General features: G+C 47.9%; 2 protein-coding genes across 2 annotated transcripts; both read right to left on the bottom strand.

Moving 5' to 3' along the window:
- Nucleotides 1-33,145: 33,145 nt before the first annotated feature.
- On the bottom strand, nucleotides 33,146-106,131 carry FGF18 (fibroblast growth factor 18). Its single transcript, XM_068417248.1, has 5 exons — nucleotides 105,896-106,131; nucleotides 105,568-105,604; nucleotides 77,432-77,612; nucleotides 51,959-52,065; nucleotides 33,146-34,141 (listed from the first exon to the last, which is right to left on the bottom strand). The coding sequence occupies exons 1-5, from the start codon at nucleotides 105,925-105,927 to the stop codon at nucleotides 33,875-33,877; spliced, it is 624 nt and encodes a 207-aa protein (XP_068273349.1). The 5' UTR covers nucleotides 105,928-106,131; the 3' UTR covers nucleotides 33,146-33,874.
- A 13,400-nt stretch (nucleotides 106,132-119,531) lies between these two features.
- Nucleotides 119,532-133,050, bottom strand: NPM1 (nucleophosmin 1). The gene is made up of 11 exons (XM_068417273.1): nucleotides 132,916-133,050; nucleotides 132,106-132,185; nucleotides 129,010-129,129; nucleotides 128,107-128,200; nucleotides 127,237-127,340; nucleotides 126,641-126,705; nucleotides 126,087-126,141; nucleotides 124,387-124,476; nucleotides 123,510-123,611; nucleotides 120,860-120,934; nucleotides 119,532-119,884 (listed from the first exon to the last, which is right to left on the bottom strand). The coding sequence occupies exons 1-11, from the start codon at nucleotides 132,977-132,979 to the stop codon at nucleotides 119,846-119,848; spliced, it is 888 nt and encodes a 295-aa protein (XP_068273374.1). The 5' UTR covers nucleotides 132,980-133,050; the 3' UTR covers nucleotides 119,532-119,845.
- Between the last annotated feature and the right edge of the window lie 11,129 nt (nucleotides 133,051-144,179).

Below are 144,179 nucleotides of genomic sequence, written 5' to 3'. Positions count from 1 at the left end.
CATCGAGAAAAGACATATAATACCATTGAGGATCTGGGCCTTATGTGGTCTGGAAAATCCCATTAGATACCATTCCTCATCTTTAGGTGACTAAATACTTCTGAAATCCCATCTCAAATACCCTCAGAGACTCTGGACGGTCTGCACATGAGTCTTTCCTGGGCTGCCCAGTTGAAAATCACTATTACGATGCCAGAAAAACTTTCCAGGTTAGGTCTGACCTTGAAAAAGCCATCAAACTCATGAGCTGAGAATGAGGCAGTGGCAATTAGCACATCTTCTCTGCTGTGGACAGTACACTGTGAGTCCAGGACAGATCTAAAAGCCTGAGAGGCAGACATACAAGAGTGTTATGTCCTCTGTCTGAGAGCTGAATCCCAGAGAGGGTGGAAATAACAATGTAGGACAGCTGTGAGTATGCTTAGTATTAATATCAAATATAATGGTAATTCAAAACGGAGTCTTTTGGTACAGATCTGAACTGCTCAAGCCAAGTTATGAAATGATATTAGCATCTGGATCTGAGAAGCAGCTTAGACTAAGCTGGCCAGCATTTGCCATATGTCTCATCTGCAGAGAATATTTAAATAAGTAAACACAATGAGTTAATAAATACATGAAATAACTTTGCAAGATAAGCACCTCTGTGGGCTAGTGGCGTGGCAGATTGTCAGAACAATCACATCCAGTGGAAAGTCTGAAAGGGGAAAATTCAGATGGCACAATACTGGGGTGGGTTTTTTTGAGTATTCAATTGACTGAATAGCATAGCCCAGAATAGTGAACATTTACGATGATCCTTATCTGCTGGCAGGTGAGAGAATCCTGTTGCCTTTGCCAAAGCCTTAACTCATCAGCAAATCAGTGGTTCTTCTTGGAAACATAACCTGAAACCCTTCAAAGACCTTCTAGCAACATCCCTGTGTAGGCAAAAGGGACTATCATTTTAACAGCATCAAAGGCATAGAAAGTCATGCTGCTTTCCAGTAATTCCCTGCTAAGACCTAGAGGGTGAAACAAACCTGCTGGTGGTCTAATCTGAACAGGAGGGAAAAAAAATGCTAAATGCTGATTCTGGGAAAGAAATTGTTCCTTAAAAACAAGCCAGACAGATCCAGTGTCCTCATTTAATTTTTATTTGTGCATGTATCTAAACGTCTCCAGCGAGGACTTAACCTAGAGAGGATTTCGGGATTTGGCCCAAGAGAAACTCTTGAGGGACCACCAGAGTTCAGGCTTTTTATTAAGAAATCTCTCCCCTTTGAACAGCGGGTCGAGGGCTTGAGCACAAGGTCAATGGCATCCAGTTGCTTGGCCATATCTACAGGCTTCTAAACTCATCCAGCCCCCTGAGCAGTTCGCTCTGACTCTAAATCACATTCCTTTACTGATGGACAAGGGAGAAAACTATTAATTGCATACCAAGGACATTTTCATCCAGAAATTTTTTGTAAGCTCAGCATCTCCCTAGAAGATGTCAACAATTTGATTCTAATAGGCTCTGGCAATGCATCGTACTATCAGTTTATCAACCTCAGCTTTTTTGCTTTGGGTGATACAAAATGTCCCTGAAAATTGACACTGCTATTAACAATAGGTGCTCAAAGTGATGACTTGCAGTAATTTTTAGAGAAGCTCAAAGACTGAGTTTATTTTGGCTGTCCAAACTAGAACACATAACATTATTTTAATTTAGAACAGGACCTTGCTTCAGTTCTTCCATGGATTGATACAAACAGGACTGAACATCTTAAAGATGCACAAGCTGAGTCCTCCTGACTTCATTCTTGTTCGCTCCCCTTTTATGGAGGATGTGATAAATTGGGTCATTCAGTAGAATCAAACCTCATACATTCAGGTTTCGTGGGGTTTATTTCAAACAGGTATAAAATCCCTGTTTTACACATAAAGCAGTAGTGCAGCTCTCCATCAAGTCTTCCACCACTGAGAAATGTTTACCCTGTGACAAACAAGGCAGGAAGGCAAACAGATGCGTAAAGATTTGATACACAAAAGTAGGTCATATCTGCACAAACTATCAATATAACTTTTTCCTTGCCTCTTGCATGTAATTTGTGAACAAAGTTAAATTTTTTACAGGCTGGTTGTGATGCTTAGTGGATTAAATGGTTATGATGCTTTAGGATTCGGTCTGAGGGGTAGAAGCTGCACAAATAATTCAGTTGCTGTTCCAGCCTTCTTTCTCCATTTTGCTCCCTCACAGGCAGCTGCACATCTGCCAGACAGGTAAGGCCGAAGAGCTCTGCACTACAGGATTGTACTTCGGTTCACTACACCTTCCCACTTCTCCTAGGTTTTAGGCATTAACATGAAGGCCCCAAACCCACAACTGACCTCGCAGGTAGTTTGCACTTCCACCACCTGATTTAAAGACACAAAGCCATTGTTAGTGATACAGAGCGGTATAAAATATATTCTAGTGCATGAAACAGAAGGGTGAAACGGCTTGAACCAACTAGACGGAGCAATCAGCCCAAGAGCACAAACACACAGAAATATGATGGGTATGAAATCATTCGGAGCCAATCAGTAAGCTCCCAACTTCTAAAGCAATTTCATAATTGAGTAATGGGACACAGCAGGGTCTGAACTATTGTGTATTATAATCTGAATGGAATGCTGTGAGAAGGCTGGAGCAATCTGATCGCACCGAGCCCTCGCTCACCAGAAATGCCTTTGACATATTTCCTTAAAGCGCAGCAACGAGAGCAGAGTAACTGCTTGTTAATGACACCCTGATGGGTTGTCTGCAGCACTGAAACTGAGATAGCATAGATTGGAAAGCATGTGCCTCTCCTTGGCTGGAGTTAACACACCAGCCCCCACAGACTGCCCACCCACTTCAACCTTAATCGCCGGCGTGCCTGTACAATCACCAGTTTCACTTCACTACATATTTCCTCCCCCAGAACTTAGCTTATAAAACAAGAGGCACTAATAATCCAAGATGATACTACGCCAGCCTCCTGTCATGGCTTAGTGCTCTTGCTCCGTGCTGGCTAACCCATGGCTATCTGCACAGCTATGTTGGCTGGGCTCTTTCCCTTTCCTATTTTTCAGTCCCTCCTTGGATACGCATGCACTAACTCCACCAAAAAAATACCACCTCATTCTGTTTTTAAAGACATCACCCATTCTGCTTCCTCTTCACCCCTTTTCTTTCCTCTACTTGCAGACAAGCCTGGAAGGAAACAAAGCTGGACTCTGGAGGTGTTTGACAGTGATACAGCATGGATGGTTTTGGGTCTGGACTCCAAGCTGTGCCGTGGGAGTGGGGCAAACCCTCAGTCTGCTCTGAGGCGAAAGCTGGAACATGTCATTCATGTTCAGATCTGTTTTATATCTGTGGCCTGCTATGGAAAAGGCTATTACTGGGCAGACCTTGTCCTGGCTTCTGTGCTCCAGGCCAGCTGGAACCACTCTGGGGAGAGGGAGAGGGTGCAGCTTTCTGGAGAGCAAGGGACAGGCTCTGCTAGAGAAGGCTGTGGTGACAAGGGTGGGTGCAGCAGCTATGGCAGAGTTTGCATCATGAGAGCAAACCAGGAGACTCCTGCAAGAAGCAGGAAGCCTGCTTGTGGTGGGGACCAGACTCACAACCAAGCCTCAGAAGTGATGGAAAGATCGTGAACCAGAAGGGACTTGTGCAACCCACTGAACAAGCCATTGAACCTTCTTGGGTTACAAGAGCTCCCCTTTCCTCCCTCAGAGATCGGTCGCTTTTTCAGTGCTTACAGTGTTTCAAGAAGCAACTTCGAGCACTCGTGCTCTCGTTCAGCATTTCTGTTCTCTAAGATGACATCAGCATGGAAATCGGGAATCTCCCGGTGTCCTCGCCGTAACAAGGTCCTGGCCAACTCACGCTGGATGCGATCAGTCTCAAGGCTGGCTCTCAGCAACCCCATGCTCTCAGAAATGGATACACTTGTTTGTCAGAATGTGATCTATTGTTGGAAGGGGAATGATGCTGTGCTGCCCGTGAACTCATGGGGACCATCCCTGCTCTGCGACACACCGCGCACATGAGCGTATGGTGCATTGACCTCCAAGTAACCTTGGCCAGGCTAGCTGAGGCCAGCTGTACCCCATGTGTAGTTACAGCTCCTCTCAGGACCTGCTATAAAATGTTACCACAGTTGAGTTGTGGGCTGCAAGGAGTCTGACATGCTCCATCAGCCAAAGCCCCATCAGACAAAGCACTAGAATTGGGAATGAGGGAGATTTTTAAAAATGCCTACGTACTCCTGGGGACGGTTGAAGGGAGCAGAACCAGACTTTCAAAGGTCCCTAAAGGTACAAGAAAGCTCCAACCGGGAGTTCATAAATGGGTTTCTAGCCCTAGAAACTAGAGTTAGCCCACACTGGACTGGATGTCCCAGGAGCTCCACTCCCAGCAAGTCTCAGGACCTCACTGTAACGGGTGGGCCCTGTGGCCCAGACGTATGGATGCCCACTTGCTTCTGATTGCTCCAGGAGAGAGATGGGCAGCATGGTACTTCCAAGGGTTATGAGCCAAGAAAAAAGCCAATGATAAGAGCTGGAATGGGCAAAACTGACGTAAGAGAATGGAAAGAAAGTGGGAATTGTGCTTTGAAACTGAAAAGCACTTTCAAAAAATTTATCCTACATAATGTTAGTCCTCTAAATACCAGGCTGTCTTCTCTCCTCTGCCCAAGAAGTTGTTTTCACAAAACCTGTTAAAAATTCTCTTGTTAAAGTCTGAGCTTACAAGGATGCTACCCAAAGCTCACTTGTGCTTATTGCCAGAGGAGTTACTGAATAGATTTTTTTTTCCCTGAACCGAGAGATTTTAAGCCATTATTGAAGAGTCTCAACAAGCACAATGGATACCTACAGCCAGGTGCAAGCATGGGAGAAACCTGTTTCTGAGTACTGCCTGCACCCTTCAGATCAGGAGGGCCACTGCATGGGCCACCCCAGGGCCCGGCAATGCCAGCGCAAAGGCTCCCTCCAACTTCAGACGGACTTTAATCAGGCCCATGTGAGCTTTGTGAATGCATGCAAGACAGTCTGGATTTGGACTATCAAACACTCACAACAAACAACTCACTAATAAGCTGCAGATCAAGGTTTTCTTTTTTTTCAGAGATTATTAGAAAAAAACATTTCCAAATAACAAGTTTCTCTGGAAAAAGCCCAGCCTTTTCATACAGACAACTCACATACCGGAAAAAAAGGCAGCATTACTCACATAAATTATTCATTACAAATTACTCACCCAGTCCTTGTAGCCAGTGGTGCTTTTCCTGTACCTGGAGCTGTGGAAAAGCCAAGTTAGCGTCACTTCAGCTAGAGGGGAAGGGTCGTTATAACCAGCCGTGTGACATCCAGCCAGACTGAGTTGCTTGTGGGACCTCCTGACACAGCGTGTGTCACTGGGACCCAGTTTGCCATCAGGATGGGAGGATGTCCCCCCGCTTTCCCCTCACCCACTCAAGCACACCTGGGCCAGCCCAGCTGACTAAGGTAGAGGGGCAGCTCGCGTGCTCAGCTAAGCCAAGCTGGACAGCCTGTTGGAGATCATGGGGCAGAGCGAGAGCATTGGCAGGAGAAGGCACAGCTCTCATGTTTGCACTGTGCTACCAAGTGAGAGGAGGGTTTGACACGAGAGAGAACCTGTCGCTGGGAAAGGGATAGCTCCACTCTGCTGCTTCGCAAAGCTAGCTAAAACCAGTAAGTCCATCTTTTGCAATGTATGTTCTAATTTCTCTAGCAAACTCAGCAGCAGATGTTCACTCTGAGACTGGGGCATCTGCTGCCTTGGGAGAACCTTATGGGCAAGGCACAGAGTGCTACTGAAGCCACAGCAGAAACTGGAAGATAGCCCGTGTGTGTCTGTGTGCATGTTTGTACATAGATGCCTTCTTTTGTAGGTCTACAACCCATTGCTGTGCACCAAAACTCTCCTTTTTTGCCCAGCAGTGGTTTGCGTGCCCACCTCTAACCTTCAATCCACGTCAAGAGGCAACCAGAAGAAGCCACCCAACATGTTCCCAGCACATCGAAGTAAAAAGAAAAAAAAAAAAAGAAAGACCAGGTAATATCAAGCTGGGTGATAAATGACCTGTTTATTGAGAGCTTCCCAAAGGTCAGTGGAAGCAAAGCAATAGGACTTCATTGCAAAACAGAGCAAAGCTTTGTAGGTTTCCCCCTTGAAACGCAGGTTATCTGCAAGCAGTATTGTTCATGTTTGCTGTAATACCGTTGTTCACTGCAATGCCAAAGTCATAACAGAAAAAAAACACAGCCCACAGAGGGATCACTATGAGGGCTTCCTCATCTCAGCGCCATGAAGGCAGCAGCCAGGCTGCTCACTGGCATGTAGCAACTTCCATCTCCTGGTCCTGATTTGCCGAGCTCCTGTGCACCATCAATGGCACGAGGCATGCCAAAGCTTCAGCACAAACACACACGTTCCTTGGGGTCACAGCATTACAGAGCATGAGGATTTTACAAAACAACAAGACTTGTGTAATTTCAGAGTTGTATTCTTCCTTCTTCATGCACCCAAAAAAGGTCTTATCTCTTCTGCCATAAATCTATCATGCACATCTTCCAACTGTGAAACTCCTAAGACAAATCCTCCTGTCATGTAATAGTCCAAAGGATGACAGTTGAGGAAACCATAGGGTCAGGCGTTATCCTGCATCTGTTGTCTTCCTACATTTTTCCAGTGCAGCCATGATCAGAGAGTACAGTGTGGGGGGGTGTATGTGGCAGCTGCAGCTCCTCAGGCTGAGTTGAGCCTGGGCTGAGTTTTGCACATAAGACAAAGCAGCATATCATTATGTACCCAAAAACAGGGCACACATTTTAAGAAGAGCACACAGCTGCTCTTAAGCGTTAAATTATTATTATTTTTTAGAACTTCAAGTATTTTTTAGTTTAAAAGGAATTACTGGAAGTGAGGCAATTTTGGACTTCAGCGTTTTTGTTTCATCTTGCTCTGAAGTTGACAACAGAACGATGTGGGCTTTTGGACTTACCAGGCAGTTAAGAGCCCTGTGCCACGGGTGTACATGAAATCCTCTTTGAGGAGATTAAATGTCAGTTTGAACTGTTCCTCAGAACTGATGTTCCCCTTTGGCAGACACCCCTCCAGCAGAAGACACGAGTGCACGTTCCAGTACATCTGTTGTTCCAGCAAACAACTCTTCCTGCCATCTTCCTCCTACTTTCGCATCTCGCATCTGCTTGAAATTTAGAGGCTGAGTTAGCAGACCTGCCTTTGGCTCCTAACAAAAGAGTTCTGACTTGTCAATCTCTGCAATGGCTGCTGCTGAGAAGCCTTGATAACAGCTTGGGTCGTATCCACTCTTAGAAGCCAGCGCCTAATGCTAGGCCATCTGGACACCCCCAAAGTGCCAAACACTGTCGTTCTTATTTAGTCCAGCTTCCTGCTCAAATCAAATGGTATTTTGATAAGTGACTGCTAAAATGCTCAGGGTTTGACCCTCGCATGTTTGCCTCGACGTCTCCAGGCCCTCTCCAGCAGTGACGATGGTCTGCTCATCAGCTGTTGACTCAGTCTGCAATAGAGCCAGCTGAAAATTTTTCAACAGAGCAATTTCTCATCCAGTAAAGTCTATTCAAAAATCAAAATATTTCTCGGCAGTTTGTCAATTTCAATGAAATTTTACAACAGGAGAATGTCAAAACATGGTATTTCATCACTGCCGCAGTGGTTCTTTTCAATGCCATTGACGTGCTTCATTTCATTTTGGTCTTTTTGCTTCCACTGCTGCACATAGTTGAATATTGACTCAAATCTTATACAGATTTTATATTTTGCACGGCCTAATGTCTTAGTTTTTCCATTTTTGTATAATAGGAAAGTAAAAACAAAACCAACATCATTTAAATTAGGCTTTCTTTTCTGAATAGCTTCTAAATTCATTTTTCATGGGAAACTTCCAAATTTCACCTTTTCATCTCAATTCGTAACAAAAAGAATTGGGGAGTGTCAGAGCTTCTCCTGGAGCAGAAATTCCTTTTTCTGACCAGCTCTCATTATCACTCAGCCCTCACCCAGCTGAAAACCTTGGCTCTGTGGGAAGGTCCAAGGTAGATTTTATTCATAAGCCTAGCAACAACCAGAGAACACAACTGGCAAACCAGCCCTTTGCGAAACTCAGTGAATCATCATGGCTTTGATGCAGCTTGCCCTCCTTGCAAGAAAAATGTACCTCAGCAACAGAAATCAGATGCAGCTTGAAATATTTATCTACTGTTCTTCTGGGAAGAGGAATTGTAGTGGAATAAATCCTCAGAGTTATTTTACTCCTAAGATGGGAGAAAAAAAATTCTGAATGTAGTTTGACCAAAAATGAGGGAAGCACGGGAATGTGAAGAAATTCAGGCCACTGGAGTAATAATACCATGTGACATTGGACAGGCAGCCCACCACAAGCAGAGGAAATAATTCCTAGAGTGAGTCAAGTCACAAGCGCTTGTGAAACACGAGACCACTCAGTGCAGAGTGATGTATCAGGGTAAGGTTCAGCCAGTCTCTCCTCTTTCAAAGGAGCACTCCTTTAGACGGAGATGCTCCTTTCTTTCTGAAGATACCTTCTTGACTGCTGGAACTCATCTGCCATTAGCTCAAGTTTACTGGTTTCAGATGATGTAGCTCCTTCCTGTGCATTTGGTGATCACCTGACAGTGCAGTGAAGGAGAGGGTGGCCATATAGGCTGGTGCAACACAGAGTGAAAGTCATCTGCAGAAAGACAGATGAAGCATGAGTTGGCAAGGTGAGATCTGATCCAAAATTATGTTGGCAAATCAACCACCATTTTCCCCTTTGCTGTCCTTTGTTGTCCTTGCAGGTTCCACACTTCTCTGAAGGAGCCATCCCAGAAATCCAGTAGTACTCAGGGGAGTGTTTGCTTTAGAAAAAAACTCTGGACCTGTCCTAAGGGTTAGGGCTGTTTCTAAGATCACCTGTAAATGACTTCACCTCTACAAGGCAAGCCAAGGTGGTGTTATAGTCCTAGGAGCTGAAGAACCTTGCCCACTGTTGGTAAGAGAATTTAGAAGATCAGGTAATTCCGGGTTGATCTTGACCAAATTGTTCCAATTCCCTCAGCCTTTGCTCCTGTACCAACCAATATTCGGTTGTACCTAAGCTACAGCCTTTGGATCACGCTCAAGAAGAATGTGTCCAGTCTACGAACTGCTCTTCTGTCCGCTTTCCTGAGGGCCGTACAGCCTTTTCCACTTGTCATCCAACTGGAGATGAGTCCGGCTGCAAAATGACCACACTCCCATCACAAGAGCAGGGTCGCTGAGTTTTTCAGCCCACAGATGCCCACCCCCAGCCAAAGGGTTACAAACCACAAGGTTAGATCATAAGTAAAACAGGGTGGGAACTTCCTAGCAGAGCTAGGAAGCCTCTTAGGGCAATTTCAGTGCAATAAACAAATAATAGAATATTTCAAATGTGACTGATGTGGAGCCCCGCATATTTGCGGCTGGCTACCCTCAAGCAGAGCCCTGAGGACCAGAGGTCCCCCCTGAAGCGCTGTGATTGGAGTGCACTGACCATGTACAACCAGGGAGCAGAGAGATGGAGCCAGGCTGCGGTTTCGCAGCTGCACGGCACTGGCCTGGGCGATGAAATAAGGCCCAGACAGGAAGCAGTTTTCCTCAACAGTAAGCTGCTATTTTTACCCATCTCGCTTCTCTAACCAAAGAGACGCTTGAAGTCAGTGGACTCTGCTCTGCTGCAAGTCATACCACCACCAGCCTCCGGAGGTGTCCCCTTGCCTGCTGTGGGGCTGGGCAAGGAGCACTCCTGGCTCCCCACTCTATCAACACCCCTCTGATCATCAGCGTTGCCTCCACAGGTCAGACCACCTGGGTCAAAAATCTCAGTGGACATATATCTGCCCTATGTAAGAGGAGCAAGACAGGTTGTGAATGATCTCCCATGGGTCGAGTAGCCCATGGTGAGCCCAAAGCCTGCAACAGGGCAGCTGGAGGTGTGATGGAGCCTGCCCCATCGCCTCACCAGCCGCTGACCTGCTGCTGCACCACCCAACACACAGCATTAGCCTCAAGGAATTACAGAGGAGCTGCAGGGCATGGATGCATCCAGTGCTTTACTATCGCAGCTGCTATGTGAATATCTCATGTTGCTATTTACACACGGAGGAGAGAGTTTCCTATGGCTTTCCGCACGCCCCTGCCCCTCGGTCACAGCCCTCAGTCCCCACCCCGGGGGCTGCAGCTGGGTCGGGCAGTGGAGGCAGGCTCCATCTCCCGCTTCGTGCAAGGTGACAGCCCTGTTTACTCCCCATTTCTCCTTCTCCCCACCCCCCAGCAGCGATGTGGGCTGAGGGAGTGGCAGCACTTCCCAAATCCCAGAGCAATAGATCTGGAGTGAAGTCACGAATAACTGCAGCTTCACGGGAACGAGCTGGAAAAAAGAGCTACGAAGGGGGAACATGCTGTTTATGCCAGAACCGCTTGACATCTAGTAACACCGAAAAGCAAGAGGCGGGAATATTATCGTCCCTTTGTCAAAGGGTTTATTTTCCCCCTATTTCAGTGCCCGGGTGTGGGAAATCTGAGCTCAGCTGGAATAAGATGGAGCGAGATGGGCAGGGGTTTGCAGCTCTGGCAAAAATGAGCCCCTGGCCCAGAGTCCTGCAGAGGGAAGGTCGGCGGAGGCTCCCGCGCAGAGCTGAGGAGCTGTGCCATCCTCCTCCCTGCTGTCCGACATGACGTGCGGTATTTCAGCTCTTTGCAGCCTCGCTTGCTCTATCTGCACACGCAGATCAGAATGTCTCGTCACATCGCCATGACACAGTCACTGTCCTTTTTCAGCAGGAGATGTTTAATACGAGAAAATGCTCTGATCTCAAACGCTCTCGCCAAAGCTGCAGTCCCACTGTTGTCTCCCCTGCTCACCCAGGACCCTGCAATGCTGCACACTGCACAGACAAATCAAGAGGCTGAAGACTAGACTTAATGAAAACATATAAATTAACATATGCCTCCTAGGGGGGTTGTTAGGCTTAGCTCATTAGTGGTTTAAAGCATATCCAATGCTCTAAGTTATTTGTTTGTTTGTATTTTTGCAGCTGTCCTTAGTTCTCTTAGGTCAAGTAGAGGTGTGAGGTCCAAAATAGCATCGGGATGGCTGAGCTTATGTTTCCAGCCCTGAAAAAACAATGAAGTGCTAATAAAAAAAAAAAAAAAAACAGCGCCTTGTGAGAAAGATTTCACTCCAAAGCCCTTCACAAACACACACACAACAGCATGGAAATGCGGGAGCCGTCGCTCCCCGGGGAGGGGAGCTGCTGCCAGCTACTTTGGGAGGAGAAGTGGAATCTCGGTGGCCTGGGGAGGAAATTTTGGACACGGATACCAGAGTAAGAGAAGTCACTGGATCTTTGCTCCTTATCTGCAGCATTGCAGCTCAGCTGAGCAGCCCACATGGGGTCAGAGGAAGCCGTCCATCTGATCTGGCTGGTCATTACCACTGAGAACCAGTTCTGCCTGTGCTGGTTCCCCACAGCTCCACGGGAGCACGACCAGGTCTGGCAGTGTGCGTGCCTGTCTCGAGCGGAGGCACTTCAGCCCAAGCTCATTCTCGGCACATAACCCAGTGAGGGGGTGCATGCTCTCAAAATACGGGGACCATGCTCAGGCTACGGGGAGTGGCTCTTCCCCCAGAGAGCTGCTTTTCCTCCATCACCCTGTCCTTAAAAGCAAAGAAGTTCTCGAAGCAGACCCAATCCTGTTTTAAAGTGTCACTCCTTTTTCCAGCTGAGCACAGCAGTACAGGTCTGGAAGTGCATGTAAAGGCATAAGTAAGGATTAGAAGCCTCAAAAAAACGACGTAGAAGTGCCATCACCCCTCTCTGGAGTGCATTGAGTGCTCAAAGCAACTCCTGTGCATCCTTGTGCAGTCTCTGAAAGTGAAAAGCTCTGATTTCTTCTCAGCTGGCGATGCTGGAGTGGACCTGCATGTCTCTGCATCCTGACATGAACAAACATCCAATTGGAGGAGAAGATCCACATTTCTGGAGAGAGCAGGGCCAGTTGTCCAAGGGGCTTGGTCTTGTTTGGATGGGTGACTGCATGTCACTGGTTTGAGATCTGCTGGAGGAGAAGCAGCGCTGTAGGGAAGCAATGACTCAGAGCTGGCCAGGGGAACATCGAAATGGTGTGCTAATGGCAGGGCAGCACATGGCTCTGGGTGGCACATTCACCATCAGACGACACAAACTCACATTGAGTGTTAAGGCAAATCCTGCAAACCAACGGAAAGGTTACGCGAGGACCTCTCCACTTGTTAACTCCATCAGGGATGTGCCATCATTTTTTAGCAAAGAAGCTCCACTAAAAGTACATGATCCCTCAGCTCGTGATGGACTCTCCGTTCCTGGATATAAACATTGCTGGGAGGTGATGGAAGAACAAACCGTCAAGCAACACTCCGATGGAAACTTTATCCCTCAAAATTACCCTGAGCACAGCAGGAGTACTGCTCAGTATCCTGCCTTTGAGAAGAAGTCAGGGAGGTTCTTCCCACAAGATCCTGCTCTTCCTATATCAGTCATTAAATGCAACCATCTTTGCCATGAAGAGAAAAACTGCACCTCAGAGTTAAAAGCCAGCCTTTCCAGAGAGGGTTTATCACAGTATCTAGTGATGGGGTGACTTTTTGAGAGGCACTTGGACTGTCCTTTCAATTTAAGACAACCTCCTAATAAGCAACCCCCTCCCCTCCTCAGGCATTCCTGTCCCTAACGGGTTTAATCTTAAAATTCCACCTAACAGGTTTAATCTTAAAAGTCACTACTGGTGGACTCAGCCCAGGCAAAGCCACCAGGACTGTCATTTTATTTGGTGGAGCCAGAACCCCACCAGACAGATTTAGGATGGGGCAAGAAGAGGCTCACTTCCAAGCACAAGAGATGGCGGGTGGTTGCATGAGGAGGTAAATGAAACCTCAGCCAAGGTGCGTTCGCAGGCTGGTATCCCCCCAGCGAAGGGGCTCTGTCGCTGCATCTGGTTGCCGGGTCCTGTTCCAGCATGCAGGACAGAAGTTGGAGGCAGGCTTATCTCACGCTGGTCAAACTCAAGCCATTCCAGGAGAGTTTTGTTGTTTTGTTCCTTCTTCGAGGGAATGAGCTCAGATGAAACCAAAGCAGGTGCTAATTAAAACCAGGACTATTCTTCAAACTGGGCTTTTAATTACTGTAAAAATATGTCAAGGAAAGTTGCAAAGGGGAAGAAAAATAGTAATTTCTTGTGCTACCTGCCATTTTCACTTGATTACCATCACACTTTTCTGTACAGCAAAAACATCAGTCCTTCATAACAAACTCCTCTCTTGGGGGCTAGTGTGAATTGAGAGCTGTGAGGCCCTGCCATGGGTTCCAAAACTAGCAGCATAATGTCTGTAACAGACATGCTACCTAATTAAATTGTTAGGGAACAGGCTTTTATATCTTTAACACCTAATTTACTATTGTTTCTTTGAAAGTGTTTGGCTTCCCTGTGGTTTTTTGGGCCTCCCTTCTCAGTTTTACGACGGCTTTTAAGTTTTTCGTGTGTGTTTCAACTAAATAACCATTTTGGAGGTTTTGTTAGGGTCCCGGCTCGAGTCGGACCAAGGGAAACAGAGGCCTGTTTTACTGTTGTTCATGCTGGGTGAGTTACCACTACCATGCTAATTATGTAATTACCCCATTTTAATAGCTATTGTATACTGCTTTATTGCTAACAAATCTTATTTCCTCTTTCTTTGCTCACTGATCAAACAGTAAAAGTATAAGGACACACACAAACATTATACTGCACCATAAACTGCAATACAAGCCTTGCAAGAGTCAGCAGGGCTCTGACCGTAAACAAGCATCTTCGAGGCAGCAGCAGGTTTATCCAAATCTACATGACAGTAATGATGATAAAATTTTTGCTTACTGGGAAGACATAAAATTGGATTCATTTCTCAAATACCAAGTGCTATGCTGCAATGGCCGTTGGTCTCTTAATGTGAGTTTATATGGCACTCACCACAAAAAGCATGGATTATACCTAAGATGTTTAGGCTAAGCTGTACCAGAAATGAGTAATGAACACATTAATCGATTACTTCCTCCCTGATATTTGAAGCAAAATGAAATATTTTGCCCTGGAGAGTTGGGGGAACATATGTTCCAAAATATTCCTGAATTCTGCAGAGTCATTTGGGGTCCGTGGCTGACAGGACACGGTAGGATACTGTCCAACACACTGACGATATCAAAATGCAGTGGGGCAGGATGAAATGGGGAAACATTGACAAATTCCTAGGAGTCATCTGAGCGCCTCTGAAATCAGAAGATGTGAAGAATTATGCTTGAGGTAGAAAAAGATGAAAAAACACTAACCAAGGGCATGGAGACAAGAGGAGAACAGAATCTAGCATTTGTTGTCCATAACAGCATCTGTTCTTAGCAGGTCAAACCAAACCAGCTTGCAGGCTGGGACAGCTAGGACAAGAGCTGGAAATAGCTGCTGAAATTATACCAGAGGCCAGCACAGCCCTGGGAAGAGTTAAATATCCTCAAACAGGTTGCAGGTATTTAAGGGAATGAGCAGCAGGGTGGTGGGAGGGTACATGGAGAGCTCCCAGGGGCTTTCCCTCGAGGAGAGGAGGCTTTCATGGCAGAATCCAGCCCAGGCAGCAATCCCACATCCTGAGCCCATTTTCTGGGGTGAGAGCAGTGAACACATCTGGGGAGAGCTAAAACATCCAGAGGGCTGAAATCTCAGATGAAGGATGCTGCTGTGTCCCTGAGATGGTACCAAGATGAAATAAAAAGCATGAGGCACCTGGCACGCACAGCGATGAGAGAGAACCTCTCCGGGATGCAGCACCCAGGACTAGAAGAGGGCAAGTGACTGGCAGGGATGAGGGGGTTTCATTGTGCATCGGAGACCCCAGCACATAGGGCTGAGGAGTGGAACCAAGAGAAGGACATTGTCCTGGGAGGAAATTCACTCATATCTTGATTTCTGAATGCTAAGCTGTGTCATTATATTCTGTATTTATAAATACATGTATGTACTGATACGATGATCTCTTAAGATCATAGTCTATAGTAAGACTGGTATAGTAAGTCTATACCATATGAAATTCCACCATTATAGCAAAACCTATTTTTCGCTCTCCTTGTTTCTCCTTGTTTCGCTCTCCTTGTTCTCCTTGTTTTTCCCCACAGTTAGCGCCAGATCTCATCCCCCAGTTTATCTGAAGGGGATCCAGTCTCCAGGCAGGTAAAACACACACTGAATTCAGCTGGACTTTCACCCACATGATGCTGGTGTCAGGCACTGTAAACCATCACACCTGCCCATTTCCACTGAGCGTGACGGGCCCCAGTGCCCTCCTCCAGCCCACTCTCCACACCAGAGGGATCTCTGCAAACAGCAGCAAGCTCTGCCGCTTCACATTCCTCCTTAAATCCGTCCTTTGCCAGCATATCTACCGAAAAACTGACAGCAAAAAAAAAAACCTGAATTAGGCTGCTGGTGTGCTAAGACCACTGTCTATCATACTGAGCAATATTGGCTCATCGTCTCCCCGCGCTCGCTCTCTGTCTGCACCCATCTGCTGCCTTTCCTCTCCTGCTCGGGTTCGGAGCGCTGGTACTGCATGTCGCCTAGGTCAAGGACAAAAGCTTTGGGATGCCGTGGTGGTAACAATAAAGGCAGAGGCACAAACAGACATGTATATGTGTGTATGTATATGTGTGTGTGTGCATGTATATGTATGCATATGCATGTGTATGTATATATTTCTATTTCTATTTCTATTTCTATTTCTATTTCTATTTCTATTTCTATTTCTATTTCTATTTCTATTTCTATTTCTATTTCTAATGTATTCAGTGGGGTCCAGCCTTCGGCAGTCAGTGTCTTGTTTCTCCTGGCTAGGTGAGGGAAAAAAGAAAAAAATCCTGTCAGAAAACAGGACTTCACTGAAATCGCAACGTCTGCAGAGCGAGCTCTGTTTGAGCAGCTTCTTCTAGCAGGAAAATCGAAGTGTTTCCTTTCATGCTGGACCAAGAGACACTCCCAACCCTCACAGTGGCTCTGGAGACACACTGAGTAATGTCAGCGTGCCCTGACATAGCACGAGATAATGGAACTCGTCTTAGCTCTTTGAGTGGTCAGAAATTTCAATGTTCTGAATTTTCACTGTCCGTACCTACCGGCATCTCTTTCGGCATGGAGACTGCGGCCGTCGCTCCTCAGGCTACAGACAGGCTGGGCTGGAGAGCAGGGGCATGAGCTCGCTGCCGTACAACTCCTGCACCTCCTGCCATCACGAGGCGGAGACACCGGTGTGGGCTTTGCACCCCAGAGTGGCTTTTTAGTCACTTGATAACTGTGCGTGTTAAGGACTGTCCTGGCTTGTCCCTCTGACCAGCACCGGAGCACATCAGGAACAGTCCACTATCATTTAATGGTTGTATGAGCCAAAAAACACAGTGACAGCCTATTATGTGCTTGTTAACGATCAGATCTCATTCATGCTGGTATAAATTCAGGACTACATTAATTTTTAAAAAGTGCTAGGCTAGCAGAGCAGAAAGCAGAAGCTGATGCCCTCCATCTCCATTTCTGATACCCAGCTCGTGTCTCAGCCACTGTCACTGCTTCTAGGACACACTGGTGAGTTTTCAGGAGAAGGCCTGGAGTCTTTTACTCATGGTCTGCCTCTTTGGACCAGCCCAAACCAGGTCAGGAATTACTGGAAGCCGCCTTTGGAAGACCCAAAAAGCAAGAGCTGGTGCGTAGAGCACAAGAACACAATATTTTGAGCCTTTGGCCAGAAGCATCACCTCTCTCTGCTCAGAGTGCTTCTCTGCTTAGTGCTTTGCTGCTCAGGAATCTCATACAACAGCCTCATCATCCCGTCTTGGTCTGCAGGGCATCGCTGGCATCACCACACTGACAGCCATGCCATGAAGGGGCAAAGCCCCAGCCAACATCGCACAACCCACGTCACAATTATTTATCCACAAGCATCTATTCTGAACTGATGACCACATATTCATAGTTTACTGCTATTTTGCGGCTGCTGGTCCATACCTTGGGTGCTCCATCCAGGCATGGCTTTGTGGACTAGTCCAGAAAAGCTACTGCTGTGATGACATCGACTGAGATCTGCCTGTGACCTCTGCATTTCAGACCTCTCTTTCATTTCCCAGAGAGGCTTTTAGGATGCCCATCAGAAGGGTCAAAACCTGATCAGTTTGACACAACCTGTATTCCAAAGAGCTGTATGGATGTTCAGTCTCTGAGTTGAGATGCCACCTGCAAAGCATCATTCTTTGATGCACGGGTCTGATGAGGCGCAGCTGAGGGACCTGGGGGTGTTTAGTCTGGAGAAAAGGAGGCTGAGGGGAGACCTTCTCGCTCTCTACAACTGCCTGAAAGGAGGGTGTAGCGAGGAGGGTGTTGGCCCCTTCTCCCAAGTAACAAGGGACAGGACGAGAGGAAACAACCTCAGGTTGTGCCAGGGGAGGTTCAGATTGGAGATCAGGGAAAATGTCTTCACCGAAAGGGTTGTCAAGCACTGGAACAGGCTGCCCAGGGAAGTGGTGGAGTCCCCATCCCTGGAGGGATTTAAAAGCTGTGTAGATGTGGTGCTGAGGGACATGGTTTAGTGGTGGGCTTGGCAGTGCTGGGTTAACGGTTGGACTTGATGATATTGAAGGTCCTTTCCAACCAAAACAACTCTTTGATTCCATGATTCCCCTTCCCCCATTTCACAATTGATTTCCACTGGCTTCTGCCTTCCACCCACACATGCTGCCCTGAAAGAGTTAAGAAAAATTTACAATATTTTTAACTTATATTACTCACTTGTATTGAATTATTCTTGGATCAGATATTAAATGGAGGTTTTCCATATAATATCTGTCACAGATGGAAAAAAAAACATCATCTATGGATGAGTGTAATCCATTCATTGGTTTACGGATACAGCCCTCTCCAGGGATTGTCAGAAATAAACACGATGTCCCTGTTTGCCGGATTTTTGCATTTGGATTGCTGAGCTAGCTGAAAAAAATGTGTGAAATCGCATGTAAGCCGACAGCTCCCTATTGACTCGGCATACGAACAAGCTCCCATGTGTTATTTATTCCAGCAAGCCCACGGACTGTGCCACGCACATGAAATGCTAGCCCGCTCTGAAATTCGAGGGGATAATAATCAATAACGCTTCGTTCATAACGCAGCTTTCATCTGCAAAGCCTGGAGCGGTGTCGAGGGGCTTGTATGGGAGGGAGCTGGTTGCACAGACCCTCACTCAAAAGGCAGAGCTGGAACCAGTCCTCCCAGCCCAGCAAACACCAGGGACAAGCTGCCTGCTGACAAGGCACCTTCAGCATCTCTCAGACATGCTAAATACATGGATTTTTTGTTTGTTTGTTTGTTTTTTAAGGAAACAGTCTCTGCCAGAGCAGCTTTCTAGTTACCTGCTATGCCGTACTGCAGCGGTTCCTGGGAATTCCCAGGAGGAATTACGGGTATCAGCATGCCCAAAGCAAGGGTACGGCGAGACGGGAAAAGCCAAGCCTATTTCCACCCCAGCCCTGCTAGCACCTCGCCTCTATTCCTGAACGCAGGCTTCACAGCAGCATCCTCTTCCCAGGCGGCTCACACCGTGTCCCCGCGGGTCACCCCGACACGGCTCACCCCGCTCTCCCCGCAGCGCTGCCTCCTCGCTGCTGCGCTGCGTGGCACGGCTCCAGGACAGCATCACCCTCACTGCACAGCTACCGGCTTGGGGGATAATTAGTATCTCCCCCATCTGCTAGATTAGCTTGGGGAGGGGAGGCAGGGGAGTGCTGCCAGGGTGCGCTTAACTCTTCCCTCCTCAGGCACTTCTCTGCTGCTCGCCTCTCGTGACAGACCCAGCTGGACCTGGCGAATGCCACACCGAGGAGGTCTGGGGAAGGTGGCCAAATCCTGCCTTGGGAGGGAGCTGCTCCTGCCTGCGCCGCTGAAGGGGTGTGGGAATGGGGAGGATCTGTCCTGTTCCCATGGGGAGGTCACCACCAAATCCCTGCGAGATCCTGTCTGTGGCAAAGTACCCACTGGTGTGCCCACCACCAGCAGCCCCTGGATGAGCAGATTTGGGTTCCTCAGCTGGAAACCCCTCCCCACCTGAGCCCCTCCAGCCAGCCCCAGCCAGGGTGGGGGCCGCCGTGCCCAGGGCAGCATCCTCCGGGCACCCCTTTAAACGGGGCGCTTAAGTTTAGGAGACAAGGAAGGATGCTCACGACTGCAGCCGAAATGCAGACGTGGGATTAATGCTGCTCTCGGCAGCAGACTCCTTTCCTGCATTAAAGTCAACACATCACCCAACACTTACTTCACACCCTCCCTGGGGTGGCCGGAGAGTTCCCTTTATAAGGTTAATACCTTCTCCTCTCCCAACCCCCCTAAAGAAACAGGATATTTCCTAGCTAATTTGTATGTGTCTCATTTTCATATCAACAAAACCAAAGTCATGATTCGGGGCTTTTTTGGGTTTGCTTCATTTCTCGTCGCATTCCCACTCTCGCTGACTCCCTTTCCATTCCTCCGCTCCTTTCCCAGATTCCAGCATCCACAGGTTTCTGGGTTAACAACAAAATAACACAGGCTGGAACCTGTTCAGATGATTTTTTTTTTTTTAATTATTTTTATTTTCTTGCTTGGAAAACCTTTTCCCCTCTCTTTCACCCTCCCCGCCGGGGAGTTCAAAGGGACATGTTCGCAAACACGGGCAGCGCTCCCCACACCCACACTTGCCACCTTGAGGGAGGGAGCGGCACGAAAACTCGCTGGTGAACATTTGTGCAAATATTCGTTTGGCATCTGCTAATGTCAAGTCTGGCTGGATTGAGGCTCGGAGCTGTAGCAAAGCAGAAACGAGTCGGGAAGACAGAAAAAGCTGAGCTAGTTGGTTATGCAAACAAGAGCCTCTCGCTGCAGAGAGAAGGGGCTCGCACTCTGCGCTGTTTCTTCCTTGCTTTGTCCTACCTTTTAGTTATGATGACTTTTCTCATGCCAAGACCCTGGTGTGCTAAATGCTGTACTAACCTCCAGCCCAAAAAAAGCTGAGCCTCAATAAACCACAGCCCAAAGCGGAGAGCTTTGCACCCGCACACAAGCAGCAATGGCACCTGAACAGGGGCTGCCCTCGCCCCTGGCCTCGTGCCTGTCTGTTTTATTGCTGTTATTGCCACATAAAGCGTTGCAGACTGACTATGAAACACACCGTGCTACATGAGCCACCGGCCCTGCCAGCTCCCCGGCTATCGCAGACGATGCCCGCGGCCGCTCTCCTTTGCCTGCAGAGCGGGTAGCAATGGAGGGCTTGCTGCCAGCATGAGCACAACATCCAAACAACTGCAAATAACCCTACCACCTCAACCCTGGCATGAATGGGGCAGCCACAGCTGGGCTGCAAGTCTTGTTAATAAAATATCCTCAAGTGAAAACGGACCCAGGCCTGGCTACAGGGTGCAACCTGAAAGGCTGGAGCCAGTTCCCCCTCACTTGTCCCATGGCAAACCCTGGGCATCAGTGGGACCTCCCATGACACGACCTCCCTACGGCCACAGGAGGGTTTTCACAGCAGAAACTTTACCCCTTTCACATAAATTCAACAGCACAAGCGCAGCGGCTAATGGACCGCACAATCTATAATTTACTAGTAAATTAAATACGACCAGTATTGCTGTCTGGAAGCGATGCCTGCAGCGCCGAGGGCATGGGTGTGGAAGGTCCTGGGAAGGGGGTCACAGCACACCCTGCTCTGGGGCTTCAGATGAGGGGGTCGGAAACAGCTGGATGGCAGCAGCTGGATTGGCCACGTCAGCACAGTTCTGATGCATCCAAAGCTGACCTCCTCACTTGTGCCCCACTCCAGATGCGTGCCGCCCTGCCACGGGTGAGGCAATGCTGGGGACAGGAGGAGAGGTCCTGGCACTGCACTTCAAACCATGGGAACATACAGTATTTCTATTTCAAAATTTACAAACTGAACAATCTGTGTTAGAGCTGGCTGGAAATTTCCACACATTTACAGATAAGCAAAAACTTTGCATTAAAGGAAACAGTTATTCTTATCAAAAGTAGAAAAACTGGGACCTGTGATGCACTCTTTTCACATTTCAATATTTCTAGACCTTCTTTCTAGGCTGGAAAAATGCAAAGAACTTTCCCAGAAAAAAAAAATCTGGGTAAAAAAAATAAAACCACAACCTTAGTCCTTTAGCTGTACTTTTCAAGGCAAAAAGATAAATATATCCAGTCACATTTCACCAACCCCCTAGCTACTTCCTCATTTAATGCTAAATCCTTGTTTAACCACCCAAGTCCAGTCCCAGACTCAGCTCTGGCCTTGGTGAAGGTGTCTCCTGCGGTGGGTGCCAGCACGAGGCACCAAGCGAGGATGTCCCTACGCACCGTGGGCTGGCAGCCGCTGGGTGCATGGCAGGGGGGGAGGCTGCCACGGGGCACAGGCTGCCATCTCCTAGTCCTGGGTCACACCATGAGACTCCAGCAGAAAGGGATGCAGACGGCAGCGACTCTTCCAGCAACCCCCAGTAGCTCTGTCTCCCTCCCCATTCCTGGGGAGGACCGTGGCAGGGCTCGGAGGCAGCACAGGCTTGCTGCAGGGTGATAAAGAGTTAATACAGAGAAACCACCGCTCCTTCTCCAGCTTTGCAAAGGGGGGATGCTGAGGAGTTGATGCCACTAATAATATTCCAATTTCGGGGTTGGAAAAGCCCAACAGGTCCCCTGTTCTCATCACGGCGCTGCGGGAGAGAGCCCGAGCCAGCTCCTGCACCACATTTCTGATCCCAGTCACATCCTCAGCGCAAGGGTCTGAAGCATCAGATGTGTGTCAGGAGGCACCTGCCCCACAGCAGCAGGACACAGCCCAGGCAGAGAAGCCCTGGTAGAAAACCCAAGCTCCTCCAGGCAGCACGGTGTAGGTGCCAAGCTGAGAACAGAGGCTGGTTGCTTAATGATGCAAACCGCTAACGAGCCTATGGAGCAGGACAGGCGGGTGAGCTGAGTCTCCCGCTCTCGTCTGCCTGAGCATCGATCCCCAGGCTCCCCACCAGCATCCCTCCCCAACCCGAGAGCGTCCACCCAAAGCAGCAGGGGCTTGGATTCCTGATTCTGACTGGAAACATCAGGGAGATGAATCTGAATTCCTTCTCATCAGCCTAAAGACTTCTTTATTATTTATGACTGGGAACGATTCCCACCAGAAACGTGTAGCTGGTTGTAATTTAAATGTTTCTTCTAACTCGGGAAATTTCCAGGAAGGTCTAATAGTAAACACGATAATGTGCCCACAAGTTACAAATCAGCGGTCCTGTTTGTTTAATTCATTTGCCCAGAAAAATAATTAATGCAAAACTGATGGTGGTTTTTGTTTGTTCCCTAAAACAATGTTATCAGTACATGCCCTCAGTGCATTTTTACTGCAATTATAAAGGTTTTTCCAGCTGGAAAGTGAGTCAGCTTAACTTCTTTCTTTTAAACTAATGACCATTTAATGTCAGATAAAAGGTTTAGAGGAAAGGATTAAGTACCACTTTCAACAGAGATGGTGGGAGATAATTGACTCAATTTACCCCTCACATCGGTGCAGGGCACCGCACGTGTGTGTTGAGATACTGCAGAGCGAGGGACCCCGCCGGAGACCCAGCGCTCTCCCCATGCCATGGGTGCTCACATTTTCCTCTCCATCATTCGAGCACATCCGACCTGACATCTCTAGCAGGTGTCCCTGTGCCCTCTGGGAAGATGCAGCTATTCCTGGTCTGGAACTAGCAACACCCTTCAAAGAGTAGAGGAGAAGTTGCAAGACAGATGCAAAGCTGATAATAAAACCTGAAAAAGCAGATAACGAAACAAAATGCTCCAGTTTGGATGTTTGCCAGCAGATGCAAGCGCAGCCCTCCCATACTTCTCCAGCCTCTCTCCACAGCTGCGTTTTCACTCATACCCACCACTTCTCTGGAAAATTACTGACCAAATAAATGTTGTTAATCTTTCATCTCTGCATGCTCCTTTGAGCCATTTTTCTTTCCCCCATTGCTGCCATTTTCAAGGACTTGGGGTAATTTCTCCTGGAACAATGTTTTTTGCCACCCCTTTGTGCAGATGGGCTCCTGCAGTGGGGCTGCTCCAGGTGCTGATGCTCCCATCCACTTGCTGCCAAACCTTCCCTGGGGTTTTTCCCCATGTCCCAGGGACCAGTGTGGTCCTTTTTTCTCTGTCTGTGAAGCTGCCAGAAAAGGCTTTGATTGCTGTTCGGGTGTACCAACCACTTGGCTTGGGTGGAAAGGTGTTTAACGAAGCACATACCGTAAAGGTATGCACCCCATCACAAAGTCCTGCTCCCAGTCCCCTTGCAAGGCAGCACTACACGGAAGCCACCTATAAATTTAAATGTCATGAATTCCACCTAAGGGCAGGGTTTTGGTTTATTCCCCAAGTCAGTCACTTTTTGAAGGAGATCCTTGCCTCCTCGTGTGGCCATGAGCTGGTGTCTGGCTTGTCCCATGCGTTTAGAGACTGATGCCCTGGGGAGGGAGAAGGGCTTCTCCAGGGCTTGTGGCTGAGCTGGCAGCAGTCAGTCCCACCACCAGAGCAGAGCTACTGTCTGCTTGGAGAAGCCAGCTGGGAAGGGTGAGGGTCTGTTTTCATTGCCTTCTTTCAAGAACATGACGTGATCTCAGATCACACCTTGAAGAGGTACGAAGCAAACATCCAGCCCTGAATCACTTGGCTGCTACAGCAGATCGTAGATTAGAGCACCTTGGGCCGGGTTCAGACCACCTACAGCGACGTCTGACAGAAGAACCCCACAGCTGGGCCGGCCAGGCCAAACCCGCTCCCCGTGCAGGCGATGGAGAGGACACCCAGTCACTCTGCAGTGCCCTGGAGCCTTCAGAGCCAGACTCGCCTCCCACCAGACAGCTATTTTTGATGCTTCCCAGCAAATGGCACTGTGCAGCCATTCAAGTTCCCGTAGCAAAGGGCCCACTGCGTGCACGGATCTCCTCCTGAAATCACGGGAGGAATCTGGCTGCAACATGCCAAATGGATGGGACGTGAACACCCAGATCCTCCGGGCGAGGAAAGATCTCAGCGTGAATGCACGCAAGGAGCTTGTACAATCAGGCTCCGAAACACTGAGCTCAAAACTTGCCATGTTCAAGATCAAACGAGTAATCTCAACTTCTCCACCCCCGGAATGGGACCACTTGCACTTAGTTGCCTGGCATGGCTGGTGTGAAAGGCAGCGAGCGTTGGAGAAGACCTGGGTGACCCTGTGAAGGCAGGGGCTGGTAGTTCTCTCCAACTCCAACCAGCTGGTGAGGGTGGCCATACAACACTGCCACGTGCCAGCGCTGGTGCAATGGTGAGCAAACGGGATGGTGCCTGTGCGACGTGGAAAGGACTTTGGGATCCAAAAAGCACCAAGAGAAAAATGCAAGCTAGGGTTTGCGTGCAGGGTGGCTGCACCTGGGCAAAAATCTCCTTGGGGAGAGGTGTCTGTGGAGCTTCTTGGGGGCGGTTAGAAAGGCAACAAGGAGAGGACAGACCCCACGAGGGTCTTATAAGGCCATCACAGAGCCATTTGCTGCCCCTTCAGCCAGCACAGGAGTGTGAGAAATGACAGGCCTATGTGATAGCACTAGGAAAGGACTCAAAGCACACCTGGAGGTATCTTGTGCTTTCTTCAGAGCTGTTTAACATGGATAAAAAAAGAACAAACCACCATGGCTTTCACTGGGTGGGATGGGAGAAGCACCCACCTGTAGGGGGGTACGCTGCCCAATGCCCTTCCCTTCCGAGGCCGGTCTCCAGGGTCTCATAGTCTGAACCCAAAGGTTAATCACCATGCCATACGTTAATTTTCCCAAGTCAAGAACCGCTGTCTTTCACCAGTTTTGAAGTTTGCTGCCTTTCATTGAATTTCCCCGCCTGTGTTAGGAGAGCAGGTGAGCGGGAGAACCCAATTTACTTTCTCTGCAGTCTAGACTATTCATTACTTTCCTGCCTCTAAATGAAGCAGGCTCAGTCCTTTCAATACCCCCATAAAGCCTTCCCTCACCAGGCCTCTAATCATTTTCATTGTCAGCCTCTGAACACTTATTAATTCCACTAGATCCCCTTTTGAGATCAGATATCCAGAGAGGAGCCCGGATTGTTAGCAAGGCTCTCCTCCGGATCGCTGCTGTGAGCACGCAGGCTTTCAGGAATATTTTACATCCCTCTCTTTAACCATCCTAATATTTTGTTTTACTTTCCCAACAGCAAAAAGGAAAAAAGACCCCGGAGTCATTGCAGATAGCTCAATAAAAGCGTAAACGATTACAATTAATTTGGAGCCCGCTGACGTGCATGCATAGCTCGAATTATTCCTTGCCGTGCCTTGCCTTGCAGTCGTCAGGGGTGAATTTTATCTGCCATTGTGCTGCCCATTCACCTAGCTTTGTGTGGTCTGACAATATCTCAACCCAAGGTGGTATATGGTTGCAGGCACTGCCGCTCTCGTTATTTACAATGGCTAATTAAGATCCTGCTACAACCTTCATCCCACCCTTAATTCTTATGAAGCAGCCAACAAAAGGTTTTGATTTCCTTTTTGGCTGGAAGACCTTTTGGCTTCTGCAAAAAGGGGATTAAGAATGAAAGCACATAAAGGTATGTGCACAATCACAAAGTCATAACAGCTCTCCAAGTGCAGTCTCCCAGGAATGAAACGCAGCATTAGCAAGAAGGGCTAATTGGGACCAGTTTAAAGAGTGCACATTGTGTAGCCGAGTCCGGTAACACTTTTGATCAGGCAGACAACACAGCCACAAATTGCTTTCTTCCCCCTCCAAAATATCTGACCCTGCAGGAAACAGCGTTTTACCTTTTCCCAACCACCCAGACAGACAGACAGGGGACAGACAGTGCACAGGAGCTGGGCGAGTGCTGCGGGTCGCACCAGCTGCTCTTCAGGGCACAGCCTGGACAAGCCCAGCTCTCTGCAGGCTCTGGGTCCCTGTCCCCCACGCTCAGCCTCGGGGTCCCCGGGGACTGGTGCTGGCTCTGATGGCGATCGCCAATGTCACCATCATTGCGACTTTGGGATCAGGTGAAGCCGTACACATGCAACTCATGCAGACTTTCTCTCCAGGGAGTGTTTCGGGTGATGCCATCAGCTGCAGGTTTCAGAGCAATTGCTCTCCATCACCTCTTTGCCTTCAGGCAGAGGTGGGTGCAGGTCCCTGGTCCCATGTTGCCCTCAGAGAGCCTCCCCATCGCAAACCTTGCTCCGGAGGAAGCAGCCCTCCCCACTGCCTGGTCCTCCTACGGGAAGGCACCCCTCGAAGGCTCTGCCCAGAGTGCTCCAGTCCCCAGAGCCCGTCCCCAGCCCAAAGGCCTCCCCTCTTAGTCCCTGCATCACTGAGCCAGCTCTGCGAGCCAAGCCTGGGAATCTGGTTCATTAGCTCTTGGCAATGCCACCCCCCAAAATGTCATGGCATGCAGAAATCTATGAAAACCAGAGACCCGAGACATGTGTTTTTGTTTGTTTGCATGTGCCAACATTTCCAATGGCTCAGAAATGTGTGCCTGTGAAGGCTGCATGTGTGTTATTCATTTAGGATCATTTTCAGCCCTTATAATAGGAGGCTCATTTTATCCTTTTGAAAGCTCTCGAGCAGAGATGATCACAGCCCTAAAGCCTGCCATGGCTGTAAACAACATTTAAGCTCCACATAGCTGTTTCTCCTTGGAAAATAGTCCCACGAAGGAGTGGAAGGGTTTTCACTCTGTGCTCGTGTCAGATACATAGATAGATAGGCAGCTCATTCCTCTAGGCTCCTTTGTAAACCCCAGCCAGGATTTTTACATTCTGATTCATGCAAATACGATCATATGATCAAAGTAACATGTGCTACCTCCCAGGAACTAATGCACTAAACGTTGGTGTGCCGCAGGCCATGGCCTATCTCACACCATCGCTTTCCCTCCTTGTTCCTGACGTTGCTTCCTCCTGTCCTTGCACACAACATCCCTCAAGCAGACAGCTGGCTCTGAACCAGCCGGGACGGGGTCTGCTTCAAGCTGGCTCTCACAAAACACTTGGAGAGCCGTCCCTTGTGTCCTTTCTGCTCCACCCATGGCAAAGTTTCTGATGGGACATCTCTCCCGGGTACTGATGGAGAGGTGGTGTACCCCAAAATGGGTGTGTGTCTCCAGATCCCCTACCTGGGAAGTTTTGGGGTGAAATCTCCCAATTACAAATTTCTCCCAAGATTCCCATAGCTCCTTTCATTTACTCAGGGTGGAAGCAGGTTCAGAACTGCCTCTTTTGGGAAAAAAAAAAAAAAAAAAGGCCCTTCCAAGCCTGGGACTGCACAAGCTGGTGAAAACACAACCTGGGGAGGAGTGGGTCCTCGGCACCCATCTGGGAAGGGGGAACTGCAGCATCACCTGCAGTGCTTTACCCGGCCAGGCCATGCTGTCCTTCATCCAGGACATCCCTCAAAACACACCGGGAATCTCATGACACTTGCACTGCTTAACCGAGGAAGAAACTCCCATTAGAGGCTTCGATGCGGTTACATCTTCTGTTATTCCTGGCCGCCACGGTTGTTGTTTTCAAAACAAAGGCAGTGTTTTCTATCCTTTAGGCCCAAGCAGACCAATTCATCTCTCTTCAGATTGGTTTGATGTGGCTTGGGAAACTCAACCGGTCGTTTCCCAAGCCCGGTGTAACTCGGTTATGCTTCCTGTGGCTCAGCCACGGGTCCACCAGCCTGGCAGGCACCGGGGATGTGCAGACAGTTACCCTTTTGTCTGGTCTGAAACTGGAAATCAGCTCTTGCCCGGGGAGGTGTCGGCCACCTTCGGGCTGCCCTGGTTGGACTACAACTTTCCATAACTTTCTGAGTAGAAACGAGTCCCACCCAAAACAAACATGGCCAGGTACTGCAGCAGTCACCACCAGCCCGGAGCTCATGGCTTGGCTTTTCTCTGTGGGTAACCACTGAATCCATGGGTCTTGACTGACAGGGAGACCCCGGTATGTGCCAGACCTTGCTGTGGGACAGGGATGCTGCAGGTGATGCACCAAAGGGGATGCTCGCAGTCTATGTCTCCTTGGATTGGCACCTTAATGCAGACATTGCAAGCTTAAAATGCCATGAGAGAAAGGAAATTATGTTATGAGCTTTTCCCTCCATGAGCCAGGATTCAGGCTCTGGAGAAAAGGGGCTGGCAGAACGGGGGCAGCAGAAATGGGTAAGACGTGGCCAGCCCAGCGAAGGTTTGGGCTCTGGACCCCTCAGCAAGCTCCAGAGAAAGGCAGTGGGAGTCATCATCCAGGGCCTCGGCCAGCAGAGCAAGGTGGCATTTGCTAAAGAAACAGTGAACTGCCACGGAGGTGGAGTTTTACAGGGGGGCTCAAATCTATTCAGGGACTTTGAAAACAGTGTCAGCTGAGAAATAGGCAGGTGAGATCTTTGTACACATCAAATATTGCTTTTTGCTTTCAAAGTGAAGCTTCTGATTTCACTTTTTTCCCTTTTAAAATTACCTATATTTAAAGAGATGAAGTAAATCGTTAAATAGGGTGAATTAAATGCTTTCGGTAAACCCAAATCTCTCCACCCAGTACTTTGTCTCACTTAAAAAAAGAAAAGTTTCAGTTTGACCTGATTTTTCCTCCCTAATTTTTCAGCTCACACCGTTGGAAATAACAGAGTCTACGTAGGTTACATCATGCTTGAGGAATCTCCTCTCATCCATCTCCAAACGAATAACAACAAACATTCAAAAAATAATTGAAGTTTTATATATATCCCTTGGCCATTCAGGTGGTATGGCTGGCACGAGACATAGGCACTTTAAACAGCTGTTGTGGATCTTAAGTATAAACTTCCACCCTTTGGCACTGCACCAGGAAATTATGCATAGGAATATACCTGCTTTCCCTTGCCGCAGGCAAAGATCACCATGGTTAATACCTTGAGAGTGGACCAGAGAGAAAAGCTTTTTTCCTGGGCGACACACACGCTTTGTCTGGCCCTTTCTGCTACGTGGGACGAGCGGGACCAAGCAGGGCTCTGGGCTGTGCCAAGACAGGCAAAGGGCTTTGCAGGGGGTATTTACAGCTACGCCAACACACGCACGCCTCCTCCTCCTCCATCAGGAGATACCTGCATTGTAGAGTAATTCAGTACCCTAGAAAAGAACCACCACCACTCCACACACACACTTTTTCACATATTGCAGCCTTTTTTTTCCAAAGGCAGGCACGGTAACATAGCGTGCTCTTAGAGCCAAATTAACGTATGTTTTCTGTTACCCAACCTATCCCACCTAGAGCCGACTCCGTTTGCTCAGAGTCAGATCTTCCTTGGTGGACAAACTCTCCTAGACAAGACAATCCGCTAGACCATCTTCTCCAGCTGGAGGATGAGGTCCTGGCTGAAATCTCATTCCACTGCTTTTGTGAAAGTACGGAGACACCAAACTGCTCAGTGAATCTGGGAAAGCTGATGGACATCCACATGGCAAAACACTGCCCATAGCACAACACATGTGCCTGTCAAGCCTTGCTCCAAGAGCTCGTGTAGGCTGGGCATTTGCTTAAACCAGACCTAACTTCCACCTTGCCGTGTTTCCATGAGCCAAGGTAAATAAGCTATTACAAAGACTAAGACGATTCAAAGTGGTGCAGCCGGCGGGTGTGAGCCAAGCCCAGGCCTCGTGGTGCTTTCCAGGAACCTCCCCAAGCTCTGCTCCGCTCCCACGTGCATCTCCCTACAGACACACCAGGTTCACGGGCTCTAGAGCATCCAGATCATTTAGGCTATGCCATTAACTCCATAAGTCATGGACATAAAATGGAGGCGAACCCAAGCAAAACAAGACTGCAGGGACAGCCCAAGAAAACAAGCACTGAGTTTCACATGCTCATGCTCCCAAAAGACACGTTGCCACAGCTGACTGTTGGCAAAAGGGGCAGATCAGGCTCAAACCAGGCAGACCAGGTGCAGCAACCAAGCGGCTTCACGGTGTGGAGCCTGCAATGGCACCTGCGTTTGCATCAACAAGGCAGAGGCAGAACAAAACTACTAGCTGTTGAGCAGGAAAGACCATGCCAGCTTTGGGGCTCTAGCTGCAGGGATCTCAACTTGGTCAACCGCTCCCACTCGCTGACAGCTCCATGGTCCTGGAAAGGTCCCTGGTGAGCTGGAAGACACCTTGCACAGGGACCAGGACAACCTTTGTCTTCTCAGACAGTGATGAGTCCCACACAGGTCATGACAATGTCATGATGAAATGTTTGTCCTACTTGAACCAGACACAGAGCCCAGCTGAGCTTTGACTGACAATCCTTCACTGTCACAGGAACAGCATGGCAGACCCACCACCTGGAAGGTTTCACCAAACAGCAGTCTGGTTTGTGCAACACACTCAAAGTATTGACAAGAAACTTCCCTGGACCTACAAAGCTTCCTTCCTGGGATGGACTTACATTTCGGCATGCCCAGTGGCACCTGCACCCAGCTTCATGGCAAAGCCAACCACGGTGTTACCAGAGTGTGCCACTGTCTGATCTCAGCTACAAAAACATTGCTACAAATCTCTCAGTATTTCTGAAACAGTAGCTACAACATGTTTTTATTAAATCCGATTAAGCAGTGTATTTGTTTAAAGTGTGCCCACCCAGAGCTCCACACACATTAATGCCATCAGTTGCTTCAAGCAATCGCCTAGCGTTATGCTTATTTCCACAACAGTAATTAAATCCTCATTAACAATTTTCAATTATAAAGTCAATCAAACATAATAGCCTACACAGGGAATCTCAGCTTGTATTCACGGAGGCAGAAGACTTTCCAAAAGGAAGAAATGTTAAACACCGCAGACAAGCTTCTTCTTTAGCCTGGAGGTCAGCAGAGAGACTTGTCCAACGAGGATGTTGACAACCACTTGCAACCTCTGGCCTAACCACCAAGCACAACCCAGGCACAGAAACACCACGTGCCTGGTGGCCACAAGTACAAGGCTGTCCATCACTGGGCACAGGATGGATTTCCCCTGTTTCTGTTCATTGCTTGAACATCTCCTCCCCAGAGCACACTTTTGCCCAACATGAAGGTGCTCTGAAGGGAACCTGGTGTGAATTCTTCTCATCTTTACCCCTGCTTTTGTTGTTAACAAAGCCTAAAGAGCAAATGTTCAAACATGAATACTCAACGCAGACCATTCTCAGCCAACAAATCTCCCCGACAGCACCTAACTCAGGTGAGCACCATATCTCCTTACCACACTGACTGCACAGCCCAAGGAACCTGTTTCACTGCTGTCCAGTAAATATTCTTGTAAACCAACAACACAAATACCAGAGGCCCCTAGAAACAATTGCATGGCCCTTAGTTCTCCGTGCCAGTGTCCAAAGCCAGTGGGCATTGCAGGACAGGCAACAGATCCCCCCTGGTTGCTCTCGGCCTCACAGGAGATCCCTTCTGCCCAGCTTTCACCAGCATTTACCGCCTCCACTCCTTCAAATTTCCCCAATGGCAAAAAAACCCTGTCGTTCTGACAGTGAAACCATCACCGCCATGGGCCATGGTGGTATTTCAAGGAGGAAAAAAGGCAACCATAAATCCTTTCTCACTCTGGAAATCAACTGGGTTTCTCCTCTTGGAGGCACTAACACAGCAAATCTCCAGCCACTCCCAATCCCCCACGCCCAGCACTCCTCTGAACTTTCCCCAAATCTCTCCCACATGAATCAATCTGAAGGCAAAGCTGGCAAAGCCTTCCAGCCCCCACCAACCAATTCCACCACTGTGCCATCAGGTCCCACTTCTGTGCTGGTCTCCAGGTGCGCCAGGAGAGCAGCTCCCAGCATATTCACCGGGAGAGGGGCTGCTCAAGTGACTGCCTATGCTTAGCTGGGGTGAAGGCAGCACCTGTGTGGCTGCCCAGCTTTTTGTGGAGCAGCACGAAGTGACCCTGTTTAGCACTGTTCATTTTTCTCTAGGCTTGCAAGGTTTGGAGATTGGTTCAGATAAGCATCCTCAAGCTTGCACGCTTATCTGCACCATCTCCCAAGCGGCTTTGATCTGCAGGATTTGGCTGCAGCACTCAAAGTTATCTTGAGAAAGCTTGTTCTGGGGAGAGTCGTTTTCTTCTGATTAACAAGAAAAAGCTTTCTTAGTGGCTTTGAGCGTTTTCAGCCCTGGCTGGAATCAGGGAGTGTAGCAAGAGAAGGAAAAAGTCAAGTTTAAAGCTTCACTTGGGCTCAGTTGTCATTTCAGCTAAAATTTGGGGTCAGTTATTTCATCGTCCTTCTTTTTTCCCACTCCTGGTTTAACACTGTCTCACCCAACCCACTGCCTGGGTCCGTCTGTATATAGATTCATACCTCATGGCTTTGCATCGTCCAAGTCCTGTGCAGAACACCCGGGAGGAAAGCTGGCTGGACCGACCAGGAGAGCAAGTCACCAAGGCTGGGAGAGCTACGCGGGGCGAGGGAGAGGGGTTTGGTCAGTCTAGGGCAAGTTTTGAAAGATACAATATTGAATTAAATAGCTGAAACAAATAGCCCCTCTCAAAACCTCCAGTGAAGGAAACACAAGCCACACGTAAGTACGTGTTAATTGAGTCAGACACTAATTTTCCAGCTTACCTTCTGCGTGGCCAAAGCTTTAGGAACTATTCATTGGACTGAAAAGTATCAAATTTAACTCCTGCTCTTGAAAAATGCCACTGTGGATCCCCCCACTCTCAGCCTATCACCACCCCACACAAGACTTGTTCCTTGTGGGAACAACAAAGGAGGAGGAAGAAGACAGTATTAAGGAAAGGGAGGAATTACAGAATTAGCAATGAAGCTTAGAGTGGGGAAACTACCCTGAACATATCCTGCTGCCCTCACATAAAATATAAATATGCATTAAAAAAAAAACAATAGTCAAGGGGGGAAAAGAAGTGTGAACAGCAAAAATATGTACATGTGTTTTAAATAATTTTTTTAATTGTCGAGGCAGTAATACTTGGTTCATGGAACTGCAATATACAGAGAGGTGAAATAAATAGCTTATATATATATAATATATATAATATAGCTGGTTTTAAAATATTCCCTTATCATTGGTGTACTAGGTCATCTTGTAGTCACTTGAATGTATTTAGCAGCATTCTCCAGAACTGAGCATAATGCAGGATCACGGAGCCGTGACACCTTATGTCGTCAGAAAGGTTACAGAAGATCGATGCGTCGAGAACTCCACGGAAACTCAATCGCTGCGGCACACACCATCTTGTCCTGGGCCGGCATGCAGCAGACAATAAATAGATTACTGCAAAAACCGGCACTTTGCGGGGCAGGGTCTCAGTAACTTTGGGAAAGAACTTTGGTTTTCTTTGGTTTTATTTATTTATTTTTAATAATTACTTTTTTTTTTTCCTTTCCTCTGGGGATATGCTTGAAAAGTTGTCCTTTCCAAAAAAAGCGAAATAAGCACCTGTGTGTCATCAACAACAAGAAGTCAATTTAAATAGAGCAGTTCGTTTTGTTTTTCAAGTCACAATAAATCCCTAACAGCTTTTCCCCAGCGTTTACCATCTAGTCTTTTATTAATTTTTTTTATTTTTATTTTTTTTTTAAACACAATGTACAAAAATAGAGCTTCTTCCTTATTTTTAATGTAAAAATATTCCTCTGGTGCAGTTTTTTTTTTTTTTTGTGGTTTATTACTGTGACACTGTTTTTGTCTATTTTTAACTGGGGTTGGTGGGTCGTATTCTCTTAGTCCTCTTGGTGACTGTTGTGTACTTGAAAGGTTTCTGTATCTCCACTTGCCCCTTTGGGTACCTCTTCATAAAATGTACGTCTTGCTGGTTTTCCCGGGTCTTGGGCCCTTTCCGTGGCCTCCCTTTTTTGGTGAATCCGACATACCAGCCTGAATATTTTGCTGACATCAGTGCCGTATAGTTGTTTTCTAGGACTTTTTCAATAAAGACGCACTCCTTGCTGGTGCCATCAGGCTGAAAAAGGAAAAAAAAAAAAAAAAGAAAAAATTCATTATCCAAATGCAAGCTCAGTGACCAAAACCCAATTTGGCATAAATAAAATCATCACATCTGGACCTTGTTTTTAGTTCAAACATTGTTAATAGGAGCTGTAACAAACATCAGCTGAAATAGAAATAAATTTTTTAAAAAAAAGCACAGAAGCATGAGGTCGTCTTTTCAATTTTTTTTAAACGCTCCTATCCAAGGAGAGAAAGTTTTTCAAAGACAACAGTTAAGTTTATCCAGTCCAGCTCCTTCAATTGCAAGCAAAGCAAGACATTTAGCTTGGCTTTTTCTATTAGGAAAGGAGGATGAATTGAACCCATGCCAGGGAGACATCATACTTAATCAGGAAAAATTTTTAAAAATCAGAATCTCATCTGGGCCACACAACAGCATTGCCACCTCTGCCGCTCACTTCTGATACGTTTTCCAAAATACCTTATGGGCTTGCATCCATAACTACCCAAATCCCACTAAAACCATTACAAGCCTTAGTCTAAGTCTTCCCAGAGCTTTGAAAACTCTCCCCCGCCGCACCCTGGGCGCGACACCTGGCAAATAACCTGTGCGTGGATCTCGGGGATGAGCGGAGGGCCGCCGCAGGCATCGGGGTCCCCGACCCCACTCTGGTCCCTGAATCCAACCGGTTATTTCGGAGCTGTGTTGCACACCCCAGGCGTGGCTCCAACTCGCATCCCTGAATGACAGCAGCAGGAAGGGCCGTTTCCAGGTTGGGGCAGCTCCCCGGACGGGCCAGCATCCCCCCGGCATCCCGATGCGACGGCAGCTGGAGGACTACGGGGCAGCAGTGTCCTCAGCCACCAGACCCACCCCAGCTCTGCTGCCACAGGCGTGACGCAAGTGCCTGATTTAACACCTCTGCTCTCTCAGGATTCGTTTTTGTTTGGAAGAGGGTTTCGTTTCTCGTGGCAGAGGGGACGTGGTCCTTCCCCTTTCCCTACCTTTCAATCTCAGCCTATAAGCAGCCATCCAGATCTCAAGTACCTGGCTTAGGAAACCATGGCCCTAGACGACATTCTTCCCTGCACAGGGAGCCAGGATTAGATGCAGAACTGGAGGTCAGCAGCTCCTGAGCACAAGCACTGCTCCCCAACCACCCTGCAGCAAATCGCCTGCCCTCCTGGGACTCCACTCCCACTGCAAACCCACCTCCCCAGCTAGCACCCGGGCTGCTAGCTCCCCAGCCGCTCGCTGCTTCAGGATATTGGCAAACAGGGTGTACTGGGTTTGCGTGGCAAGGTTTTGGTATCGGGGGGGCTACAGGGGTGGCTTCTGTGAGAAGCTGCCAGAAGTTTCCCCTATGTCTGACAGAGCCAATGCCAGCTGGCCGCAAGACGGACCCACCGCTGGCCAAGGCCGAGCCCATCAGCCACTGTGGTAGCGCCTCTGGGATAACGTATTTGAGAAAGGGGGAAAAACTGCTGCACAACAGCAGCTGGGAGAAAGGAGAGAGACCCATGAGCCTTTTGTTATATCTTCTCTCCCCTGTCCAGCTGAGGAGGGGAGCGACAGAACAGCTTTGGTGGGCACCTGATGCCCAGCCAGGGTCAACCCACCACACTGGGTTCAGCTCAGCTTGGGGATCTAGACTAGCAGACCTGGAGCTGGACTTTGGACACGGCAGCACACGGACCTTGGGCTGGATTCAGGACTCCAATGTACACAGCACACACAGCACCGGTGGGAGCTGCAGCATCACACAACAGCATCTTGAAGTGGTTCAGCACAGGGGAAATTCTTCTCGCCTACAACCTTCTGCCAGAAAATATGTTTTGTCCTTTAACTGCTGAGTTACTGGTGCCGCACCTCGAACGCCACGCATCGCTGTGTGCGCCGGCACGCTGTTTTATGAGTCCAAATGCACTGGGGAGTGGATACAGGCTCACTTCAGCCCTGGATGTTGTCTCAGCTCCGGGTGTTTTATGGGTTCCGGACAGGGATAAGCGCAGCATGGAGCATCATACAGGACTTAATCTAATGCTCAGCAAAGCCAAAGGAAGGTTTTCCATCGTAGTGTTAGCCCCATCCAACTCCCCCCAAAGTCAAATGATGAGTTTTTCAGTACCGCAGGCCTACGCTTAGTATTAAACTCTCACGGCAACTTCTGCATCAAACATGCTAAGCCAGGGTCCACGTTCCCTATACGTGCCCCCTATATGGGGGCAAAGCCTGCTCTGCCATAGGACTGGCAATCTCCGTACTGGGCTAGGCACGAAGGTCCTAATTTTATCATCTACACTTGGAAGCTCTCAAATGCTTTCATGAACAGCAGAACTGGGCAAAGCTCAGTGGTTCCAGTTCCTGGGGGGGGGGGGGGGGGGGGGGGGGTCATTCTCCAAGCCCTGGGTTTGATCAAAGCCACATGAGCAGGGAAGGGGGAAATCAGTGAACACCACGGGGTTCCACCAGGTTTCAATGGGAAGCCATAAAACCAGCCCCAGGTTTCTGAGGGCTCAGCCCACTACAAACCCTTCCCCAATGAATGGAGACTTTTTCAAACAATACCATGGCTGAGTTTCAAATCCACCCAAACCCAGGTGCTGATGAACCGACCGGATCCGTACCGCAGGGGGAGCAGGTAATTGGAAGGGCCGCTTCCCCCACACTCATGGAAAGGTCCTGGATTTGAGCCCTGACCTTGTTACTAGGAGAATTAAGGCATTTTCATGCAATTTGGGAGGTTTCCGCTTGTACTGCAATGTCAGTTTCTCACGGAAAACGAAGACTGGAATGAAAATAAAACGTGTGTGTAGGAGGGGGAAGTTATTCTATTAATAACAAAAAAGTATTTACTTATACCTTCAAATTTGCCGACAGAGCCTAAGACAGAGACAGGAGGTGGAGGAATAACAAGGTGCAACTTCAGGCCAACCTCAGGGCTAATTTGAAGTAAACAAGGTGCATGAGATAAAATAACTTCGTTCTGGAAGAGGAAGAGCTAAATGATTTGATAACATGAAATTACAGTAACATTTACAAGTACCTCGAGATAAATCAGGATAAGGACCTCACTTCCCCAAACAGAGCATTCCTGTACGTGCTAAGACACGTCAGAGACAGACAAATGATTTTCGACTACTTACAAGATGATTTCACAGCATCTCTTATAATCTCCAATAGAATAAATCACTCGCACACGTCACCTACACCATGGAGAGCAGGACCCATGGTAATCTCTTAGGGGAAAAAGCAATTTGTAAGGGTTTTCAGTAATTTTTCAGTGTCACCTTGTTTTCACCAGGTGCCCATCACTTAGGGTCTAATCATGTCCCTGTTTAAGCGACACCAAAACACTCATTGGATCTGTCACCCATCCCCTTGCTCCTCCAAAGAGAGGAGGGTGGAAGAGAAAAGGGAGATGGCTTTGGCCGAGCGTCACTCCTGCCCCTGCCCGCCCTTCCCCAGGAGCTCCTGGTGCAAACGCCCGCTGCCGATACGAGGCTGCGCCCTCTGTGCCGACGTCAGCCGGGAGATGCTGCCAAGACGCATTTCGTACATACTCAGCTGTCAGGATGCACCTCGCAGAGCGCTCGCCCTTCAAAACGTGGAGGTTTATGTTTTGAATGGATTCTTTAAAATAAAGAAGAGATCTTGAAAGCCTCGGAGCTGCACAGGAGCCGCCTGGCCCGGTGCGATGGCACTGCCACGTGATGGGGCAGGACCCGCACCCAGCCCCGCATCCCTGTCTGCCCCTCAGAGCAGGGCGGGCACAAGGGCTTTGTGGCCCTGGGGTGTCCCACACGTGCTCAAGGGATGAGCTGCTCCTGTGTTTTGCTCACCATCATCCCACAGGCAACACCTCCAGCCAAGCTCCCTTCTCAGAGCAGGGCAAGAGCCATCGCAGAGGCACAACTCTGCTCCTGCGAAAGGCACGGGCTGTCTTCACATTGGCACCTCCTTGTATCTGTGACGAGCCATCCCCCAAATCACCGATTTTGCTCTCAGGAGCTGCTGCCTGGCCGTGCAATGAGGCCGTGCCACTGCAGAGGCAACAACTTGCAGCTCAGTTCTTAGCACAGAAATAATTCAGAGCATTTTTTATTTAAACACACCCCTAGGAGCCGTGGGAAGATGCAGCAGCTGTTAGCCAGACTTCTGATAATCATCTTATAAAATGCCTGATCTAAACACCACCTTCCACAGAAACCCCTCGGGCATCACCCAGGTCTGCGCAGAGGCGAGGGAAAGCGCAGCCGCGCTGGTAAAGCCTGGCAGCACGAAGCGCTGGCTCCGGCGGGGCACCTCTGGTAGCTGACAGCTGGGGACCAGCCCCAGACACAGCGGCGTGACAAGGCGCTGGACCCGAGCGCTCCCAGTCCCTTCACCAAGCGGGGTTAGAGCGGCAGCAGCCGCCCAAGGCTCCCGCTCCGGACAGGGACATCTCGAGCGTGGGACTGTTCACACACCACAGGCCAACCCCACGCGGAGCGGAGCTGAAGGAGCTGCGCCGGAGTCAGGGGCTCTCCGAGCGCCCTGAGCTTACCAGGGAGCAGCACCGGGTTGTTTGTGCAGAGCATTTGGTGACAGGCTCTCCAGTATTAAACGTGAAACATGCTGAACTGACACTAGAGCACAATTAAGTGCCAAAGCATTTGCTGTTTCTACAGTTACACTCCGGTGCGCTTTGGTGCTCCTGCTCTCCCTTTTTATGACCCAACTTGGGTCTTATTGTAGTTTGGCTTTTTCGTTTTAAGTTCTCCAAATGGAAAGGATCAAAGGGCCCTTTGTTGCCGTAGCAGGAGCGCTCCTGGGAGCGAGGCGTTCCTGCCCCTAACAGCTTGCTGCTCGGGGGGAACTCGCCACAGCCCCTATGCCACCAGCCTGAGCCAAAGCGTGAGCAGGTGCAGCAGCCGCCTCCTCCTCCCTATTAGCCGGCCACGCTCAGCCACCTGAGCAGCTTTTTATGGGAAAGGGAGGCCAGGGCAGGTTTTCTCATTTATGCCTCACAAATCTGGCTCAGTGGGCACCGGCAAATCCAAACTTCACTCGGCTTTTACGGCAACAATAAGCAGCTTGGTTAACACAACGGTGCGGGGAGAGATGCCTCCAAGACTGAAAGGTTTCTCTGTTTGCAAAGATCAGGGCACAAATTAAGCCTTACAAGTGATGCTGTGTTAAGCTGTTGTTAGCTAAGCTTATGTTAAAACTCTTCCCCCCTCCTCAAATGATGCTGCAATTAGAAGCTCTCTGGGTAAGGCGACTGAATGCGCTGATGATGTGCTGCAAATAATACCAAACACCAAACCATAGGAAACACCTCTGTGACGACCCAGGAACGCCGGCTTGGCACAGGACGCAGCCACACTCACCCTTTCAAGTGAGCCGGGGATGACTCTCCTGTCTAATTATCACCTCTCTGCAAGTTCAGCCCCCCAGGCTCCAAGTCAAATTGGGGAGATACAAGCTCTCCATACCAGCGGGGTCGCTTCCCTCTGCAAGGAAAGCCAGCCCCCTCTTCCTAAAAATCCTGGGGCAGGGAAAGCTACCTCTCAAGGAAAAGTTTTCCAAGAGGTGCACACACCTATGTTTTTTGCAAGGAAAAAAGCTGAAAATTGACCCTTTCTGCATCCCTCCCTCCCCCTCCGCAGACAGACAGACGGACAGAGGGGGTTCCCGAGCAGCAGTACCCCACTGTGCTGGATCTCACACCACCCCCAGGCGCAAGGTACACCCACTGAGCTCAGCAATTACTGCAAAGGCTTGCTGAAAACTCCCCTCCAACACTGGCACTGTTTGATTCACACACTGCATTATACAAAAGAAATCCTGCCCTGTATTTCCTAAATTTCGGAGCAGTGACAGCGTGGGTTTTCGGGACATGAGGGTTGGGTTTTCGGGAGGTGAGCGGCTCAGCAATCCCAGCAAGCCACTCCTGAAGCATCCCCAGCTGAGGACCGAGGGCTGGTGCACCCAGCATTGCTGATACCCCCTATAAAGCCCCAGAGCTGTTTACACAGCACATACCTAGTGAGATAGGATTTTTCAGGAAGCATATTACTTCTCTGTGGTTTTGCACAAGCTCAGCTCAAAGTCAGCTCAGACTCACTCTGCAAGGCTTGGAAAATCCCGAGTGGAAGAAGGTAAGGCAGGAGTTACATTAATGTCGCAGCTTTTAGCACTGCCACCTCTCCCTCTTCACACGTACACCTTTCAAAGGTAGGTCACAAAGCGTGACAACGAGGTGGGTACGGCAGCAGCCAGATCCAGCAGCGCCATGGGAAATGTTACCCCCTCGCAGCACGGCAAACCTGAGTGCTCCGGCTGCCGGTAAGCTGGGCCCATCCATCCTCATGCACTTTACAGGCATTATGAGGACAGATCCATCATAAGCATCCTGATGCTCAGCCTCCTGGATTTATGGCAAGGCACCCTCACCACAGAGACACCTCTTGACCCAAATGCACATTCTTGCTCCTAGAAAACCGGGGAAGCTGCATCTATAACTGCCAAGAGTCACTCAGCTTCGTGCGCGTCTCCTCCAGCTCTCTGGCCTCTGAACCTGCACAATCCTCCGAGGAAAACACTTAGGAGTCACGATGGGCAGGTCAATAAAAGTGTCTGCCAGCGCAGCGGAGAGGTTAATTATGTATACAGGGCATCTAAGTGCACTCATGAAGCAGGGGAAGTAATACAAAACCCGTGCGGAGGAGATTCCCCGAAGAGGGGGTCTATCTCCCTTCAGAAGCCCAGTCTCAAAGCAGCGTTGCCCATTTTTGCACCCACCTGCCCATACGCACTGGGGGTACACCCCGTCTCTCCCGAGAGCATGCAAAACTGGGCACGGTCTCACATGCGTGGGATGGGACCTACAGGCTTCGCAGAGCCCTGTCCCCATTTGTGCCGGACACAGCACAAGCTGCAAGAACCAAGGAAGGAAGAGGAAGGGTTTAAAATTTGTCTTTCCTTCTACCTTTCACTCAGAAATTCCACTTTTCTAACTAATATCTGTTCCATAACCCTCACACTGCCCTGGAAAAGCATTTTGTCACAGGATGAAGAGGAGGATAGAGAGATGAAAGGAGTGTTTGCAGGGATGAGCCAAGCAAGGCTGAAGCTACGCCAGGACATGCCTCCTAACCTGCTCCTTCCATCACAGGCACATTTACTGCCACCAGTACGGCAGGGCAGCACATATCCATAATCAGGGCAAACTAGGTTGGCTTCATCAGGAAAGATGTACATTGGGTTAACAGAAATTACCAACTACATCTCAGAGAACTATGTGTACTTACTATTAATCATGAGAAACGTCAATCACTTTTTACATGAAATTTAGGAAATCAATGGAAAATTTAGGAAAATTTAAGTCAAAACAGCATGTTTCCTGCAATAGGAAGGTACTGCTTCAGGAGATCTGAAACCATGGGCAGGTTTCAGGCGTGACATCTGAGCAGATCGAAGACATCTACCATTACCTGCACCTACCTGACCCAGTTGCACGTATGCTTCTAGGTGCTAAATACAGTAAGAACTGGGAAGGCATTTCTACCCATCCACACAAAGCACACCCTCTTGGTTAAGGGGTTCGCTGTCTTTCCTTTCAGAGCAGTCATTTTCAGCCTCCACCGAGGCTCACAGGCTACTCCTGAACTTTCTATAAAAACCAACTAAAGAGCAGCAGCATATTTCATCTAGGCTTAAATTCATTATATAGGGATCTATGCTACTGCAGGAAAATTTTAAAAAAATTAAAACACCAGGTCTAGGCAATGAGTGGAGCAAAAACACGGGACTATAACAGTTGCTGTCCCCATAGCAGGTCTGGTAAACCCCAAGTTTATACACATTAAACAAACATGTATACTGACTTTTAAGTTATTTCAAACAAGTGCAATCTCATTCAGCTGATGTTCTGGTAGTGACACCAGTTTCCCTCGGGCAAGTTTACATCAGTGGAATTTAGGACCAAGAAAGGGCATTGATTATCTGCAGGATGGCATTAGTTCTCTTCATGTCAAATTATATTACTAAGAAAAAAGAGAAATCCATGATCAAATCAAGTGCCATCCATAAAAAATGATCATCAAGAATTGTTCCAGCCTGTGAAGGACAAATTCCTTCTGTATACAAGAAGTGCAAGGCTTTTGAGACTTGTCCTCCTTTAGGAAAACCTAATATCTTTAAGTACCCAAAAGACAATGCAAGAAAATGTCAAAAACAAAAATATGTTTAAGCAAGATCTACTTTTCTTTGCCCTTAAATGCATTGTAATGGCCATATCAAATGGACTATCTTTTGCTGCTGTTGGAGCATAGGTTTTATTCTCCACTTCAGAACTAGCCTCCATTCTCATTTCACCTCCAAAAACGAATTGAGTCAAGTGGAAACAGTCCTTGAAGAGCAGGATCCACCTGACCGTGCATCTCAACTGCATCCAGTTGAGGAAGACAAGGCTGCATCGCTTTGTTGCTTGCTGCAAGTTAAATACATTAGTGTATTTGCAAAGCAACATTACAAAGAAACATCACCATCATCTTAGAGACCAACAAAAATTGCACTTGGGAGAGAGATAAGATGCTCTGAGGAAAGCAATTAAATTCAACTTGATACAAGGGTCAGCACAAGACGCATAAAGCACACCCTCTCTACCCAAACAGGGTGAAGCATGACCAGGGCTCAAGGATCCCCTCTCAATAATTTTAATTAACATTTAACCCTAGGGAACTGAAATACTCCAACACGACGCACAGCTGCAGCCACCCAGAAACACAGGGGACAGAATGTTAGCAGCTTTATGGTGACACTTGCTCCTTGAACACAGAAAGGATTAAATTAAATCATCATGTATCTTTCAAGAAGGTGGCATTTTTTTCACTGGAAGGGGATATACAGCTTCCAAACACAGGATAAGAAAAAGCTTTAGAGGTCAAGCTTAGTCTGCAATGTGAACCTTGACTTCGCAAAACTCCAATTTGAGAGAGAGAATTGGCGCTTTTTTAAGAATTCCCAACTGAAGTTTGCTAAAAAGGAATCACAAGAAATCCATAAACCTGTTACACAGCTCTCTGGTGACCAGACACAGCCCAGAGACAAAGTCCAATGCTCACATCCTCAGCTGAGCAACTGTGACTCCCTAGCATAAAATGGATATCATTAAGAATTTTTTTTTTTAAAAAAAGGACCTTTTGCTTTATTTTAGAGTAAACACTTAAAGCATTGTGGCTGTGCTGAGAAGCTTAAGCTAACTGGAGATGTTCATGTATGGCTAAAACGTGACTATGAGGACCTCTTGACCATCTGGCCTGGCCCATGAAATGATGTACTAAGCACCAGTCCCATCTTGGATGTTCCCACTACCATCCAAGGAAGCCCTGCTCCCAGGATTCACAGCTCATGTCACGCACAGCTCCTCTACCCACAGTCTGGTTAAAGCAAAACCTCCTCTGCTTGCTCAGCCTGAAAGGATCAGCATCCATCCGGGGTGCTTACAAGACTGCAAGAACTGATGGTAGCACAGGAGGACTCAGCATAGACCTTAAATATTCACATTATTCTTATAAAATGATGTCCAGCGAACACTGTGGATGTTCTGTCTGGCAAAGCAGCAAAATACAAATTCAACCCCAGCAGCACAGTGTGGGCTTAAATGTGCTTAACGATGCGCTCCATTTATGAAACCCACGACCTAAATCCATCAGACCATGTGGGTAAAGTGTACAGACAGCACTAACAACTGACCGGCAAAGAGAAGTCGTGGATAAACTGTGGTGGCATAATCTCTCCCCATTCAGTGCCATGAATACCAGAGTCTTCTGGCTCAGCCTTCAGGGCTTTGGCATTCGATCTTACATGCACACACACACCCCCTGAGGCCATGATCTGTTAAGAATTGATGCAGTTTCTAACTATTGGTGAAATAAAGGGGTCTTCTCCATATAAGCACGTTTCTTCCATCTCCTCAGCCTCTGGTGTAATGTGTCAGTTCAAGCACCACCAGTGTTCCCCAGCCACCCCCGTTCCCTCTGCAAACTCTCCTGTCTCTCCTCCCCAAGCCTTGAGGCTGTTCAGTGTTTATCAGTAGCCACCAAACTGCTCTTCTGAACACACAGAGCTTCAAAACGACCTCTGCTCTCCCTGCAACACCCAGATCAGCCGCCTGCCATTCCACACCACCACAAAACATCTAAACTTCTTCCACAAAATTCATTACCTACATTCATGTCATTTTCCCCTCTCCTCCCCACCTCCAGAGAAACTTCTGTGCAAAATAAATTGTCACAAATACAGAACCAGGACAAGGCCCATTGCTCACAGCAAATATTAACACTGCAAAGGTCCAGCGAGCTCACACAAACTCCCACCGCTTTGAAGGAAGCCCCGCAGCATCGAAGCCTATCCACTTCAGTGCCAAGGCAGCCTCAGCGCAGTAAACACTGGGAAGTAATTTCACTGGGCTCAACCATAAATGGCTTCTTGGGGATCATTACACGGTTGTGCCATCCAGAGTGAGGACTCCTGGAAAAGCCGCGCAACGCTCGGTGTCTGACAGCTGCCTCCGCGCAAACCCAACCCAACCATACCCACCTCAGGCTGCGACAGCCCATCCCGACGCTGCCCACAGCTTCACAATGGAGGGCAGAGCCACCGCAGCCCCTTAGGGAAGGCACACGATGGGTTCTGGCCAGCTCTTAGCACATTACACCTACCAAGAAGCAATATGACAAATTATCGTGTCCAGTTACCCTGAGACTGCGTGATAACAACATCCCTACCGTAACACCTAGCAACCCCTCCTCGGGGAATTCTTCTGACACATTCCCAGTACTGTAAAGATCTGAACCTGCAACAAATGAACCAGATGACACAAATCCCACCAGTGTCCACAGAAGTTTTAATGTGATGCTTCAGGTAGCCCAGCAATGGGAAAGGAGCAGCTGTGAAAGGCTGCAGTGTCATCAAAAGCCTCATGATATTCAGGGGCTGAGAACGGAGGACGGTTATTGCTGATTTTTAACTTCCGCTTCTGCTTTTAATTTCATGAGAATCTCAGTTGTAAGTTTTCAGAACAATAATTCAAAAGTTTTTACACTGGTTGCAGGAAAAAGCTTGATTAGGTGAATGCAGAAGATTCTAATGGTTCAACCGAAAGTAAGACCTTTGCAATCCTGCAGGCCCTGCTTCAAGATTTTCAGACACTTGAGGCTGGTTTCAGATCAGGTCCTTGTTCAAAGTACAACAGGGTCCAAGGTTGCTTGGCTGCAGGTTCCACTGAACGTGTTTATTTAGATGACTTAAACTAAAACAAACTCCCAGGGGAGCAAAAGCCTGGGAACCATTCACTTCAAAAAAGGACGAATCTCACCCTACATGAAGAACCAGACTACAGTCCAAAACGAGACCTGAGCGAGATCCAGCAAAAGCCATGTCAAGTTTTGCTTTCACGTGAGATGCCAAGTCAGAATAGTTTATGGCTGAACGTGTCACAAACAGATCTGCAAAACGCATGCTATTAAACCCGACACCCCACTAATTCTGGTCGTGTTTTTGTTGCAAATTCAGCATTCAGCCCCAGAAATTGTTAGGTTTTACAAGCCCCTTTCAAACAACCCAAATACTGTGCAGCTCCGGGAAAAATTCTGGATGAGCATCAAAACCCTGTGAAACTCAGAGTTCTGCCCCAAATCCAAGATGCAGTTAGGCGTGGTTTTAAATATACAAGCTGAGGAGTGCAAACACCTCATCTACTGCATCGAAGTTTCAAACTGCAAACCTCTGAGTGCCTCTCTGCCTTCGCCACCTCCCGACGTCTTTGCAGCACATTTGGCTGTTGGGACAGACCCTGGTGCAGGCAGGCACTGGGGAATACTCACGGCCGAATGCCATGCAGGACTTAGCCATGTGAAGGGCATCAGGCTGGGAGCTCGTGCCTAAGTCTCCTTCCCTCAGGCTAACACAGACCTCTGCTTTACAGCAAGGCCCTGGTTTCCCACCACCAGCGTTTCAAAGGTAGCTTTTCAAGAAAGCTCAACCTCAGCCTTGATCAAAGCCAAGCGATGACAAAGCTGGTCCAGATACACTGATATGGCTTTGGAGAACCCACCTGGTGTCTCCTACCCAGGTAAGTCCCCTTGTCCTACAAGGGGTGGCTCCTGCTGAACCATCTGGTGCTCCTGTAACACAACACGCTCCTTCTCCTGTAAGGCCAGAGGTATTATAAAGGGCCAAGACCGCATACATGGGCCGTAGCGAGCGCCTTCACTCTTTGATGCCATCAGAGTTTTTTTAGCCAACTTTCCTGACTAAATGCACACATGCTTCAAGAAAACCCCTATTTTAAAGCTGTAATGTAAACAACCCCAAATTATTACTATCCCCTAAAGGCTACTGCTGGCAGGCATCAGTGATAAAGCTCTGCCAGAGCAGTCTGGCATCTAGCAACAATTTGTTTATCGTCCTGCAAAAATACAGAGCGCCTTGCCATATGGTATTAGCAACTTTCTGGTAACATTAAGAAATATATTGGCTTGGAAAGCAGTTATCACACCAGAAAAAATGTTACATCTTGGAGGCAGGTCTATGCTGAAAGTGGTATCAGCACAGTGGTGCTGGTCAGGGGTGGGGGAGAGGTGATGGTGGCCAGCAGAGCCATGCCACCACCAGTCCCCGGCGCAGATGACGTGCCCCTGGCACAGCCACGCTTCGGCTGGCAGAGCTTTTCTTTAGGAGCTGGACCATGCTCAAGCACACAAGCCCAGCACAGCTCATCTGTGCTTTGTGAGCACCGGGAGGTCTTCAGCGCTACAGACATGGCGTCAGCAACGCTGTCGCCAGAAAGCACCCGAGTTACTTGTCATGGAGCTGAAGCAATGCCTCAGCCACCCCAAATGGCCAGTGGGTTCCCACCTTTCAATCAACAGCTTTTTCCCACTGTTCACATTAAGCACAGAGAAAGGAGAAATAGAACCAAACTCATTAAAATGCTTTTTCAAATATAATGCATATATATTATAATGATTTTCTGAGAGTGTGCATATACCAGAACACTGAGGATTTTTGGAAAAAAAAAAAACAACAAAGAGATGGTGCAAGTCAGCATGTGGATTTGGTGGGAAATCACCTATTTTATTGTATCGCATGCTCTCAGGCTTGAATTCTTAGGAGCTGAACTGATGTAATGAGCAGGGACTTCTTGGGATGCAACTTGACTGCTCTCACTTGCTGTAGAGCTGGCAGGTATCATCACAAGGGTGATACCTGTGATAGACACCATTCCGTCTATCGCTTTTCTAACTCTGCCCCTATTTCCTCTGCCCCTATTTTCCTACCTCAGAAGAAGGACTCACCCCCATTTACACCCCCCATTACAGGAGTTTTCTGCAGTCTCACAGTGTCAAGGTTGCAGCTCCATTGTGTGGAGCAGCATCACACGGGAGCACAGCACACAACTGGCAGTCGCCATGCTGTCCCCACTCCACCTGCCCTCTTGAGTGCCATCCCACCCTGAGGAGGTGGCTTCAGCACCCACCACCTGCTTCTCCTTCCTGGAAGAGCTCAAGGAGTTGACTCCATGCACTGAGAGATGAAGCTGCTCTCAAAATGAAACCAACAGAGAACAACAGAGAGAACCAACAGGGAACAATATTGCCGATGGACCTGGAAAAGATGTAATTCACCTAATGCCATGAAAGAACGTTAGTGGGATTGCTTGGAGCATCTTCTGAAGAAATTTCTGGATCAAATCAAAGATGTGCTTAGCTCTTTCCCCATTCTCAAATCTTCTGGATTCCTTCCAGGCATTACTTACCTTCCCTACTTCTATATCTTGCTCTGAAAACTGTCTCCCTCGCTACAGTCTGCAATAAGCAGCCTCTCCTCCCACTTGGCAGCTTTGCAGGAAGCCAAGGTCCATTCTCCTCTGCCCTTGGCCAGTCCAGAAAAACAAGCTTATTCTCTCCTCTCCCTTTATAGCTGGGAGTGCAAAACACTCCCGTTAGGGATACCTGCTATAACCTGAGTGCCACTGCCAACCAGACTGTGTGATCCCGTGGGCAGCTGGTAGAGAACCACAGGAAGTTCCCTGTCAAGAGTGCCTGAGGATTAGGAGATGCTCTGATCCCCACGTAGCAGTGCCTGAAGTAAGGGGCAGGGCTTTGGTCATCTTGTAATGGTGCTGACAGATCCAGTTTAAGCTTCGCAGAGATCGTTGACCTCTTGCAAATGCTCTCCTGATGAGGGGACTGGGATGGGGCAGGGAAAGGAAATCTGTGCAGCGTCCTGCAGTTCTAGATAGCACAAATTTGCTGTAAGGACAGGTGCAAGAGGTGGGCAAGCTAATCAGCAGCCACCTGCTTACACCCCAGGCTGCTATTCCTTGCTCCAGAGACTTAAAAGACTTATCTTTGACAGCCTTTTACAAACACCAAGTCCTTACTTTATTGATGTCCTTATCTCAATGCATGAGATAAGAGAAGCTGGGGCAGAGAGAAAAACCACAGGAGGACTCACCATGAGAACCACAGTTAGAAACTCAGAGCTCCTCCAAAGAGACCATTAGCTCCTCTTCTTCCCTAACACAGAATTATTGCAAATATTCAGAGTTGCGTTCCAGGTGACCAGTCACACTGCGTCTTGTCACAAGTGGGCAAGTCATTTGTGCTTCTCCTTGGAAGGAGAGCTGAACCTTTCCAAGCCCCCTTCTCCCCGCTGTTTGTAAGAAGCCTGAGATAAATAAACAGTTAAAATAATTTTAATAAAAGACAAAAAAGTTTTTAACAAAAGCAGCTAGTATTCCTGTTCTGAGTTTTCATATTTTAATCTCTCGCCTCGTAATATAACTCCACCATAAAGCTCAACGGTCCATAGAAGACTTCAGCAAAACCAGAAAACTCAGGACCTACAATTTCTGTGTGTGTATACATAGAGGCACCAAAAACCCACAGGCAAAAAAAAATACGGTCAGAAGGAAAAAAATAAAATTAAGTCTTTCTTGGGCCTTCAACATAACACCAAGAATCAACGAAGAAACTCAATCCAATTTGTTCTCCCCCAGCGCTGGTCGCCTTTAACAGAAAAGTCACTCCCTGTACAACACCTGCCCTGTCTCCAGTTTTCATAAGCAGCACGTAGAGCGTTGGTGACCTCAGCAGCTGCATGCTGTGACAATAAATAATGGTAGAAGCCTGCCCAAAACACCTCCGAGCCCTTTGGCCAATGTTGGCCAGGAACACACATGCAGTAACAACCAAGCAAGGGGAAAAAACACAAGGTTTGGGGCTCCTGAGAAAGCTCCATCAGATGGTTTCTGCTCAGAAACGCTGGTGTAGGTGCAATTTCTGATAAATAAATAAAAAGACACAAATGCTGCTTGTCTCAGCCCCGTGGGTTAGTCTGTTGGCCTGCAACACAACGGGCTCCGACGTGGGGAGCAAGCCCTGGCTCCGGAGCTCCTGCACGCGTCACCAGTTCCAGCTGAGAACAACAACCTGCTCCGGTCTGTAATACCCTTTGTAGGTGATTATGGGAAACAAAAAGGACTAAATTTAAAGCAGGTTTTCAACTGGGGGGGATCCAAAACTGCTGACTGAGGAGGAGAACAAAGCCAGATGGCATATGCTGGTATTGTTAGGGATTATGCAGTGTAAGGCAATAGGAAATGAGCAGAGAAAAAGACCCGGGTTGGTCCCATGGCTCCTCTCTTGCCAAATGAACACACTGGGGCGACCGTGAAACAATCAGTTTATGGGTTCCATTCCCTTCCACCCCCAGACTGAACTTAAATATTTGTATAAGCCCAGGCGTAACTTTTATCTAACGTTTTCCTTGGGGTTTACTAGCTGTTTAGAGCATTCAGGCTAAAAAGCATTCCCTCAAACTCTTTCCACAAAAAGAGCTGAAACTATGATACTAATTAAAACCACACTGGTATCAAGAAGACATGCTATTATTTTCTTTTTTTGCTCATGAGAAGCTGTTAATATGGGCAACGCGTCTGGAACATTTTCCTTCCAAACGCCATGCTCCGTACCCCCTCCTGCTCAGGTCGGCTGGTTTATGAACTTGTCAGCAATCTGGGGTGGGAAGGCTCATATTTACAAGAATAGATTTAGTATTTTTTTATAACAAACCATTTGCCAACTTAACATTATGAAAAACACATCAAGAAAGAAACCAAAAGCTTTATGCTGCATGAAAGGTAACAAGCTAAAGAACCGTCCTGCCTTGGTGCCCAGTGGGCCAAATCAAGGGATGAACCTTGCCAAAATATACTATATGTTTTGAAATGCAGCCTCTGACTTTTCCAGGAGGCTCCTGGACACGCAGCGCAGACCAGGAAAGGACGTGGCTGCACCATGTACCACCGCTGATCCACCCCGAAGTAAGGTCTAGGTAAGACTTCATGTGCCTTTTACCCCATCTAATTTGGATGCTTCTAAGGTCTCCATTACCATCGCATCAGCACCTCATTAACAGTAACAAAATTATCCTTGTAACATTTCAGGGAAAAATGCTATTATCACATTTAAAGGATGGAAAATTAAGGCCAAAAAAAAAAAAAACCAAAGGCCAGATTTGGGTTCAGTGCAATATTCAAAAGCATCCATGTGTATCCAGGGAGGTTTGTTAAAAAACTAATGTCCAAGATCAAACAATGGTGCCTGGTTCAGAGCAGTAATTGCACCGCAGAAGTGCAGGAAGCACAGAGAACCGGCTGCTTTGGTCCAGTCCTCCCAGAGCACCCATTTCCAAGTCCCCACTGATTTCGAGCAGCGTCCTGGACGCTGCCTGCATTGCCAAAGCAGCTCGGCAGTGGGCCGCCGGAGGAAGATCTGGGCTCGGTCTCGACAGAAGCATCTGCACGGCTCGCGAGGAAAACCAGCGTGGCAGGAGGGATCCTCTGGGGATGGCGCTTGTCCCGCAAGTGTCACTCTCGGGACCACAAAAGTAAATAATGTTTCATCAGAGCAATTTGGTTTCTGGTTTCTGTTTGGGAGCGTGGCTTTTGCTGTGTTGACTCAAAACAAAACTCAGCTTCCCCTTTTCACAGCCACAGAGATGCCAGATTTTAATTCCTGGTGGTGCAAAGTGCGGGCAGAGCAGGAGGGGGCCTTTGAAGGCTGAGATATTTTATTTTATATTTATTTTTTTGGTGCTATTTCAGCTTTGAGCAAGCTCCTGCCTGGTTAGCAAGCTTCTAGGCTCGCCAACAAAACAGAAGAACTGCCTAAGTTACAAAAACAAGCTAATACATAAAACCTATGACTTCAGCAAAGCAGTTAAGCTAGATGGGTGAACACGCTGTAATTCGTTACATGCTTCCATTGTGCGGGGGATCCAAAGTAATAAAATATTCCTGTAACGCTAGAACCGTGAGGCCCAGCCCCAGTACGACATTCGGATTCCAGTATTAGCTCTGCCACACCATCCCCTGGCTCACCACGGGAAGGAGCCTCACGTTGCCTGCCTCCCCAGCACTAACCTCCCCAGCACTGCCCTCCAAAGAAAGACCAAGTAACGAAGTTATTGTGGAGGTGGCCACGGCACTGGGATGCCGAGATGACATCTCACGTCAATTTAACGCATCTGTAAAGCTCAAACCCATCCGCATCCGAAGCATCACCACAGAACCCCAGGGCTGGCTGCAGAGCTCCATTTGATGGACGCGGGGGAGGGCTCGGCAGGGCACGGGCTGCCTCCCAAACCCCACATCCCCTCCGTCCTGCTTTTCATTTGAGGCTGACAGGCGAAGCTCCAACACATCATTACAGCCTTGAGGAGGCTGCTGAAGGTAACACTCATGTTACAAATGAATTAATAGGAACCACTTACCTTCCCCACTAGCTTGCCTTTCCTGTTCATGCAAAGGTAGAAGTCTGTCTCCTTCCCTTTGATCCGGACTTGACTGCCAAAAGTGTCTGTTTCCACTAGAAGCTGGGCTTGTAAAGGAAAAAAGAAAAAAAGCATTTACCAATGTGGTCCTATGAAGTCAGGGTGTGCAAAGCTCATCAGCGCATTGTCCTATTACCTCTACCTGAACCGCACCACGCTGGGATGCTCTGCAAGGGAACAGCCCAAGGAACCCCCCAGGGGCTCAGCTCCAGGCTTGGTCACACATGCAGGTCTGGCACGTCTCCACTGACTCCTGTGCGGATGCTCCAGATTTCACACCAGTTTAGCACAGAATATGCATATACACACATGTGCTCCATCAGTCCACATCAACCCCACCACCCCATCAGCAATATAAAGCTAGGTGCTCTCCTTCACGCTACAGGAGGGTTCTCAGAGGGTAAGAACATGGATTTTATTCACATGAAAATAAAAGATCAGTCGGACAAGAATGAAAATCCTTTCCCCACAGCCAGCAGCCCTCAAACACTTCACAGAAGTGGTCCAGCCACATGCTCATGGTGCAAAACATCGCAGTGATTTCCTGAAGATCACCGCAACAGCTAGTGGGGGAGAAATTTGGTGCTGCTCATTCTTTCTGATGAACACCAGCCCTGCAGACACCCCCTGTGTGTCTAGCTATGTTCCCAGGAGGTCCCTAATTGCTTTCTGACAGTCCAGGTCCATGACTCCTGCTCTAGCTGGGAGAAATACAGCCAATCTCATAGTGCTTCGCATGTTTATTGAGGCCAGAGCTGGTTTGCAGCACTGCCAGGAGCCATGGTAGAGGACAGATTTCTGCTGCATCTTCATAAACCACCTGCCCCGACACAATTGTATTTGCAGAAGTGGCCGATCTGCCACCCAGATATGTAGCGTGCCCTCATCATCTCAAAAACCTAGACACATCCAAATTCCCTGTTTTATTCCATCTCTGATCTAAACACGAATTCCAGTCATGCTCGAGGTTCGGATTCCAGGAATTTCCCTGGAGAGGCAGGAACAGGCAGACTGGACATTTTGGTTCAGATCCATCTCCGATACAGAGGGGGAGAAAGGAGACATGGCCGAAACACAATGCAAGAATGTGTAAGTGTCAGCAAGTGCAAATCCACGGTCCTGCTCTGGAAATACTCACGCTTGTAAGACCCGAGCCTTACCGTAGCAACACAGCTTTTGCCAAACTCTGGAGAATGTTGATCTGTGCTGCAAAAAGTCACATTCTTTTTGGCATTCATATTTCAAACTTTAAAACCCTCTAAGAGCAAATATGTTCACTGTGAGGATTTACCATGGGGATAGAAATAGGAGTTTGTTTCATTTAAGCACATTAATATTTTTCCCACTTGTAAAGTCAGCTTTTGGCTTCTGCAGCAGTGCAAATAATCACAAACCTTTAACTCACAAGGGCCCTAAACGGAGTTTTTCCCTTTGCAGCTCAGTCACATGTGCAAGTTCGGGGTTTTCCAGTTACTAGCTGTTTACATTTATGTAGATATATTTGTTAAACCTGTTACCTCAGGGGATATTTAAAGAATAACTTCTTTCTGACAGCAAGTGAGATAATGCCTGTATTATAGCAGTATATTACTTGCAATCACGCATAAATATGGATATTTATCTAAGTCTTTCAGAAACACACCACGGGTTTGGGTATCTGCAATAGAGAGCAGCTTGCCAGCGACAGCCGGGTGCTTTCCCTCCACACCTGCCACGGTGGTATCGAAGCAGCGACTACCCACACGCTTCAGTGAGGAAGGGCCATGCAAACCAGAAAGATCCCATCACAGTAAGGACATAAAGATGAGCAAAGCCAGGATGGGGGAGGATGGCACAGGGTCAATGATAGGTCTTCAAGGGGACGATGGTGTATAACTTGGTGAATGCCCACTGCTTCAAGAAGTTCAGGGAGGCTGCTCAGATGCAACACAGCATTAACGAACCAGGGAATAGCCAGAGGTAGGACTATATTTAAAGAGGTGACTGTGAAAGGTCTTCCCCGCAAATGAACAAAGGCATCAGAGAAGACTAATAGTCAACCTCAAACAGGGAGAACAGCAGCCCGCACATGAGGGAAGGTTATGGAGCCAGCACAAGAGGTCCCAAAGACTGGCCCAAGAACCATGGCCAACACCCACTGCACCAAGGAGTTGTCCACAAATCTACAGGGTCAAACCCACCCAAGGCCACCCAGTGAAGGGGTCAAGTGAGGGCCTCACAGCTTGCACACAGGCAAGAACAGGACATGGCAAGTTCCCGTCTAAGCTGCAAGGCATTCCTCGTCCATTCCAGCCTCAGTGCTGCAACTAAAGCTGCTAAGAATAACGCTGAACATCAGACACAGGTTTTAGACAGCCAAATTAGGAGCTAACATTGATAAAGCCCTCCAATGTGAGAGCCACGACCCACGGTCCTGCCAGACAGCCGGCAACCCGCACCTCTCCGAGGCAGGTCCCCCCGCAGCCCACACTCAGATGGACAAGCACGGGGCATGCTGGCTGGCGTTCCCCACCCCCTCGCTCTGCAGCCGGTGTGAGTAATATCCAAGCTGATTTTAATTTGAAAAATATCACCTTAAAAAGATGCCGGTTCCCTGCTGTGAAAATTAAAACCATCTGGATGGAGTGATTTCAAATAATTAATCTAGGTCTCCTTTGACACCGCTACTAATTAAAATATGATACCTTCCTCCCCCTTTTTAAATAAAGAATTTAAATAAAGTTTAAAGATCTAATAAAATAATGTCATAATTTAGAACTAAATGGAAGTCACCTTTCCTCCGGACTGCAAAGGTTACGCCAGTGCTGAGATCCCTCCCAGGCTAGTGCCGCAGTGCAGACAGAGCAGCAGCAGATGGGCAAGCACCCAGCCCGACACCCACACCAGTAAATACACCGGCATACATACCCCAGAGCCCCGACGAGGCTCACGAGCCCCAGAGACCATCCTGCACCCAATGTCTAGGAGTGGGGAGCAGAGGGAAGGAAGGTCAGCAGATGCTGTCTGCTCCCCGCTGTGATCCCAGCTGCCGAAGTACAGGCTAAGGCCACCCACGGGTACCCACCTCTGACAATCTGAGTCTTAAGATACTGGAAACGTGTTCTTACTTCTAGGGATCCTTGACCTCCTTTCCTATGAGATATCAGTGTGGCTTTAGGGTTGGGTTCATGACCAGTTGGCTTCCAGCCTCAGGCACCCCTTGCAGGTCATTCTCCTTTTTACCACAGGCATCTAAATGGGGGAGGATTTGCTCCTCTCTCCCTAAATTCTCTCAGGAGCCCAGATAGGGACCTTGCTAAAATCAGGTGGGATGAATCCCAGCCCTGAACACTGCAACAAGAATTTCTGGGGGATGGAGGCTGGCCCAGCTGCTGAGGTCTCCCACCCCACTCACACGCGACAGGAGAAGAGCTCAGTCACCACCAATGGGATGTAAATAAATGTAAGCTGAGCTTGGCTTGCTGTCTCATTTGTCTCTCTGATAAAGATGCTATAGCTACAATGAAAGCGCCAAGGAAAATCCAAGGGAATTTCCATTGAGAGCTCAGGTAAAATAAGTCCCACCAAGCTGGATCAGCATCCCCACAGCAGTCTGCTGCTCAGGACTTCACCTGCCTTCCAGCTCCATTAGTCCCTGGATACACCATAGAGAGATTACAATCTTTATTTTCAAAAGCCCTGCACTCTAGCCTTCAGATCAGGTATTATTGTTTAAATTCTTTGACAGCTAGATATTCTGATATATTTTCCAAGGGGGAAAAAAAAAGCTAAAGAGAAAAGAAGTCTTTAGAGGGTGAGATCTTCTGCTACATGCTTTTGCCTTATTGGCCCATTTAACCTAAACCTTCCTGAAAACTCCCACTGGAAGAGACTGGAATTCCTCACATGTCTAGGTGAAAAGGATTGCATATATACGTCGAAAAGCTATCTTCCAGCTAAGAAAACATGAAGTCAGGGAGATATGTGAAGGTGGCAGAAAATATGCCAAATTATCTTTCAAATATTTCCTGGGAGTGGGAGGACGGGAGCCAGCGAAGCACAGGGAAAGAAAGGAGAAATGGGGCACCCGAGAACCGTGAGGTTTACATGTACCTATCGCAAAAGCCCAAGCACCAGCCAGTTTCAGATAAATGAAGAGATAAAGGGGAAAACACAAGGAAGGTGCAGAAGGACGGGATACTTTGAGCCTATCTACCATTGCTTTTTTTTGTTTGGGGTTTTTTTTGCAGGTATAAATCCTACAAAAGGAGCTGCAGAGAAAAAGAAACTACAGCCACTTATACTGCCCACGGGCACCTTGAAGCAGGCCAGCTAAAAGAGATTTCCTGGGGAAAAGGCTCTCAGAGGGGACTGAGATTTTGTTGCTTTGATTGCACTATTTTTCTGACGCAATTATGAAGTCAGGGAAACCATTCTCAGCACTTGAAACCATTTCCAGTTAATGAAGAGGAAGGACGTACAGATACGCCGAGGCTGGGACCGCAGCGTTTGTGATGGAGAGCAGCTTTCCAGTTTAGTAATTCTGAAGCTATGAACCGAGACAAAGCACTTTCAGAAGTTCACAGCGTTGAAAAACTTCTCCCGCATCTGACAGGAGAGTAAAGTCACTCTCTGGTAAGACTGAATCTTGCAGTGTGAAGCCCATCATGGCCAAGGGCGCTTAAAATACTTGCAACCTGTTCAAACACAACCTGTCCCCTTCCAAAACCACGTGAATCCTTTACACGACCACAACACAGGAGAGAATGACCCTGCCTCCACTTCACATCCATGACATAATGAAGAGGGAATAACGCCAAAATTAGGTAAAATCTGGAGGGTCCAATAAAGCCCACAGCCTATGAACAAGTGAGGGAATCTAGGCTGCATCCTCTGGTTTTGTTTGCACACTCATATACTCCTCCAAACTGTACCATTTTAAATAGTTATAACCCATACAACCCAAATCCCTTCTCAATTATTCAGGTGCAAATCGGGAGTAACTCCCGAAATCAATAAAGCTGGTGCTCAGGAGGGCAGAGCTCTGACCCACATACCTCTGCAATTAGCTCATCGAGCCTGTCTTGAGCAAGCATAGGATATGTATGCCAAATTATTAAAAGGGATGGTCGCGGGGAGGTGGGGTAAGAGCAGCTCCGAGATCCAGGCTCCAGGTGTTTTCTTTTTTAAGCCATCACTTTGCACAATCAAGGGAAGTACCCGGTGTAAGAGCAGGGGGACGCACAGGGAGCAGCACACCCATCTCAACCCGGGCTTTTAAAGATGCCATCTCTCTGCATGAGGTTTTCTTTTAAACCTCATTTAAACATCATATATTTTATTCGGTCAGCTCATGCAGTTAGGGAAAAAGACATGATTTGGAGCAATAAGCCCCTGAGAGCATCAACACACACCAAGTGCCAAGTCACAGCACTTCTCCATGCCTGATTTCAGGGCAGGAAGGGGAGCAGGACCGAGGGCCCTATGCGAACAAAGGAAAGACTGCAGAGACAACCTGCCACCCCTGTAACAGCCTCAGTAGCTCTCAGGAACCAGACAGGTTAAATATTTGCAGGGGAGACATCAGAAGAAAATCTATAATGCAGGAAAGACCTCAAAGGCACTTGCAGTGCAGCAACCTGATCCTGCAAATACTTCCACACAAAGGACTTCACACACATCGGAAGTCCCTTGAGTGCTGATAAAGACCCCTACATGGCTTCAGGGTCCGGCCCCTGCCACCAGCTGCGTGGTTGGACACGCCAGGAGCATGGCTTTGGACACGGAGGTGTGAGCTTTCCCCCTCCCCAGGGCTGCCTCCTCACCCTGCCTACCTGCAACTGCCCCCAGGGCTGGATGTGATGGAGAAAAGTGCAGGATCACAGCACTTTTAACAGAGACACAAGGGCTAAAGGTCCCCCTTCCTGGCACACTCTGGGACGCCTTCCTCTGGATTTCACCTCTGCACTAGCTGATAAGAGCTTCGGTCTCCGGGAGATGCTTTCAGGCACTCTCATCTGCAAACAGCCACCTAACACCGAGAAGGCGTCCTGTCCCATTTCCAGGACGCTGAGCTATCCCGTCGGTGCTCACTGGGCACGTCGACATGACACGAGGCCAAGACATGCGGAAATATCCACGCTGGTGCCAACCCCGCCAGCCTGAGCACCCAGTCCAGGACAGATGTGCGAGCATGACACACTGCCGCAGCCGTTAACCCCACGGTGTGCACAGACCGAGATATTCGGGTAATAAAATATCACCCACACACCAGTGAAACCTCCACGATTTAAGCCTGTCACAGCATTACAGTGGTCTCATCTGTAGGGACACCCACACAAGAAATCCCGCCACCAGTTCAGCAGTGGCTAACAAAACATGCCCAGGGAATGGTGGTGATGGTGTTCCCCAAGCGTCTCAGGGACCATCTCGGGGAAAGCCTGCCTCCCCACCCTGTAAGAGATGTGTTGCCTATGCCAGAATGGCAATATCAAGGAAAAAAAGGAGATTCTGCAGCAAAGTAGTACTCTTCTCAGGACTGCCCAGGCTCCTAAAGGATGACAAAGCTTCCAGACACAGTCCCTATAAACTCACTCTACTTACCACAGCTTGGGAGAAGCTTAAATGAAAATTCGCTAATTTGAAGTCTTTTATAAGTCCATGCATATGAAAGCTGTTTGATAGTTCAGCTGACTTAAGACCAGAATAAACACCAAGGTAGGTCGTAGAGATTTTGCCCAACTGAAATAAAAATGTAATAAAACCCTGAATCCGTGAAAAACAAAAAAACTAAAAAAATATCTGAGGACAACATGAAAATTATAAGTACCATACTACTGGTCCAAGCCTGCACTACTCAGGGTCTGGTCATCATTTATCCACGTGAAAAATGAATGTAAAATACTGTCATTCTGACACGGAGCCATTTGCACCCATTTGTAGATCTAAGAAAACAGGATTAAGCAGTGGGGAATCAGACTTGGCCTCTTGAAGATGTTTTATACATAATTCACCATAAGAGACACTAAAAATATTTTGGCAGTTGCTTCAATCATGGTGAATAAGCTTATTTAGACAAGACTCAGTAAAACTGGAGGCGATAGGTTGTGTGCTTTAAAAACGCCTGGGCAGGGAGCGGCAGTGAACAAATTCTGCGCTGAACTTTGCCACCTGCACGCTCCCAATGACTAAGTAGCAGCCCTGGAAAGAGAAACGTTAAAGATGTTAGCACAGAAATTCCTCTATCTCACCAGGGTGTCTTGCTGCCTCCAAACACAGCCTAAAGTAGACAGTATTTCTACAGAGGCAGGAAAACTGCTTGACAAGCTGCCAGGCTCCGAGTCTGGAATTAGTGAAGGATGAGCCTCAAAAAAAGTTCAGAAGCTCTGTTATGCTTGAAAAAGCACCTAAAATGAAAAATAAAGGGCCAAACCCTGATGTCTTTGATCATTCTCATTTGAATAAACTCCTACTGACATGGTCAAGCCCAACAGACAAGGACCTCAGAACCTGGCCCTGAGCACCTAGCTGAAACGCATCGAAAGCACTGGAGTCTCTTGGGACTGGAAATAGCGTGAAGCCTTCCCGTCCCACAGAGGGTTAGAATTACCACAAGAACAAACCCTGCTGAAGTTATTTTGACTCTCTTGTTTCCAGTCTCAGCTGAACCCAAAAAAAATACCAATGTACACAAAAATAACAATAAGCGGAGAACGACAATTATGGGAACCCCACGTACTCTTGCTTCTCCAGAGCTGCTTTATCTGCAGCCAGAAGCGTAGGACAGACCACGTTTACTCCAAAGCACTCGCCCATCTCTCTTGGGCAACCTAACCGTTGGCTGCTCATCCTCAGCAATGAAGTAGGTGTGATGTCAGCACCACAATATCCTCTTACCGAGGAGCCCCAAACGCATAAATCTCTCCCATATGCCAACACCGTGATGGTTTCACATGCTCCAAAAGTTAGTCCATCCAGGTTCCACTGTTGTATTTGTGAGTGCTCCAGAACGGGGCTAATCAGGAGAAACGCATAAAGCATTTGTAGTGTTAGTTGATTATCAGCCGTGCCTGATACACGAAGATGCTAAGTTCTACCGAGCAGGTTTCTTATTCTGTGCCAGTAGAAGTTGAAAGTATGACAAGTAATTGTATGGATAGGAATATAAGCATGCTCATGCATTTTTTTAAAAGGGACTTATTGTAACTTTCCATTTTTCCAGCAAGTGAAAAATACGTTCAAAATAAAATTGCAGCATGCTCCGGTATTGTCAATGGGATCCTTGTGGCTCTGGAACCCAGAGGAGCAGAGGCAGCAGCACAACCTACTAGAAAAAATGTTCTGGCACATGGGGAAAATTTGTCTATGTTTTAAGACTTTAACCAGGGTTTGCTCTTACACATGGATGCAAACACAATTTCAAAGATATCTCACTTTTTAATGCTTGTGCTGCTGACGCTCACTTGTGCCAAATAAAAGATAATGTATTATTAAATGAAGTATAAAAAATTGTCACTTAGGTAAGAATATGAGAGTGTGACTATTTTTGGGTAAGGGTTGAAAGAGGTGGACAAGAACTGATCTTCTGTGGCAGCTGGGGACACGCATCCTCTGGAACCAACTGCAGCCACAGTGAGTCCCTCAGGAGAAGCACCTCGGAGAAGGCTCCTCTGCATCAGCCCCTTTGAAAAGGTCTCTCCCTACAGACATAGCACACTTCTTTCAACTATTCTCAGAGCAGCAGCAACAGAAATAACAGAAAATCAGATATCACATTAACTCTGCCTTTAGCACCTTTGGTTTCATATATTTATTTTTGGAAACACATTAATCATGGGAGTTAAACTATTACCCCCAGTCCACAGCATAGGTAAGACTATTTACTTGCCTTTTTATTGCATTTTAATTGCATGAGAAGTTTTAAAAGTCTCTTTTTTTTTTCCTAGAGTCATTTGGGACAAAAGGCATCTGGCATTGGGTATTTAAATAAGACCTGTCAGAACTGTAAAATTAAGTTTTATGTTTTAATAAAGGTACTTTAAAAATCTCAAATATAATTCTGCATTCAAACCATAAGCGTTTGGATTAAGAAAAGGAGATCCCTTGTTAAATCTTAATATAAAAAGTAAATAGAGTACAGAACTAAGCCAGTCCTCATCTATGGCGTTATAAACAAGAGCAGCAAAGCTTATTTTGGGGTATTCTGGGTGTAAAGAATGAGCGCTGACAGCATAAAATCTGTATTATATTATTTGTTACTTATCCCAGTTTCAGTTTATCTAGAGACCCAGGTCATCCATAAAGCTCAGGCTCAGCCCCGTGTTTCCATCCAAAATTTTCTTAGCCCTTTTCTCTCCTCCCTGCGCTAGAGCATCCTCCCCTCCTCCCCACACCCTGGGGGCTGGCCCCGTGGACCTGCACAGGGGACGGTCCCTCGAGGCGGTGGGTGCCATGCTGGCAGGTGATGTCGCTGCTGTAGGTGTCCAGCCTGTACCCGTCCTAACACGGGTAGACAGAGCTCATTTATCTTGGAGAGCTCTTCGGCCAGCTCTTTAATTAGCACATAATTCACTTGAAAAATCTTCAGACATACTGACAAAGGACAAAACCCAAAGGACAAACCCTCCTTCCAGCCCTCGCTACCCTATGCCACTGAGCCCGTCCCTCCTCCCCGCCGGGACACCTTGTTACTCTCCTATTTTATCTCCCGCTACAGTCTTTGGAGCAGACAGAAGGAAATTCCCCACTGCTCTTTATACACAGCAGACTTGAAACATTTGCAGGCAGTCCTGACGGCCACATCTCCGTGCCAAGCCCAAGGAGCAGGGCTGCCCCTCACCTTCGCCACAGGAGGACAAATCCACCTTAGAAACCTGCCAGGGTGGCCATGTCACCCCACACTTGCTGCCACCACCCGAGCTCAGCCAACCACTGCTGCTGCCGGAGGTGCTGCCGGCGCCCACGACACCCCTCACCGCCAGAGCCACCGCCACGAGGGAGCCCAAGGAAACACCACACAGCCCATGGGGCAAGAGACAGCCCTTGGCAAACCACACCTTATCTGCAAGGGCTTTGTAGTCCAGTGCAGAGTTGCAGCCACCCTGGGACTGACCCATGGCAGAAGAGTCATTTCTCCATCGGGGGACCCCAAAGGAGCAAAGGAACCGGCTAACCTGAACTAAGGAGCTTCTGTGCAAGCTCCTGGTGGGGAAAGCAGATGGCTTTCCCTACATCCAGGTGCCCACCAGGCCTGGCCCTCCACCGAGGTCATGAAGAGACCCCTCTGTAGATGAGAGGAGCGGGAAGGGAAGGGCCACAGGTGCGGGCAGGCTCAGGCCAGCCTCCAGCCTCCCACAGCCGCCGCCATGCCGCCCTCCTCCCCGCCTCCAGCTGCCCCGACCTCCAGCTCCACCGCAGGTCCACCTCCGGTGTGAGGAGTTAAAGCTCATCCCCCAACAGGCGCGAATGAAAAGGAGACAAAAAAAAAGCAGGATGCTGGTGAATGGCAGCAGTGGGTGGCCAGCCCCTGCCCCGCGCTCTGCACACAACAGGCACAGCCAAGTGTGTCTGGCACCAGACAATTATCCCGCTGGAGGTGCGCGAGGCCGGAGCGCCGAGAGCCCTTCTCACGGTGAGGCAACCAGCCATGTCGGCTAACAAAACCGCTCGCCAGGAAGCGGCCCTCTCCTCGCTCCCGTCTCTGCACCAGGGTTTGGGTTGGTGGTTTTTTTTTTTTTTTTCTGTGTTGTCCTTCCTGCTGGGGCATTTGCAGCTCAGAAAAAAAAGCAGGTCAAACATCCTCACATGGTATATTTAGTGCTTCCCCCTCGGGTTTCCGCGGCTTCCCTGCCATGTTCCTACCGGGCTTGGAGCGCAGCAGTATTTATGGGGTAGCAAGCTGACCCCTCGGCTGCGGTGGGCGAGAGTGCCTGACGTTAAGTGCTGCTAATGCGTTTTGCATTTGTGCTCGGGGGCAGGAAATCTCAACTTCCAGTGCCAAGGGGTTAATTATAATTTATATAGCAAGATCTCAGGCTGTGTGGGTTTTTTTTCTCCAGCTAATTAAGAGGTACAATTACCTTTGAGAATCAAAGGGATATTTTGGTACCCAGCTCTTAGAAACAGATTACAGGCGCTTAAAACACAAGGACATCTTTGCTTTTCTACGCCTGCTTAGTTTTTTTATTTAGACCATTAACAAGAAACTTATCTTCCTGATCGATCACCACAATGTACTGGAGATCACCTATGGAAGCCATGGGAATAGGGTAACATAGAGCATTGCTGCTTTCCCAGTGATCACCTACGTTTCCAGTGACATGTTTTACTGATACATCACCCACTGCTCAAGGCTCTGGCAAAACTTTCTGCTTATTAATTAACATATGTTCATGACAGCCTTGAGGTGGGTAATACCTAAACAGACCAGTCTGTTCTCAGCCTGCAACACTAGGGCTACTTACTCCCAAGACAAGTAGTAGGTAGACATGAGCACCCAACGTGGCTGGGCAGCTGGGGAGGCTGGCAGGCAGCCGCTGTGGGACCCACCTCCAGCAGCTCCAGCCATGGGGATGCGCAGAGCAAACAGTGCTGGGCTCTGCTGGGCAGGCTCACACCCTGCCCGGGGCTGGGGGATCGCTGGGAGCAAGTCCCTCACCTCCCACAACCTCCCTCCATTGGCTCCTTGCCTTCACGTTTGTGCAGAGGTTTAACAGTCACATGTCCCTCTCTCTCACCACTCTTGGAGGTGTTTGCTGAGCCATTTGCAAAGGGTTAATGTAATTGAATATTCAGATGTAGAGAGAGGGGGGGTTGGGCTAAAGACAGCACAAAAAGGTTCTGGGGAACCCTTAAAGTCCTGCTCCAGGGAGTCACTGGAGTTACACACGCCAGCACAGGCTGCAACCTCAGCTTGGCTTGGCACAGGCTGTGCAAATACATCTTCCACCATTCATTATTTTTCAGGGATGCAGTGGGCTGTTACTCTCTGGGAAATTAAGCGCTTACGTTACAAATTGACACTGTATAATTGTCAGCAGACCACATATGCCGCAGGCTCTCACACATCCGCACCAGCAGCCTCCACCCTGACCCAAAACACAGCTAGAAGCAGACGTGAGGCTGGCAGTGGCAACGAAGATCAACCCCTTCTCTAAAAAGGGCGTCAGCATTAGGACCAAGAGGAACGTCTCTCCATGTGGGTTAGAAATGAAGCTCCTGCTGCCAAAGCCAACAGGGGAGCTCAGCAACTGGTACCCAGCACCAGCGACCCTCTACCTACAGCCTGATCACATCATGGCAGGTTTATCTGGCTACCCTTTGATGTACCCACAGCAGCAAACTTGCCATGTTGAATTTGCAGCAAAGCGGGTGGAAGCACACAATCCAAAACCACACCGTGTGAAACATTACTGTTAAATTGGGAGGAGATAACGCAGTCAACACCTCAGCACAGAGAGATGCCGACGGGTGCTGCTCGACTCAAAGGAGCTCGGAGAAGTTCATTTAGCAACCTGACAATCAACACATCCTACAGGTATTTGCATCCCTTGAAGCCACTCTTTGATAGGCGATGGCCAGAGAAAAGGCACGTCAGTTGTCACAAGCCGTTTTACAAGAACACCTACAAAACGACGCAAACCTGTACGGAGCGGAGTGTTACTACAGGAGTCACCAAACAGAATATCCTGTTTCACTGCAGGAGACTAAGTGCAAATCAGGAAGGCTTTCCTATGTAAAGGTCAAGAATAATCAGGGTAGAAGAGGGGATGGTATTTTTTAGAGGGTTTATTACTGCATACATGATGGCGTCTCTCTCCTTGTGCCAGGTACAGCAATGGGTGCTGGTATGGCAACGGGTGCTGGTGCAGGGAAGAGGCTGGGAAAGGACCTGGTTCAGCACTGGAAAAAGCAAGACAGGGATCACAAAACTGTTGCTTGTAGTCCCAGCTGAAGCCGCTAACCTGCATGACGTTCAGGGAAAAGGACGTGTAAATGCTTAATCAGCAACACCACCGAGTTACATAGGAAAGAAAAAGAAAGGAAGGGCAGATCCAGAGGGAAACTCATGTATACCAGCATTACCTTTCCCTACAGCTTGTTATTTATTGAAGAAGCAGCAAAAGCTCCAGTGCACTTCAGAATACAAACGCTGACATGGAAATTCAGAGCCCTGAACCGCTTCCAACAGGGAAAATATACTGACCGCAGTCTGTTTGGAGGTCAAACAAAATCAATAGCCTTTCTCTCCAGTCTGTCTCCAAACTAAGCTTCTTTCAAAGACATCCAGAGAAAATGGATCATCTTTTGTTGGTGTGTGTGGTTTAGGGTTGGGCTTTTTTTTTTGTTTTGCTTTTTTTAAGTGGTCAAACATTCATAAGAGTATAAGAAACTCCCTCAGCATACTGAAAGGATTGTAGAGAGGTCAAAACTGCCCATCAGTTTTACTACACAATAGATGAGTTATCCAGTTCTTGGGGAGGAAACCAAGCTGGAAGCCGCTTAGCACTTGGTAAGAGAGGAAAAAATAAATCAATGTATTTGCTTGATCGGGGTACGTTTAAAGCTGGTTGTCAATTAGTTCAACACAGTTTGCTGTTACAGAGCACAACAATTTAGCCCCAGGAGCTCAAGTTTGCTGCGTTTCCTCAGATTCCTCCTGCTGAGAGACAGATATTGGCTGCAGCTAGGTCAGGCCCTGAGGAGGAGGAGTGAGGCTGGAAGTCACAGCCGCAGCGCGGGAGCTGGTGAAAGAAAGCCTGGCATCGGATACAGCAGGATTGGGGACTCCTTCCTTCCATTCAAAGTACACAGTAGACTGGATTCATGTCCAGAAAGGAGCAGAGATGGTAACTGGTTATTGCACTGGTACAAAGTGTGCCTCTCCACTCCGCAGCACACACCTTTTAAGATAAACTACAGATTATACAACCCTTGTGCAGATGGTATCATCTTTACACATGTCAGTGGGTCACCCCAAGCTGAGGGATAGGGCAGAAGGACTAAAGCAGTAGAATGGAAAACTTTGCCTATATCCAATTTTTTAAAAATAATATAAATCCTTAAAAATCTCAATACAAAAATCACAGGGAGAAAAGGGAGGGACAAACCACGACAAGACACTTCCTAAGGGTCCCACTGAATGCACCCAAAGAAGAATCACTGCCTTCCAAGCAACGGATCATTGATGACTACCTGCCAGTTCTGTTCTGACAATCCATGTTGAAAGACTCACCAAATCATAAAATTAGGCTGGGAAGGCTCTCCAGAGGTCATCCAGCTCAACCCTCTGCTCAGAGCAGGACCATCAGGGCTAGAGACCATCTCTCCTTAGCTGTGCTCCAGCTCCCCTGCAACAGGTTCCTCCTCCCGAGAAAGCTGACATCCCTGTCTTGATTTAAGTGTACCTAAGGGTGCGTGGTCACTGCGTCAGAGATGTCGCTGGAGAGACACATCTGCGGCTGACTTGGGCCCCAGCACCAGCAAAACTGAGAACAGACCTCATCAGGAGTGAGCTGCCCATGGCCATGACCATGAGCCTCTGCTGTCCCTGCAGCCACACTGATTCACATTTACCTAGCGGGCATCCCACATGGCTGATGTTTGCTGCTGTCCGTACCCATACTAGCTATAGTACAGCTACGACATGTCTCTAACTCCCCTTCCAAGAGCAGCACGCCAGCACCGGCAGCGACACGCGTCCTGACTCATCCACCGCCCTGCACTCACATATGCCGCAGGCAGAAGGGTTTGTTCCACCAGCCACTGTAACGGGCACCTCGTTTCTGAGAGAACATATTTAGCATCTTCTAATTAGGATATCGGCTTCTCGTGCCCACACAGGTCTAACAGTTCCAGCGCTAGAAAATCCTGGTGAAGATCAAAACAGGTTACAGCAATGGTGACAGTCAAATGTTCACCCAAACTATGGCTGCAAGCACCACCGAGGCTAGCAGCTAGAAACAAAAGTGCAGTTTCTTTGCAATGCTTTTTGTCTCCCCTCCTCCAGTCCTCCTAGGTGGAACAATTTACCCAGCTCTTACATTTGCTTGTTAGCACCCCCAAATTAGTCGGTGTAAAGTCATTATCCTTTTGCCTATTTACTCCTAATGAGTCACCAGTCAGAAACTTAACTTGAAAAAAAAAAAAAAAAGGGTTACAAATGCAGATGCAGAAGCAACGAAATAAAGGCAAGAATCACCGCTGAGCAAACGTGGCACAAAGGCGAGGGGCTGGGCGCACCGCGCAGCACCCCACCATTGTCACCGGCTAAAACCTAACAGCTTTGATTTGCCTCCCACCGGCTAAAAAGGTTTGAAATGCAAGGTCTTAACAAAGGTGCGAGACACAGGAGGAATAGGAGGCACTGCTGGGCACTTAATCTCCTTTCAGTCTCACACAGGAGCTCCAGGAATGGCTCTGCTGAAGGCGGTGGAGTTTCATGAGTGTAGGAAAGAGGATAATCAGGCCCCAGCTGTAAGAGAGATCCAGCCCTGTGATCCCTCCGTGCAACCAGCAGAAACATTATTTGGGATTTATACTGAAGTTACCTTCAGGCAAGCTCCTTTGCTGCTGGAACCTGGGACAACATCACTGATCCCAACAGGACAAGACCAGCTTTCAGCAGCTGCAGAGTTCACCCTCTGCCTCGACACAATGTGTGATTTGAAACTAGGAACCCAAAGTACCCCTCGGTCTGCTTCAGCACTCACCCCTGCAAAAATCCGCCAGAGCAGTAACAGGGGTTTTGTGGTGAGGCCACCCCTCACACTCACACCACACGGGGGGCACAGACACACTTGGAGCCTCATGACTGTCCCTGGCCAAGCATTGAGGCCACTTGGACATTATTTTTTTAGATCTGGTGTTTACATGCCATCCTATTCTTAGTCCTTCCCTGCTGCTTCTCCACACTGAGGTCTTCACCTCCTCCAGCAGCTGTGGGTGATGTCCCCTGCTGCTAAAGCTCCCCTCTCACATTCTCTCCTGCTTGTCCTTCCAAAAAGCACTTGAGAACATCAGGTATAAACCAAACCATACCAGCTCCGCCAACTTGAAGCCAGGATTCCAAGCCTGTGTCACCTACCACATGCTCAAATGCCAATGGCTTGTATCACCATTGTGCCGCTCAGGCACAACATCTGCTCCTCCTCCGTCCCACCAGCCCAGCTCTTGGGTAAGGAACAGAAGCAGCCAAGCAGCACCAGAGAACAAAGGCTGCTCTCCATGGCACTACCTGGGGCCGGATCCTTCCAGCCAGCACAGCTGCCATCCAGTTGTGATCACTGGGAAACTGCTTGTTGGAGAAGACACAAAATTCATTACAGCTAGAAGAAGGCAGGGTGACAGCTGATGGCAGGATTTTTTTCTTACTGCTTTGGGAAGAAAGGCGCCCTTTTTGGCAGCTGCAAACGCAGAGGAGGAGAAGGCCTTTTAGGCACTCGTTTCAGCTCTCAGAGACAAGGGCAAAACAAATCTGAGCACTGCTCAGGGATTCTTCAAGCTCAACCACTCCAGGTAGCATCAGCAAAGGATAGGGACATCCCCAAACCGACTACAGCAGACATGAGGGACACAAAGCTCAGGAGACATTTAGAAGGTCTCACCTCCTACGTCACCATAAAAGCATGAATTGTCTGTTATGGGCATTCAGAAAATACTTAAAATTCATCAGGGACCAAAGCGTGCGCTATTTATTGCTGGCACAGCTCGTTGAAAGGGATGCTCACGGAGTGCAGCCACGCAACCATCTCCCTCCAACCCCAATACCCCCCTCTCTTCCTCACAGTAAGAAAAAATAGGGTTTTTTTTACTGGGCCTTCTGACTGCCTTTACTTCCAGCTCGCCTTCCCCTTCTTGCGAGCGCTGAGACCGCAGACACTCTACACGTGTTCTCCTCTCCATCCGACTGGCAGGCAGTCTGGAAAATGCCAGTATTGGAAGGGCCTGAATTCAGCGGTTTCTGAATGCTGATCGGACACTATTTCGTTCAAGCCACAGATAGTCATTTTTGGGGGGTATTTTCAGCTCCCTTTTTGGACTCTTCCAGATTTCCAAGCGTCACGCATCAGCAATTTCTCCTCTTTGGAGCTTCATTATTTTTCACCTTTCCGCCGAGTGCAGTTTTGTAGGGGACCGGGCTCTTCCCTGCTCTTCCAGACGGCCACGCAAAGCTACTGGTGTTGTTAATGTTTGCTGTGCTCCACCTCGCAGCTGCGGAAATTCCTGACTATCTGGTTTTTAAAACGAGCTGAGGTGAAATCGTAGCAATTAAAGTGCCTTATTTTTTTATAAAGCCTAACAATTTTCTTGAGGAAACCCCAACCCAAAAACAGGAATGGTCTCACAGCATCTAAAAACACCAAGTAATTACTTCTAACCAGGCTACCAATGTGGTCTCCATTACCACCGTCTCTTTAGCATCCCTCCATTTGCAGTGTTTTTATCCTGATGGCACAAGCATAAGAGGGAATTGGTGCAACCCTTGTTTGGAGATGAGGGAGGGACACACAAGGAGATTGAGAGGATGCAATCCGTGCCACTTCATTATACGTGAGGAGCAAAGGTCCTTCTCTGTCCACTGTTTAAGGGTCCAGCCTCAGTGTCCCACCACTGAACCTGGGCAAAGTGGAGTGCAGGAGATGGTCCAGCTGAGCGACTTGGCTACCACCACCAACGTTAAGTCTCCAGCAAAGCAAGCTACTGACTTTAGGTCTCTCAAACGGCAGCCTAGCGAGATCCCACGTGATCTTCAAGCAGAAGTGTGCTCTTTACACACCTAGTTTTGAATTTCCCATCCTGTCTTTAATTAGGCATGTTCTTAATAAGGTTATTGACATTTTTCATTTCCTCCAAATGTTTCTTATGAAGGACAAATCTCAGTGGCCACTTGACAACATGCATGGTAATGTACACCAAAGCCAAAATTTACAAGACAATTTGTGGACAGTTTTCCTTACCCCCTCTCAAAAGTAAAAGCAATTAAAACATCCTTTCGGAAATGCAGACTACCCTGTTTGCAGGGTACTTTTAACTGCATCCCAAGAACTGACTTGAATTCATGACTGCCCAAATACTTAGATATGGGAAAACCTCAAAACCACAATACAAGGCTTGATAACATATACTAATATAAACCAACTCCAATAAACTCAAAGGAGTGCTCTCAGCATTTGTGCACAGAACCACTCATGGCCTAGAAATATATTCATGATTCTGCAAACTTCTTCCAGAACTTCATCATAGATTCACAGTATGGTTTGGGTTGGAAGGGACCTTAAAGATCATCTCCCAATATCCACCCAGCAGTCCCCAGGTACAAATTTCAGATAAAAGTAATCTCTGTGCTAATATGCACAGTGCATTTTCAGAGTCACGGAGGAGAAATGGAAGCCCTAACTTTGTTTCTGCATTATTTCATCACAACCAGGGAAGAACGTTGAGCAAAGCAGCTGCTCGAGCTTCATGGGAAAAAAACGTAATCACAGCAAGGCAAGAACAGATAATATCATATTGACCTGTCTTCGGGGTCTGGCATTCACATTTTCATAAAGTGTCTCGGAAGATAAATCACTTTACTAATAATATTTGTATTGATTATCTAAACTGAAGCAGCAATCGACTCCATTGTCTCACTTCCTCTTAAATTGCTCACAGATGGGATCCTATTTCCTATTCTGCATTTCTAATGGGAACACTTAAATCACAGCACAGAATTACATACACACACAAACTGTTAACAAAAACCCTTTTATGACTTGCATGAAAATAAAGATTTTTCACTTTGTAGCTCAATTTCCACTCCACACAGAAATTAAAAATGACAAATTATCAGACAACCTCTAAACTACTTCTCCTTGTTATTTCTGGGTCCCTAATATTTACTGACAGACAGGCCTACGTTTGCTGAACCCTGATCAGTGATTATGGAGACCTGCAGATTGGACACAGAGCTAAAAAGTGATTATTTTTTTTCCGTGAAAGTCAAGGCTCTTTCAGCTGTCTCAAGGTCCAGAAATCGGGAATCAAAAATCATTGTAGCGTCAGAGGAAAAATAATCAACAGCTTCTGCTGGTACTACATGTACAAACCAGGGACCGCTGCAGAAAGAGCTGAACTTCAGGTGTGAACCTGGCCGCAGTGGGAGTTTGGGGCAGCAGCTATCAAACCCAAAAGTAAAGGAAACTGGCAACAAATACATTGTTTGAAATAGGTTTGGCATGAATCAAAATGCAAAAGGCTGGGATTTTTCTACCCATCCTTCTCATCCCACCTAACCCTACCCTACCACAGGCACAGAATACAGCAGAATAAAAAATAAAAATGACTTAAGCATACAAATGGTTTGTGTGAGATGCTTACAGCACATTTCAAATGGCTGCTGAACCTTTCAGAGTCACCTGGAAGGTGACTTGCTGCCCGGCGCAGCCTGGGAGCTCCATCCAGCTCCAGCCGCCCCACGCATGGTTCAACAAAGCAGTGAGCTGCAGCGCTTCAGTTCATCCCCACGCCTGCTGTCAAGGGAAAACTTCACCACTGCATGTAAGAAGGGGAGATATTTTAAGGAAAAAAAAATAATAAAGCAATCAGGGAACGTTGGGCAAGAAGGGAAAAAAAACAGAGCCACAACAGAGCAGCTGGACAGCGAAGGCTTGTCGGGCTCAGGCCAGTCCCCAGGACCCATATGACTGTACAGCTGCCATGGTGAATGATCATCCCTTACGTCGAGGTCAGCTCTGCCCCCGGGCTAAGTAAGTGAAAATAAATGGTTCAGAAGATAAAAGGTCTTTTAAAAAAAATTATTTGTCTTGTTGTCATGTCAAAACTGTAATGGGAAGAGACTGGAGTCAGCGCTATACGTCGTTTAAATAGGAAACAGCCATCCTGAGGGTTCAGCGGAATAAATTACAAAGCAAATCGCAGTTCATGCGGGGTATCGGGCTGAGCTGCGCCGGGACCCGCAGCCCCTGCGCACACACCTGGTTCCTGGGAAGAAAAGCAGTTTTCTGAATGTCCAGCCTGTGGAAATACAGCTATATTTAACTAACCCCAATTGCCACTGAGGCTACAGATCCCATCTTTCTTGCAGGTTAATTCTGCGCCTTCCAGCCACAATGAGTTTAGGTTTTTTTTCTTCCTGATCTTCCCAGGAGGGGGATCAAAATTGATTTTAACTATTCGAGGGAGGGAAAGGGTTAATCAGGTTTCCCAAGGCAGCTGGCTGTTAAGGTGCCAGAAATACCGAGGGGAAAGAATGACTTGCTAAAGATGGGACAATGGCACTGGTATTTTGCATTTGTTTCCAGGCTTTGATATAGAACAAATGGGAGTCATTAGTGAAATGAGTTTAGGGAGTTCTAAATTAGCTGTCAGGCTGCCAAACCCCAAGAAGTGCTATGTCAGCTCATTAATTCTGGAGAGCACAGGATTACCCAAACCTAGGAAGGAATCCTGCAAAATTTAGAGTCAATTAAAGGAGGCTATTTCGCTACAATAATATTTTCCACACATATTACACCTCCTCATGGAACAGAGCCCACTTCTACCACAAATGAAATCTCTGGCGGGATGGAGTGTGGCTGATGTCTAGACAGCTGTAATGTGCTCTCCGTGGGTTTGTCCACTAGCATCTCTGGGAAGCTCCAGCTAGAAGAGAAGGTGGGGACTGCAAGCTGCAGAGCACATCACCCAGGCTGGGGTGGCCCCAGGAAGGCAGCACCTGTCTCCCCAAGCTCTTTATTTTCCACCCGAAAAGCACACCTGTACGGGGAGTGATGTTCTGTACCAGGAACACCCGTGACACGTGGAGGCAATGTCTGGCATCATGCACCAGGGGAGGTTTAGATTGGATATTAGGAAAAATTTCTTCACCAAAAGGGTTGTCAAGCACTGGAACAGGCTGCCCAGGGCAGTGGTGGAGTCCCCATCCCTGGAGGGATTTAAAAGAGGAGTAGATGTGGTGCTGAGGGACATGGTTTAGTGGTGGATTTGGTAGTGTTAGGTTAATGGTTGGACCTGATGATCTTAAAGGTCTTTCCAACCAAAACGATTCTATGATTTTATGATTCTCTGATCATGCATACACACCACCTCTTGCATTTGCTTCCCTCCTTGCTCTGCCTGACCCCAGATTTGTCAACACCCTGCTAGCAACTCCATGCTTTGTTAACATCCCCAGACCTCCTGTCTCAGGAGCATCTCTTGAGTCCTGAGCTAAAACCCACTTAACCTAGGGGAAGTCTTTGAGAAGACTTCACTGGCTCAGGGTCCATCCCTCCAGGCGGCTGAAAAGGCTGGCAGTGATGGGATGCTGAGGAGAAGACAGGTCATACCTGCATGCTGTGAGGTGTCCTCAAACAAAGCCTCCCATGCTATAAAACAGGTTTATAAACCAGAAGGTTTAAAAGGCAGATGGTTTATAACCTTCCAGGGGACTCAAGAGTTTTTGAAACTGTGATAGACAGTGTCAATGGACACAATACCACCGGCTGATAACCTGGAACATACTAATAACCCACCCAGACATACCACATCCCAGCCTTCAGGACACCCAAGCACTCGCCACAAATAAAAGTTACCTCCAGAGAGAGGGCGAGCCCAAAGACCCCTCACACCCCCCTCGCCTCTCTCCTGATGGCTATCACTTCTCATCACCTCACAGGACAGCAGTAGCCAGGGACAAATTAAAACAAAAATCACACGGCTGTGAAATACAAATGAGGCAAAAAAAAATGCCTTCACGCAACCAAGAGAGCTCTGTCTCCCCGACTGCGCCGGATACAAAGATCGTGAACAAACAGGATAGAATGTCTTCTGCCTTTTGTGAAATGAAAATAAATGAAAGGATCTAAGGTTTCAGGTCACTGATCCCTCTCTTCCCTATCTGTACCATTTATCAGAGGTAGAATATAAAGGTTCCAGGTCCTTTTCTTTTTTTTTTTTGTCAGCAGTTTAATGGTTGTTTTTTCTCCTTCCTCCTTTCATTTTCTGAATGAAAGGACCACTTAGGAACCTGTAAAGTAATAATAAGCTTATAACAGGAATATTGTTTTTCTGGGCCAGTGCAAACTCCTCCTGAATAGGTTGAAGAGATTAAAGTAAAAATGCAATCTGTAAATAGATCAGGCTTTTAATTAGTTTATAGTCTGTTAAGAGATAATATTTTGCTCACATAGATCGTCTGTTATCTAAAGATCTCAGAGCACTTTAGGAACATCAATTAAGCCTTTAAAAAAAAAACAACCTTGGGAGATAGGTAAGTGTATTTAGATTAATTAGTGTTGCTGTGAGCAGCAGGCATTATTATTAGATTTAATTTAGTCCAATAATTGACTTATCTGTTAATGGATTCTAATTCATCTGAGAAGGGATCAAATCCATCTGATTAAAAGGATTACATCGACTCAATTAATTCTATTAACTGACTTAATTTGCCATTTAATAATTTGACACATGGGGCCAGATCTTGGCTCCAAAGAATGCATAAACCAAAAATTACGTACCAGAATTATTATGCCAGCAAAACTACACATTGCAAAGGATGCATTTTTCCTTGCACGTGGTATTTGCAGACCTAGATAAAACATCCGAGGGTGCTTCCTCCGGCCGGATCCCCCCAGCCTGGCGGTACCCTCTCTCCCTGAGCCAGGGCTAGCCCGTCATTTTGCTTGTAACTCATGACGGCTGCCTGGAAACGAGCAATTCACTGCCTGAGATTTGCCACTTCCCCTCTTTTCTGGGCATTCTCTTCAACCAAGAGGTGAGAAGTTTTACAGAAGTCAATAAAACCTTGCAATAAAACTAACCACCCTTCAAAGGCAGGGCGACCCTCCCACGCCAGCCATTTGGAAGCTGTATATGTGCAAAAAAAAAAAAAAGGAGGAAAAAAAAGTGTCTCTTCACTTGGACACTGTTCTTTAGCCTATGGGAGGAGAGGAGAAAGAGGTGCTAAAGTGTTATTAGCTCCTCCATCCTTAAAACTGGCTAGTGGTAATTGCTGGTGATGAGCACTATGGACCGCAGCCACAGCCACCCGCTCCACAGAGCTTCCCACGTTGTGTTGCCCTTGCCTAATGTCACCTTCTCTTAACAGGATTGAGTTGTGGGGAGAACTTTTCCCACACCTCTCACCTTTTCTCAGACATTGGCTCTTGCTTGTCCTCCCCAAGCCTTCCCTGGGCTGTATTCCTTAGGACATCAACCCACATCACCTCCACCATCATCTCCCCTGTCAGTGGGGACAGGGTTAAGTCAGTGGAGAAGCTGTGGGAGATTGCACCGTCTGCAAGGGCGACATAGCCAAGAAATGAGCCCCAGTGCTGAGCCTGGCTCTGACTCACTGTGCCAGCGCAGAGGCAGTGAAAGAGGGAAGAGGAGAAAAAGGGCAGGAGGAAAAACAGCCGTCTGCTGCACGAGAGGAAAGGTGTCCTCCTTCAGAGGCAGATCCAACCAGCAAGACGGAGACGTGGATCAAAAGTTTGCAACTGTTGAGATCCCCAGACCTGGTTTTAAGCCTCTCTCTGGTCTTGATCAAAGGTTACTCCATAATAATGCCTCGGGGGGAGGGGTTCCCAGCACATAATGAATCCTGTGTCATTGCCTTTGTATCCAGTTTTGGCTGTAACACAGATGGTTCTCACTTCAGTAACTCCAACATCTCTCCCCCCTTCATTATCACAGCTAGGAGCTCTGCGTGGTCACATCCTGGACCCTCCACGCCCCACCTCACTGTCTCCCCGATTATCATGCTCTAATTGTTCCCGTGCCAAGCAGGATGATGAACAGATTTCCATAACCTTTCAGCACGGCTAGGGACGGGAAGGCTTTGCAGCTTGACGCATCAAGGAGTTTTATTAGGAGGCGCGGGGGAAGCAGCAGGCGGGGGGGGGTCAGCAAATGGCCTCCATGGCCGGAGCGCTCCGGGTTGTTAGAAGGATGCCAGCAACCAGGAGCGGAGAGGATTCGGTGGCAGGGAGCTCCCCAGACAGGAAACCTCAGGCTCTGCAATTGTGCAGCATCTCCACCGGTCTCGAGCAGGCTCCCGCGCTGCAAGGGTTTGTTGTTCAGGCACGATTGCATATGTATGAAGGGGACAAGATGGGCTTTGACACATAAATTAGCACTTGTCAGCTGCTCACGGGCACACTTCCCTGCTGCACCCCACTGTAAATGCCGCCTTCTTTTATGGAGAGGAAAACTACAGCACGTTACCTGACAGTTACTGTGGGCAAGAGCGTTTCCTGGGAAGCCAGCAGCCAGCACGCAGCAACTAGTTTACATATCAAACCTGAAGAGGATGAATGCAATAAAATGACACAATAATTAGCAGCCAAGTGGCACTTTCCACTCCTGTTTTATCTGGAAATTTGGGAATGACAAAGGACGTGGTCGATGAGATCTTGGGGCAGGGCTTTCTCCAAGAGATTGGGTGACCCTACACAACAGCAGTGTGGGTTCGTTTCACACCAGCCAGGTGTTTTCTAGCTGTCACCTCCCATGGCACAGCTCAGCCTGCTCCTCCGCAGCAGCTGCCCTCTGTGCCAGGCACGGCATGTACCTCATCCTGCCTGAAGCCCCCCGAGGGAGCAGATTTTGACCTGCCGTCATCATAGCCCACCTCCGCCCCACCAGTGCCGCACGTGAAGTCAACCTCACGTGAACGTGGACACTAGCCAATGAATACACACAGCTCTGCAGCGACGCATGAACATCTACATCTGTAACAGAACGACCAGCTCTCTGAACAGCCCTAAAATCCTTCCAGCAATCAACTTGAGCAAAAGCATCTCTGCCGCAACCATCTCAAAATCTACCAGAATTAGAGTTTTTTCATAATTCAGCCTGCTAGCAGCATTTCTATCATGTTGCTTGTGTGCAAATCACAATGAGAATAGCTGAACATGCTGCTTGCCCAGGGGAAGTTCAATTATTTGCATTCCTGCAGGATCCACGCGCCCTGAGATTCAACTTAAGCTCTGGGTACTCTCCAAGCTCCAAAGTCTACTTAATTTCAGTTCAAACCAGGTAACCTCCCCACCTAGAAAGATGAGAGTGCTTCTTTGAAGCACCAGATTCACCCAAACTCAAGTTCACAGGGAAAGAACATCCCCAATCACCAACCTGGCTACCATTTATGAATTACAGTAGACACACTGCGAGATCATCCGTCAGGCAGAAAAACATTTTTCTCTTCAAGCACTATCACACACTAATAAACTGGGGCATGACACTACTGTGGGAACTGCCTGCAGCTGGGAGCAGGGCTGACAGCCTCCTCCAACACAACAAATCCCATGTTCTTAACCTGGAAAGGGTTTTTTTCCCTTTTATCCTGTTTTTTATTGCTGCTCTTATTTTTCTCCCACGAGATTCTCAGCCCAACATACAGGATTAAAGCCTTTGACCTGGAGCCTGAGGGATCCCAGTAAATATCCTTACCATATTTATCTCCATCTTCTCCTTTGGCACTGATCCTCCTGCCGAGCACTTGGATGTGTTTCCCACTTGTCCTGCTGTAGAGCTGATAGAGCCGAAGCTGCTTCCTGCTCACGTCGTCCCTCGCTCGCGTCTGGTTCTCCACGTGTATCCGAAAATCGACATTCTCCTCGGCAGCAAACATCTGAGAGCGGATGGGGAGGGGGGGAGAGAGGACAGAACAGACCATGAAACCAAACAAGCATCTTGGATAGCAAGATCGCACATGGACCTGCCAAGGGGCACGTGGCGCAGGAGGACTCAGACTTGGCTGCCCTTCACTTGACAGCTGCGGCCGCGGTATCAGGCACTCAATGTGTAACTCTAGCCAGAGCTGGCTCTCCAGCTCACAGCAAACCAAACCTGGGTTTTTACAATCAAACTGTGAGGGATTTTTTTTTTTTTTTTTTTTTTTTTTTTTTGAGTAAAAACTTCTGCTCGGTCCTGCTTTGATTTAATCTCAGTCAGTCACGCTGCCCATAAATTGGGCTCTCCTTTGCGCATGCATAGCCTGTACCAGGTTATGCGGACACATATGGGAGAAAGGGAATGGACAACTCCAGAGAGTCTGTGCTTCACCTTCAGCAGCTGCATTGATTCCCCGGACTAACTGCAGGGAAGAAGTCAAGGCAAAAACCTATTTACGCTGATGTTAACAGACTGGTCTCTAGATTTGTGCAGGCATAAAATCTACTAAGATAAAAGTCTCATTTGTACACAGCCACTCTTCAGCCTAACTTTTTTGCCAGCTCTGCTTTTAAGTGAAGCCAGCTCATTGGTGACCCTCTATGGATGCATCTCTGTTAGCCTCAACAGGGCCACGGCTTGGGGAGAGACCACGAGGACCAGGGAGAGCCAAACCAGCACGTCCAGCCACGAGGCCATTATCAGCAGGGTCTTGAGCCACTTCATCTGTTTTTTTTTCTGGCCAATTGATTAAATTAACCTCAGTTCACTACAGCCTTAAAATATTACCAGAAACTTTCACTGACACATCTGCCCTTCTCTGAAGATCTTGTTTCCTATCTTAACTCACAGTTCCCAAGAAACACCAAAACAGGATTCCTGCTTTTGCTTCCAGAGAGTTGTCCCACCTTGCCCAAGGTCAGAGGACCAGACAACCAAGATGTTCTCAAGATGCTCTCCAAAGGGGAGGCTGGGCAGCACACACCCAACAGCACTTCACACTCAAACAATATGAAAGCCCAGAAATTGTTCCATGCTCTGTCCCTGAGAGCATTTACACCACAACATCCAGGCTGCCCAACTCCAAACTCACGGACAATATTTTGGTGGCAGACTCCTTTCACAGGACAATAAATGATCTGGAAACCAAAACCAAAAGATTATCAAATGGCACACACGAAACTACTGCACAATAGGCAATTTTTAATTTGACCAAGACAAAGACTGTTCATTGTTGGTGACCTCTAATGCTGTGCAGCACTTGCACGTAAGAGACAAAATCCACCACAAAATAAGAATCACGTGGGAATTTAATGATGCTTAGGTTTGGGGCTGGCAGACGAACAACACTTACTCCTAGCACAGTTACTACTTCTCCTAACACATTCCCCACTACGGCATGCTTGTCCTCCTAGCCTGGAAGCAACAGTATTCTGATATATCGGTGTGGGGATGGAGCTGGCAATGCAAATGAAAAAGGGTCGATAAATCCTCGTTCAGGTCCATTCCAGGCTAAAATGTATAAAAGCAAGTGGGCACAACAGGCAAAACAGCCTCATTTCACGCTCCTGCATCTGTCATCTCATACCAGCAAGTATTTCTAAAAGTCAAATACTCCCTGAAAGTCAAAACCTCAAAAGAACTTTTTAGCGTTTCCAGTTATTGAGTAGACAGACAGATCAGCAGCAGGAGGAAAACTTGGGGCAGGCAGTGCTGCTTAGCACCAGACCTTCACTAAGCAACCCAAACAAAAACACGATGTTCAACACAGTGGCAACAGCAACGAGCTTCACAGGGACGTTGCGGGATTGCCTTTGTCGCCCTTATTAAATGTTGGGATTATGCTATTTGAATCCCAAGTCCTAGGAGAGAAACCGATTTAACTCTCTTATTTTACTGTCCGAAGCCAGGAGGAGACCGCAGGAGCTAAACCCGCAGGCTGTGCCAAAGGAGGTTCAGGGCAACACTGGGTCTAAACAGACATTGGAGGTGATGACAGAAGTGACAGACAAGAATTATGCACTTAATCGTAGCACTATTCCCCACTCTTAGAAAACAGCACAGCAAGAAGCCGTGACCCAAAGCCGAGGATGCGAGAGGAGAAGCAGCCAGGGCAGCTGCCAGGAGGGCATGGCGGGATGCTGGTGGGGCTCACCTCCTTCGCCCGAGCCAGGCTCTGCTTGCTCTCCTCCCCGGAGGCACCGCAGCTATGACTGAGCCCAGCAAGCAGGACTTGGCTTCTAACATGAATAATGTCTATTTTTTTTTTCATCCTACATCTCTTCTTGCTTTCTTCTCAAATGATACTGTCGCAAAGGATGCTAAACTACTAAAAATAGAGATGTTCGAGTAACGTTGACAGTCTGCCTCATACCCACAAAAGCCAGGCTATTTGCAGTTAAGATTCTGGCTTCAGCGTTTTAAGATTTAAAACAGATTTTAAATCAAGATGACGTCGTTACATTGCGTTCACCACATGTTAATGAATTTCACATTTTTCTAGGAAAAAAAAAACAAAACAGGTGGGATCTGAAGAGGGGGGAAGGGCAGGTTGCTTTGCTTTCTTGGAAACTTCAAACAGAAAAGGCAATATATTTTCCAAAACATGTTTTAATTGTCTCTTTTAATGGTCTCTCGAGCGCTCGCACCACAGAGGCCCCAGCCCGTAGCCGCAGTGCCCGGGTGGACTCTGGAGCACCCGTGGAGCTGCAGTCAGCTCCAGACAGGCATGAACCTGCCTGTGCACATTTGTCACAGGTCTCCTGCCCAGGATCAGCTAAAGAAGCGTCTCCTCCCATCGCAAGAAGGGCATGCTGCAGCCCAGAGGGATGACATCTCCTCCTCCCCGAGCCGAGGGCTTGGCCGGCATCACCCACAACCCCAACACCTTGTCCAAGCCCAGCTGCAGCCTGATGCAGGCATCAGCAGGGGACACCGAGTCCTGACATAAAGTCAGCCCAAGCGTGTATCACTCCACTTCTCCAGCTCTAACCCAGAGGAAGAAATCCTGGAGGATGAATGTGCTACAGGTTCTCCTTGCAGCTGACCTGTCCCTTGGTCAAGAAGACCTGGTCCAGCGCAGCAGTGAAACCACCAGGATTTAGCTGCCTGCTTAAAGATAAGCACATGCTTAATCACTCTGTGGAAACAGGATGCTCTGCTGGAGTGTGGCCAAGGTGAATTAGCTGTGCCAGCCTGGGCTGCATCTGGCCCACAGCAGAGACTATCAATACTCTAAAATAAAATTTCATGCAGTGTCGATTTCATGAGATAAAACCTATTTGATCACCGCTGAAATCCATTCTCACAGTGTCCCTGCCCTAAAGAGTATAGTCCCCCAAGCAGCTAACTTTACTGAGATAAGAAAGTCCATTTATATGTACCATAAGAGAGAGACTCTTTCATAAATCTCAAAAAAATTAGTAACACATGCCTCCTTCGGTAACTGATCGCCAACACTCACTCAAGAAGGTCACCTGAAACCAAGTCCATCCACCCCCAAATACATTTCTGTAACGATCACAACCACACAAAAATGAATGCAGAAATGTTTTTAAGTTCCAGTCCCGCTTGAAAACTTAGGGGCTTTCACTTCTGTTCACCAAAGCACATGGAAATATTTTTTTTTTACTATTAACATGTTATTACTGCATACAAAAACATCATGCACAAAATGACCACCTTTTTTTTGGCCTTTTAATCTGATCATCCACACATCCATGCTATAGGTAGCAAAGCCTACAGACTCTGGATCCAAAGCTTAGCTCAACAGGTCCCTGAAATGAACGGCCGCTTGCACCTTCGAGCTCCAGATCAGCACTGTGCCCTGTGGGACACTCTCTAGAGACAGCAAAAGGATTTCCTGCGTTGCTATATCTCCTCCAGCATTTTGTTGGGGTTTGAGGTTGTATTGTGGTCTATTCTGCAAGTCTATCCAACTGGTGCGGGCCACTGTCTATGCAGGACAACTTGAGCATCTTGGGATAGCGGGTTTCATGTAACTCCATGTAACTCTCTGCCAGTGGTTTACAGTCTGCAAAATCCTAGTCGTTAAAACAGAGCGCATCAAATCCACTTGCATTTTTATTCTTCCTCTCTTTTTCTTTATAAGCAGTTCCTCATCCATTTACTATTTATTTATCACTACATCTATTCAGCGATAATATACAGCTACAAAGACATCCTAAAAATACAGTGGGCAATACAGAGCTTATGCCAGGGAATATACAGCATTCCTTTTAAAAACAACCATCGCCTCAAGCAACTCATGCATCAGAAATGCCTCACTCCTGAAAATAAGCAGCTCTCCCTCCTCTGTTGTACTTGCCCAATCGTTCAAGGTAGGTGCATTTACTCCTACCTCCTTTCCAAACAGCCACAGAAACCAGAAACAACATCTGTCTTCAGACAGCCACCCTGGGAGATTTTCAAGTGCTGTCTTGCCGAATGATTCTCAAACAATGAGTGGATTTCATTTTAAATGGCTTTACAACGATCCTTCAGCTTAAAGAATGACTCTCCTATTTGTTAAATCCCAGATGGGGGGAGAGGGGAAGACCATTTTGCTGATGCAGCCTAAGGTTTCACCCTTAAGTAATCCAAGAAATGCTTAAGAACGGCAAAAGCCCCCGACAGCAGCAGCGCGATGTTAGTCCTACACAAGCTTGTGCCACAGCTCTGCAAACACCGATGCCTTGTTGGGAACAGAAAGCCACCAGAGCCCCGCCAAGGTCAATGAAACCCTCACGGTGCCAAGCCATGGTTACGGGGTTTGGCTTTCCATCCAACCAACCTCTACGCACTTCGAATTTTCTATTTTGAGCTTTCCAGTAAAAGGGGATGTTAATCTGTTATTGTTCATGTCATAAAGCATTACAGCATGAGACGTCCAAGGCCCACAGCATGGCCAAGTCAGCTGGGAGCTGGACTTCAGAATTTCCTGATTTTTTGCTTTTTATCCTACGGAGCCCTCCAAGCCTCATCAGAGAGCAAACCATATGTCATTCCCCAAAGCGAACTAGGAATACAAAATCCCTCTCGCTAAGGGCCGTACCGATTGCAAAAGATAAACAAATCAAGCTATTCAAAGTCCTTTCAAACCCCATCTGATAAGCAGGAAATACTTATTACCTTTCAGCCATCAAATCAACCTAATATTAATGATTTTCTCCATGACCTTCTAAACACATGAAAGTTAACTCAATAAGGTCAACAAGAGGATATCCAAGACAGATCTCTCTCAAGTCCACAAAGGCAAGTAACAAACCACTTTGCTTCCATGACTTTGGCAAAATTCCTCTATGCCAATTAGAGCAGGATTTGCTAGCTCACCACGACAGCCATCCTCGACATAGTGAAACACAATGCACTCCTTATTTGCTGCTTTTTCCTCCTCTTAACTGCAAAGTCAATCCATCGCCAAGATATTGTTACCTTCAGGCTACAGAGCCTAGTGCAAAGCCAGACAGAAGTGGATGTGCACTGCTTTGACGTATTCACTTCCTAGGGCTCAGAAACACATTTGGAAATTCATCTAACACAAAGCGGCTCCATGTCCAGATGTGCAGCGGGAACCTGGAGCAAAGGGAGAGGGCACTTCAGAGTGAACCTCTGTGCATCCAATGGGAGAGAGGCTATGGTGTGACAGTGCCAGAATTGCACAAACGTAACTAAGCCTTTCAAAATCACAGAACTTAGACCCTTGGTGTTTGTTCCTTCCTGCTATCCACAAAAAAAAATTTTTTCCTTGAAAAATAAATATCCCAACAGTTAAGTTGCACTCTCAGTCTTGGGAGATGCCACCTTGGATGATGACTGTGTACCCTCCAGGATGCACTGTGAGAAAGGGAACACGGTGCACCATGGAAGTGGTTGTTCAAAACGACACAGACATGATACTCCACAAAAGACTCCACCAAGTGTTTACAAAGCATTTAACTTGAAATGCTTTTTGATTTTTTTTTTTTTGGTGGGAAAAAAATATTTCATCGGACAAGCACGAATGTCCTATTTAAAACCCAGATGCCAAAAGATCTCGCTCCACAAGAGCCATACCACTCTATAAGCCCATTCATAAATCGAGTCATGAACCATCCTCTTTGTTTTCTTAGAAGGCTGTTTCAGAAACACTTCCCTAATATCCTTTGCCTTTATTTTCTACCTCGTATACTTACATCCAGTTTACATCTGTTTATCCTTGTACCAACAGTGTCCTTCAGCTTGAATAATACTTCTCCCCCTTGTGCTTCTCCTTGCAATGCATTCAGGCTATCCCCTTTCTCCACCCTCTTCCCAACCTCCATTTCATCATGCTGGGAAAGGAAGAAAGCCCAGCACCAGACCACCTCCACCTCCCCTCCTGCGCCTGCCCTCATCGCAGAGGAGCCCCTGCCCACACCAAGGACGGGTGTCAAACTCTCCCTCGGCATGGGCCCATGCAGGAGACGTCAGCCCATCATGGGGAGAAACCCAGAGCTCTCCCTGCTCCGGCACAGATACGCTCTGAAATTGAGCCCCTCATTCCTTTGACTTGAGCACTTTCAAGTTGCTGTAGTACGTGAAATTCAATGATGTTTGCTCTTTGTTTAATGCACTCTGAGTGAAGTGCATGTAGGGACGGAGCTGGAAAGGAGAAGGAAATGGGGTGATGAGGGGGTCGAGCCTGCCCGTCCCTTTGGATTTCAGAAATGTTAAACAAGACCCAAAGAGAAGACATTTCCAGGGCTTGGAAGAGGGGACAGGAAGCTCAGCGAGGTGACACATACTTGGATCCAAAAGCTGCTCTGCAAGTGGAGCCTCGTTCTCTCCGGAGAGCAGCCTGCCGCATTCAGAGAGGCCATACATTAAATCTCCTCAGGCAGCGTCAGACCTTCCTTCTCTCCGAAACACACAGCCCCTGAGAAACACTGCTATCGCTCAGCCAAACCCCCCAGCATCTCCCTGAGATCCCGACAGCTTTCCAAGCCATGCACCACCGCTACCCAGCTCCCCCAAAGCAACGTGTCCATCGACCCTCGGACGGCAGACAACAGTTACTGAGCTGGTATGAAACGATGAGGAAGGCAGGAGGCAGTGCCAAAAAAATGGAACCTGAGAGAGTTTGAGGAAACGAATGTTTTATGGCCCATCAGTCAGTATTTGGCCATTTTCTAGAGAAAGATGATGCCGCTTTCGAGAAACCCAAATTTCTCCTTTTGATGACGGAGCGAGCCTTAGCCAGAACTGTGAAAACGCACCATTTGTGAGACAGCGACATTTTAAACTTGTTCCACCCTGGGAAACGGTTCAGCCTGGGGAAGAGCAGGGTTTCAGCCTTGATTAATGACTTTTTAAACCCCAGTCATACTCGCGTGCAACCAGAGGACGGGAAGGCGCCTCCGGCCCATGCTGCCTGCCGGTGCAAAGCCCAGCACAGAGCATTGCTGAAGTGCCTCAATGCAGCTCTCTTCAACGGGCCCCAACACCCCTGTCCTCCACTTCTCCACCTGCATCTGCCCGTTCTCACCGATCCAGAACCAGGTCACTGGCTGCAGCCCCCAAGTCACGTTACTAATATAATTACCATGAACAACAGCAGCTCAGGAGCCCACCTCTCCGGCATCCACCTTACCCCCCGCAGGAGCCTGCATCGTGCTGTGGTGCAGCAGCACCAAAGGGGCCAAGACTGAGCCGCCTCCCAGCACCCAAAGGTACCTCTTTCCCTGTGGAACCAGTTCCTGCTATCCGTGCTAACCAAAGCGAACCAACCCTGTGCATCTCAGCTGTGGGGGTATCTGCACGATGACGCCTCTCACCACGAGCTCTTGACAGTTTTGATCCTCCAGAAATACAATTCAGACCTTAATTCTTTTTCTTCTTTTTCTCCAGTTGTGATATATCTTTTTTTTTAAGTTCAGGGCTAGTATTTTACCACAGCTATCAATCAGGCAATGAGCAAGCAGAGCTTTTTCTTTCTTCCTTTCTTTCTTTGTCTTTCTTTCTTTTTAATGCTTGTTATATCTCTGCTATATACTTCCTCTCCACACAGAAATATCCCTTCAAAGCTTGATATTATTGAGCAGCTTTCAACCATGCCCAGCAGAGCCATGTATTCTCTGCGTTTGTCTGGCCTTTGTTTCTAGGAATGAAATACCAATGGCTGAACAGTGTGACTTCATTTCACTCCTTCATTCCAATACTTGTTCTATTTCTATCCCACTGGGTCAAACTCACCTATTGTGAGACCTCACCGATTTCAATTACATCAGGGATTAATTTGTTCCATTGCGTTGAAGCTGTTAATGCAATCCTTGCTGGCTCTAGATGAGAAAAGGCACGGTGGAGACCTCCCTCACAGGCAGTGTGCTTAACAGCGGTCTTGATCTTCATTTTTGTTCAGCCGTGGGGTTTTTTTTTTTTCTTCCCTTTGTGCCCCTTTGCCCCTCTTTTCACAATCTTCCCCTTCCTTTCTAAACTGCCCTTATCAGAACTGGGTGGTCCTTCTGACTTCCACAGTGACTGGCAAAACGTCGCCTTCCAAAGCCACTGCCCAGGGCTTGTGAGGGAGGTCGGTGCTGAAGGAAGGTCCGACCCGAAGCTACCCCACGCCCCGCAGACGTGACCACTACAGCTTTGGCACCTCATCTGCCCCAGAAGGATTTCGAAGGGTCGCTGCAGCTCCCCATGTACCCAAAGGGATCTGCAGGTGCTCAGTTCTGCAGCTCTGACCGTTGGCCGACTGTCAGTCGACAGAGGTCTCAAGGGGAAAACTGAGATCCTCCATGTAGCAGATGGAAACACTGAAATAAACCTTTGTCAAGTAACTCTGGTTGTCCTTTCTGGGGTTCCCAAACTGGGACAGCAGATCATGACACAGCTTTAAAATGTCCAGCCCTGTGGTCTTGTAGGACATCTGTGATACCAGTTCAAGGCAATCTCAGCAATCCTGACTCGAAGTCGTCGTTTATCCAAGTGATTTTGTCTCAGGAAGAGACACTGAGGCAGGGAGACTGAGGGCCCACGCGAGTGCAAAGCAGTTTAGCTTTGCTTGAGTACTACAACTCTCTCACACAAGAACCACTGCTTTTCCATTTTAAAAAATCCAGCCACATCTTAGTGGAACTATGTTTTTAGGAAATAGTGTGATAATTCCAGAATAATAAGAACAGGAGTTTCAAAAACATAAGTAGGGGAAAAAATAGAGGATGTTAAAATACAACCAAACAGCTCAACAGATTCCTCCCTTGCTTACTGCAATACATTAAATTCCCATGGTGGTTTCATGAGGTCACCTCAGGCTTCCACAGGGCATCTCTGTGCAGCCTGGGCTGCAGGAAGCTGCAAGGGCTCATGCTGTAGCTGTTAAACTCGCCAGACAGAAGTTGGATAGGCTGGGTTTCAGGGCTCCAAATTTGTTCCCACGTTCAGCGCCCTGTTTTCCAAAATGCACAATGTTCCCATTTACTACTGTGCTAATTATTTATATTTTTTTTTTTACTGGAAGAAACATAGGAATAAGCTGGACTAGTATCACACAACTGTTTATTTAGCTCTGCTACTCACCTTAGACCGTGGTGGAGCCATCCAGGGACAGGGTGAAGCCCCCACATCCCCTCCAGGCACTGTCCCACCTGCCACCTCCCTCTCCAGCCACCCACTTGGGTCCCTTCCCCTTTGGTGCCAAATATTGCCTGAACAGCACTGACTTGGAACTACACGGCCTGGACGTGGACAGTGTATGGTCTCAGCAACACAAACCTTGGTGCCAGCAGAAACCCTTGCATCTCCCTAGCACCGAGACCTCACTGCATATACGTTGCTCTGGACATGTCCTACCATGCAGATCAAACCCACCCTGAGACACACAACCCATGGAGAGAAGACAGAGTTGCCTCTGGAGAAGCCTTCACAACAGTCCTAATCTGCAAAACTCACTGCTTCCACAGGCCTAAGCTTTCCGAAATATTCCTTTTTACTGTTGATATCTCCTACCGTGGTTTCTCCCCAGATGGTTTTGCTGGGGAAGAGCTAAGCCCCCATCGCTGCCACTTCACCACAGTTATTTCCAACACCGGCAAGTCAAGGAGGGCAAAAAAAAAACCCAAACAATTGCCCCCCTTCCCGCCGTGCCTCCCAAGGGATGCACTCCCTGCTCGGGGGGAAGTTTCAATATCCATTAATTCCCCACACGCTCTGCTGACCAGTGGCAACGTCCTTCAGGCTTCTCACGGGCCACGCACGACCCAGGATCCCTGCATGGCTCTGTGCTGCTGCCACTGCTCCTCGCTGCTAGCACCAGGACCTAAATATTTTTCAGAAGTAGCTTCATGCTGTGTCCCTCCTCATGGCACAGGTACTGCTGCAAAAAAACCTGCAATGAGGCTTTGCAGAACAGCCCCAACCAGCCTCTGTGAGATCATGGATCCACAAAGCCAGCAGCTGGATTCGGGGAGCTTGACACACTACAACTGCCTTCACTACCTTAACATAAAAAAAAAGTTCCTTTTCTTTATGGAGAAAATACTGCTGCTGAAATAAACTGCCCTGATATGCAAGAATTAAAACCATTCAGCAATTCAAACTGTTGCAAGTAGCTATCTGTTAGTGTTTTTGAGAAGTTCAAACAGGCACTGAAGAAACAAAACCTCGAGAGGAAACCGTAAAGTCTCTCCAGCCCAACACACACGAAGAGCAAACCCGGTCCCCGACAAGGCAGCAGCACAGTCATCCATCTCCGAGCACGTATCGCCCGCACGGTGAGACACAGAGGAGGGCCCTGTTGGAGCAGACCCAGCACCAGCAGCCAACTTGCTCCCAAACAACTCAAAACCCTTTGCACAAAGCACAGGGAGCTCCGCAAAGGTGAGAAACAAGGGTGAGGGGGCTGCCCTCCCCCAGCCCCGCTCGTCCTCGGGGTGCTGCCAGCCGAGCACACGGTTTGTCCCCATCGCCCTCCGCTCCTCACCCCGTTTCACACGCAGCAGTGGAGGAGCCCAGCTTGGCCACAGCAGTTGGGTTGTGGCAGAGGCCAGGGCAGTCCTCCCAGCGGGGTGCTCTGGGACAAAAGCTGCAGGCACCCCACTAAAAATACTTACCAGCAATTCGATCGTCTCTTCAAACGAGACCTGAGCCCAGTTACTGAAAAACCTGCCAGGTTCAAAGCACTCCTGACCTCTTCCCTGCTTCCCTCCATCAACAGCAACTTCCTCCCGGGGCAGATGCTCCAGCTGCAAACCCGTTTGGCCACGGCAGTGGGGCAGAGCAGGAACACCCAGCCCACTCCCCTGAAACCGGGCAGGGGGTTTCCAAACCCTGGAAAAAGGCAGAGTCATTCACCCCTAGGACTTACAACACCGCTTTAAAACACGGGCCCATCAGGTCCAAGGTGACATCTCTGGCTCTTCTGCTCGATACCAGCCCAGCAAGGATCTCCACGAAAACAGGAGCAAAAGCACAAGCTGTGGGAAACCCAAGCGATACAGGGGAAAACACCGCTGTCAGGAGACAGAAGATCACCAGAGACCGATCTCCCCACAAAAGAAATAAACATTTGCAGTGGCAGCACCGCAGCAGTGATCCGATGTTTACCCTGGTCGCTCCTTTCATCCCGGTCCCCTGACATCGTCCAAGGAACACACAGATCCCTGCTCCCGCTGCAGAAAAGCAACTCCCTCTAGGGTAAAGCATGGCAACTGCCGAGCAGCGCACACGAGTTCGGGGCAGGATTTCCAAAACATTTCCATTGCATTTGCGAAGGAAACAGAGATGTGGCTAACAACTGTCTCCTTGGACAGTAGCTCCCAAGCACTGATCTCACGTGAATGGTGACTTCTCCAAAAGCACACAGCAGAGATGCCTACAGACCCTATCGAATTATCCAAGCCACTTTTCCTCAATCGAGTTTTCCCTCTGGAAACCTTTAACTAAGCTCCAACTGGTCCCGCTCCTGCTTATTCTGGCAAGATAACACCTAGTGACCCTCCATGGGAATGGTGCCAAGGGGAAAGGGACCTCCTCAGGTGTCACTGCTCACTCAGCCCACGATTTGGCAGCCTCTACACAGCCCTGGGATCTAAGAAAATGGTTGCAACCAAGAGAGGTTAATCCATCTAACAATAACTGGAGACCAATCAGGGGATTTACTGAAATTGCAGGAGTCAGTCTGCTGGGAATGTTTGTGCTGCTGATACCTCAACTTCTGCCTTGTGTTCAGTCCCACTAGCCTGCCTCCAGTTTTTTCATGCCTGCTTTTAGGACTAGCTGACATTAGCTGTTTGAGACCCAAAATCCCTCTCATAGCTTGCACCCTCCCCTCCTACATTTAAAATTTGTCTTCTCCACCATTCAGCTGAGCATCTTCTTTACTCCCACCATCTCCAACAGCACTGCTCTGAAGGGAGATGTTTGCAGGTTCAGGGCAAGTATCAAATCCATGTTATGGAAACTACCAAAACGTCACTGGAAACTAGTAAATACACAGCAGCCTCAGTGGTTACATGTCTGCTGAATGCCAGCCTGCTAATACTAGTTATGGAGGGGGAAAAAGTCCTGTCTCTCTGGGCTGATCCCTCTTTCAGAGAGATGGGGATGCCCAGCTTGGGGGACAGCCCCTCCGGGCTCTTCATCTTGACCCAGTGACACAAAGCCTGTGACAGCAGGGCTGGTGTTGCTGAACGTGGCTGACGCATGGCAGCATTGGTTAGACTTGATGATCTTAAAAGTCTTTTCCAACCAAAACGATTCTATGGTTCTATGATTATAAGGGGTCACTGTGGATCTGCCTTTCCCCACTGCCAGGCTGATCTGAAGCTTTTAGCATCAAAACAGGAAAAGGAGTTGTACGGGAAGAAGATCTCTGCAAACTTCAAGCTATGGTTCACAGAGACAGTCACTTCTCAGGTGTAAAAACCCAATAAAATACCAACCACCACTGGGCATTTCTTTTTCTCCTTCCAGTTCCCACTCGTCAGCGATGCTGGCAATATGTAATGACATATTCTCTGTCCTTGGACTTCACCCACCACATCCAAATAATCTATCAGATGAGCCCTGACTTGGGATACTGCTGGAAGAGCCAGGGGCACAATCTTGCTTTTTGAAAAGCAAAGTACACAGCTGTATCAAAACCCAAAATTCACAGAAAGGGGACAGAGGGGACATAAGATTCATCTGCCCTGTTCATGCAGGGGCCCAGAGACGCCCAGCGCTGCTGTGCCACAAGGAAGCGCAGGTTTGGAAATGACATTGAAGGCTCCTGAACAGGAGAGAGCAGGAAACTGGGACAACAGCACAGCCCAATCCAGCAAGAGACCAGCTCCCAGCAACAAGTCACTGGAGCTCTCTGAACCCACTGGGACTTGTTAAAGGCAAGATCCTGGGGTAACAGTGTTGAGGAAGAGCAGTCAAGGTGAAAAGTGGAGTAGGGCAGCAAATTAGCTAAAAATAAATGGCAAATTGTGACATCACAGCCACAGAGACGAGCACCCCCTTGTCCTTCAAACAGCTTTTCCCCATTTCAGTTGCACACTTTGCCAACACACTGCTGACCAGTTTCCTTTTCTGCTCCCCAAGTTACCGTGACCAAGCACCTGCAATATTAGAGTCGTTCCTGCATAGTTCTCTTCCCATGTACATGAGAAACATCTTTATTTACAAAAGTCTTGCAAGCTATTTCTGGAGCAGGGCTTTCCAGAGATTATTTTGATCAGTAATTCACTTATTTGAAACATAAGATGCAAAATTTCCTTCATCTCTGCAAGGGAGATATTTTCTTTTGATCTTGCTTTAAGCTTTGCTTGCCTTGCAAAACTATTTCATGAACTGTAAGGCAGGATGGAGCTCTCTGGATGTCCTCTGAACCCCAAATACATCACCACGGGAGCCCTGCTGATGCAGGAGCTGGACAGAACCATTTTTCATTTGAAAATGTGCTACGTACTCCAAATAAATCTCTTCAAATCAACTTACCTGGGAAGAACCACTTTCATTTAGCAAAACCCAATTAAAGTCATCATAAACAACAACCTTTTCCATTTCCCATCATTTCTCCAGGGTGTCCCTACCTGAAACCAGACTGAGATGCCGCACAGTAACACACTGCAGAGCTTCCAGGAGCGATCAGCAAAGCACGATTTCATACCAAAAACATCCCCAACGTAAGACCAAGATGTTCAAAAATGGCTTAGAAGCTCACATTCAGCGAACGAAGCGTATGGCCAGCTCCAAAAGCTTCAAGGGAAAACAGAAGAGACGGGGACCACCTCTGTTTCAGTGTCAGCACCCAAGATGCTCCTCATCAAGCCCAGTGCCCTCGCAAGCCTGCAGAGAAGCTGCCAGCCCTTTCCCCTCATGCCCTGCCAAAGGTGGTCAGCAAACCAGGAACTGCGAGGGAGGTAAGTGCCAAAGCTGGGCACCCCCCAAACCCAGCCTGAAGGCATGCTGGAGGAGATGTATTTCTGCACCTCCCAATTCAGGAACGCCCTCCCCAAAACGATGCTCCTGTACCATCACCACTGCTTTCAGTCTGCCGCATGCTGCTGTGCATGGTGGCAGAGTCCCCTCGGCTACACGTGGCGACGTGCTGCAAGACCGGTTGGCACCATCTCGGGGATGAGAAAAACTGCTTTGGAGCAGTAACATGGGGATGCCAGTCACGCCAGCTTGGTACCTGCTAACAAAAGGGATAAGCATCTATTTGGCACTCCCAGTTTCCCTGTATAAAAACCCTGCTGCCACAGCGTTCCCTTTCTGAGGGAGCTGGAGGGTTCTTTTTCACTGCCTGCTCCTGCTCATGGACACAAGTGCCTGATCAATTCTGCTTAAACAAGCTACCCAACGCAACCCCCAGCCTGCTGTCTTGGGCTAACGGGCTCCGTGAGCATTTTCACTCTGACTTACCAGCTCTGCTCCATGGAGCACCCACAAAATCCATCAGCCATTCACAGGGAGCAAGAAAAAAAATATCCCGGCTGGGCTGGTCTGTAAAGGCTCTCCCTCCACCACAGCCAGCCACCACCCCGTACCTGCCAACAGCCACGAAACTTCTCCTTCCCCAAAAAGGTCTTTGAAATACATTCTCAAGCCCTCTCATCTCTCCTGTTTATACCACACTCCCTCTATTAGCGAGAAATCTCCAAGTAATTTATAAGCCCACAAGCTCCTGCGCCAACAGGGCAATAAATCACATTTATATACCCTACCGTTCAGAGGGCTGCAGGGCCGGGCACAGCGAGGCAGCAGGACCAGCCCCTGCCCTCCCCAAACCCTCGTCCCTCCGCAGCACGCCGCTGGTTCAGAGGAGAAGGCGGGTTTGTTCCGCATCAGCCCGATGTTTATTTTTTAAGTATCCGGAGAGGATTCCAGCCCGTGTCCTACCCCGCTGTGTTTTCCCCCATCTGACACCAATACAAGCACACAAAAGAGGGTTTTCTTTTTTACAAAATCAAACCAAAGGAGGAGGATGTTTTTGGCTATTTTCCTCAAGGGAAAAGGTTGCCCATCTAATAATCCCTAAATGGGCAGTGGGTTGTCGGGCTTTCATGTGTGCCTCTGAGTCTCCCCTCACCGTGCCAGGTCGCTGGTTTTCTTTTCCACGGAGTTGCAAAACCCCTGAATAACAAGGTTTGTGCACGGAAGTGCTGACACAAACCTTAACTACGGCATCCTGAACATGATACCAGAATAAGGACGCTCCCTGTGTGGCCCAGCGTACGGATAAATAAAGCATTTCAGCAGCCAGCACCGACAGATCATAAACCTCCACGAGCATAAATACCAACAACGACCCAAAAAGATTAGAGGGCTTACGGGCGAGGCAGGCTGGGATGATTTAGAGTTGGGGTGGAAGGGTCATTATTGCTGAATAGGTGGGGGCGAGTGGGCCAAAGAAATCAATAAACCATCCTGCTCCCAGGGAAGGAAGGGGCCGCGCTCATTGTGCAAACACACACTTTCCGTTTGAGGCTGGAGACCTCCAGCTCACCCAACACGGATGGATACAGGCAACTCACACCGTCTTGCTGAGAAACAAGGACTTCACCCCGAGACACGTGCCCCAGGAGCTCCATCACTCCAAGGAGAGCTCACCTAAGCACCGCACTGGGTGCATCTCGCTGCTGGAGGCAGCTTCAAATGAATGCAGACCCAGGCCATGTTCATCTCCAGCTCTATTAATTTCATTTTTATAAAGTTAATATACAGTCAGGATAAGGAGCTCAGTTGCTTTCAGCATCACCATCAAGTCAGAGCTTTTCCAGTGCCCAGTTCTAGCACTGTACAACCAACCGACAGGTCCTGCCAGCACCGGTCATCTTATCATCTTATCTTACCTTCAAGTACCAAAACCAAGCTTTGGGACCAACTCCACCCCTGATAAAATAACCACATTTGCAAGCCACCACGCTTGCATCAGAGGTGGCACCAAAATTAGCCACAACAGATCACTGCATCCTACAGCAAGGACAGACACAAAACTCTGCAGCCACGTTTCCAGGCACACAACTGCTGAGCCACAGAGTTCAGAGGTGACAAGCAATTCCTCCCTTGCCTCTTCTCTCTTCCCCTTCAGCCCTCCCCATTCCCAATTCTTCTACCTTTTTTCCCCACTTTCTTTCTAGGGAACAGACCTTTAAGGTCCCTTCCAACCCAAACCATTCTACGATTCTATCATGAACAGAGCAATGATAAAAGACACCAGATTTGGAAAGTGAAGCCCATTTATAAACAGAATACATACTATCCAAATAAATAACTATACCTAATGGGTCAATGTGCCTAAAAGCCCATCTTTGGGACATACCGCAGGAGGTTGCTCAGGGAACCAGCAGACAGTGGCAATGCCTGTTATTCCCATGATGAAACCCAAGCTCACAAGCACATACAGGTGCAAACAGTGACGATCTTCATCCCCGGCTAACCAGAACTGTGAGCTGACGCTGGTGGTAAAAGTACAGGAACCTGCCCTGGTCCTTCTGCATGAGCCAGTCTCCCCCTCTGCTGCCTTTCCAAAGATCTTTAAAGAAAATGCTTTTTATATCAGTTAATAAAATAGCTCAAAACCTGCCCAGGTCATGCCAAGCTTACTGCCCGCAGTTAATAGCTTTCAATTTTACTTGGGATCTTGAGTTTTTAAAATCAGTAATTTCATCTTCCCTCCAGAAATAATTTCCTCGATGCTTTCACTGTGAAGATATTCCTAGGAACAGACAATTCTGCTGCTCAGGTACTAAAGACCGCATGGAAAAAAAATCAGATTAATACTGAGCCTTATCAAAAGTATGGCATAAACCACGTGTTGAATTTAATCCAAACCAAACTGTCAATCTGCCTTCAGGATCAGATATAATCAACATGTGAGCCTAGGGCCAGAAATGAAAAGCACGGTTTGTTTGCTAATAGAAGATTTGTACTGATCTCTATTAGCTGTGCTCCTGCCCGGGAATCTTTACACTGCAAGTGACGAACAAATCGGATTTCTTATCGTTCTGCTTTGTTGAGTTAGGGAAAAGTTTCATTTGGTTGTAATTAATTTAAATTGCAGGTTTCCTATTTTCAGGGAACAATTCTCAACAGTTTTGGAAAACAAATCCTTTTTGAAACATTTTAAATAGGGGCAAAAAGAAAAAGAGGCGTCACAATCACTAAAGCACCTTCCGAGGTTTGGGCTGCTGCATCCCCGCGCAGCCTGCGGGTACCAGGGAGAGCCCAATACGTTTTGCTGCATCCATCACCAGTCACCATCAGTGGGAAAAAATGCTGCTGGGGGGAAAATTCAGGCCAGCCGTGGGCAAACACGGAAAGGAGACCTTATGAGATGAAGGTGGAGATTCCCCAGCAGCCCCTTCCTTTGAACCACCGGCATCCGTGCCTACAGCCACGGGATGCTGTAAAGCACCATGCCTTGGGCCAGACATCCCCATCCCTCTGCTCACCGGGCATCCTTTGGCAAGGGGACCTGCAGGAGCCAGCCAGAGCGTCACGGGCACCTGGCACGCAAACGGCGCCAATGAAAAAGTACAAAGAGTTTGGTCTGGGAATGCCTAGAGCTCCTCACCTCCCCGCTAACCGAGCGGAGCTTTGCGAGCTCAGCCTTGCTGGCCCCATGTCAGAGTTAGCCCAGATTTTCTGTAGAAGTGAAACCCCACGACTTAACCTGGTGCCGTTCAGCTTCTTGGCAAACAGGGTGATGGCGCACGCTGGGGAAATCAGGCTCTCAGAAAGAAACAAAAACTGCACAAATAAATTCCATTTTCTCATTTGCTGAATTCAAAGGTAAATTAAATTCATATTACCTACTCTTTCAACATAAACAGCACAAAAGCAAGCCCTCTGCCTCTCTGGCACACCAGTCCCATCTATTTGCTCCCTCTCCAAACCAGTGAACGCAGCCTGGCTGACCCAGGAGCCAGAGGCACTGCCACGATGCTCATGCTGGAAGGGTCAGGAGTGAGGATGATGCTCTAGAGGTGCCTTGGGGGTAGCTCAGTCCCGTCCCCCACCCTGCCAGTGCTTTGGTGGCTCAGCTGCACCTACACAGGTCAGGGGGGGCAACCCCAGGAACGCACCGGAGCAGGCGCCTCGCTCACCGCATCCACATCTGCGGGGCTGAATTTTTAGACATGTGCAATCTTGCTATCAATTTTGCCACTAATCGGTCAGGTTGGCTTGCAGGTCAGACAAGTTCTCTTATAGGGGCTGAGATAATGCTATTTCGAACTCATAAAGTAAATACACAACCTAAGCAGGGCAGACCCTCCGTGCCCGCCCCGCAGACCGCAGCTGGGGCTGGCCAGTGGTGCCAGGCAGAGCTGCCCTCGCTCCTCCCTTCCCACCCCAGACGTACCAGCTTTGCTGATCATCGAAAACCCCGATGTAGAAACGCACATTTTCCTTTTTGTACTGCAAAGTTTTCTGTGTCCCTGATCGCCCCGTGGTTAGGCTGGCTTAACACAGCAAAACACCCAACACGGAGTTTCACACCTAATTTTAGGTGAAGTTTGTAGAAGAATAGCCTGTTCCCCAGGATAAAATTGCCATGTGTACGCAGCATCAAACCTTATTCCTGTAAAAGGCCGCAGTGATCAGACCTGCTGGTTTTTCTATTGATTGCTGGGGGGCTGTTTGCTATTCTGATCTCAGCTGGTCGGAAGTCTCCCCAATCACAGCAAGGTCGCGACCATGGGGTCAGAAACCTGCACAACATACATCATAGTTTATTTTACAGATAATCAATACCGCGCTGCACCATGCAATCTTACAGTACAGCCGCACGTGGCAGGACTGATGCTACTCATGCGGGATTGTAACCTTCAGGCCTGGCAGCTTAAGGAGGTCAAAAATCAGCTTTTATTTTATTGTAGGAAATCATGGCTGGAAGTAGAGCACGCACCCGACTCTGTTAGTTTGTACATTTGTATAACTGAGTCAAATTCTGCCCATGGTTTGAATCCAACTTGGGAAAAATAAATATTAGTATCTGTATCTATTCAGGTTCATCTCTGCCAATTCGACAGGAGAAGCACAGTTAGCAGATTGCCCAGGGCTGGCAGGGAAGGAGGTGACCCCCGTCCCACCTGCGGGTGAGGGAACCTGTGCAGTCGCAGCACCAGCTTTCCGGACCCCCCCTCTCTTCAAATGGATGAACAGCAACAGAGAAGCCACAAAATGCCCTTCTATCAATATTGTACTTCATCCCATTTTCTAATTTATATTCCCAGGGCTTCAATACCCCACCAGCCATGCCCCCAGTCACCCAGCAAGCCCAGTTCTTTCCCAGGCTCGCCACCGCTCCCTGTGTTTTTCTGTTAATTCTGGATTTCTGCAGAAGAGTAGTTCAGGTTATTCCAAAAGACACCAACAGCTTTGTAACAAGCTGTCCTTAAAAATAATGCCAAAGATAGTATTTTAGCAGGAAAGAAAGGGATTTGAAACACGCAGCAGGAGAAAAAGGAACTGGGAGGAATGAGGAGTGCTGGAAACACCTTGTAGGAAGAGCAATCCGTTATTAATTAATTGCTGCATTCTGGCACGCGTACCCATGCAATATGCAGTTCCCTGGGACCTTCACCAAGGTTTAGCACTCACCAATCTCAGTGTGATTTGGATGATAACACATTAACAGAGGAATCATGGGGCACACGCAGCCCCTCACCACTCCGCTTCCCCTCAGTGCCGTCCCCTCCCTCTTTGCAGGATCTGGCCCCTCAGCCTGGCCACGGCTTGGGGCTCTGCCTGCGCCCCCAGCCTGCCCCGGGGAACGGCCCCGGGGAACAACGGCCCCGGCACCCGCGGCCTGCCCCGGGGAACAACGGCCCCGGCACCCGCGGCCTGCCCCGGGGAACCAGGGAAGCACCGCTTCACCTTCCACCTCGGTGTGGGGCGAGCTGGCGGGCCAGGCTCTGCCCCATCTCCCATCGTTACCAGCCAGTGAGCAGGACCTGCCCAACTGTTCCCCACTACCCACTCTTTACCCCATTTCAGCCGCTCCCTGAGGCAGGGGCTGTGGTTACCCATCACCGCAGCCTCACATCTTCCCCCTCTCCTCCCAGCTCGCCTCCAAAGTGAAGTTCACCTCAGCCGGCCTCGACGGGCCTGTGCTCGGCTACAGAACACAGGAGGATGCTGTCAGACGCTGTCATTGCACTCTAAGATCAGTGTGTTAAAAGCATTTTGGATTTCCCAGCAGCACGACCCCTTTTCCGCTGGCTGCAGCAGAATAAAGCAGATAACCTCATGAAAAAGCAAACGCGAGCAGGGTGCAAGGGGGGTTTGGCAAAGGGGACGGGGTAGGATGTGCTGTTGCTACACGGAAAACACTGTCCGGTGGTTGAGTGTGAAACCCAGCTGTCTGCGTGGGCAGCCCAGGCAGGGAGGGGAGCCCAGCCCTGTGTCTAAGCGAGCCGGGAGCCCTGCGCCGGGGGCACGCACCCACAGCCTGCCCCGGCCCAGCGGGGGAGATGGGCACAGCGGCTCCCACCCACCGCAGCCCCCGGCGAGGCCAGGAGCTCGCACAAAGGGAAACACGCAGACCATGACAGGCTAAGCCTCCTCCTTCCTCCCTCTGTTCCCCTTTCTTTCTCTTCATGCTATGGTGAGGCTGCTGAATGCCAATGGGAAAATACTTTGGCAGAGCCAGACAGTCTTTTCTATTTTTTTTTTTTTTTTTTTCCTTACTTTCCCTCCAGCTGCTTCGCTGGATGCCTAATCCTCTGTGGACATCTGGAGAGGTACCAGGACACAGAAGCGACATACCAGGTACGCAGCATCACGCACAGCTCTGCATGATTTCTGGTTGTACCTGCTGTCAGGACACAGCAGGTGATCCAAACACAAAAACCCAGGGAAGGAAAGAAAAAATGCAAAGTTCAGACCTGTCAGAGCCGCAGATTCCCACACAGAAGCCCCCACCAGTCCCAGCAGCAGAGCCCGGGAAGGTCACACTTTGCAGCAGAGCATCTCTCCGAAGCACCCTGAGGGCTCCTGCCCGCCCGCCCCATCAGGGCTGTGTGCTGGGCTCCCAGGCAGGAGGGTATTTAGTCCCTCCCTGTGCCGACAGCTTCCACCAACCCCAGCATGCGTGGTGTGACCCCCCCAGCCTCCCCAGGACCGGAGCAGCTCGCAGAGACCCTAGGCGGAGGCCCTGGCAGCAGGTATCCATCCTCACATACCCCTGCCCAGGCACCAACAGCAGCCACTCTTTTTTTTTTCCTTTTTAAAATCACAATGTTCCCTGAACACATTTTTCACCTGCTCTTACCGCAACTGATATCTAAAGTGTCCACATCTGGGGAAAACCAAAGTGAAAGCAGCTATTGCTCAGTGAGGGGAGAGGGGAGAGAGGAAAGAGCACAACAGGGGTTTTCCCAGCTCCTAAGGAAAGGAAGAGACACACAAAATTACTCCCAAAGATACAAGAAGTAGCTTTATAGATCCAAAGAAATTATTTTCGGCCCCAGGGGAGTCTTTCTCTCAAGCTCAGACTCCTGCAGCAGAGGGACACATCCGCTCCCTCAGCCGACCAGCTTGGTGCTATCAGCTTACAGCAAAATCTGATATTCTGAGTGGCCACCTGAGTCCCTCCGACGCTGTTCACCCTACCTGAGCCCCAAGAAGCCCTCGGCGGCCACCTCCGCTTTCCCCTCGCTAAAGGGTCCACCACGGGTGGCATCCCCATGGCCCAAGTGCACCCACAAGCCTGGGAAGCATCACCCTTTGCCTGTCCTGCTCTTTTCTTTCCTGCCTCGATATGCTATGGCCAAGCTGCTCTACAGGCAGAAAACAAGGGGGGGCGAGCGGGCGCCCCTCCTGCGAAACCCAGCACTGCTCCAAACCCAGCACAGCTCGCCTCTGTCCAGACTTGGCTGGGCCAGGCGTGATAAGGAAGGCAAAATATGAATTAAATATAACAACCATATTGCGTCAGCTATCTCAAACAGGGGAAATCTGACCCACACCTACTATACCTTTCTATGTGCTCTCCTCAACAAGGGCTAAGTCCTTCTCTGTTCCTCTGGAGCATCTTGCACGTCTCCAGAGCTTTGAAAAGGCAAACTGCAACACAGGCAGGAGCACAGATCGAAGCCTCTGAGCAGCAGCTCTGCTTGGCTGCCCATTGCCACAACACACCCAGAAAACGCCAAGTCCCGAAACACTGAAAGAGTTCACGTTTGTTTCTGCCTCGCTGGGATAAGAATCTGGAAATGGCTCTGTCCCTGCAAATCTTCCTGCTCAACATGTATTTGAGGGGTCTTCTGGCAGAGGACCTGTCCCAGCACATCGAAGGGCTGGGGACCAGGGCAGCGTGTGCCCAGGGCAGGCAGCTGACAGACACCCTCGGGGGCATGGGCTGCGTACCCCCATCTGCATAGGAGCAAGACCCACATCTGCACTCAAGCCATGTTAATCTCATCTCATTTGTCCCACGGGAGAATCAGAGCTTGCAACAGGCCGGTGCCGCTCAGCAGGGCCATGCTTCCCTGCTCCAGCCCAGGCCGCTGCTCCAAGGCATCTCCTGTTCCTCCTGCCTCCCCCCCAAAGAGCGGGAGGCAGCAGCAGGGCGCGAGGGGCAGCTTCAGGACACAACACTGGTGCAATGAGTCAGCGGGGGGAAATAAAAATCCCTCGTGGCAAGCAGCATGGTCGTTTCCTGGAGAGCAAGAGGTTTTGAATGGGAACAAACAATTTAACACGCAACCAAATCCTGGCTCTGCAGGTCACAGACTAGCCGAGCCCCACGAGCAGACACTGCATCCTCCGTCACAAGTCCAGCAGCAGCACAGACCCAGAGCCATGGGCCACCTCATCAACTCCAGCCCGTGATGGGGTCATGCATTTCATCAACATCGCTGAGCTGAGCTCCTCCTCCTCTAATTAAATCAGGGTTTGCTCCTGCAGTTCCTCTTGTCTTCTCACTGCCTAATAATTAAGAGTTGGCTGCAATCAGGAAGCTTCCCAGCCTTTCCCAGGCCACCTTTGACGTGTTCTGTCCTTCACACCATCACTTCTGCACCCTGCGCGTTGGTAGCCCCGCACGAGCGCAGGGTGGGCGAGCTCAGGCAGGTATTGCAGCACGGCTGGAACACAGACCTGACCCCAGATGTGTTCATGGACAAGCGCTACCTTCATTTGAGGAGTTCAGAGACTCTCGTGGAGCAGGAGGCAGGTGCTGGCATGGGGACGCTGTGCCGAGGGCTTGGTGGTCCCGGTTCAGGCTGAGCAGAGACGGCAAGCGCAGGATCTCCCAGGTCGGGAGCTGCCGGGCCACCACCGAGTCTCAGCACGCAGGGCTTTGCTGTGAGGAGCCGCATCGAAGGAGCACCTGCCCGATCCCACAGCGTGGGCTTCGAGTCCAAGAGCCTCCATCCCTAGCAGCACATACAGCCTTGGCCGCCTTCTCGAGACAGATGCTTGTGCCACCCGGGGAGGGCGAGTGGGTGCTGATCTGCAGAGAGGGTAGAGATAAGCATAACCCCGCTGGGGCCATGGGGCCAGCGCTCTGCCTTCGGTGCTGGCCACCAGCACTGCTGCTGGGAGGGCGAGCAGGGACCCTTGGCCCCAGCACCACTTCACGCTCGAAGGGGTGGCCAGGAGCCCCGTGGTAAGGACCACGCTCTGGTGTGTCCAGAACAGTGTCCCCTGCCCAGTTCAGTGGCACTCGCGTCCGACTGCCCTCGGGAGGATGGCTGCGGAGGAGCAGACGGGGAGAGGGGAGGAGGCTCTCGGCAGGCCCACGCCTCCGCCATGTGCTGCGCGCGGCTTCGCCAGACCGCAGGATCTGGCTCGCTGAATGTGTGGAAGCAACACTTCTCTGTGTCTCACTTTCCAAAGCCCAAACAATAACTGTCTGTCACTGCACAGGAGCTTAGGAGAAACATAAGTTGCTATTGGCGTGGCGTGAGGGAGCCTTCCTCTTACACAACACCAGCAGATGTGAAAATAGCCCGGTGCTGCCTTGTGCGCTCCCTGACCTCCTGTTTGCTTCTGGATCAGATTCCAAAGCTGGATCTTAACCTACATGAGCCATAAACGCAAAGGATTTGGCCCTATCGAGGACCTCTTCCTAATCTAAGACAGATGCACTTCATGTAGAAGAACACACCGAGGTTTATCAGGGCAGGGAAGAGACAGAGGCAGCGTCAGCCTCCGCTCTACAGCACAGCCGGGGCAGCCTGCGCCGGCATCGCCCCACACTCCAGCTGATGATGTGCTGGAGGTGGCCCAGGGGTAGAAGAGATGGAAGCTCTTGCAAACCAGGGCAGCACCCAACACCTTGCATCCTACTGCTCAGCCTACACCAAAGCTGCCTCCAGCCCCCACCTGCCCCTCTGAGCTCCTGAGGTCCCATGTCCCCGACTCCGACGTCCTAAGGGCCACCGGGGCTGCCAGAGCCAGCATAGCACGGGAGATCCCCTCCATCCACACAAGGCACTCCTGGGGTTTCTCGCCCGCATGAAGAACAGGGACTGACTCCAAAGCCAAACCCGAAACCGCTCTGGGACATACGGAGGGAAAAAGCACGTGGAGGACAAATTGCTCCTAGAAGCGTGAAAAGGCAGCAGGAGAATTGAACTGAAGGATGCTGAACACAAGCGATAGAAAGAGTTTAGTAACCAGCGGTGAAAGGGCATCCCTAAGAACAACCTGCATGGACAAGTTAATCTGTCTGGTGTCCCCAAGGATCTCCAGTGTCCCTGCTGCCTTTGGGACCACAGCAACACCAAGCAGCAGAGGAACTTTCCCAGATTCAAGAGAAGAAAACAAGACAGGGACATTGCTGCCACGGGGGAAGGGACTGGAGAATGAGCTGTCCTTCTCGCAGCCCTACACGGTACAGGGCTGCTCCCATGGCCGAGCCGGTTTGCAGCCACCAGCACCCTTCGCCTCCTCGCCAGCAGTGCTCCCCTCTGACCTGACACGCACTGTTCCCGGTGTCCCTCAGAAATGTCACCCAACGCAAAGCCCTGGAGGAGTCTGACTCATCCAGGAGTCTAAATCCTGCTCCTGAAAACTCCCATCCCTCCAACTTTCCCACTGTCTGGACCAGAGAACACCTCTCCAGTGCTGCCGCAACCTGCCCACAGGTGATGCTACACCCAATGGGGTGACCTACGGGTGGCGGCAGAGGGGGGCTTGGGGTCTACAAGAAAGCTTTTATCCAGCAGCTGAGCTACCACACACCTAACTGCAGGCAGCCTGCACATCAGCGCATCCCAGTCGTTGTACACGGGGAACTAACATAAGCTACAACATACCTGAGCCATGGTATTTCGCCCCAAAATACCTCCAGCCCCAAAGCACACTGGAGGGATTTTTACCTTTGCACGCAGAGTGACAGCAGCAGAGGAGCATAATTCTAAGACTAACACATGGGACGACCCGCTGATCATGGCTTGCATGGGAGGGCGAAAGGCAGCCTTAGAATATAATACATTTCAGGCGCTCTTAAATCTCCCCAATACAATTCAGAGCCCTTTAAGCAAAACTAAACAACTTCCTTTAGCCTAAATAAATATTAAACCTAAGCGATGCATTAATTTACTCAGTTCACCAAAGGCTAACTCCTACCTAAACTGATCATTATAAAAGAAATCCTATAATCCCTCGCTCCCATTCAGGCTCAAAACATGTAATCCCGTGAATAAATCCAGAAAGAAAGTGTAACAAAATGGGCAATAAAAACTTACGGCATTCACATCTTTTCATCTACCATTAATACTGTAAACACTCACTTGAAGGCCCTCGAGTATGACTAATCTAATGTCTTGGCTCCCAACGCTCATCGCCCAAAGAGCTCGCGCCTCGCTGTAACACCCAGCGAGACCCACCGCCCCTCCTGCCACGGCCCAGGACACCTCCGCAGAGAATCCCGGCCTCAAATCCCGCAAAATCAGCACGAAACGGAGAAAAGTATGGTTCTAATAGCACCAGAGAGCAGAGCTTTTTTTTTTTAATGCCTTTTTTTTATTATTTTATTGCTTTGGAAGCCTGCAAGCTCCAACTGTATAAATGCCAATAACTTCCCAAGTTTTAAGGCTGCTGAAGTAAGAGATCAGATTTTAGCAAGTGCTTTCCAGGCAGCCAGCCAAACTTTTTCTGATTCACTAAAAGCACCAAAGGGAGGGGGAGAGGGAGGGGGCTCCGAGGGCTGATTAACTTCAGTTACCGCACAAGCACACAAAAAAAAAAAAAGGTCTTGCCATTGCAAAGGGTGCCGTCGCTGCGAGCCCTGCGCAGCCTGTTATTCCTTGGGCTTGAAAAAAAAAAATGCACTGGAGAAATACAGCAAACGCCTTCCAACTGCAGGGTAATTTACAGCTGTGGGTCCTCTCCTGATGAGGAGGCTGCTCTGCTGAGGGGAGGCTCTGCTGGTGTTAGGTTCAAGATGCAGTTTTCAGATGGGATGAGAAAAAAAAATGTGACCAGGAATTTTTTAGGGGGTGGTGGAGCAGGGGAAGGGGCTGGTTTGGGGTTGAGCTTGGCCAGAGGGATGGACCCCCCTCCAAGGCTGCGGCTGTGCTCAGCCAGGACCATCCCTCGGTATCTGCAAGAGGACGAGCAGGTGCAATCCCGGCCAAAGCACCGTGCGGGGCCGAGGGGGTGGCACGAGCGGCCCCCATGGGACAGCGGGCTGGAGGCACTGGGGCAGCAGCACCTGCTCTGCCTGGCCCCGCAGGTGGGTCTGCTCCGGGATGCCCAGCTAAAATGTGCATCCCAGGGAGATGCGTGACCCTGGGGCTCTCAGGGGGCAGCAGTCACCTCGTCACCCCCAGCCACCATCACCGTCCCGCGGGCACCCGGGCTGCAGAGCCTCACTGCTCAGGGTGTTCCTCCAACGGCTTCATTCCTGCCGAGGCAGGATCAAAGGCAGGATCTGACTTGGACGGCTTTCTACTGAATAATGGGGAGGGAGCAGACAGCCTCCTTCTCCTGGCTAGGGAAACGCGTGTTTTTCAAAGTATCAGTTTTTGGGAGTAAGCTCCCTAGGAGGGGAAAAAAAGATTTAAAAAGAAGGAAAAAAAAAAAAGGAGGGCGAGCAGGAGAGCGCCTGCTCTTCCAAGGCAAGTGCATCAATCAACATTGTGCAAGGAGGAGAGTCCAGCACTCCCTCTCACATCATTAGCCAGGCTAATGCACTCCAGAGGATCCCACTATGGCAGGCTACCGGCGCACCCCAACCCGCACCGGGCGGCCGAGTGGCCGCAGCGGCGATGCCACGGCACGAGCGGTCATGGAGAAGGAGCTTAGCAAGAAGAGCAGCCCCTTTTCCAGGGCAAGTGACACTCCAGCATCTGGCACGGGGATCGGTTTAATACAGCTATAAAAACTAGAGGGGGGGGAAAAGTGAAAGCCTTAGCCAAAACTGCCTGGCACTGCGAGGTCAGCGCGCCGCCTTTGTTTCTATTTTACAACCAAAAGCGAAAGAGGACAGAAAGGACACGTACCTGTACCTGAAAGCACAGCAGCAGGAAATGTAAACATCTGGAGAGGAGAAAAAAAAAAAAGCAACAAAAGATCAAATGATGCGGTAAAATGGTTAAAGTTGATTTTTTTTTTTTTTTTTTTGCTTTGTTTTTGTTTGTGATTTTTTTTAAAGGGCGCAGAGCAATGCTCTGCTTATAAAAAGGCTCGGGTCCCGATTACCACCTGATTGCAAGGAAAATGCAACCGGAGCCTCCAAAATGAAAGTTTAAAAAAAAAAAAAAAACAAACAATAAAAAAATGTTTAAAAATAATAAAAAAAAATATTTAAAAATATGCCATAATCCTTACAGGCAAGTGCAGGCTGAGAGCAGTGAATACATCGCTGGGCGAGGAGAGGGGGGAGGTCAGTGGCTTCTCGCTAGCGGAGTGCAGTCCCCCACCACCGCCCTGACATGGGAGCGATCCGGCCGGCGAGCTCCGCTCCGCGCTGCTCCGCGCTCCTCCGCGCCGCCGAGAAGTTGTGGTACCGCCCGCTTTGCCTCCTCCGAGTGACTCGCTTAGGCATCAGCTCTCCTCTCCCCCTGTCTCTCCTCCTCCTCCTCCTCTCCCTCTCTCTCTCTCTCCGCCTTTGGGGGGGATGAAGGTGCTTATTGTCAGTAACTTCCGATCATCAGCCCGTGCCCCCCCGCCGCCCCCCCGGGCCAGCCCTGCCAGCCGGATAAAGCCTCTCCGCGGCTTCGCGCCCGCACAGCGCTGCCGCCGCGCCCCGCCGCTCCGCGCAAGGGCGGCATGGCGATGCGCGGGGCGCGGAGCGGGAGGCGGGACCCGCGGGGCTGGGGCACCGCCTGCGCGGCTCGGCCGGGAGCGCAGGGGCGGCGAGGGAAGGGTTTTTGAAAAAAATAAGGGGGGAAAAAAAAAAAGGATGGGGGGGGGGAGCAGGGGTGGGGGCTGCGCCGCCCCGGCCCCTCCGCGCCTGCCCCGGCCCCGAACGCATGGGGACATGAACCCCCCAACAGCCTGGCTGCTGCCGCTGCCCCACGGCCGGGCTGCGCCCCGCTCCGCGCCCCGACACGTGCCCGCCGCGGCCGCCCCCACCCCGCGCCCGGCCCGGTGCTCTCTTACCTCGGAGCGGGCGGGAGCGCGTCCCGGCCCCGGGCGGGCGGCAGCGGGACCCGCCAGCCCCGGCGCGGCCCCCGCGGGCCGGGCCCCCGGCCGCCGCTCGGGCAGGGCCGGGCCCGCCCGGCTCCATGAGCCCGGCACGGCTCCCGCGGCGGGGCACCGGCACCGGGGGCAGGTTGCCGGGCCCTACCGGCGCTCCCCGCCGCTCCGCACGCTTCGCCTGCCCTCCAGCGGCCGCGCCGCCGCTCCGCACCCGCGCTGCGGCCCGGCGGGAGCACTCCCGCAGCCCGGGGTACAACCGAGCGGGCTGCCCCCTCCTTATTTGTCTTTTTTTTTTTTAGGTTAAGAAAAAAATCCACACTCTGAGAGCGTGCGGGAACTCTTTCCCCGTCTCTGAAAGCTCGTTTAGTGCAGACAAAATGCCAGGAACTGTTAACCTCCACGCATAGTCCAACTCTCCGAAGAGAGCCTAACGTCAGTTAACACCTTATTAAGTGAGAACATAACCATAGCTCATAACGCGGAGCTTTCCAAATTCTCCACTCGAATAACAGCGCGCATCAGCGCAGCGTGCCGGGCCCTGTGGGGACCAAAGCACTCACCCCCCCCTTTGTGTTCTCAGCCACAAATCAAGCAGCATCTTTAATCCCTGGAGTTCATCACTGGGGACCCTTCAGACACCGAATCACAGCGGTTTTCAGCCCACAGTTTCAGGCCCAAGAGGCACAGAAAACGTTAAGAAGTTTGAAAACAGTGACCAAAGCAAGTTCTTATAAAACCTCCAGCACTAATCCACGTTCATACCGAATGGACTTCGCAGTTCTGACCTTATGGATCCACAAGTCCAAAAAAACCCCAAAAATCCGAACCACTGTTGATTACTGACGCCACCGACATCAGTGGCACCACACACCCCCATCACAGCGGTCCCACAGCACCCTGCCACAGTTGAAGGCTGTTTCCGAGGATGGCCAAGACCATCAGAGCCCCTTTCAAGAGCCCTGCAAGTTGAGCTCACAGAGATGACCGTGCAGAAACGGTACAAACAGAATTTGGGAACTCACAGGATAAGAACATTTAGCTTAAGATGTGAAAATATTCAATATATTCCTCATCGTCACCAATGTCTCTTTTCCTTGAAGCAGTCTGGGTGGGGAGGAACCCAGCCCACACCACTTTGTGCCATTGGGCACTGCTCAGTCACCCACAGGAAAGGCACACCACGGTGTGGGGTCAAGCCCAGCATTTCCACATGCATCAGCCCAGCACCCCACTAAGTCCAGTATCTGCTGCCCAAGGTGACTCTGCACAACAGACGTGGCAGTTCTACAAAGCCAGAATTCCTCCCTCCCCATAGTCATCTGCAAGCATGAACTTTGATTGCTCCTTCTCAGCTTTTCTGACCACCGAAACTCAGAGCAATTAGAAAATTAATGTGAACTGTCTCAGAAACAGGCCCAGGGCAGGATTGGGCCCCAATGGGTTTCTTTGGCCCTCCTTAGGTAATTTTTTTCCCTTTAACTCTTTCTTAGGCACAAATGCAAGGCTGTAAAATCAACCTGTCGTAAATCACATGCCGAGGGGGAAGATGTTAGAGGCTGGCTGTTAGAAGCCTGCATGGCCTCTCCGCCCAGCAGAGCTCCTGAAAAGGTCACCAAGTCTCCCACAGATAGCCAACGCACTACAGACTGCACCAGACCAAGGACATCATCCTCAGCTGAAGCCAGATTTCTCCTGCTCCACCAACAGCCCATGTCACCTTTCTCTCTTCCCAACCCCAGAGCTATCCTTGAGGAAGCAGGATCCACGCAGGAAATGAGTACCTGAAACTTGGTCCCCATCCTTGCCGTGACAGTGCCAAGCTGCTGCACTGTTAGCACTAGGTTCATCCTGCCAAGCCTCAGCCTTTCATACAGGTGACGTTTTGTGCCAGTTGAAAGCATCGTGTTTTCCTCCTTCCACGAGGACAGAAAACACTCAGCAACCATAATATGGAAGTCGGGATTTCTCAGTGAGGTTTTCAAATCCAAAGCACCCCACACACAACCTGCCCCCCTCTCCCACACAAGCACAGCCTTCAACACGCTGAGCACATCAGCTGCTTTACATTACCAACACCTGGGCTGGCCTCGAGGACCTCAGGGTCTTTAAGTAGGATGATGTTTTACACCTGTACACCCCAGTGATGCAAATGGTATCTAACAGGAAGCTCATGCTTTTCTACTGTGTGCCTTCACAAGACCAGTCTGATGTAGAAATGCCACTGGTGATGCACTGGGGAAGGGATGGAAGTCCCTACAGTGGCTGTGAGCACCCGTCCCACCACCTCATAGCTTTGCATCGTGGCAGCCCCGTCGCCCACCTCTGAGAAAAGGCTCCTTAGAAAGCGACTGATGGCATTGCCCAACAGCCGAGCCAGTCCAGGGCTGCTGCGCCCAGATAGAAAAGTAGTTTGTGAAGCTGCCGCTAACGTTTATAACTTCAATTCCCCCAAGAGCAGGGAAAGTTACAGCAGAGCTGCGAGCTACACATGGAAAAAACTCACCCCAGGCAACGGTGGCCCCAGGCAGTGCCAACATGCCATGTGCCAGCGGCACAGCTGCCTCCCACCACCACATCCCAACCGGGGCTTTGGCAGCCAAAGGGACCTGATCTGCACAGAGCAAAAGGCACCTGGACACGGCAAACGGCGAGAACTGCCAGGGTGGCACCTGGGGGGTTGTTTTAAAGATGGCACATTGCATTTTTCTTTTTTCATTTATGAAAATATTTCATTTGCGATCACACACGAGTTCTTTATCTAAGCTAGATCCATGTTTTGCGTCTCAGTGGTGTGACAAAGCACTTTAATCTTTAAAATCCTAACAGTTACCTGGAGAATAATACCAATATTAAGTGAATCTTGGGCTACCAGCCTTGAAGAAGACAGTTGAGCACAGAAAATAGATGAGGCAGCTCACATGTATCTGTGGAAAAATAGAAATATCACTTAGCTGCATGTCATGAATACATGTGTGTATGCATACATGAGTACATATGTAAAGAGCTCTGCACCTATGCCTGTTGTTTCACTGCTGAAAGCTATTTGATTCCCAGCACAAAGCCAGGCAGCACAGCCAATGCCCACGGGAAAATGAACACCTCCATTTTAGGCTGTTCATTTTTCATACAGCACACTTGGGATGTGAAGGCTGGCGCAGCGTGTTCCCAAGAGCTTGATGTTCACATTTTACAAAGCAAGACGCGGTCCAGGTAGGGTCTCTGCACCGCAGCATGGTCCTGGGGATGTCCCAGGTTACTGCCTTTCATTCACCCATGCAAATACCTGAATTGATACTATATCCTACAGTGCCTCAGTGGCTTACTGGATTAGGGAGTGCTCTTCAGCAGCTCAAATCAAAGTCTGAGCAGCATGACCTTTCACTTGTAGGGCTATGGAGTTGCCCTTGGCCTGCTCCAGTGGTCCATATCACCCAACTAGTGGCCGTTTCACACAGCACGAAACCCATTCAGTGGGGCCGAGGACTGAGCAGCACGCTTGAGTGGGAAACCTTCCCACCCACTGGACGCCCCTTTGGAATGTGAATGAGAAGCTGCCAGCAAAGGCACCTGGCACATCGTGCCACCGGGGCCCTTTCTCTTTAAATCTTGAATCTAAAGGAAAGAAGAAAAAACCCAGGCTGACATTTTAGAAAGACCGAGTTCAGCTCCACATCTCAGCCCTGATGCTGGTGAGCAAATCTGTGCACCGTTTGCTCCTGTCATCTTCTGCATCTCCAGCCTTGGGTCGTTTCAATAAGCAGGTCTTATTGAAAATTAGCTTGAAGAGGATTTCTATATTTTAAACCCTCAGTAAAAGGCAAGACAACTTTTAGAAGGGCTATGGTGCATATTCTGTCTTTATCCAGTTTACATTCAGCCTCAGCCTTGGGGAAAGGACACAGCGAGGAGCAGTCAGGACTCGGATGCAGCCAGCCACAAAGCGCCAGGCTAAAGCCCTGACGTGGAGCACTGGAAGCACAAAGCACAGAGCCATGTACATATATTGCATATATATATATATATCATGAGAATTCTGCAAGCAATTTGCAATACATCAGTGTGGTAGCTGGCGACACGGCCAACAGTCCTGCTGATACACATGGGAGAGGAGAGGGAAAGGCCATACGAAAGGTTAACAAGCAAAGCTGCAATTTCTAAAAGAAAATGCATCCCCTGAGACAACGCCCTGCAAGTAACCACATGGGAAAGGTGTTTAGAGCAGGGCAGGTCAGAGCAGCCAGAAGCAGCAGAGATGGGCAGCTTGGTTTGCTTTCCGTAGCCCTCTTCAGCCCCTAACAGCACTAACGCACCCTGCGATGCTTCCCCCACACGGTACAGGTAGCAGCAGAAAGCAGCAGCTCCGTACTCCTGCATCAGCACAGTTTGAATTTAAGAGCATGCGATGATTTGGTGTTTAACAATTTTGGTGCTTTGCACCCATGGTTGGTCCCCAGCACCTTGCTTCAGGTCAGGCCATCAAGCACCAGCTGCAAGGCTGGAAAGCTGCTGGGTGCTGGTGCTCAGCCCCTGAAGGTCCCAGATGTCACCACATACCAGAAGGCTCACTTACCAGTTAGCTCCAGATGGAATTCAGGTTTTAGCACACTGGAGTTTCTCCCTGGCCATAAACTATGTGTGGAGGAACAAAAGCAACCCAAACCATACGTCGTCAGCTTTTACACTGGGATTTCACGAAGCCCTGAGACAGATGAAGAGCTGGGGAGGTCAGCACAGACCCAATGTGTGTCTGCAATCGCTCTGCTGGTTGCCTGGACTTTGCAAACGCATGGAGGCACAGGAAATGAACCGAAACGCTGAGCAAAGGCGTAAATACAGTGAGGGCAGAAATGCTGAATTCCCACATCAAGCATTTGAAACACTAAATCAGAATATGCATAACAGAGCTTTCCTTCACTAAAAAAAAGAACCCAAACCAGTGCTTTTGCTGCTGGGTGCCTTAAGCTCACCAAGCTTTTAACTTGTGACCATTGAGCTGTGCTTTATAACCCCCCCAAATCAGATGCCACCCTGGCACACGTGCACTGCACCATGCCAGCCAGTGGGGATGGCACCAGGAATTAGAGACATTAATCCTGCAAATACAGAAGCACCTATCCCATGCGGTGACCCAGGACCTGGGTGGGTTAGGGGCTTAGACAAGAGACCTGAATATCAGCACTACTGGTGTGGCATGACCCCATCTTTTTAGCAAGAAAAATTTGCTATTTAATAGCTGCTGGGAAGCCCAGCTGCAAAGAGGTGAAGGTCTCTGTCTGGATCCTGGATAAAGACAACACATCCACCATTCAGCATTAAGGAGAGAGTAGCTGTGAGGAATGATCTGAAGTCCCTCAACGATGAGTGAGAACTCACACAGATGGATCAGCCCAGCTCCGCTCCAGTTTTACCGGCCATGACCAGGGGAGGCCTCTTTTGGCCACCAGAACTCCTGCCTTGGAGAACGAAGACTGAAAAAGCACATAATGCATGTCAAGTATAAACAAACATAAAATAACAGAATAATGGAATAATATAAAATGAAAAATACAAATAAAAGGATATCAAGCACAGCAGCTTTCATTCTGTAGCATTAATAAGAGGGACAACAAACTGGGACAGTCTTCTGCAGACTGGGAGGGGAGGGAGCTGGGGCAGGGCAGAGCATCGAGTCCTGCGAGGACGGAGGTGGCCAGGAAATCCCAAAAGCCGTCACCAACCAGCCCAGCACTGCAGACAGGCCGCCCCAGCTCCAGAGAGCAGGGATGCTCCCAAGAGCTGCTGCAGCCAACAGCCCTTCCTGGCAATGGATGCAAGAGCAGCAATCTAGACCATATGCATGTCTCATGGCCCCATACAAAGGGACAACCCAGCATGCTACAACCCTTACTCTGATGTGTATCATTACTTGGTAGGGAAGAAAACAACTAACTAAGCCTCTTCTTCAGCAGCCAGGGTTTCAGGGTTTGCAAAGGTTTTTCTCCACTGAAACACCTCCTGAATTTCAATGGGATTTGGGAACCAAAACCTCAGATTCCTCTGAAAGCTCCATCACACTTGTTAAATCTCAGTGCTTTATCGGCAGAGGAACAAGGAAAACGAAATCACTGAAAACGATGGACATCCCAGGCTAAAGGAAAGACCAGTGGACTAGTTCCATACGCTGTTCTGCGTAGCCCACCTGCGGTGCCCAGGGCCCCTCAGCCAGTGCATGCCCCCACCCCCTGTCTCCCAGCCTGGCGGCTTTCCTTGGTCCCACCACCCAGAAGCATTGCAGCTCTCCTCTGAAAGCATGTGGCAGCTGCTTGAATGCTTCTGAAGGGAGGCAAGAACCAGCAAACCCTACACAAACCAGTGGGAAATTCCACTTCCAAGCCTCTGCACTGCAATTAATCCTAGGGCTTGGCTTCTTGGATTTATATTCCTCCATGGTTTCATTTTTCCCTAAAAAAAAAAAAAAAAATCACAAGCTGTTAAGCTTCAAAACTTAATATTTCCTTAACTTGGAGCTTTTCAGCTTGACAGCTCTTAAACATAAACCTCTTCAACTGGTCTCCTGAATTAAGCTGTCTCCAGTAAGCCACCACCTCAGCCCCCATCTGCAGAGCCTCCTTCTCTCTGGGATGACCGATCCCTTCCCATGCCACCGTTGTGGGCTCCTGCCCACTGCCTCTGCACTGCTCCAGGTGCTGTCTCACAGACAGGACTTCACACGGAGGCTGCATGACCACGTGTCCCCACAGCTGGCACGTGCCACCCCTGGGGCAGTTTGGGGTTGATGCACACACAGCTGCAGGCACTGATCCACTGGTGATGTCCTGGACTTCTCAGTGCCCCCATCACTGTCCTCAGTCATGGCACAACTCAAGGTGAGCCTACAGATGGGCACAGGACAGCTCTTTCTGAAAACAGTGAAAAAAGTGTATGTTTCTACTGATCCTTCTGAAGAGGAGCCATAGGCCACACCTGGCTTCTGAACAAGAACTCAAAAAATACAACAAATGGGTGGGTCACCTTCTTTGATGTTTCCACAAACACATACCCAAACATGGCTTTTTTCTGGAAAAATCAGTGTCCCAGGCCAGCAGAGAGACATCTCTGGAGGTTCCATTTTCCTGGGGCACACAGGAGCACCTCGCAGCCCTGCAAACAGGTAAGGCTGAATGCTCCATCCACTCAGAAGTGCAGCAGGGCTGGGCTGTTATCGTCATTCTTCACCATGACTGAAATGAGGGCACCGGACCCTGCTGTGCTCTCAGGGACACTTTGCCACACTATAGCCAGGCAACACGGAAGGGGGAACAGATTCCCACAGGAGCACCAGGTTTGCAAGTGTTCAAGATTTTCAAGAGACAAGAGAGCAAGACTGACCAGGGAAAGACAGTGCTGCTCACAGCAGCAACAGGCAGAACAGACCAGAGGAAGAACTGACAGGGATCAAAAGTAGTAAGACAGAGGAGAAGCCTGAGGAGCAGTGGCGGAGAAGGCTGTGGTAAGATGTAGAAGTGGGAATGATTTGGAAGGCACGATCTAGAACCATATAGCTAGGAGAAACAAGCAGAAGCATCTCTCCTAGTTTAAGACCCTAAAAAAAGCAACCAAGATCCCCCAGTCTCCCTTGTCCTTCTGTGGTCCCTGGAAATCACAGGGGCTGGGTCCCCTTCATTATAGTGATCCCATGACACGTTACTGCCCTTAGCTATGGCAGAGGGGTGGTGTCATTTAGTTAAAAGCTATCCCCATGTGGAAAATTTGAAGGAAATGCTTAAAAGTATGTGACAGAAAGAGTTAAGGGGTAGGGAAGTGTCCTAAAGGCCAGAAATGGAAAGAGGAAGTGTCCTAAAGGCCTAAATGGTAGGGAAGTGTCCTAAAGGCCTAAATGGAAAGCTTTACCTACTAGCTGTAGTTGTCCACTGTCTCAGAGTCCACACACGCACATTTACATACAGGGAACAGCAAAAGCAGCAGGTACTTCAGGAAGCAACACTCAAAGCAGTGCTGGGGTAATAGGTACCACCACTGCCTCAATACAGCGTGACTTGTGTCACTAAGTCTCTCAGTAAGGACATTCTGGGGAAAACATCACAATTACAAGCTTTGGCACAAATGTAAGGAGAAATGGGAAAGAAGTTACGTGAATCAGGCGTAGATAAAGGTCGCTACAACAGCGAGATGTCAAGTACCTCAACAATATGCCTTCCAACTCTCCCTGCAGTTTTTCAGGAAAAAATAAATTAGGCTTAATTTGAAGACAGCTTTGAAAACGTGTATCCTCTTGAATGAGGAAGTTATTTTCTCTTAAATACCAGGTAAGTCAACAGAATTGGATGACGCTCAGCATGCTTAGGGCCCCAGCAATGAGCTGAAGGGATCTTGAGTAAGACTGCAGGACATTTCCAACAAAATTGCCTTCAGTTTTAAAGAAGATTGTTTCTAGTATCAGCATAAACCAAACGCTGGGTCTAAGATGAACCAGGCACATCAATTGTGTTTTGAGTGTCCTCATTTTGTCCCTCCTTTTGCCATTTGCTGTTCAAGCACACCAATCTCCATTCCCTCAGCTGGACAAGCCTCTGGGCAGCAGCACATCACTGCCTGCACAGCCACCTCTGGAAGGCACTGTCACCTGCTGAGCATCCCACTGAGGGTCTCCACTGTTCCCATTCTCACTTTTGACCCTCAACCACCTTTTTCTCTTTTTTTTGGCTCATTGCCCTTTCTTGTTCTGTTTTCTCCCAGGATCCTTTTCCCATAAAGGCTCTTCTCGCTTGGTATGGGAGAGCTGATAGAAGTGGTGGGAGAAGAAAGCTTCTGAAGAAAGTAAGGGAACAGAGCAAAAGTCATCCCCATACAACTGACCACAAGCCATGCATACATAGTTAGAAGAGTCCAGTGGTCTCCACAGCACACTTATATCATCTTAATTAACATTTAATATATATTTGATCAATTTATTTGGTCCAAATTAGGCATGGCTTAAAATCCATTTGCATAACAGACAACTCAACAGCCAGCCACTGAAGAGCTGATCCAACACACCACACACATTTGCTCCCAAAAGTGTAAATACAGATAAAAAAAAACAGCAAGTAGAAAGCAGGGGATTCCCTCTGCTGTCTGCAGAAGGAAGGACAAGTCAGGCCCCTTCAGACACACCTCAAAGCCCTGTACCACTTCTGTGCCCAATCGTGCAAACTCAGCTCTCCTTGTTCAGATTACAAGAGTCAGGACTCAGACAAAGCAACCCTTAATAAATACCAGATCACAAAACCTCCAAACCTCACTCAACACAACCAACTGCGCTCACTGCTGCTTGCCAGGACCTACTGCCCATTAGCCAAGGCCGGGTGCTCCATCTAACACTTAGCTCCAAACCACCCCATTCATTTGCAGCTTCTTCTATGACATTTCATAAGTAGGATCCAGTCTTTAATTCCCCTTTGGGAAAACAGAAAGGGGAATAAGGATCTACGTGCTTGTTCCACAGGGAAAGAGGGAAGGAAAAGTTGGGAGTTTGGCTGCTAGACAGTAATGGTAAATTGGAAAGAGACAGGACATAGCTTGGGGTATCTGGGTATGATTTCTAGAGGAGAGGACAGAGAGCGTGTTCCAGCATGAACTTAGCCCCTGAGGGACTGTCTGGGTGGCAAGAAGCCCAGAACCACCACCCACCCTGGCCCTGTTTGCCATTACCTCAGCCCACACACACTCCCTTCCACCCTCCCACCAGCCATGCTCGAGTCATTCCTTTCCAAAGGCTGCAACAATCACTGAGCATGGGCAAAATAAGAGCCCGGTACTCATCATAGCACTTGGGGTCTGAGACACCATTTTGGCAAGCTAGTTTGATTCACAGGAGCGAACAGAAACAGACCTAAGGCAGCCACAAGCACTTTTCTTGAACACTTCAAGGAATAAGACACAGACCAAGACCTCTTGAAGCTGGAAAAGGTTGTTTTAACTGCAGGACAGTATCCTTCTATTGTCACCTACTCTGGAATCAATGTCCAGAAACACCAGATCTGGAAACAAAATAGATCCATATGGAGAAGCTGTATCTGCAGCCAACACTGTTCAGCAGAGGACAATGCTGCTGCACACCCCACATGGTCCTGCACACCCGCCCAGCTGTGTGGCCTTCCCCTCGTCCTGTGCAGGGGAACACCACCCGCTGCCTGTTCATTCTAAGGAATGCAACACTCACAGGAAGAGGGGAAGCATGGAAAAAGCAAGGAGCAGAAGAGGAGAGGCAGCAGGGGAAGAAATTCATGGAGAAAGAAGAGGTCAAGAGACAGCCACCTGTAGAGACCTTCTACCATCCTGTAAAGGAGAGTTCTCCCATAGTAGAGTGAGAAAGCCTGTATTTGCATCAATGCACTTGATGTGCCTCCATGCTCTCCAGTAAGCCATCCTGAACGACCAGGATTACACAGGCTTATAACTCTCAACATAGCTATCAAAACACTACAGCTTTGTTGCAATCATACCACTATTACCATAGTAAAAACATACTTCAACTCTACAGAAAGTCAAGAACAGTACTTCAATAACCCAAATCTGGTATTTAGTATCTTCCTCTTCAACAGGTATTTTCACACATGGGCTTAAACAAAAATTTTTTGAATTCAACTTTTGAGGCTCTGTTCAAAGTGAAAGAACCAGCAGCTCCATGTGAGTATGATAGAGGACAGGGCTGCACAGCCCAGCAGCCCCCCAGGAGTCATCAGAAGGCCAGTCCCAAGAGGAGCAAAGTGTCTGGAGCCATGGCTGGCAGGAACAGGCGAGGTCTGTTCCTGGGAGGGATGAAGCAGACCACCACGCAGCCAGGAGCTGGGCAGTCGGCAGCCACACTGACTACATTTCACAGCTCGAGCTGTAAGAATGTGAACTGGCAGAAAGCAGAGCGAGCAAGCCAAGCGGGGCCAAGTACAGTGATCATTTTTATGCCATGATGCAGATGTCTCAAAGATGCCTCATGATGCTCAACGGCAGCCTGACACTGACTTGACTTACATTATACCTTGGCTACAGCACAGGAATACATTTTCCTTTAGAACTGCCCATACAGACTTCCCTCCCCCTGCAATCCTCGTGCCCAGCGTGGCTGCGCCCCGCAGGCCTGCTTTGGTCAGCGACCTACATACAGACAACACCCTGGCTTTTCTTGAAAGTTTAATACTTAGAATATTTTATTGGCTAGATAGCCTCTTACTGAAATTACGGTACAATTTTCACTTGTTTCAGCCAAAATTGAGGGCAATTTTGCTTAAATAAGCCTGTCTGTGCCATTAGCTCTATTTCACCAGGGAAATTTGCTCTCACTTGTGCATATGACATCATCTATTGACATAACCCCACCGAAACAGGCATTTCAAACCCTTATACTCTGCCATTTCACATGCTGCAATTACACTCAAGCTTAAATGAATCTTTGACACTAGACTTGCACTGTGTTTTGCTTCTCCACCATGCACTTTGCTTGGCTTTGTTTTTCCAAAAAGAAATATTTGCTTCTGGAGACTTGTACTGGTTTCTGTCGTTCCCAGAGTCTCAACTATAGAAATTAAAGTTTTTATAATAGCTAACCTTTAAAAACGTTTCCAGTGACAATTTTACAAACCAAATTATACATTCTGCTTCTGGAACAACATGGAAAAAGAATATCCAGTATAAAAAAGAGACCCCATGCCCAATTACCAAAACCCAAAGGTTTTTACCATGTCTTGTGAAGGCAACTGCTGTAGGACCCCAGCTGTGCAACTCCTTCAAGTGGAAAAAAACTCAACCTGCTAAAGCCTGCTTTAACGCCCTTCTGTTCTCAAGATTTTTCTGTGAAAAACAGAAGCCAGTTGCATTAATTCTCACACATAGCAAGGATTAAATCAGTTTAATAGCTACCATACAACTTCTTAAATGTTTTAAGTATTCTTTCTGTCCTCATACCATTACTGCAGTTACTACACACGGATCTAGCAGTCAAGCATATGAAGTGATACAGCATTTAGCCGAAAGCCCTGAGGAAGAGTTCAGTGCCAGGCATGATATCCATCTTTTCCTTCCCCTTCATCTGGAAGGGCCCTTATACCTTGGCATTTCTACTTTATATGACAACCAAGAATGGTCCAGAAATTTGTTTTAACTCAGCCTTAGTCTCATCCCCAGGCAATAATCAGAAAAGACCCACAGAACTGTGACATGACTACCTGCCCAACTGGGCTTTTGGGATTTGCTGGAGATTAGCTCCTCATCACTCCCAGGAACTTATCCACTGGCACTGATCTCCCTCAGTGAGGTCTCTAGGCACACCCCTACAGCATTCAAGCTAATACTCTTCTCCACAAAACCCTCAAAAGAGTCATTACGTGAGACAACCTCAGAGACTGCAGCCCCTCAGAGGAATGGCACAGCCAGCAATTCCCAAATCAAAAGTATTACATTTTACAAGTGGAGTCACAAGCCCTGCAAACTCAAGTTGTTAGAGAGAAACCATAAACCAAGGAGCAATGAAGCAGGTCAGAAATCGAGATGCAGGAAAGGCTGTTTTAGGCAATTATACAATTAGTGGTCACTTCCAGACAAGAATAAAGTCCCGCTTACCGCTTATGTCTTCTCACCAATCATCTGCTCTGTAGCTGTAAAGCTCACAGAATTGCAGTAAAGTTCTTTTTAAAGTTCACAACATAAATGAGACTATCTGCTGTGTACTTGGTAAAGAGAAGTAGCTAAAATACTTAGCAGTAGTTCCTATGAGAACTTTAAAGCCCTGTTATCTTCCAGGTTCAGTATGCAGACTGCCCCCAACCCATAAAAAAAGAAACGATAGTACTTTATTAAAATACTAAATTTTATTTTTTTCCACATACATTTAGTCTCCCCACCATTTCCATTTGTCTGACCACCACCACCACCATGCCTTATCAAAACATTCCATACATACTTAAAATGAAGCTGAGGGTGGAGTCCCGTCTTTGAAAACTAAACAGGCATTTTGGACAACACATTCTTGGCAAGGTAATCTGGATGACATTTATCAGACATGGTAGGGAAAGCTCTTTCAGCATTTGTAAAAAGGACAGCCAAATAATGGTTACAGAAATAAGACTGCAGATTTTAATGAACTGTTTAAACTGTTTTCTTTTCTTACAGAGTCTGTCTCCACTGCCAGAGAGCTTGAATGACCTGGAAGTGTACACAAAAAGTTAGAAATTGAAATCCATTTTTCTAATTATTTTCAGTTTACTATCTCCACTTACTCCACAAAATATTGACATTAAATTACAACAAAAAATGCATTCCTTTCAGAGAAAATCAAGTCAAAAGCAAGACTTTAGGTCCTTCTGCTAGAAGATTTATTCACTCTAAGTCACAATAGTAAGAATTCAGTGAAGGTAAGTGAGAGGATGGGTGTGGACCGGCTAGGCAAATATTGGCTGAACTCTGCCTACCCTGGCTAATGTCAGACCAACTCCAGTAGCTGAGGCTAACTGCTTTTAAACATTCCTTCAAGAACCTATCAATTTGCCTATCAGACAAGTTTACTCTGAACCACTGAAGGAAGCAGGAAAGCATAAGGAATTCTGTCACTGGAAGAAAGTTTTTAACTCACAGGAATTTTGATAGGGAAATCTAAGACACATTTTAGCCTAGTATATGTTGAGTAATAACTAATTCAGAAATTTACTTCCTGATACCACCTTTTGGCTTGCCCTCGCACAAGAGTTCAGTTGACTTTGGGAGAAAATGTAGCAAGAAAGCCATAATCTCAATCACAAAACAGTTCCCCCTCCCAGACACCCTCCCCAACAAAAGGCTGAGCAGCAGACTGGCCTAGGTGGCCAAATTCAGCAGCAAGAAAAACCACAGCTCATTTCCTTTGCCAATATGGTGCCAAAAGGAAAATTCTGTGGGTTTAGTAAGCAAGAGATAATTTACCAACCATATAAAAGCTGGAAAAATGTAATAAAATATTAGCTTTCCCACCTTAGCCAACTAAACCCTTAAAACCATTCCCATTTATTTAATTTGAAGTATTGTTCGTGGTTTGTAACCCTTTGAAACAGTCCAAAGCTTGTAAAGATTAAGAAGTGGAAAAGAATCCCTAAGTCAGGTTATAAAAGTTTTTGGACTTTATCAAGTTCCAATAAATTCAGTTACCTTCTGGTCCTCCGTCCTGAAGCAATTCTTAACATAGTTGGCAAATTTGGGTTCCAGCTTAGGAAGGGAAGAACCCTATGTTGAAAAAAGCAAGCTTTAGTGTATGCAGGTCATTTAATAATTCCAATAAATAACTTATGAAGCTTAACCCCTTTACAATACACATGGAATTTTACTGGACTCACCCTGCAATATCCCAAACCAATCTGCTTTTAAACCATTTTTAAAAGTTTGCTTCTTTACCCAGGTATTTCTCACAGGAGTGCCTACACACCCAAATGGCTGCGAGCATGACCAAAGATGCTTGCAAAAAAGGAACAGCAAGCATTCACCACTTAAGATAACCTTGTGTGTTGTCAACACTCATGTGCTATTCAGATAAACTAAACTAATTCTATATTTATGGATTCTTAGTACAGCATGCAACTTGAGACATTACTATCCTTCACAGGTAGGTTTTCAACTTCAGCTCTCTAAAGCAAAAACTTAACTGATCTCCCACCCACCTTTTAAGACTCACTCTAATACATTAGTTCTATGGATTTAAAGAATTGTTCTAGAGACATTTGCTTGTATCTCTGAAATTATCTTTGGACATACTCAAATGCACAAAGCAGATTGAGTAATTTGTCAAACTAGGTTTATCTTCACGTCTTCTCCTATCTCCAGGCAAAATAGTACAGCACACTACTTTTAAGAGGCATCAATTTATTTTCATATGCCCCGTGAGTAATATTTTCCCCATTTTTCAGGTACATCAGTTGCAATATACCTAGCCAATTATGACAGTATACTTAGCTGCTACTCCGCACATTGCAGAAGACAGCAATTTTATGTTCAAAGGAAACAAAGCTACATTAGGAATATGTGAAACTGCAATACAGCAACCAGAAAGCTCGGATTTGGACGATGTCTTACCCCTGGGTTCTGTCAAGCACCGATGCTTTTCTATTAGCTTGTTGACACCTACTTACTACATAATACAGCAGTTCCACTCTAATAATTTAATAAAATAATAAAAGTGATTTCCAAAGGTGCTAACTTGCCATCAGCTAGAAGTGCTATTGTATATGACAACGCACAAGCCTTTTGCTTACTAAGGTATGCTCTAGCACCACCTTGGAAAACATTAAATTAAGTTGCCTGCTACTGCTTCTACATTATTTGTGCTTGCGCAGCATTTCCCACTAAAAACCCTTCAGCAACAGATATTCTAAAGCTACTTGCCAGTTATCTGGTCTGCATGCTTCCCTCCACAGGGACATCCGCCTACTGTGAGCAGCTCTGCCACTTCTGCTTACACTGCAGAAACAACACTAATCGTGGCTCCTCCGAGTCACACAAAAAACCACCCTAGCATCCACGAGACCCAAGAGGTTAGTCTGACCTAGCAGAATACCATCCATCACTGTCAGGTTCACAATTCAGGGATATGCATTTCGATCCTGATCACAAGCTGTCTGTCATTGCTCACTCTGCATCCAATCTATATTGAAACACTTCTTATCTTATTTTGCATTCCTGGGACAAAACCGCCTCAAAACATCAAGAATCTAAGCAGAAGATAATCCTAATTCTGTGGATGACTTGATGGCCCATGTAAAGAGAAGAAGTTTATCATCTCTGACCAAAATAAAAACCACAGAATTCCTCATAGCACCAACATCAGCGTAGGCTTTAGCCAAAAACAGATCTCCAGTGAAGAATCTGTGTCAGTCGCAAATGAGCATGTGATTTACAAGCACACTCCTGAGCTAGTGAAGTAAAACCAGAACTCGTACAGTCTAGATTTCAGATCCTCACAACCACCTATTCTACAGTACAGGTGTGTACGGAACTGCACACCTGGCTAGCACACAGGTTTCCAAACCTGGCTAAGGGGGAAAGAATTGCTATTACCCACTACACTTTTACCCAACCAGTCTATAACTAAAATGCCATTTTCTTTTTTATACTTAAATAGCAGCTAAGAATACTAGTCATATGTACAACCTTGAAGTGCTAGTCACAGCTGACAGCAACCGAAGGCCGAGTGACTGCTCTGTGACCTTCAAAAGATGAAACATCCACTGAGAGAAGACTGAATTAACACCAGATCTCCAGTTCAGAAAGCAAATGCTTTCAGGTCTTCATTGATTCATTAACGCATATCACAAGCACCTATCTCCCCCTTCTGGAAGTCATAAAGCTTTACAAGCATCTGGATATCGAAGCTGGACACTGCTTTACGACCAAGCAATTCCAAGCATGTGAAGAACTCTGCTTTACTCTAGTTGCCTAAAATAAAACGTGCACGCTAGCAAAGACAACTTTAGAATAAATATCACCTGAAGTTTGTTGCTTTGTTTTGTTGTGGTTTTTAAAAAAATTTTAACTGAGACAGTTCACTAAAAAATACCAAATTACTAGTCACCACCACTGGAGGAACAGAAGCTACTGGAGGAAAACAAAGTAGGCGTTTTTGTTTCTCATGAGTACAGAGGCTTTTGTCCCCAAATGAGTTTTCATTTCCCTGAGCCTCAACATCAACATACTCCGATGACAGCACAGCAGTGATGTGTGACCATTTCTCAAAAACATCCAATTCCTCTGATCTGTGGAAGTGTAAATAAAAATAAGGCTGACAAACCTGAAGTTTCTGAAAACTCACCTTATCTATGGACGCTTGCATTTTTGCTTTTATCTCCTCTACCGACAGAGGGACTTTTGGTGTTTTTGGAGTTAGAGATTTATCCTTCTTGGAATCTGGAGTCTGAAAATTATTCATTTTGTTAGGAACTTGCACATACCTAAAGCCGCTTAGTATACAAGATCAAGTTTTCTAAAAACAAGAATGTTAAAACCTACTGTAGAATTTTTATGGAATAAACCAACTAGCCATCACATAAATACTTCAAATAGTTCAAGTTAAATCTGTGCTTCCAGCACATTCCTCAGAGACAAGGAAAAGAAAAACATTTAGATTTGGAGTTACTACAGTTAGCATAGCTAGTATCTTATACTTCTGGGCAGGTGCCTACACAGCTCTTTCTCCCAAAAGAAATGAAATTGAAAATAGCCCAAACATTCAGTGATTTAGAGTTTAACCCGTAACTGCAGCCAGATTAGGTCATGCTTTAAAAGGCACACATCTGCTCTGCCTTTCAGATGCTATCCTGCCATCCGTCCATCCCACACTAATTACTGTACCAACCTTCCTTGCATGCATGTTCGAGTACACTCATCCTCTTGTACAAGCAGCTACACAAAAAAAGAAACAGGCTTGTATTTTAAACGGCTGGACACCAATCCTCACAAGGGACAGCATGTCTGATTTCCAGTCTTGGCTGTTGTAGTTATACATTGATCACTGAAGTTTCACAGGGGAACATGAAGCAACAAACAGTATCCCCAGCATGCTCCATCTCAAGATTCAAAAACCTAATTTAATGGTTAGGACATTATTTAATATTACCCTTAGGCAAGAAAACTAGCTTCCACGCTAGAATAAACATTTACATTTGGTTTACTCATTTGTCTTCACTCACTTTTGATTTAGATGCTGGTGTGGACGGCTTAGAGTCTTTTCCATTTTGCTTTGCTTTCTGCATATTTTTTCCTGGAGTATCACGGACAGGCTGAAAAGAAAACACTTCAGTTCATTGGCCATGAAAAACTGCTAGTAAATGTTAAGCTCATTAGCATAATACTCAAGACTTAGTGACAAATACATACTATTTAACAAACCAAAAAGCATTCTCATTGCCCATGCAACACGATCAGCATCCATTATTTAACCAAAAAGCATGTATGCTGCAGGAACTCAAATGAAAAACTGTGGTGCAGCACAACACGTAACATCACCAAGATCAAGTTTCATCATGATGCCATGCAACTATGGGGGACCACCACTACGTTTTCCTTACATATTACATCTTTCCTTAGATGTTATCATGCAGACTCTCGGGGGCAGATATTGCATGTGACTAATTCCATACAGCACTGCAATTCCAAGATCTGATTCCGTGCTCCTTGTTTTTGTAACACAATCATTCTTGCTTGGCATTTCATATAGAAACATCATCTGGGATGTGTGGGGGCAATGTCACATGTATATTTAAGAACTGGATTCTTATATTCCTATATAAATCAAGGGACCATTTCTTCCAGTCACACTAGATTCGATTAGATGGCAGGAAATCTGCAGCTCAGATTGTCTTTACCGGGCCTTAAACTATTGTGCACTATCACCTATAGAAATTCATGAGAACAAAGCAGCATATAGTGAAGTAGAACATTAAATGTTTGTTTCTAAACAGGAGATATGTAAATATAAATTGAAGCCACAGTACACAAATTCAAAAAAATACTGCCTTCTACCTCTGCAGCTGCCAAGCTGTCTCACAGTGTATTTTACCACCAGATGGCACTCAAGGGCTGATGGAACTTCACATTCAAGCACTTGGCCACTTGAAGTGAACCTTTTCCAATGGGCTCACACATTTAGATCCCTTTTTCATTGAAAGTTAGGCTGCTAACAAGATCTTTTGCACAGCAAGCACGACTAATCGAAATGGCAAAGCACAACCCACATCTTAGAGCAGGATTTTATTTGCTGCCCAATAGCCATACACCAGATCACACTGGTCTGACAACCGCACATGAGCAAATGCATGCTGCTAGGAACCCGGCCACCCCTCTGCAGTGAAGTAAATAAAACATGGTCTGGATGCACATTCACACTTAAGCATTCTAATGTCCTATTACAATTTCTTCACACAGACTAAGCTAAATCAAAATCACCCCATTCACACGTTCCAAATAGCTGTGCTTGAACTCATTGATTTAGGGGACTATCTGCCCAGTTACTGTCATCCCTTGTATTGGTATCCAGTCAATTATGAAACAGAACACTACACAAAGTGGACATTTCAGTTAGCTTCTGCATTACAATAAATGCAGAGTTCAAACTTAAACAGCTATCTCACAGAAACACAGCTTCCTCCCCCCACCTTCTGCTTTAGGGGTCTTCATACGAATCCTCAAAGATGACTCAAAATCAGGACAGTAAATTAGCACCTCTTAGTAAGTTGAGGTGTTAGCACTTGCTCTGTCTGAATTAACTTAGCTGCAGATATTAAGTCCATCTGGTGTTATCACTCACTTCCTTTCAACTTCATTAAAAAGGCTGTTTAATCCTTCATGAGTGAAGAGGGTCACAATGTGTGTGTACATATAAGCCACTTACTTTCTTCATTGGTGTTTTCATCTCTTCCTCATCATCCTCTAAGTCATCCTCATCACTACAATTAGAAAGGCAGTCACCATAACTCAAGATTCATGCTCACAGCTTTAATCACATTAGGAATTAAGTCTTCCCCCTCACCTCCAATAAAATGTTTTATTCAAGAAGGAAGCAAGTAATCTTCCCAAATCTACTTTATACCTTAACACACAGCAAGGTGTTTGGCCAAATACTCCACTTCTACTGTTAAAGCCATTAAATGTGTTCCCTTCTGCTTCAATACTGAAGACATGTATCTAAGGACTTCCACTACTACTAATAAAGACATTCTAAATTTATTAGAAGTTAATGAATTACATGAAACTAAGTATTATAACACAGTAAGACATATTTTAGTAACTAATTTAGATTGCATTGCTGAGATAAACTTGAGGTAATTCTGCTTTTTTTGTAGCCAAGATAAAGTAGCTTGCTCACATCCAGTTACGTCACACAATTTGTATTCTGAAAGTTAACCTGGTATTTCAAAATGCATTATCAAAAAAAAGAATACATACTCATCATCATCCTCCTCCTCGTCTTCATCATCCTCCTCATCATCTTCTGATAATTTTGCTTTTTTCTTAAAACAGGTAAGTATGTGAAGTGTCAATACCATTTTGTCTTAATAAACAGCAACCTTGATCCACAACAATTTGTGGCATAATTACAAGACTATCATTCATCAATTTAGCTAAAAATCAACATGTTACAGCTGACAAGTCAAAAGCTACTGACAAATTTACAGCACACTGGGAGCTATGAACCTTTCCTTCTACACTACAGAGCTTCAATCAGCATTTGAACTCTTGCAGTGCACTGATGTTTATACTAGAATCTGCACACTCAGTCACTGTAGTGGACAAAACTTCCACATAGAAGTGGCCTCTGTATTAGCCCCTCTAGCAAAGCTTTGGAAACTATCCATACTTAACTACACTTCTTAATTTAGTATTTGTCAAGACCCAAATACAAAATAATTCTTCTCCACAGATGTCAGTCGACCACCTATTAAGTAAATCATAGCAGGCCATTTAACTGCTTACTCCTAATGGCAGCGTTAATACCAAACCAAAAGAAAATTCTGCAGCAAGCTGGTTGAAAGCATACATACCTGTGGTGTTTTAGCTCCTCCTCCACTTGCTGGTCTCTTTGTTGAAGTGTTCACAATTTTTGCATCATCTTCCTCATCGTCTGATTCTGGTTCTTCCTCTAAGGCTGATAAAAGGATGACAATGTGTAAAAAACTCACCTCATTTAACAACAGTTAAAACACAATTGCTAGTAAAGAACAAACAGAAGAGTATCACCCACAACTAAACAGGCAAGGTCTTAGTGAGGTCCTGAAATGATAGGAAGCTTCCTACTAGCAACCTAACCACTGAGATCAGAAACTTCCTGTTGACTGTATGCAGATACTACTACACTGAAATAAAAAATGGGTGATTAACCATCCATACGCTGCCTGTAATGTTCCTCACATAAAAGAAGCCATAGAAACTCAAGAATAAAGTTTTCTCCATTTCTAAGGAGACACATTTAAAAGAACTTCTAAAAATCAGTTTCAAAGACAATTCTACAAAGGAGAAGGCTAGTCCTAGCTTAAGTTTTTAGTGCAAACTCAAAACTATTTCATGGGCAGTCTTCTCACTCTCAACTAATAAACAGAAAGCTCACAGCTTTCTGCTGTGAAACACTAACACCAGGAACCTAACACCTATTTTTAAGGACAGAAATTAGAACTCAAATTGCAAGGCTGACGAACTGCCCTTATCCATACAAAACAAGAGGCAAGAAGAGGTATGCAAGCATTTCTCCAAACTCCTTTGTCCTACAGTTAACTCATGCCTCTGAGGACAGTGAATTAAAGAGTCAGAGGGTCAGTATTGAGAAAGTACTGCTTGAAATACCAGATATATCACACAAGTTCTGCTGGTGCTGGCAGGTAGCAAGACCACAAACTAGTAACCAGTGTAATACATACCTACGAGATGTTGACCACTGACGTAAACAGGTCCTGAACCACATTTCAACCTCAAGACCACCGGTGGTGTGATCTCAAAGCCACCTAATGAAACCTAAGGAAAAAAGCATTGTAATTTATTCAAGCAAAACGTGCTTAACAGACAATCCATTCAAATGAAACCAGGAGCACCAACATCCATGGATGCCAAAGCTAATACAGTTACTCCAAGTTTTCATCTGACAGAATATCCCAAAAGTGAGTCAAATCAGGGTAAATAAGCCACAACACGGTTTACTACACTCTCATTGCTTATCATAATTACAGCACATTTTTCAAAGCCAGACCAATCCCCATTTGTTTCTAACTCCTCTTGGCAGCAATGCCCATTTGAACATTATCCATCACACCTGCCCCTAGCATTGTGCAGTTCCACTTGCACAACATCAGCAACACAGACTCAAATTACATTCCAGATGGCAGGAATGACAAGTAGGGTGCCTTTAAAACAAGGATAGCAGTCATCCTTCAAATCTCTTAAGAGCTTGGGACCTGCAGTAAAACTAGATTTTTCTCATCTCAGGCTCAAAGAACGCAACACAGGCTGTAGATAATCTGCTTGCAAACACATTTCTATATGCAGAGATGGCATGCATAACTATAACTTCTTAAAAAAGAACCACGTCATCTGAACAAAAGTCTATCGTCTCTCGATGGCTAGAGTAAAATCTACTAGGCACAAAAAAAAAAAAAATCACATTCATATTTAGCTTGTATTTCCTACACATGCCAGACTGACACTTGTCTGAACCTACTGCCCACTGTGCAGTTTCACTAAAATTCAGTCAACCAAAACCTTTTCTAACTTGTCTTTCTCACCTGAGACCCAAGTGATAGTAGAGTTTTTTAAGTTCCTGTACTTACCGTAGGCTGCACTGACATTTTCAGAGATGCCAGTACTACTTTAGTAGGGTTGCCTTCATAGTCCAATGCTTCTGCTTCTACAACGTGTAATTCGTCTTTGGCTCCAGCCCCTAAAGTAACCTGTGAAGTAAACAGCACATATTCTGAGAATCTTCCCAAATATTCTGAAGTCTTTAAACTCCATTCAACATTTCGCATCTCAAGACTGAAGTTTGTATTTCTGACTGCTGATTCAGTTGCACTCCTCCCCAAGCCAATGTCCTCTCTTTCCCCACAACACTGGCACTTGTAAGGTGCAACTCAAGGCATGTGTTTTGTTGAGAGTGAAAAGGAGACCTTTTGCTCCTGGATTATTGCATTGAAATGGGTCAGTGACAAGTCCAGTCAGCACTGAAGCTGGCCCGAAGGAAGAAGTACAAGCACATGCCTGGAGGAAGGGAAACAACTGCTATCACTACTACAGAATCACAGCCTTTATCCTTCCCCTTCCTGCCATGTTTCATCTGCCAATTGCTTCACTTCATCACACTACATTCTTTGCTTGACATTCAATGAGGAGTTAAGTCATAACAACTGCTCAGTCCAGTACTGTCATTTATGCATACGCCTTCTGCGTTAATTCACCAAGGACTGAGAGCTGCTGTCCCAGAGCATTTCAAAACTCAAGTGTCTGGATTCCTTACACTGGGTACAAGTCTGGCACTTTCTGAAGAGTCAAAAATCATAGCTGCAGGGAGGCAAATTAGTGAGACATGGGAGAGGTCTGAAATTCCAGTTCTCTGAACCTCTGGCATCTGAGTCAGAATTACACGCATGAGATGTGAAAACCAAGAATCCCTTGAAGTACAATTACTCCCAAGACAAGTGAACAATGCGCTCTTGTTTCCTTTCCCAAGGCCCATGAAAAGAAAGCTTTCCATCCTCCATGGAAGACGTGGCTGTAAACACTTCAGGCAGAGGTATACAACTCAAATTTGCATTGTCCAAGAGCTAAGTTTTGGGCAGACCATAATGACCCAGACAAGATGTATCAGGCTGAAGGCTGAGAACCAGGATACAGGATTCACTGGTCCTGGCGAGTTTTGTTACTGTCAAGTTAAAGACATGAAATCGCTGCTCTGATCTCACCTCTCAAACGGGTTAGCGACAACACTGCATCGTTCAGCTGGTGGAACTACCCACCAGGACAGGAATGTCAGAGCACACCCTCCACCCCCAGTTACTCCTGTCATTTGCAGCAGTTCAAGCAATACCACGGCACTTGCTATTAATTATTTACTGAACGTCTGGCAAGTATCCATTCATGTGCTTTAATTTCTACACTGAAGGAATGCACACTGCCAATAAATAGGTAATGAAGCAGTGACGATCCCTCTGTGTCCTCAGGAATCATTAGTAAGATATCTACAGAAACCCTCATGCCACTTTCTACCTCTACATGCATCAATCCTCCTCCTTTTTCACTTTTATCCTTTTTTCTCCCCACTTCTTTCTGTACCTCACACCCAAGTCCATCCCCACATTTGTATCTTAATTGACATCTGTCAGTCAATCTTTATATATCTAGTTTTTTATCAGATGCACAAGGTATTTGCTACCTTCACACTTTATCTTCCATCAACTCCTTCTTCTGCTTGCCAATGCATTTTCTGTTTGTAGCCATGTCTAATATCTTCCAAGCCCCTAAGACATTTCCCATTTGTCATTTGTTACTTCAGCCCACATTTCTCCTGTGTATCATCTTTTGTCTTTAAAGACAGGTTATTGAATTAAGACTTTTTTTCCCCCCCCAACCCTAAAAACTAAGTACTGGTATGCCTCCAATCTCCTTCATTCCCCATGAAGAGTGCACAGCATCAGAAGAGATGCCATAGGCAATCTTCCAAAACCAAGATCTTTGGATAAAGACATACAACTCAAGTACCACTCAGTGACAAATTTCATCTGCATGACAAACATTCAGATATGAGAACTATCTGCATGAACTTGTCCTATGCATACTTTACGGTTATATTCTTCCCTCAAAAGAAATTCTAATTAAGAACAAATTAGTCATTGTCAAGTCCAGGCTGTGATTTTCATAAAATGTAAGAACTGAAGACACATGCTTCACAAAACTGTAATACCTATATTAAAGTGATTTAAGTATCACTGTCAGTAAGTTTGGAGAGCATTATTATGCAATGTAGGAAACTGTTCTGCTGTAGGAAGTAATCCACAACTGCAAGACTCTCATTTCCAGGTATCAAGGTACCTCGTTGTATTTCAATAAACACAATAATAAAACAAAGTAGACAGATGCTACAACTCTAAATTCCTTGCCCATGAAGTTGTGGCATATTATCTTTTTGCTAATCAAAAGTAACATGCTCAGCCCAGAACAGAAGCCTGGAAATACTGTGTCTTGCTTGCTGTGGCAGCAGAAAGACCTAAGGACACATCTAAGAACTCCCAGTGTACAGATCCTGATTTCCAGGAGTATCTTGCTCAGCAAATAGCCTATTAGATGCATTATCTGAATGAAACAGAGAGTTTGCCAGTAAACATGCTTAGAGAGAGCTACACTAAGGACAATAAAACATAATCCCTCACTTCTTTAGATTTAGTTATTAGCTGCTTACTGAAAAAAGCACTGGAATTATGTTTGGGGAATATATGGTAAGGCTTTTCAAAATAATGTTTTTAATAAAGCCTACTAAAATGTGCCCACACATGATCCTTATAAGTCTTTCCTCCCTCCTGTGCTCCTGTAGCATTCTGCACTACTGCATTAGAGATGTCAGTGTATATATTCTGGCCTTTAATTCCATCTAGTATAAATTTAATAACCTACTGTGAATTCATTTTTAAACTTTTCCAGATCTGTATTGCTTGCTGTAACAACAAAACATCAGTGCATATTTTAATTTTTTTTTTCCAATACAGCAAATATTTCAAGTGACATGGTAGGCTCCACTCCCAACAAGAGCTTAGTATTTAACAGATTCACGTAACAACACTTACCACTAAAAGACAACTTTAAGGAAATAAAGGCGCGTGTTAAAAAGCTCACTTCTCACAACACTGCATGCCGCTACTTAATAACCAAATACTTGCCGTTCTCAAAGACAACTGATGCTCATTTTCTTCATCATCTACTTTGAACTGATACTCCTTATCTGCTTTAAGCTCGCAGCCTGTAAAAAGACCAGTTAATTATAAGCACACAGTTTAATTCAGATGCAAGTATTTGTAACCAGTTATTTTAAAACCTGATGCTCCGAGGCTCTGTACTAGCACAGAAAACCAACGGCACGCCAGGCCCACGAGAGAAGCACGTGGGGTGGGGAAAACCCCAGGCGAGTCCGCGGCCTACTGCCGACCGCGCAGCTCCTCGCCCGGCCCTTTCAAGCCCATCCGCTGCGAGCCCACCCCCCTTCAGCCTTCTCGCTGCCCGCGGGTACGCCATCCCCCGGGACGCCCAGCGCCGGCGGCCGGGCCTGCCCCCAGGGCCCGGCGGCAGGCAAGGCGTGCCACGGCCCGCCGCCCTCCACGTGCTCCGCCGCGCTGCCATGTGCTCGGCCGCCGCCCGCCGGCTGGGCGCTCCGAGCGCGGCCGCGTCCTTAGGAACGGTCGGGAGCAGGAGGACAAAAGCGCACCGGGCCGGGCCGGGCCGCCGCCACGTGCCAGCGGTCCGCCACGTGGGGTGCGCGCCGCCGAGCAGCGCGCGGCGGTCACGGCCGCGGCGCGCCCCCTCCCCCGACAAGGCCCCTCCCGTCCCCCACCCGCCTCCCCGCTGAGGCGCGGCGCAAGGCCGGCCCCAGGCCGCGGCCCCCACCGCCTCGGGCCACCTCCCGCTAGGCCCCGAGGCCTAAGGGAGCGGAGGGGCCGGGCCGGCGGGCACCGGGAGCGCGGTAAGGCCGTTACCAAAGAGAAAGGTCTGGGGGCGCAGGGGACCCATGCTCTCCATGTCCATGGCGCTGTCCTCCATCTTCTGGGCCTGCTGGCGCGGTCTGCGCGGCACTGCGTACGGCACGGAGGACGGACGCGCACTAAAGGAAGCCACGCCCCCGCCCCCTCCCAGATATAGCCTGCGAGATCTCGCGAGATCCGCGAGCCCGGCCACGCCCCCGCGGCCCAACGCCTCGCCTCTGCGCACGCGCCGCCCCGCCCCCGCGCGCAGAGCTGGAGGGGTCGCGGGCGCGGCCCGTGCCGCCCGCCGCGCGCGGGGGGCCGCGGCCGGCACAAGATGGAGGCGGCCGGGGCGGCCCCCGCGCCCCACGGAGCGGCTGCGGGCCCGCAGCGCCGGGGCGGGCCGCCCGCGGGTGGCCGCGCTGTCACGCGTGGGGCCGGCGTGGCCTCGCCAGCGCGCCCAGCGGGGAAAGGGCGGCGAGCGCCGCCCAGGCAGGTGCCCGCTTGCCGCTATTACCTGAAGGGACCGGCCGGGCGGCGCCGTGAAATGGCTGTCCGCGGGCGCGAACGGGCAGGGCCCGGCGGCGGAGGGTCCCGCGGCCCGGGGGAGGTGCGGCCTGGGCGCTCGGTGGCTGAATGCCTCCCTGGCCGGCTGAATGTACAGCGCTCGCAAGGGCCGGCCGCCCAGCTCGGCGGTGAGCGGGACAGGCGGCCCGGGGCGGCCTCCCTCGGGGGGCTCCGCGCCCAGCGCGGCTCACAGACCCCAGAGCCTCCGCAGGCATCACTGCCCTGCAGGCCAGAGGAGCTGGATCTGCCAGTGTTCCCCCCATCGAGGAAGGCCGCCTTGCAGTGAAACATACTCTCCATGTTCTACTGTGTGTGCCATGAGCTGACAGCCCCGGTCAGCTTTGATTAAAAAAAAAAAAACAAAACGGCAGCCCCTTTTCCTGTCTGTACCTATGAAGATGAGCTGCCATCCTGAGTTACTGCTCCCTGTGCTTCTGGGCTCTGAGGATCAGAGACCAACACTATTTTGGGAACCCCCTTTCAGCTGGTATGTGATGGGAGTGAACTACTCCATGTGAATTGGCACGTGGGGACATCAGTGTGTCACAACAGAATTAAGTCAGGTTTTTTTATTGTACTGACAGCCACAAGCCCTGAAGAAGCTTACATGTGCATTACCACAGATACTCCACCACTGGCCCTGGGCAGGGCACACCTTCGAGTTACCGTTCCAGGCTGTCCTCGTGTCCAGGGGCTGATCTGTAAAAGTCAGATGTGTTGGGTGCTATAAACTAGCTAATCTCAAAACTTCTTTACCTGAACATCCACTCTTCAAAAATAAAAGTATGTAGCCTCTTAGTGCTTGTATCCCTCCATTAATTTGAAATGTGTGGTTTGTATTCGTAACACTTACGTTCATATTCATAAAGTAAGAAAATGAGACAAACTGAAACAAAAAAGAACTGACGCAGTGGTAAAATAAATCTTACCTGCCAAAACGTGGCAGTCACCTTCTTTCTCACTCTCCCAAAAGCTCACTCCTTTGAAAAACAGTAAATACAGTTCCACAGTACATATACATTCAACTTATTGTCAAATGTAAAGTCTCCTATTTGCAAGACACGACTGGTTTCCCAATACAAGGTTACTCAAGCCACAGGTTCACCGGGATATGTCCCCCTACAACCCTGTTAACATTAAAGCAGATCTTCTACTGAGGTGTTGTCAAGTGGATTGCCACAGGCTAACTAAAAGACAATAATAATAAAATTGACTTGTGTGTGAAAACAAGGTATAGGAATAAATAGTAGTGCAGCTTACCAGGTGAGGGAGGACGGGGGATTTGGGCTGCTGTGAGAGCCCTCTTCTAGAGTCACAGGATAATTCCATCTGGAAGGCACCTCTGGAGGCCACCTGGTCCAGCACCCTGCTCACCATGACACCAATGCTGTGAGGGCTCCATCTCTGCCATTTCTCTGGGCCAGTTTGCTATACTGGTGCAGTAACAGCTGATTTGGAAATGCTGATACAGGTTAAAATTAGTGGGTTTTTTTTCCATTCTGCTTCTCACCTTCCTACCAGCTCTTCTCTTTACTTAAATATAGGGTGACACCCTTGTAGCATGTGACAACAGTATTTAAGCAAAACCAGAAATACAATCAAATTTTTTTTTCCTTCCTTTGCATTCTATGGTACAGACATTGTTAATTTGCAACCTGTGTGCCACTTGCCTGTATAGAAATAACACCCTGATGGATGTCGAGTCAAAAAGGGGAGAGCAGAGCGATCACTTAAGGGTCATGAACCACCCTTCCCATTTACTCCACTTGAAATTTCCCTAGGAAACAGGAACAACGTTTATTTAATTTACTAACCTTTGGTTTGGTTCATTTCGTATTACCTTTAAGAAGCAATGGAGAAAGAGTGGCAGTTTGGCAATGCAGTATAGAGAAGATATGCACAGGGATTCATGAAGTGGCAGAAGCAGGGAAACTCACCGAGTGTGGTAGCTTCACTGGCGGAAGAAAGGCATCATTTATTGATCAGACATCTCAGCCAAGAAGAGCTGTACAGATGAAGATATTTGTTTGATTTGGCTTGAAAATGGGAACTGGTATCAAAATTTAAAATTAAGTTTTAACAGACTGGAGCGGGAAGGTGACTGCTACGTGCTAATAGTGAAAGAGGTTGCAGCTGTTTGCGTGTACATTTACGCGGTGTAATGCCAACAGGAGTATGTGGCTACTGGTCAAAACCCTACTCCATGCAGCACTTGGCAGCTCACAAAGCAGTCCACGGTTACAGAAGTCCACCCCGTGCTGTCGAAGAGGAGTGGTTGCAGCCACAGCATGTTCTTGTGCGTACTGAGTCGCTTTTAATTCAATTACAGTCTTCCATTATTGAGGAAATAAATGTGGGAGGAAACAAAGGACAGACACAGAGAAGCAAAACAGGGGTAGGAAGGAGGAGATATATGCTTACTGCATCTCCTTTGGCTCCATAGGGCTTTAGAAGGGCTGTCATACATCACAACATTTATTATTTCTGTCATGTACTAGGCTGAGAAGTCCATTACAATATCGATCATTTTACTCTGCCATACTCTATGCTATGTAATACTCAGCATAGCTGAAAAAGCTTCGGAGTGATTTAGAAATAGCTGTACAGGGAGAACTGAGGAAGAAATCGGAGTCAACATGGTTTCCCTTAATGTAATTCTCTTTTTAGTAAGCTTTTACAAAACTTAGGAAATCGCATTTTAAACACGGTTAGAGCCGCAGCACAGTTGCAGTCAAGCAATCAGAAGCTACAGACACAAATAAATATTTCCTATGCTATCTTAATTTACATAGTGACATAATGACATAATCTTTAGCTGTGTTGCCCCATAGCTGTCACATAACATCTTCACCAGGCTCCTCCTCCTTTCACCGGTCAATAATTTCTGCCCCAAAGAACTCAGGGCCAAAATCTTAAAAGTCATCAAAACACTTACCCTTCCTTGATATCAAAAAGACTGATTTCAAACCTGTAAATCAAAATATTTCAATTTAACCCGAAATAACCGCGGATTGCAATCATCGGATGGGGCAGCACAAAGGAGGCACTAGCTATTACCATTAATACACCGTTAGCAGGAGCAGGATGCTGTTCCAGCATTGCAGTGACAGTGAGGACAGAGCTGTCTGTCCTGCAGTGTCAGGCCAACCTGTGCCCTAAACTCGGAGGTGCAGCACAGCTGAGAGCTGCGGGGTTGCTTTGAGAAGACTTGTCCTCGGGGTTATCATTTCCCTCCACTTCCAGGTGGGTTTGCAGCCAGCTCAGGACAGGGAGATGTGGTGGAACACCGTCCTTACCTAGTTGTCTTATTTCTTACCTGCAGTCCATTTTTTTACTGCTAATCCTGCCATGGGTGAACACCAGAAGTTTTCTTCATCATCTTTCTTTAATGCACTGTCTGTTCTATCCCCAGCTTTGCCTGTAACACAGTATTTATGCAGAGCACCATGAAGGTCTGCATCAGAAGATACTTCAGCACCAGAGAAAGCTGCGTACTGGAAGGGGAGCCAAGGGAGGCTGATAACCTGGCTCATGTGCTTCTGAAGCATGTGCTGGTGCTGCTCCATCTCTTCTATATTCTTGTATATAGCTGTCAAGGGATCCTTCTCATGTTAGGGCCCGATTTCAGACATTCATCCCTAAAAGGGAGAAATGACAGACAAGCCAGGATGTCCACAAGGAGGTCACTCAGGTACCACAGTGATGATAAGAAATGAAGTTACACAGACAGGTTACACCAGGTGTTAGCATCACAACAGTAAAACTTGAGATAGCCTGAAATTTCTCTTTTTTCTCCTTTTTTTTTTTTTTTCTTAAATACTCTAAAAGCCATACCAACAGACACAGGATCTAAACATTTGGTATGAATGATATGAACGATCAAGCCTTGAGTATGGGATAATTAGTTCTAATTTAGAAATAATACAACGTGTATCTGAATATAGGTCCCTTATCAAAAAGACAGCAAAATTGTACACTTGGGTTTTTTTGCATGCAGCTGAGGTTCAGCTATGGCTCTACGCATGCCCAAGTGGTGGTACGAGCCTGGATCTCAGCTGAGTGTTTGCAATAGTCAACAGTAAAAGTTGGATTTTTGTGGTGACTTGGACCATATCCTGGTCATGGACCAGGAGCTAGATGTTGGAGTACCTGCGTTCGCATGGCCACACTTCGGGGAGGGAGGGAGGAAAGAAGACAAGGTGTAAGAAAGAAGGATGCTTCTCCCATTGAGTTATATGACCTGATGCAGGGATGAGGCGTCTCTCCTTGCCTGCCTCCATGCTGGACATGGGTTAGAGCCATTCCTTTTAAAGAGGGAAAAACTGCGTACCGGATACAATTCAAGGAGAAACAGTATCCTGAACATTTTCACCAGCCCTTGCCAATATTCAGGACAGTCCTTGCCAAATGAGGGTCTCTGGTCCTTAAACAGGATATAATCAGCACAAAAACTGAATTCTACCAGCTTCTGCATATTGTGCACATACACAGCTTTGCAGCAACATTTTAAATCAAGGATCCTATTGGCACTCCCAGGTGCTGTTTCCTCCCTGGGAACCATGGCTCCAGGGCATGTCTTACACACAGATTGCTTCTCCACCTGCACTGTTTCCTGGCTCTTTTTTCTTGGAAAAAAATTGTCCCTAAAAGTCAACATACCTTGAAACTTTCTGTGTCTTGCTGGTCCCAAAGGTGAGACCACATCCCAGTAGAAGGAGTAGTAAAAGCTTGGAGTTGGTGGGGCTGAGATGTTTCAGAAAGGAATATGTCACTGAAGAGCTCCATAAGCCATGTGCTCGTAAAGCTGGCGATGCAGACTACATGTCACTGTTTCAGCTACTCTGCTCCAATGATGCCAGATGCCCTTGCCCCATGAGCTTGTCTGTAATGCCTCCCCTGGAATATCATTTGCTGCTATACCTGCTGCCAGCCAATGCACTTCTCTGCTTGTTAAATCCAATGAACTTCATCCCAAAATCATGCTCTGCATCACTGGAGAAGTGTGTGAGCTCTGCTGACCACCTACAGGCGACCAAGGCCATGGAGATGGGAGAGAATACCTGGTACTCCACATAAAAGTAGCCTGTTCTGGTGATCACTTTTCACATCTACTGCTTCTGCAGTACTTTAAAATCATCTCCCCTGTGCCCCGTGGTTCCCGCAGGCTCAGGGAAGGACAGAGCTAAGGCCATGGGGTGGGCCCACAGCACACACTTGTCCAGTTCCTCATTCTCCTGTGTTTGTGGTACTCCTTGGACTCTATAGCTTCACTGTCAGAGCCTGAAGTGCAGGTCCATTTCACGTTTGGGAAGCATTGTAAGACGCTGCCAGTCAACCATAATTTTGGGCAGACTCTCTGGGTACAAGTTCAGCAGAGATTCCCTCTTCCGAACTGTCTGTTCTCATTTCAAGATCAACAGCACCATCTAGTGACCCCAAATGAGCTGCCTACGTACCTGTCTGCATTATCTCCCACATTGCATGCAGTCCTCCAGGTCTCCCAGATGAGGGTTGTCTCTGTTCCTATCTACACCTTTCCTGCTAGAGGATCGCTTACTAGAAGTGTTGCGTGGTAGAGGCTGAGGGCCCTCAGCCACAGTCATAGGCCTCAGAGCTGGGGTGGCATGATCCAAATTAACTCACAGGCCAAGAAACGTCACTGAGGTGTGTGCCAGACCCCATTTGGCTCAGTGAGAATCTTTTCTGCCTTCCTCAACACCTCTCGCAGCTTCCACATTCAAAAGAAATCTGCTCAGGAAAGAAAGTAATCCTACTTTATCCTTCCCTTGGTTCTCTGCTGTGTTTGACCTTGCTCACATGTTGTGTAAGGACCTCAAGTACACCAGTCAAAGGTCATGTTTTGTCCCCAAGATCCCACTGGCATACGCAGTTGATAATACGATGTCAAGAGAGTCAAAATCATGGCCAACATTATTTCTGATCTCTCAGAGCAACAGGCAGACAGGCAGCTCCACATCTCCAGCGTTCAATGAACCCTTCTGTGTTTCTCCCCACCACCCCTCCCTGAAAAAAACCCGCAGAAAAGAAAAAAAATCTGCAGAATCCACACACAAACCTGGAGAGGCTGATGTTTCCTTATCATGCCAGCTCCTGCACTGCTGCATTTCACCCTCTTCACAACAGTCTCCAGCTTATAGGCTTCTGGAGGCTTTTGGACAAAGATATTTACTGAACAAATGAATGTTTATCATACTTTCAAATTACAGTTGTGAAAATTTTGTGGATGAAACAATGGGCTCTGGTCTGATCTCTGATCACAAACGTGACTTTAGAGATGTAACACACAGCTCAATGATCTGTCTGAAGCTCTGCAAAGGTCACAAAATCAAATTGAATGTTAGGAATCACTGGGAGAGAATCAGAAAATATCATTAGGTTGGTGTATGAGTGTGGGGTACAACCACATCTTGACTGCTATAAATAGCAATAGTCCTGTTGTGAAAAGACACAAAATAAAGGGCTATTCAATAACAAGAAGCATGGAGACCAAGAAACAACTGTCTGCTGTTTCTCCTAATACAAGAAATAGAGGGCATAAACTTGTAGGTGGCAGATTAAATTAAAAAAAGGAGGAGGCAGATCCTCACCCAACACGTAGCAGAACTGTGGAAGTCACTGCCACAGGATGCTGGGGACACCAGAACTTTACGTGCATTGGACACACACATAGAAGAAAAATCAGGCAAGGGAGGGTGGACAAAAGACAACGTTCTCTGGCTCGAGAAGTCCTTGAACGATTTGGTAAGATATTCTGGGGAAAATATCACTGTAATCTTAACCTGCTCTCATGCACTTCTTCAAGTCACTTTTGGCAGCCAGACACTGGGCTGGCTGAGCATCGCATCTGATCCGAACAGGGAAGAGGCAAGGGGCTCCTCAGCCCAGGCTCAATGCCAGGTGTTCCAAACAGACCTGCAGCTCAAGAGCCAGAAAGGTGACAAAATATTCACATGATCATCTTGATGCTCATCGCACAGCTTCATCCTGTAGTGGGGAAAACTAGTCCCCAGAGCAGCTACATACAATGGCAAAGTTACCCAACTCACTTGACTTCTGGATGACGCAAAGGAAAACCACGTGGACCTCCTATTAATTAATTCTCTGCATTGCCCATACCAGTTGGGAACTCTTGTCACGAATGGTGCACGTCTGTGTGATTCAGACTTTTAAAAAGAAAGCGATGGGTTTACCACTGGTTGAGATGTTAGTTCTCAAAAGAATGTAGAACTTCCTTTAAAAGAAAGAGGATTTCCAGCTTCCTCAGGAAGAGATGATTTTTCAATACTTCTTCAATTTCATCTAAAATGTGGAAGTCTTGAGTGCTGACAGCAACCTCAAAATAAGAGTTCCCATCTGTCTTGTACTGCACTTTTCAGGCTGCGCTCTCTATTTGCAAATCTCTAACAAGCTTCTGCAGAGCTCTTTGCCTCTTTGCCAAGATCTTCGCTTTGTTTTGTTAAGTAAAAAACATTAACTGGTCTGACACAACCAGATGTACTGTGCACATCTCAGCAGCTTCCTGCTGCTGCCAGGCTGGGCCCATCAATTTAATTTACCTTGGTCATGGTGCCTTTTAACATTTAATTACAAACCAGCACTCGTCAGTCACTTTACTTATCATTTGCCATTTCTGTCACCTTAGCAAGAGCCCAGAACCCCTCCAGCTTCTTCACCAGCAGAGTTTTGAGGTGGGAAGGTCTGTCCCAGGAACACCTTTAATAATAGCTAGCTGTTGACAGGTCAATTAGCACTTGGCACTCCTAAAGTTAGTGTCGCCCATGTGCTGTCACTGTGTTGCGCTTGCTTGCAGAATGGTTTGTCACTCTTGTACTTTCCTGACTAGCAAACATGCCTGGCATGTGGCAGGGACACCTCCCATGTGCCCGGGCATCCGTCAGAGCAAGCAGCACACAGCTGTGCTGGAGCTGAGCAGACCAGGTGGGTGGGCTCCACAAGGTCCATGAGGTCCACACTGCTGTCCCTTTGTGCTCTGTCACAGTCATTGTGGCATCCACCAACAGGTTGCATCAGACCTGATCTAAACGGAACCAGTCGCAGTCAGCTACAAACCCACGATGTGTATGTTGGCCATAGGGGAGCAAAGGTCAACTGAGGGGTTCCCAGGCACCCACTTGTTAGACCTGACATGTCTTATTGTCACCTGCTGCCAGCATCCAAGGTCCCTGCAGAGCCATGGTACCTCCACTGGTCCTCCCAGCACCATCCCATAACGCGCCTGTTCCTCCCCATAGTGCTGAAGAGTGTGTAGCCTTTGGTTCACAGAGGCTCCACTGGTTTTGTTTCACAACACATAGCATCGTTGTAGACTCATGTTTCCAAAACTAATTGAACTGGGAAAAAAAAAAAAAGTCACTCCATGTAATGAAAAAAGAGATCAGACAGAAATGTTGTTAGTCAATGTAAGAACCTCATCCTCCAGGTATGTTAAATCCACGGGAGACAAGGCAAGGATTATTTTGGCTCACTTGTTTCTTGTTAATACATTGGAAAACACGCATCAGTTCTGCAGCCACGTCTGTGCAGCGAGGCTCACCGCCTTCGGTGGCACCGCACCGGAGGAGTGTCACCGCTTACACAAGCTGCTGCTCAAACTGAACCAAGAGCCCACACCCCAGGTGTTTTTCTCATTGGTGGCAACAGGAGACCATTTTAATCTCAGTTTTGGGCTCTGATTTTGCCATCAGATAAGCAGAACCCTTCATTAACGAACGTGAAGTCTGGGAGCTCCCAGGGTACTCACACTACGTTCACGTCAGTGCATTTACAGAATGGGGACTCGCATTTGGGTTTGATACCCCTTGTAGGAAGCGTGAAACAACAGGGATAAATAAAAGCAAATTTTTAGAAGTGGATGTGTCAGAGGGAAGAGGCATGAGTGAGGGCCGTGCACCAGAGATGTCTGTGCACCAGAGGGCACTCTGAAATTACAGATGTCGAAGTGAAAATTGAGCAAATTATTGGGGCTGGGAAAAGATCTATGAGAGCAGGAGTGGGGATTTCACCTGTAAACAAAGAATTTTTAACCTTTATGCCACCACGTAAGGGTGACTTTAAAATATTAAAGCCTGTATTAGAGAAACAGAATATTTTGCTAACAAAATATGTTTTAAGTCTGGAAATCAGCACCAGTCCTTACCGCGTTTCTTATGGCTTAATTTACCTTTCATTTACGAAGGTATAACTTAGCAGCAACTTTGCTGGGGTCAGACCCATTTAATCAACATTACATCTGGCCTTTTGAATATCTTAATCTGTTACGGACGACTCTTCTTTTCTGCAAAAAACAAGCTTCACTGTGCCATCATCTTTCCTGGAAAGCTGTGGAAATACGGGCACTCGGATCAGGCAGGGAGCACCAGGAAATTCCTTCGGGTAAAATCCCTGTGCTCTCCAAGCAGCCGTGAATAAATAAATGCCCACGATCGCAGGGACTGCGGCAGCCGAACCTTCGCTGGCGATCTCGCTGCTGGAAGGCAAAAGCAAATCCGCAGAGGACCAGATGAGCTCTCTAAAGGCCCTGCTTCCAGCCCTGGCAACACTCCCCTGGGGCACACAGCATTGCCACCCTCGGCTCTGCAGGCAGATTTCTCCTCTAGCGCCGTGGGTACAGTATCTTGCACCAGCATCAGCATTTAAGATGATTTCCTGCTTGCACTCCAACAACCTCACCGTGTAACAGGAAACCCAAACAGGACGTATTTTGGGTAACAAACCCCAAAAGGATGAAACCTGCAGGAAAGTGCAGGCCTGCCCGGTGGGTTCAGGCGAGCCCTGGGGCAGGTTGAATCCTGCAGGTTTCCCGGGGAAGGGAATCCTGGAGGTGGAGGGATCTCTGTAAGTCAGTCTGAGGATCCCAGCTCAATAACAGAGAGACAGATAATAGCATTTGAACACTATCTTCTCCAATTCAATTGTATTGATTTACTGCCTGTCCAATGAAGCCATCAAGTGTACAAAATGGTTAATCTTATATTTTTTTTTCCTGCTGTCTTCTCAGAGGAGTGAAGTTGTAAACACAAACCCAGGCAAGGGCAGCAGGGGGGGAATATTTGACTTTTTTTTCAAGGCAGATGCTGCAGCGTGTCTATGCAAAGTGAATCCCATTTTAGCACGGGGCAAAGGAAGGACACAAGCCCTTCCCACTTTGGGTTCCCACTGCAAAGGTGCTCCACCTGAACGCTTTGGACTTGCTGACAAACCTCTCTGGTGTCACGGCGCTGGTTCAACAGCCAGGAGCCGGCAGGAGCATCAGCATCGCCAGCCTGGGCAGAGGCCTGCCAGACCCCAAACCCAGCTGGGGGCTTAGCAAGGCCCATCTGACCAGCACGGCTTACCTGACTCAGCGCCTTACCCGTCTAAGTGAGGGAAACAATATCCCAGCCCACACAAACAGACCTAAAACACGCAGGAGATGTTGCTGTTGTTTGAAACACGCCACTTCAAAAGGGAGGGTGGCACATCTGGCTGGGGTGAGCGGGTCCCCAGCTCTGGCGCTGGACAGCTGGGAGAGACGGAAAACCATTTATTTTTTAAAAAAGTATTTTCTTTCAAAATGTACATTTGCAATTAAAGGCTAAGTACACTGTATATTTTATTAATGATGTGGGATAGCGAGGCATTTTAAAGCTCTTTTGTTTTGATGAATTTTTTTTTTTTTTTGGAAGGAGGGG

Source organism: Nyctibius grandis, chromosome 22 (genome assembly GCF_013368605.1).
Source record: "Nyctibius grandis isolate bNycGra1 chromosome 22, bNycGra1.pri, whole genome shotgun sequence".
Lineage (NCBI taxonomy): Eukaryota > Metazoa > Chordata > Aves > Nyctibiiformes > Nyctibiidae > Nyctibius > Nyctibius grandis.
This window is presented reverse-complemented; position numbering and strand designations above follow the sequence as displayed.

Bases quoted from the DNA above. Each gene is read 5' to 3' on its own strand.
- FGF18 (XM_068417248.1), bottom strand. From the start codon at position 105,927: ATGTATTCACTGCTCTCAGCCTGCACTTGCCT. The intron at 105,605-105,895 runs GTAAGGATTATG...TCTCCTCTCCAG, and splicing joins CTCTCAGCCTGCACTTGCCT to ATGTTTACATTTCCTGCTGC. The intron at 52,066-77,431 runs GTAAGGATATTT...TTCCTTTACAAG, and splicing joins AGAAGATGGAGATAAATATG to CCCAGCTTCTAGTGGAAACA.
- NPM1 (XM_068417273.1), bottom strand. From the start codon at position 132,979: ATGGAGGACAGCGCCATGGACATGGAGAGCATGGGTCCCCTGCGCCCC. The intron at 127,341-128,106 runs GTATGTATTACA...TCCTTTTATCAG, and splicing joins CAGTGGTCAACATCTCGTAG to CCTTAGAGGAAGAACCAGAA. The intron at 124,477-126,086 runs GTAAGTGGCTTA...TTTTCTTTTCAG, and splicing joins TGAAAACACCAATGAAGAAA to CCTGTCCGTGATACTCCAGG.